Source organism: Puntigrus tetrazona, chromosome 8, assembly GCF_018831695.1.
Source record: "Puntigrus tetrazona isolate hp1 chromosome 8, ASM1883169v1, whole genome shotgun sequence".
NCBI classification, from domain to species: domain Eukaryota; kingdom Metazoa; phylum Chordata; class Actinopteri; order Cypriniformes; family Cyprinidae; genus Puntigrus; species Puntigrus tetrazona.
In genome coordinates, this window is record NC_056706.1 from 6106367 (window position 1) to 6250545 (window position 144179).

The window sequence follows — 144179 nt, forward strand, 5'->3', positions numbered from 1 at the left end:
GCAATTCAATAATACAGAAACCTCATGATGCAAAAGCTTAAAATGCGATGGGCCTTATCGATCGGGCTGGCTGGGAGGTCCCAAACGGTGTCTTGTGTGCTGGAAACAGAGAAGCGAGGTATAGGGCAGCATCTTCTGTAAATCTGTCTGAGTGGAAGACAAGTATGGGCGTTGAGGATATTGGGGGATGGAGATAAAGAGCCAGATGTGTTTATGACTTGCTGAGTGTTGAATATCTGAAGCGTTCAATCAGCACGCCTCTCGCTTCTGATGCATCCCTCACTTGGTTTTGATCCGGAGTTCTGCTGAGACATCATTCTAACACTTCCTGAAACACAGATACTGCGACTGTTCTTAGAAGCCAGACCCAGAGTCATTCTTTACCACAAATTAGATAATACATGATAGTCGTGTGTGTGTGTGTGTGTGTGTGTGTGTAAAATGCATGCAAAACAATGTCAATATATTATATTTTGAGTTACATGTATATCCACTGTAGTAGACAGCATGATAGAAATAAATGTGTGGTCTTAAAAAAAGCTATGTCATGACGGCACAGAAATGTCAAGTGCAACAAAATGTAAGAGTGTGTGTCTATGAGCCAGGTGTGTGTGAGGGTTATGGTGGCGGGCTATTCATACACACGTGAGCACAAATACAAACACGCAAGCACACGCACTCGAGCACAATCATGCACACACATATCTGCACCCATATAGTATATAACTATACATGCCTACAGTTTTATAAACTTTAGGTGCATGATGTCTGCTGCAGATATGATTTATGTCACAGAAAAAAATGCTGTTAAAAGCTGGATGAATCTATTTCTGACACACTATGAAAAATATTTTTGTACCTGTCTGGTTTTCTGAGAATAGAAGTATTTAGCACTTATTCCCAAGGTACATGGTTCTTCTTGAATTGATATAATATATATATATATATATATATATATATATATATATATATATATATATATATATAAAAGCAGCAAATCAGCATAGTAGAATGATTCCTGAAGTTACATTCTAAAATGTATTACAATATAAAACAGTTATTTTAAAACGAAATATTGTTTCACAATTACAAATGCATTTTTGGTCAGATAAATGCAGCTTAGCTTTGAACTTTCGAAAACAGTAAAAAATAATTTTGCAAAGCCCAAACTTTTGAACAGGTGTGGATAGTAAATCAATATTTTATAACCATTAAACAGCATGATGAAAAATTCATTAAAAGAGTAAAAGCTTTGCATATTGGATTTTTTAGTGCTGTTGCAATAAAGTTTTTGCTATTATTGTTTTACAAGAAGTATTGGCAGACACTCTTCAGTTTTAATAGAAACTGGTGTGAAATGTCCCTTTTGCAGAGCTTGTAACCTTTTCAGAAATTATTGTTCTATTACTAAGGGACTTTCCATGAATTGTTAGAAGGTTGGACTTTCTAAATAATACACAGTAACATGGTTCTAGTGTTGTCACAATTTTAAGAATTATAATTTTTAAAAATAAATTTTATTTGAATATCAACTCAACAATTATGGCCAATGTGACTTTTTTGGCATTATTCTAATTGTTGAATACAATCAAAAAGGCCAATACCTGAAAAAGAATTTTATTTTACACTACTTGCTAATTTATTGTTACTTAATCAATATAATAAAACACACCACCATTTGAGTCACTAAAGCACTGCAATGGGACAAAAAAATTCACGAAAAAGTGCCTTAAAGTATGCAAACTCCTAAAAACTGTCATATCCAGCCTTATTATATTTCAGGATTTATGTAGTTATATTACGAAATAAGAATAATGTTAAAAAAGGAGTCTGCTGTCATCTTATGAAAATGAATGTTGCATGATTGCTGGGTATTAACCATTTTTTCCTCTCCATATTCAAGGAGAGTCACGGAAAAAGGCCAAATCTTTCCTCCATTTAATGTCATGCGTTTCCACGACATTCCTGAAACATTCATCACTTGAGAGCCTCATTATGCCATCTAGGCCTGAGACTGGCACATTTGCAAATATTTAAAAGCAAGGCAAATGCGATAGTCACAATATTCACATAAAAAAAGCTTTACCTAGGGATCTATTCCTGGCCTACCTAGTCAATTACCAGCTAATGAGCTGACCTAAGCTGACATTCACTCCCAAACTGCTAGGGTGGAATTAGTTTACTACTACTGTCAGAGGAAGCGTTCCAATCACACCGCAAGCGAGTACGTTAAAAACTGTGGATGTTTATTAAATGTCACTCTGAACATTAAACACATTTTAATGATCAACAAAAAAAAATACTGCTAATACAAGACCTAAAATGGAACATGAGTCCCTCGTAATTCCCAAAATGTAGCAGAGCATACCAAATGTTAATAGTGTACAGTAGTTCATAGCTTTCATAGCTGGTCATAAAGGATGGGTTCATAGGTTTGAGGGATGTTAGGAAAGGCAGGATGTGTAAAGAAAGGAAAACGTCCTCTTGTCATCCTGGGGTGTTGTTATACTGCAAGACATGCTCAATTTCACGGTTAAATTATTTACACGGATGACTGGCAAGCGCCGTCAGCAGACAGGTGTAGTTTGAGAGGCCATCGGCAGGGGTTCCTGAGTTCCAAGAAGTTCACAGAAAGCAACTGAGGCCGTGAACTGAGAATCTGTCATTCCCCAAAAGCAGTAGCTGTCGCACGTTCTCTCCTTTGGCGCAATCTCAGTCTGTATCTTACGTGATCAGTTTCATACCCCGAAAAGAACAACATTTCTTTCAAAAATACCTGCAGAGAGCAAGAAAAAACATGGCGGGATGAGGTGAGGCGATGCTTTTTTATTGGCGTTTTCTGTTCGTTTTGGAATGTGCATGCTAGTACATGCTAGGACACCGGGATCGTTGAAAGCCCTCCTACAGTTTCCAGAGAGAAGTGACCGTGAAACTCAATCTACATAGCACATCTTAAACTATTTCACCTCACAGAAACGCCTGCGGTTTTCTTTATTGAGCGAGAATGTGTCACAAACTTGATCAAAACGCGTCAGTTTGGTCGGGCTGTGACAGCTGTTCGCTCTGTTGTAGTTTTGAGCTCCTCTGACGGTGGAGAATTGGTTTTCAGTAGGGGTTGGCACTGCAGTATATACTGTAAATCGCCCATTGAAACGTGAATGATGAATAAAGCAAGCAGATACTGATTTTTAAATAATTGGCGGGATTAGTTATCCTTTGATTCATAAAACTATTTTTTAATTCCTTCCAATATATATATATATATAAAAGTGATTGTAAAACCTTGTAACAGAAATGAATATTTTGATGTTGCTGTGTAAAGTGCGGACAATGCTAATCTTTGATAGGATATTCAATGTACAGTCACGACAAATACAAAGGTACAAATAAAGTTATGTAACGGATTTTCACGTTCTAAACACTGTGTTAGTTAACATGGATATCGCAGGATAAATGGCATTAGTATACAAATAAAACATCAGGTTGACATGAAAAACATATGTAAATGAGTAAAAGGACATTGCAAGTTGATTGTTTGGAAAGTTGACTTATGCTCGTTGTCAGTGGCATAAATTAAAAAAGAGTGAATAACGTCTGCATAGACAAAAAAAATACAACAACAACAAAAAAAAAATACAAACAGAAAGAGAAGCAACATTTGGAATAGTTTACCCTGAAATCAGTAAAACAACAACAGTTCAGGAAATTTTTATCCAGATGCTTTATTTTTGCTAAGCCAAGGAAAACCAAGTCGAAACAGAACGTTACTGAGTCTGAGAAACAAACAAATAGTAGTGTTTCTTCTGTAATGATTCATTATTTGGAATAAAGCAGCTGACGTATAAATAAAGTAAGTAAATGATTTAACGGTTCACTCATTGTTTAGTTTCCAAATACATCTGTTTTTTCTGAATGTAAATGAATCAATGAATCACTGGTGTAACGATGTAAAATGTCGCTGAAGTGTATTTTGATGTTCATTTCACATATTTAAGATCCTCAAAAACTAACCAAGCACTGGTGTTTTTGCCATTCTGTTTGAGCTAATATGTTTGCTTTAAATACCCCGAGGCAATCCGAATCTTGACCCCTTGCATTTTAGGGTAAACTATTCCTTTCAGCATAACTTCACAGTTTACCTGAAACAAATGACATCAAATAATTACACAATCATATACTAATGGCAAAATAATGAGCTAAGCTATTGAAATGATCTGCAGGATGATCTGACTATAAAAACAGAAGATTCGGTCTGTTCACGACAACAACAAAAAAGCAGCTCAGCCCAAGTTCTTGTGGTCTTTTTTTCAAGTTTAAGCCTTAAAGCTCATTCATTGCGATTTCTGGTGAATCTGACCTACTGTGCATAAGATAAAATCCAACACTCTTCTATTCGGCAGCAACACCAAAGGGCTATTGTGTTTTCTGAGAGACGTTCAGCTTCTCCATTGATAAAACCTTCCAACGACTGACCTGTCAGAGTGAAAAATGCGCCTGTTGTGGCCCATCACTCTGAAAGCCACCCTGATGACACGTATTCTCTTTGAGCATCTCTGGTGGTCAATAACGTATTTACTCGACATGTGGGAAAATCTAGTTACCTCCCAGATATTACAGCAGGGGCCGGACACACCAATAGCAACCTTGTCATGTTTAACTACGAGTTATTGATTAAGCACTGAACGAAAATAACATAGGACAAGCTGCCTCTCCGTCGAATGTCTGAAGAGTTAAAAGTCTTTATTTTTATGAAAAGCTACACGTTCTTGCTAAATTTCACAGCTACAGAAGTTTCTTTTTTTTTTTCTTGTTTTCTTTTTTTTTTTTTTTTTTTAGACAACAACTATATTTTTTTCATTAGTACATTTTTTGACAATACCTGCAATGTTTCGTAATAATATTCAGAGATGTGAACAGTAGATCAAGAGAAAAACATCCGCCCATTGGGCGTTAGCACAAACACTACAAGATGGCGGGAAAACGGGGGTTTGAAAGATGGATAGAAACAGAAACATGAGAAAGAAGTTGTCGCCGGAAAGTTCTTGCGTTTCTGCATCGAGTGTCTCTAACACCTACAGCCACCTTAGAGCTCCTCTTGTCGAGCTTTCTAGTTCTCGCTCATTTATTCTCCTCCTTGGTTGGCCTGATCTTCATCTCGGTGAACTTCAGCGAGTACTGCCAACCCGTCCAGGATGACCACTCGATGCCGTCAGCATACGAGGTGTGTTGGCCGCGCAGGTATTGTCCGTTCAGGTTGGAGGTGTGGCAGTTACGGTACCACCAGGCACCGTGGTAGAAGGACGCGCAGTTATTCTCAGAGTGGTCGTTGTCCTTGTCTTTTGTGGTGAATTTCATCCCATTGTGTTTGAGCAGCGAGTCGCCTGCAGCATCGGATCAATGCGTGATAGAAAGAAAGATTGAGATAGACAGAGGATGGGTGGAAGAGTGAGCATGTGAGAGACAGGGACGGCGAGAAAAAGAGACAGAAACAAAAGAACAAGTGAGTCACTCGACCGCAACGTCTTTGTTTATCTGTGTCATGGAAAGTTTAGATTACTGCAGTAAAACAGTACACAGTTTCAACAAAGTGCTGAAGTTTTCTTCCAAAAACTGCCTTGCTCTACATCCTAAATCAATTGAATCTCAAAAAAAAAAATATATATATATATATATATATATATATATGATTACTAAATATTTTGCAACTGAAAATCAACTAAATAGCAATAAAATAGCTGATAATGAGGTAAATAAAAGAAAGCAATTTTCACAGATTTCACAAATTAAATGATTAAGTGGTTGTTGTCTTTTTATAATGTATATTTAACACACTACCATTCCAAAATGTTTAAAGCCAGTAAAAAAAAAAAAACAATTCAGCAAGGTGACAGTGATAACATAGTTAAAAAACAACAATAATTTAATGCTCTTCTTTTAAACTCCATATTAATCACAGTGTCCTGAAAAAATAAATAAAATATTTGCATATTAGAATGATTTATGAAGGATCATGTCCTGAAGACTGGAGTAATAATGCTGAAAAATAAGCTTACCTATTATATTAATATAAACGACAATAAAAAGAGTAATTTTAAATTCTCAAAAATATTTCAGAATATTAGTATATACGTTTTTTTATTGTATATTTGATATATATCTGAGCATACAAGACTTAAACTAAATAATTTATAGTCACACTAAACATTTGAATTACTGTGAATTTCTGCATGCACATAATGTATAGCACAGCCTACTTGAGTAGATTTATATTTGCTTTTTATAGCCTCTAATTCATAAAATCCAATTGCTTAGAATAGCAATGCTAAAACACTGCTTATAAGCTTACATATCGAGCAGCAAACATCAGTTGGAAATTTCACAATCACCTTAGCGTGTTTATATCTACATACTGAGATTGCTCTGCTAGTGGAGAGAGAGACAGACACCAAAGAGAGGAGCGTGTTAACACGTTGCCGCTAATGTGCCCTTATTAGGCTCTGTGATATATGTTTCAGGGACATAATGTTGCAGTGTACGGCTAGGCTAATCTAATCCCAGTTTCCTGCCTCCATACCGCCTGGCTCCGCTGGGCCCGGCCTTGCTGACAAGATCAGCCTTTTATTGCCAGCCTTGCAGTAAAACCCTTCTCCTGTCCTCTTCCTCTGACTCTAATTCCACTCTGTTGCAACATGTATCGTGATAGCCGTTTTATTGGGACAAAGATCCAATTGATGCCGTTATGTCATATTGTAAAGTATGTTACACATCATAAACCCGTTTTGGTTGCCTCGTAGATTCATCATTGTGGTCTAGCAGATAACGAATCAGCAGAATGATGGCGGTATAAAATGACAGCACCTGGACTGTGAAAGGAGAGCCAATGAACAGATGCAGAAACGTTGCCTGCAGAAACATGACACATGAGCTGGCTTTACCTGGTTTTTAGCGTGTCTAAAAAAGGTCAGTTATGGTCTTTGGCGGTTTGTTTTTGCATATTTCACAAAAAAATAATAAATTACTCATCCTTATGTTTTTCCCTAACTCAAAAGTATATATTTTGACGCATGTTGAAACCAAACAGTTTTGGTTGTCATTGATTTCCATTGTATTTTGTGTCCATAAAATCTGTTTAGAATGAAACTGTTTAGTTTGGACATTTTTTTAAGATCTTCACCCCCATGTTGTTCCCAACCTGTACGACATTTAACCAAACTTGAGTTTGTAACCAAACAGTTTTGTTTCCCATTGAGCTTCATTGCATAACCAAAATGTTCAACATTTTTGGGTCGATTGTCCCTTTTTAAATTTGCCTCAAGCTAACAATTTAGGTCATATTATGTTGGTCAAGATCGGCACACTTTGGACTAGTAACATGTTCCAAACTAACTATCATGGTCCAAAAATAAATAAGAACTCCTGAAGCCAGTACAATAGGTTAAACTGGTTTAAAAAGGCTAAAAAATGCCCCAAACAACTAAAAACCCGCCAAAAACAGATCAGAATAATGAGATTTGTAGACTAGCTAACCATCTTACAATGGTTTAAAGAGATTCTGCCATTTTAACAAATCCAAGTTTATTCATATTCATTATCAGGTCTAGGTTACCTAGCTGATTAAAGCTGGTAGAATACACTAGATCAATAATATGTTCTAAACTAGCTATCATTCAGACACAATGTGGTCAGATCTGAAAAAATTGGTTTAGCTGGTTGTGCAACTGAAAAATACCCCAAACCACTTGAAAACCAAAACAGAGCAGCCTAATAATCTCTGGAACTAACTAATTTGCTCAGACTGGTTTAAAATCATTCTTGCTGAAGGGGAAGCTGTTTGAAAGAAATCCTTTACTCGCTATATATGAAAAAAAATCTCAACAAGCTGCTTCTGTCTGCAGTAGTAGTATGTTGTAATATTCATAAAGTGTTACATTTCAAAGAATACCCAATCATACAAACGCCGGGGAAAAAAAACTCATTTGCTAGAACGAGATGATTAATCATTGCAGTAAATTGCAGATTCTGTGCAAAACAGACTTCACAATTTGTGCACCTGAGGGGGTGTGTAGCGTGTGTCAGCATGAAGGTGCATCTCAGACTTTTATGAAATGTCTTGAGACAGACCCACTCAGGAGGGCGATACGAGTCATTAACTATGCGCATGAATGCATAATCGCGTTAATGCCGAAAAACACTGCAACATCAGAGAGAAATTATACACTCCTCTACTTGGACAAGCATTGTTACAAAATAATCAAACGCTCACATGCAATTTCACTTCTTACTCTGGCCTCCCTAATGGTAGTAAAAACATTTCTGTGCGCTTGCAAAACTGTCATTAGCGCACTTTGAAGTTGGTACTGTATTAGTACTCAAAGTGTTTACAGAGATCAGGGCATCATGGGTGTAAAAACTCATCTCAGGTAATTATATCTTCCCAGAGATCCCTGCTGTGGCTGAGCGCTCTTTCTCTACGCTATCGTAAAGGCCTTTCATTAAACAGAGCGGCATTAAAGACAGCATGCTTGTGCGCTGAAAGCAGTTATGATATGAAAATTCTAGCATGCAAGAAAAGGGTGTGTGAGGCACACTTTAACACCAAAAGATCTTCTTTTTTTATCTCAGTTGCAAAAAAAACCCCCAGAAAAACATCAGAGTAATGCATGAAAAACAGAGGATTCTGGGGTACGGCTCATCAAAATCTCCACAGGGATGCACTGTCGTATTGAAATAATGTCATATGAAATCGGTACTTCAGCATCAACACACAATCGCTAAAACACTTTCCGACAGCTGCTCTGCACAGTTTTAGACGTCAGGTGAAGAAGTCACTTGGATGGTTCAGTTTAGTACTAATGGCCCACTTCTATCTATCTATCTATCTATCTATCTATCTATCTATCTATCTATCTATCTATCTATCTATCTATCTATCTATCTATCTATCTATCTATCTATCCATCCATCCATCCATCTCTTCAAATTTCAAAAGCAATTTTCTTTCATTTTCATTATTTCATTCCTTTCATTTTCAGTATTTTATATTATAAGTATCATTACACATCACACACATGTTGGCTTTTGTACTGTACAAACCATATCCATCCACCTCTACACGTAAACCCACCCATTACAGGAAACGTCAAAGCTGAAGTTCAAGACTGTTAACCAAGCTGGTTCAGCTGGCGGAACACTTTGGTCAAGCTGGTTAAAGCTGCTAGAACACCTTACCAGTAATGCATTCTAAACTAACTATATATTAAATTCCCGGGAAACCAGTTTGAACACCTTGCAATATGGTCAATTTAAACCAGATTAAGCTGGTTTAGGTGGTCTGATGAGTTTAACAATGTCTAAAAAAACATCATTAAAATGAAAATTAGAATTGATCTAGCAATTAAAATGCTACATCAGCATGTTTCCTTACTTCATTGTTAAAATTAGATGCATGGATACTTTGTGTTCAGAGAAGGTGTAGATAAAGAGAATATATTAAATCCTGCTGTTTGTTGAATTTTAAGTTGCCTGCCACATTCAATTGTTTTCAACTGATTCTATGGCCGCGATGCGCATTTTACCACTGACCTTGTGACAGAATTTCTTCTTTCTAATTTCTGTGATGGTTAGACTCTGAGGAGGGACTTGCTTTTTGTCTGACAAACCGTTATTAAAGGTGTCAAGGACATCTCACAATGTTGCCCTCTAGGAGCCGAGGTTTGCCAAGTTGTGTGTTTTTGTGCTTTTTCCTTTTGTTTTTCAGCTGCTGCTTTGTTCCACGACGCCGCTTGCTCTTGACAAAATGGCTGGTTTGATTTCATCGCGCTAAAACATTCAATCTACGTCGATCTCTCGCAGCGTTTCATTCAAAACCCAAGTTTCATACTTGAGCAGGCAGAGCTCGCACGGAACATCAAAATGTGATTTAATGCTTACTGTCAGTCCAACCTACCATTCATGTACACATTAATGCTTTTAAACGACCGCGGGTGCATTTTAATCCAGACAGTGGCGTAAAAGTCCAAACAGGACGTAATTGATAAGATTGGGAATCAATGTGGCATGACTCCTCCAGCGGGGGATGTTTAAGACAGCCTCGCTAATTAGACGCGTGGATGCAGTATTCTCCTCTTGATTTATGTTAATAGGAGTGTTTGTTTACGTCGCCCATAATAAGCCGAGTGCCTGCTTTATTGGAATGCCATAGACGTATTCTACAGCTTCATTATCCCTGCCCTTTCCGGCACACGGCGAAGGTCAGGCCCGCGTCCGGCCCCAGCGAGGAGGGCAGTGCTCGGGGAAAAACACCTGAGAATAATAGAGTGCGGGACCCAATTAATGTTAAAAAGGGGCCCCGGCGACAGCGCAGGTGAGGCAGTAAGAATTGCTCATCACTTTGCCTCGGTTCAGGCGATAACCCGCGGGCCCCCGTTGCTTTGCGTGCCGCAGGAATATATCTGAACACCGCTGACAACAGGGCAGGAAACTTTAAATTAGTCTTGTGATTCTCATGATAGTTTCTATTCTGGGCTGATCTGTTTTGTTTTGCTGGGTGCAATTCAGCCTGTTAAGTTTGAATTTTCTCTCTATGCTTAACACAGAGTTGTTTTCAACACAAAAGCTTTGCTATAAATAAGTGAGTGTGTTTGTCTTTATATATTTGTTCAGGCAGGTGTATATTTAGTATGCATGTATTATAAAAATCTTTCCATATACAATATACAATTCTACATAATTTAAATTGGGTATTTTGCACAAAAACATTTTTTTAGAGACACAGACATGTACATTATTTATTACAATGTGTGTGTGTGTGTATACATATAAAATATATATTATATAAATATATATATATTTTTTTTTTTACATAATATATAAATCTATATATTTATTGTAAATATGTATATATATAATATGTATATATTTTGTAAATATTATATGTATTTTATATATAAATGTGTTTATGTGTATATATTTATATTAATATTGATTATAGGTAAGTATATTTAATATAAAACCTAACATTTTTCTTAAATATATACATGCAGATGTGTGAATTTACATAAATTGTAAACAGCTCACATATATTAACAAAACTTTTATTTGGGATGTACATAATCATGATATATATATATATATATATATACATTTGTATAATTTTTTTGTTAAATAGACATATATTTACACAAATGCAGAGTATATAGGCTGACAAAAATCTGAATATGTATAAGACAATAATATAATAATAAAAAGCTTTTACTGTTTTTCTTTTTTTGTTTGCTTGTTTGTTGGTTTTTTGCTTTATTGCAAGTCGATACATATTTCTTCATATTTCTTAAGAATCAAAATATAAGAAATAAAGTATAAGAAATGATTTTATGTTAATCTTTCTTTTGTTTAGCAGAAACTGCTGATATTTCTGAAAAATAAATAAATAAACAAACAAATAAAAAAAACACCATTCAATGAAACTGGACAAAATAAATGCCAGTTAAATTGCCTCTTAAGGTCTAAAGTGGGCGTTCCTGTCAAAAGTCTATCTAGGCGAGACTACATATCAGCCTAAGAGCTTTTACCAGCGTTGACCTGAGGCTGCCCATTAAACCTGACATAAACTTTGGCTTCAGACATCAATGCAGGTCCACGATTGAACCGCTGTTGTGCAGGATGTCTTAAGAATACCAGGACACCATGACCTATGGCTTTCTGCTAGACCTCTGCCTTTGCAATAAATGTAATAGTTTTTGGCTCCACGCTGCAGGTAAGCACAGGAAGTCTTAGTAAAAGACAGAATAATGTGTATAGCATACCTGCGGTGCCAGAGTAGTCCGCGACGCTCAGCGGGTAGCCATCTTCGTCGGGGTCAACAGAGAACAAACCCACTCCAAAAGAGCCATACTTCGCAAAGGAAGTACTGTTCTCGAAGTCTTCCAGGTCAATCCTCAGCTCGTAGTTGGCTTGAATGGTAAGTGCATGGATTCGCTTCATGCCTGAAAAAGAGATTTAGACGGGAAAAACGTGCCGATGAGGTTTATTTGCACATAAAGAAGGCTGAAAGAGGGTTTGGGTAAACAGCTTCTGCTACAGACGTTTATGAAACTTCATATCATGTGACTTGGTGAGGAGATGTGCGCCAACAACATGCTAAAAAAGTTTACTTATTTGTTTTTCAATCTGAGGAGAAATCAGTACAAAAACAGAAAGGGTACTGGCAATGTTCTGCCTGTTAAGTTTACAGACATTTTCAATAAATCTAATACAAACACAATTCAATGTGTAATCCATAACAGGGGAAAACACTTGCATTCAAAACGCCTTAGAAATCACAGAACTACACCCTTGCAACCCCTCAGAATGCCCATGGCAAGTTTTGCATAGGAAATGTTCATAGAAATAAAATCAAATGTTAAAAGTACATAATACATAAAATACATAAGTAATTAACTAGACTATAAATAATAAAAAACATTTTGTAAATTGTACACTTATTATTATGAACATTGTTACTATCAGTTTGCAAGTACATACCATGAGAAATTTACCTTTTTAAGTTATGTTATATGTTTAATATGTTTTAATATATTACTACTAGAAACATGTATATTAAATTTGAAATATTTTTACTTTTTTAAAATTTTAAATATTTTCACTTTAAATATTTAAAAATCTATTTAATTTAATTTTATAATGTTTTAGTTTTATTTTATTCTTTATGTTATACAAGTTTTTCAATTTGAGGAGAAATCAGCGCAGAAAGGGTACTGATCATTTTAAGACATTTTCTATAAATCTGAAAAACACACAATTCAACATGTAATCCATAACAAACAAAAAAATGGAAAATATCAATATGAAAAATATCCTGAAATATCAGCACTCAATTCCAGCATATTAACACTGGTCCCTATTTTTTACATACTCTTCTTGGAGCGCTCTCAGAAATGTAAAAAATTTAGCTTTTTCCTTATATATTTTCTCTGTCTGCTGCCTTCACAGCTTCACATAATAGTATTTATAACAGTGCAACCATCGGCCAATCAGAATTCTGCACCATCCCATACCTGTGCTTTAACTTTATAATCTAACAACTGCGACTGGGCTTTTGTTTTTACACTTCTTTGTCTAACATGAAAAGAACTAGCATTGAACTTTAAGATTCCACAGAAACATTAAAGCAAAGTTTTATGGGAACCGGTGCAACATTGTGCATCTGAAAGCACTAGGTGCACATCTTCTCTCTTCGAGGGGCGGGCCTGCTTGAGACATAATGTCTCTTTCTTAGCTTAGACCGGCTTGAAGGACTCTGGTCTACTTCCTGGGATCAATATCTCAACAGGAGACCCAGATTCTAGTAAGTTCTGCTCTTAATATTCCACCCAGTTTTCACAGAGAGGAGGAGAGGCGCTTGACAGGAAACTAATGTGCTTGCCTACAAATGAATTCCCTTTGTAGCCCATTCGCTGGCATGTGCGTTGCACCCCCAGGACAGAAAATCAATACAGCAGAGTTTTGCTAGGTCTAATCGTAGCTTGCTGCTGGTCTTCAGCTGTTGTGAACCGCAGCATATGTTTGGGTAGGGTGTTAGGTGAATAAACTTTAGCTGCATGCGGCCATATTTGCTAAACAGAATGTGTTGCTTAAAAAGCATCATACTGTGCCTAACAGATGTTCAAGAGCCATTAGATATCTCCCAAAAAAGGGCTACGGGTTATAACAATTATTAACATTAGTGCTGACACTGAGATATTGTCTTGAAGTCCACGTGAAGTCATTCCAAACCCATTTCATTTGCATAAACCAATGAATTTCAGAAATGGAACAAGATGTGAGAGAAAATGTGTAGGGTTGGGCTTGATTTTATCAATCAGGGATTGATTAGATAATGAAAATATGCGGTTTTCTTTTTTTTTTTAAAAAGAATTCATGATGTCATCCAAAAATAAAGAAAAGAAAAGAAAAATAGCCCTAAATAAATTTTGCACAAGAAGACCAGAAATAATAAATGTAAATAACATTTATGGATTATTTTTTAATTATTATTATTTAAATATTCCCACATTTTACTTTCATACATTAGTTATGTGATTTAGTCATTTTTATTAGTTTTAGATTCATTTTTTATATATATCAGCTTATTTATTTTTATTTCCGTTTTAGTCATTTCAGTCTTTTAACTTAGACATATATATATATGCACCATCTGGAAAATGTATTGCTACACCATTACTGACCATTACACCAATAGGTGTAATAAAACAGCTTGTATGACATTTCATTTCAAGCACATATATTTCAATATGAACTTGGTCTTCCCTTTGCATATTACTATAATAGCTCATTCATTTGAGCAACCGCCCCCGGGCACCCTAGCAACCCACCCTAATCACCCTAGCAAAGTTTGCATTAAAATGACTATTTTTGTCTCCTTTTCCTTTAAGAAACACCCCTAGCAGTGAAATGTGTCCCACACTCTGAGACTCTAAAGTTCTAAGATGGGTGAGAAGCAGCAGTCTATCTGCCTCCCTCCAGTCCTGCAGAATAGACTAACATTTGTTCAAATGATATTGGCATAATGACAGAGATGGTTATGATGGCTGTGAATGGAGGGGGACTGGTGTGGTGCCGTTCCAGCGGCAGCCGAGCGCAACATCAGGCTCTATTAAGCACCAACACCCTTCTAATGGTCTCCGCGCTGGCTAAATGGATAGGCCATTTGCACTCGAAGGTCATTTCTGTTTCGACCCAGGGATTCAGAAATGTTACACAGAGGTGCGATATATCTGAACACCCGTGTTAAAGACAGAAGACTGGCTGTGCTGTTCTTCATGTAAAAATTAATGTGCGTATTATTATCTTCACCTGGTCGGGGCTTCAAACGGTTTCAGATAAGCTGATACGAGACCCATCTCCTGCATGATATGATCAGCAGCTGACTGTACTTTGATAAACCCACGGCGTTTTCCAAGCTTGCAGCGTGGCCTGTTTTATAGCAACCACTGTGATATATAAATGTGTATTGAGTTTTTTTTCCTCATACAGTAGCATATGTATGTACTATGAAAATACACTGTTACAAAATATATATATGCACTATGATTATTTACATATAATACAAAATTAATGCTGTCAAACAAGTGTAAAAAGCTATTTGATGAGTTAAATTAAAAGCAATCAAAAAAGTCTGATCATATATATATATATATATCTCAATACATTTTGGTTCTGTGTTAAGTTGCCACTAGATGTCCAATATAAAATCAGTTTCCTGAAGAAACCCATTGAGAATGACTGCTGTAAATCATATGTATGAGTTGGATACAGAAGCAATAACATCTCAGGGTGACTTCATATAGCTGCCAGTGTTGTTGACACAAAGCCGGTTTGATCTGTTTTTGGGAAGCATTGATCAACCCCGAAACTGCAGTCTGAAAGCCCTGCGGGATGGAGCTCGCTCCACAGCGGATCTGACATTCGTCTGAGTCCACACAACAAAATCAAACACAAGCCCCTCGACCTTTCATCATTTCATTTCCACAGCCTTGATGGGCCAACAGTGTTGTTTAAGCACCAAACGTCTACTACATTTTGAAGAAACTGCTTTTTTAATTGTTGAACTGTGAACGGAACAACAGTTCTCTTGCATTTACAGAAAGTCCCTGGGGGAAAATTATTCTTTTCATGTGAAAGAAAAATAAACAAGGCTACTTGTAGATATACTGTATGTGTGGATCCACAAAAACAACCTACGACCTTCACACACGAGAAACGCAAACATTAAAACTAATAACACACAAAATACCAAAAAGAGTTTAAAAGCATTCAATTAATTAAGCGTTTGAAAAAGCTGCACTTGTCACATGTTTATCAGGTTTTTTCCATATTGTCTTTAATACACAGCCTAGTATTTTTTGCTGAAAGGAGTCAAAAATGTCTTTTGGCTATTAGAATGAAATTTACATATCTTCAGGCATAAAATTTAACATGTTCTGACATCAAACAGAAATCTTTGAAATGTAAGTACCGTAGTTGTGTTTAAACTGTGGGTTTCCTCTAAATTTACATAATTACATTCAGGCCTTTAATTAAACCTCAAGAGACTCACTCAACCCAAGTAACAATAATTTCTATAGAGATATATCAAACAGCGAACATGTTGCCCTGAATTAGTACGACATACTTAGGTGCAGAAGGTAGTAATTAATCAATTGTTCTGTAAAAGCTACTTTAAAGTGCCGTTTAACTTTAAAAGGCTTGATGTCGGGCTTCAATGACAAAATGAAACAGCGGGAATTAAAGGGTTAGATCATCCAAAAATGAAAATCCTGTCATCGTTTACTTACCCTCATGTCACTGTAAACCTGTACAAATTACACATGAACTTCTTGGAATTTCCCGTTTCAATGGAATTGAAATTTAAAAAGCATTCTCAGTTCTGTTATAGTGCATGACCTTCTCTACACAGTAAAGTTACTTGTTGATTCACTGCTGGGCTCTGGGTTTCTTAATGCCACGTTTCAATTCTTCTGAGGCCTTTTTTAAAGGAAGTGCAATCGGTGTTTCAATTAGAAAGCGAGGCACTTGAGGACGTGAGGCAATAGTGAAAACGGAGGCCCTCGTGCTGAGCCGTGCCAGCGGAGGACAGATTTCTTTCTGACAGGCCAAAAGCTGTGCTCATTTTCTCCCCGTGCAACCGTCCTCAGCTATTAATTTTTAATCAAGCCGCTCCATCTGCGTTTCAGTGAGGGCTCTGCCGCTCCCCGCAACCGTTCTATGAGACGAGTCTCGCATGGCTGTTCTCCGCGCCCCGTCAGACAAAAGCGAGATATTCGAGAAACGAGGCAGAGAGATTGGAGTTCAGGGCAGGGGTTTCCACTCTCCAAAACACACAAATTCGCACATGTGATTGCGCCCCGAGGTCGCGGCATACAGGGCTTTGAACACCTGCCAGCAGAGTGACACAGAATCCGGCGCTTCTTCAGTTCTCCGCAGGATGAATCATCGCGCCTAACGTGCCCGTCCCTTCCCAGCGAGCAGCATCAAAGCTGCTGTTTACAGGTGGGCGCTGTCGACCGCACCGGTATCGATTTTGCTAATTTTCCAAAGCCTGTCTTGCAATTCTCTGTGAAATCCATTTCTGGGCCTTGAGCTCAATTATATGCAAATCAAGAAAAAGGGATTTAATTACGCCTGATGCGGCTGTTGTTTACATATTCAGAACGGAGAAAGTGTCTCTTGTCATCCGCGGGAACCTCCAGAGGGATTCTGGAGGAATATGCAACGACCCTTCCGCTGTCAGACGTCAGATCAGAGCATTAACTAAGAGACTCAATAAGGTACCAGAGCGCAGCACTTTGGAAACAGCTGAGGTAAAATGGACAAGGTGTAAAACCTAGAGCGGAACAGCTGTTCATATGCTATTGAAAACACATCTGTAAGTACACTTCACATCAACGCAGTTGTTTCAGCGCAATTAAAAAGAGCATATGGAGAGCTGCCTCCAGAGACTGGCGCGAACACAGTGTTTCTGGCAACTTGCTAAACACATAGAAGCTAGAGAACAGGGAGACCTGCTTTATATCACTGGCCATTCATAGATTCCTGACCAATCCAATTAAAGATGCTGATAATGAGCTCTGCACCATTAAAGAAGGGTAATTATCTATGACTACCGCTAATGTGATACACTATTGTGCATTTAATTTAGCTGATTTTTCATTACAGGATTCACAAAAGCACAGATCTTTTGTTATTCTGGTTAAGTGTTCTTTAAAATGGCAATTCTGCACCTTTAATAAAATGTTAACTTTTTTTATTGTTTTTCTTTAAATCATTTTATACAACAGTAAATTAAGCAAGACATGCATTTTAAGTAACCTAACTTTAAGCAACAATATTGCCAGTTGTTTTGTCCATTTTTGTTGTGCAGACATAAATAGTTGAAGTCGAACTTGATAGTGCCGTTTCTAAACAAATTAGTTGTTAAATTAGTGTTACTTGACTGAATTGGTGTATTTGAACAAATCGGCTCTGTAAACGATTCTCTGATTCACTCACTTATTAGTTTGTTCCAAAATGAAGCAGTGTTTAGTTTTTTTTTGTTTGTTTTTTTGGTGGGAATGATTCACTGACTTGCTCATAAAGACAAGCCATTGTTCGAATGAATCACTCGAGTAAATGATTCAGTGACTCACTTATAAACAGTCACTTGGCTTTTCCTTAAGGAACTGATGTTTTAAATGAATGGTTTGAGTCAGATAGTCAATGACTCGCTCATAAATAAAGTAACTTTTTTCTCTGAATGAATCAATGATTTTGAGCAAATCAGCAGTGCGAATGATTCACTGACTAACGCATAGACACATGCACTCTTTTTATTTCAGGATGAATCAGTGTTTTTGAAAGAATTGTTAGTGAGTGAAAGTCACTTGGCCTTTCTTGAACAAATCCTTTGAGTGAATGATTTTGCTGACATAACTAACATGCAACAATACATGCAAAAAATGTAAACCATCTCTGTGAGTCTGGGTAAACAGTGTTTTTTTAATTTAATAAAGCTGGCTTCAAAGGCATACGGTGTATAGCTCTAGAAAAGCAAATCTATCATATAACTGGCTCATAATGCCGTAAAGCTGTTAATATATGCACATACAACAGCTTGCTTCATAAGGACTTTGGTTTGGACTTGAATCTGTGTCTCCAGCTTGAGCACAAGAACTCAACGTCAGGAGCACACATACTAAACCAGCACCATGAATTTGAAATTAATTCATTCTAATTTAATATGTGCCAACAGAGCATGTTTGAACTGGCGCTGACAAAAATGAAGCTGAACAAGACTGTCGTCGGATCCAGAGCGATTCACATCCTTTATTCATGGGGGGACTGTCACAACAAATAACATTTCACGTGTCGCTGAGGTAAAAACTTAATTTGTGTGTTGGGATACCGTGGCGCCCACAAGCAGCCATCTTGCTCGTCTATACATAGGAAAAATTTAATAAATCAGAACATCTTAAATAATTCATTCAGACTCCACGAGTCTTTATAGCAGAGATAAGAACAGCAGTTTAACTTTTCTCCTGCATTTTACTGCTGGTCACATCAAGGATCAGTTATGAAGGTATATGCTCAAAATGAAAATTTGGTCACCATTTGAACATTCATTTTATTCCAAACATGTACGACAGGCCTTATCTTTGAAACACAATGAGAATAAATGCTGAGGTATGAAGATTGGAAACTTGATAAATTTAAAGGCACAGTTCACCTAAAAATAAAAATTCCGTCATCCTCAAGTTGCTCTAAATCTGTATTTTCTTTCTTCGGTTGAGCACAAAGAACATCATTTGAAGAATGTTGTAAAAGTCAGTGGCTACCCTTTGGTTACCAACATTCTTCAAAATATCTTCTTTTATGTTCAACAAAAGAAAGAAACTCGCAGGTTTAAACAAGCGGAGGGTGAATAAATGACAGAATTTTTATTTTTGGGTGAACTATCACTTTAAATAAATTTACTAATTACTCTCCAAGTGAGAAGAGAATTAAAAAAAAACAGTTTACTGATTTAATGAGGAAATGATCTGATAAATGAACAATACATTCAGAAAAGTTTTTTGTTTAACTAAATATAGACAATCAGCATTTTTTGTAGAAAATGACTCTATTTTGAAACCATTTTTATCCGTTCACCACACAAATCTATTGTATGGACTATTTAGTTTGTGCACCAGTCATATGGACTACACTTATGATACTTCAGCGTTGCATTTATGATGCGTTTGGTTACTTTTTGAAGCCTAAAAGCTTTATTATGTATTTATTAACCCCACGAAAATGAGTAACTAGCACAATATTCAAAAATTCTTCTTCAATGTTCTCTCAGAAGTCACACAAGTGTGCAACAACATTAGGGAAAGTAAATGAAGAGAGAATATTAATTTTTGCCTGAACTATCCTCTAATTCCCTATTGCAGTGTATGCTGTATTAATAAGATAAGAAGACCAGGTCTGTACCTCACATTCATCTGTGAAGTTATGAGGTATTAATGGCCCGTCGGTTAGCAGTGTGAAATTAGCTGGAGTGTTTTTTACTGATAGCATCACAGCGGCTTTTCGTTGCCATCAGCTGAAATCTTATCAGAGACATCAGCATCCTATCTGTGAGCTGACCCGGTTTCATGTCTACTGCTCGCCGCCTGCCTATTCCTCTGAAACGCTTCACAAAACACACATTACAGTTCATTACTGCATCAGGTTTGGTTAAATGAATGGATGCCATGGGACAGAAAAATATGTGGAGCATCCCGAAGGTTACAGAGACTAGAAAAATAATACTCCTTGAAAAATAGCTCCCATTAGGAATCTGAAGCATTCAATGGAGCATTGCTATTTAACATTTTTAAAAATGCATCATCTCTGAGATCGGTAAAGCTTTGCATCTGTCTTAATAACTAGAAAAATCCTTGGCCAGATCCAACCTTTGCACAGTCATGAATATGATTTTGGGACACATCAAAAGAGATGATGAATTAATTTGTATGCGAACAGGGTTTTGTTCGGTGAGTTGTGCAAGTTAAATCATAAAGTTTTCACAAACGTCTCTTAAATCAGTGATTCACAACCAAAGGGAAATTTGAGCAGGTTCCATGGGAAAAGATTTTGATTTAGCTTTTTTTAATACTAAGAACAGAAATGAAAGGAATAATAACAAAATAAGTATTTAAACACTTATTTCAAGAAGAATTTCAGTTCATTAAATAATATACTCTTTTAATTCATTTTTTAGGTTTTGCAAAGAAGTTTCTTATGCTCAGCAAGGCTGCATTTATTTAAATTAAAGACTTTTGTGAATTTTGTGAAATATTATTACAGTTTGAAATAACTTTTGTTTAATGTATAACATCTAAATTACATTTGTTTAAATGTAAATTTCTCTTCTGATAGCAAGTTAAATTTTAGCAGCCATAACTCATAAGTCTTCTGTGTTATATGATCCTTTAAAAACATTTTAAAAACAGTTGCTTGTGGAAATTGTAGTACATACTTTCATTATTTTTTTTGTTTACTAGAACGTACAATAGAACAGAATTTTTATATATATATATATATATATATATATATATATATATATATATATATATATATATATAATAATAAATATAATAATAATATTTTGTTACATTGTCTTGTCACTTTTTGATTTATATCATATTTTTAAATAAAATAATTTTGTTAATTTTTTTATTATTAAAGTGATACAAAAAGCTATAAATAATATATATAAATGCCACATTGTGGGTTTTTTTGTTATATAATACAAAGCCATTCAGACATTTATACATGTGGATATAATGTCAATGTACTCAAAAAAAAGTACAAAGTACACAAAAAAAAAAAGATTCCAAAGGGGTGTTTTTTTATGGTGGTGCAACAGAATATACATTTGGGGGTCCCCAAAAAACCTGTAAGTTAAAAGGTCTTAAAAAGAACCATTTTTTTCTTAATGTGAATATTTAATCATCTAAATATCCAATATAAAGAACCTTTTGGGAAACAGAAATGTTTCTACATGGAACCGTTGACAACAATAAAGAACCTTCATTTTTAAGAGGGTACGCAACCAAATCTGTCACAAAAGTTCTGTCATGATCTTTTCATTTACATAACCGCTGCATACGAGGCGACACTTTTCTGGTGTTGATGAAGTGTTGTTTCCAGACGAAGGCAATACAAACACGGTTGGGAAACACAGTGAAAATATGCAACGATAAAACGATAAGAAGCAATACAGTGTCTGTCATGACTTTTTCTTTTCCAAGAGGAAAACACTGGGATTGATAGCATTTATAATGGATTAGGGTGTTTAAAAGCGAAGCCAAAAGCAGTGATAGCATCTCATTCCCACAGAAGGAAGAAGAAAGATAGAGAGAAATAGAAAATAATGCAGAAGGGCAAGGACGGGAGAAGAAGAAGATCAGAGGAGTTTTCAATTTTAGCCCGCATCTCCCCCATAAAATTCAAGGCCATCCGTGCATGGCCAGTGAGCGCCGTGTGGTTAATCCACGGCGAGAGATAAGTAGTCAGTCTAAAACAATCCGAATGGCGATTAATGGAACGCTTTGTGGATGCTGAGCAAGGCCATGTTTTATTCAGAGCCTCTGGAGAGCTATACTCACAGATAAATCACAGATAAAGACTCAGTGAAAATTGCCAATATTTTCATAGCGCCAAACAAGTCAGTGGGGACAACGTTGGTTTGATATCCATCTATTTCCCTGCTTAGATTCATTCCTCCCGTCTGTAGACACATTGCAGCACTCCATCGAAGCGGCGATGGATGTGTCTTGAACGATCTACTCTATTTATTTTGTCCGTCCCTTATTTTTATCTCACTGAGTCATCCGGGAATTCACCAACAGACCACGACGACTATTGCTGGATGCGGACGCAAGGCTGTTCTCTATTACCTTACATGAGATGTATGGAAATATCACAGAGGAAACCTGACCTGTATAGAAGACTAAATTGTAAAGGGAAGCCTAAATCCATCATGAGAGAAATGCATTGTTAAAACAGGTATCACAACAGCGGCGCCAGGCAGCCAGTAACTAACTAAAAGTAGCAGCACTACATTTTTCAGTAGTGTGACAGTTGCCCACACTGCAAAAAAACAATGTCTTACTCAGTTTTTCTGTCTTGTTTTCCAGTAAAAAAATATATAGAAATCCTTAAAACAAGATTAGTGTACTTGAAAAGCAAAACTGTTTATAAAGACTTGTTTTCGAAGAACATTTCAATAAGCAAATTAATGAAGCATAAATAGCACAGATTTGATTAAACTCTTAAAGGAACACATTTCTTTGAAAATAGGCTCATTCTCCAACTCCCTCAGAGTTAATAAGTTGATTTTACCATTTTTTTAATCCACAGAATGACAGTATAGTTCCTAGTCGCATCTGCCTAGAAAACCGCAACTTTTCATTTTCTGTCGGGCTTAGTACACGATGTAACTACAGAAGAGTCCCGTTTTAAATATTCAAAAAAATGAAACTTTTTGGTCATTTTAAGATGAGATGCATCTGGTCTAATCAAATTCAATCATTTATGCTAAGCTATGCTAAAAGTGCTATTGCAAGACCAGAAGACCACCTGAATGGCATGGGAAAAACTCAACGGAGTTGGAGAATAAGCCTATTTTCAAAAAAAAGTGGGGTGTTCCTTTAAACATAAAGGTGCATTATGATGCCATAGAAGAACCTTTCTTTCTAAATGGTTTCATAAAGAGCCTTTAACATCTGGAGAAACTTTTCTTCTGTTTTTGTGTTGATAAAAAGTTCTTCAGATTATACAAAGGTGAGCGATGGTTCTTTGAATAACCTTTGACTACATGGTTCTTTGTGGAGCCAAAAATAGTTCTCCTATCGCATCGCTGTGAAGAACCTTTTAAGCACCTTTACTTTTAAGAGTGTATGCTTAAAACCTGAAATAAAACAATGGAGATAGAAAAAGTTAACAATTAACGTGCCTCTATTGTGGGTTATGAAAGATTCATATTCTGGTTTTGGAAGTCCCAAACAAGAGGTTGACATGCATGCCAGGTCAAAAAAAACTTTCATATTTTTATAATATGCATTATAATATGCATTTGTTCAACGACTCCCAATTTAACCATTCATTTAACCATTCATTTTGGTTGATTTCATTTAAAGCAGGGTTTGAGTTCCAAAAGACCAACAAAGTGGGCGGTATTTTCATTCAGACCTAATGTTTCAGGTTGATGTCAATACGATAATGCTTCAGTTTGATGTCAAGTGACTCATTTCAATGATTCAGAATCATCTCTTTCTTTTTAGAAACAATAACTTTATGCAAGGTGCACTTTCAAATATAAAAATGTTGCAGGGTGTTTTCAGTCGCTTAGAGCTCTGTTAAACACAGCATGAAAGCTCATTTTCAAAAATCCATAACAGCGGTACTTGAACTTTTCCTCTCTTGCAAAAATAATGGTGCCCAAAGTGATTATATTTTTGTGGATTTTTTTGTTTGATAAAAATTGTGTTTCTATACTTTTCTATATTTTTCCAGAACTGAACAGTTGTCTTATTTTACGTTGGACAGGATTCCAGTACAAAGTACCTGAACCACCAACGTTACCGTTTTGAATGCATAATAAAAGCGCACTTAAGATGAAGGTCAATCTCCACCAACAATACAGGACGCACTGACTAATTCAGAGCTTGACTAAATCCTTTAAAATGCCTCGGCGCGGTTTGCACTTCCATTTGTTAATAAAATAGTCTAGGTAACTACTTTTCAACAGAGTCGCTTATAGATTGTTATTGCTCCCATCAATAAGCCACTTGCACAGTTAAACACAAAAGCTTTTTTTTTTTTTTTTCACCGCTAATTGCACTTCGCCGAGTCTTGTGTTCATTAGAAGATCAACAAAAATGTCACACTTCTCCCGAATTGTGAGATGTAAAGGTTTCTCTCCTGCAGCGGTTATCGAACGCACTACAACATCAGCTGCACTTTAGACTGTTTAAAAATTTATTCTGAATTAACACTTTCTGGCAGAAACATCTCGCTCCAGCATCCGTACAATGGAGAGTCACAGTATCGACTTGCGTTCTTCGAAGTCCTCCGGTTTTTAAATATTGAGGAGGTCACTGTAGTGGATTCTTCCATCTTGTGGAAGTAAACAATAATAGTGTGATTCAGAAGGGAGAGTTTTCACGAGCGCGCACACACACACACACACAGGGAGAATAAAAAACTGGATTCGGTAAAGAGAAGCGGCGAAAGGAAAATATGTTTGTCAGCAGTATCTCAGCCATACATCTCAGCGTAACATCCAGGGGGTTTTGGGAGTGTAATAGCAGGATACGTATTGGAAATGAGCAAGTGAGAGAACAAACCATGAATTTCAAAAAGACACGAGGAGGTGAGGATGCGAAGAAAGAGAGAACGCTAGCAAAGACCTTGATGCAGCTTGAATAGAGTTGGAAATAAAGCAAATGAGCTATTTTGTTGTTTTGTTTAAGAAAAAGTCATTAGTTCATCTCAATCATTATTATTATTTTTTTTTTTTTTAAGTGTTAATGTTGTCAAATGGTTCTTAGCTAGATTACACAAAAACATTATGGCAATGAAACGGTTTTAATTAAAGCATACTTTTTATGATATGACTGCAATTACACTCACAAAAAATGTATTAATTAATTATGCTTACACCTGTGCCAGAAAAATGCATGAAACATGATTGCATAAAAAAATATTGAAGATGAATACTGAAGATGCAAATGAAAGATATGATGATGTTTAAAATAATGTATAAAATTACATTTTGAACAAAATTTGGGTTAGTACGTTTTTTAAAATGATTTATTTTACTATTATTATTTATTTATTTATTACCATTTGTAACATTGTAAAACAATTAAGCTGCTAAATATTTTTGTGGAAACTATGACACATTTTTCAGGACTGACTGGTGAGTATCTGAAATAGAAACATATTTAAAAGAAATCTTCTGTAACATGAATGCATTTATTGATCATTTTGACAAATATAAAAGTATTAATTTGTGTCAAAAAAATAACTTGAACTTGAAACCTGAACCGACCCCAAACCTTTAAATGTTAATATAAACATGCACATGAATGAGTTGTTTGACTTTTAAAAACTAAATCAATTTATTTGACATGATGAAATATTTACTAAATGTACAATATATTCATTTATCCATTAAAATGGAAAAGCTGTAACTAAATCAAAAACCGTGTAACTGCCCAGAATATTCACTTAAAAATTTCAAAGATGTTGAAGTCAACTTCAAATAACCTGAGGCTAAGTAAATGATGACAGAATTATCTTTTTTAATATATTGTGTGTCTATACGCATGCAAATGACAATACAACAGAGCAGGTAGCCAAAAGCAAACTTCACGGGCTCCTATCACAGCGTGGCTGTCACGGTTGCGCTTTCGCGGGATGAAGTGCACGACACGTAAAATAAACGTAAATGGATTTAATTTCAAAATGGTAACAAAGATACAAAAAAGGCAGGCAGGTAGAACAGGCAGGCAGGCAGGCAGAATCAACACAGGGGTATCAACATCGGGTAAGGACCTTGACGCTCGGACCAACAGAACTGAAAAGACAGGACTTAAATACAATGGTAATTGACAGGACACAGCTGATGACAATAACATAATTAACACGGAGGGAAGGCAGGGCACAGGGAGCACATGGCACGGGACAAAACATAAACAAAGAGTCCAGAGATGTGACATTACCCCCCCCTCCCGGAAGGTGCGTCCTCGCACCTAAAGGGTAACAAACAAAAACAAACAAAAACCAAAATGACTAAGATTTGGGGATACCGGGTCTTGGGAGGAGGTTGTGGTGGAGGACGGATCCCAGGAGTGGGCAGGCAGAAGGCAGAAGGGTCCAAGGAGGTGTAGACGGAGGGAGGAGCCAGGGAGGAGACAGGAGGAGTCCGGAGCAGGAGGAGATCCAGAGCCCAGCTATGGTGGTCCAAGGTGGAGCCGACGGAGGGAGGAGCCAGGAAGGAGATAGGAGTCCGGAGCAGGAGGAGATCCAGAGCCCAGTTATGGTGGTCCAAGGTGGAGCCGACGGAGGAGGAGCCATGGAGGAGGAGCAGCCATCGACTCCATGGGGCCGACCGGCGGCGGCGGAGCAGGTGGAGGAGGAGACTGAGGTGGAGGCGGAGAGCCGAAGAGCCAGGGTGACGCCGAGGCGCTGGAGGTCAAGCGCGCGCGCAGGCTTTGGCGACTGATGCGGAGACGGGGACGGGAAGGACGCCTTGGCGGAGCCAGAGCGACTGAGGACTGAGGTGAAGCCGGAGGAAGGAGGAGCCTGACAGAGCCGGTGGGATGGAGTGACGAGGCGGCCGGAGGAGAGAATCCCGAGGCGACGGATGGTCGACGACAGACCAAGGCGGAGCCGGAGGGACGATGGAGCCTGGTGGAGCTGGTGGACTGACGGACCACGGTGTAGAGGAGGGAGCTAGGAGCCCAGGGGAGCCGACGGGTCTCACGAGCCGAGGAGGAGTCTGGGTCTCGGAGGCAGGACGGCGAGGCGAGGATCCTTCACCCTCGGCGGCGATGGAGACCGGCAGACCCGTGGCGAGCTCCGGATGGTGAGCTGAGGATGAGCGCAGGGGCTGCTGGGATCCATCGGCGTGGTGTGGCAAGGGTGGGAAAACTTGAGGCGGCACTGGAGGAAGCGCACAGGCGCGGGCACAGGAACGGGACGGAGCGCCGCGGGCGCGGGCACAGGAACGGGACGGAGCGCGCGGGCGCGGGCACAGGAACGGGGCGGAGCGCACGAAGCGCGCGGCACTGGAACGGGACGGAGCGCACGGGCGCGGGCACTGGAACGGGACGGAGCGCCTGAAGCGCGGGCACTGGAACGGGACGGAGCGCACGGGCGCGGGCACTGGAACGGGACAGAGCGCCGGGCGCGGGCACTGGAACGGGACAGAAGCGCACGGGCGCGGGGCACTGGAAACGGGACAGAGCGCACGTGGCGCGGCACAGGAACGGGACAGAGCGCCGCGTGGCGCGGCACAGGAACGGGACAGAGCGCGACGTGGCGCGGGCACAGGAACGGACAGAAGCGCCGCGTGGCGCGGGCACAGGAACGGGACAGAGCGCACGTGGCGCGGGCACAGAAACGGGACAGAAGCGCACGTGGCGCGGGCACAGGAACGGGGCGGCTGGGCGGAACCAGCGAGCAACGGGACGGCTGGGCGGAACCAGCGAGCTAACGGGGCGGCTGGGCGGAACCAGCGAGCTAACGGGGCGGCTGGGCGGAACCAGCGAGCTAACGGGACGGCTGGGCGGAACCAGCGAAGCTAACGGGAAGGCTGGGCGGAACCAGCGAGCTAACGGGAAGGCTGGGCGGAACCAGCGAGCTAACGGGAAGGCTGGCCGCGAACCAGCGAGCTAACGGGAAGGCTGGGCGGAACCAGCGAGCTAACGGGAAGGCTGGGCGGAACCAGCGAGCTAACGGGAAGGCTGGGCGGAACCAGCGAGCTAACGGGACGGCTGGGCGGAACCAGCGGGCTAACGGGACGGCTGGGCGGAACCAGCGGGCTTACTGGGTAGCTGAGCGGGAACAGGAACTCAGGATACAGGGGAGGTGCCCAGTCTAAGTCCAAGTTCAAGTCTACATCATCCAGCTCCCTTTGCAGATCCAGCAGCCCCAGGTGGATGATCAGCTCATCCTCAGCCGATGTGTAGTGGGCGGAGCTCCACTCCGCGCTCTCCTCGCAGTCGGCTGTCTCCACCGCGGGGAGCTCCGTTGCTGGCTCGCGCACCTGGTCTGACGTATACGGCTCGGGTCCTGTTACGCTCCACGGCTCTGTCGCTCTCTGTGACGATGGGTCCGTGGTCACGCTCGACTCCGCCCCCGTGTCAGCAGTGGGCTCAGGCTGGGGCTCGACCATGCGGTGAAGGGATGGGCTAGGCTCTGGATCTGGAGTGGGGCTGGTGTCGTTGTCCTCAGGCGCAACCATCATGGTTGATTTGCAGGACACCAGCACCCACTCGACGTATGCGGCGAGGCTCTCTCGAGGACCGCTCCCGGACAGCTGCGCTTGGCTGGAGGTGTTAAGTCCGCGGAAATAGAGTTCGAGCAGAGAGCAGTCCGGGTAGCGGGAGTCGTTGGCCAGTTCGAGGAATAGTTCTGTATAGTCCTCGAGAGAGCAATCCCCCTGCTCCAGCAGGCGGATGAGGAAGTTTGGGTCTTTGAACTGGGCAAACATGGCAAAAAAACAAAAAAATAAGGGGGAAAATACGCCGCTATTTACTTTTTGTTGGTCCGAGCGTTCTGTCACGGTTGCGCTTTCGCGGGACGAAGTGCACGACACGTAAAATAAACGTAAATGGATTTAATTTCAAAATGGTAACAAAGATACAAAAAAGGCAGGCAGGTAGAACAGGCAGGCAGGCAGGCAGAATCAACACAGGGGTATCAACATCGGGTAAGGACCTTGACGCTCGGACCAACAGAACTGAAAAGACAGGACTTAAATACACGGGGTAATTGACGAGACACAGCTGATGACAATAACATAATTAACACGGAGGGAAGGCAGGGCACAGGGAGCACATGGCACGGGACAAAACATAAACAAAGAGTCCAGAGATGTGACAGTGGCTCATTTCTGAAGCGGCTGAGGCTGTTGAAATGCCTAGCAGTCTATTAATGGAGATTCTGCGTTGAGTAATGAGTGCAGAGACAGGGGAGAAACACCCAGGAGAGGCGGCCATCTTTTTAACCCACTTTTTAAAATTCACTCGGCCAGACGTGGGGAGCCTGCATGGAGCCCACATCAGTGGTGAGAAAATGCCTGTCTAAGCTTAATGAAATCAGCAGGACTTCAACATCCGAATAAGAAAATAAAGAGAAAGCTGAGATTTAAGGGGGATTACGATATTCCGACAGTCAGCAATACATCGAGAGAGAGACGAGGGAAAGCCTGGTAGAAGCAGTTAACGACTTCTTTCTCTCATGACCAGCACGAGCGCCCGAGGCACAGCCAGTTTATGCATGTGTAGAAAATTGAAGTTACACTCGTATGTCAAGCTGTAAGAACTAAAAGCCACCGGCATGCTTTTCTGAGATGTTCTGCTGGTAACTAAGTCACTTCACATCAACGGCATCCATCCACCCTCGCTTTCTTCTCTTACGAGATGCGTTCATGCTGTTTACATGCTCCGCCACAAAAAAATAAAAAAGAGAGAACGTAATGGGTCAAAAAGCCTTTGAGATAGCATCTTCATTTGTCGCTAGCTGAAGCAAGAGCGCATATCTCTGAATAAACTGCGAATGCACAAGACAAGTTTACTGAGAAATTATTTTCTATGCCTGCACAAAAGTCTTTTTCACTGACTCTTTTAAAGAAGCAAATGAGAGCAAAGTACAGCTAGATATTTTTTCGTGACCATGACAAGGCAAGCCAATATAGTGGCTTAAAAAGATTTTTTGGAATGGTCCGTTCAAATAGTTTAGCGCTGACAAAAAATGTATGGAAAAAAATCTTGTGGTAACCAAGGCTGCATTTATTTGACTTAAAGTAGCGCTCAACAGATATATCGCCAGGACTGATATATATCTGCCAGTATTTGGCATTTTTCAAATATCAGCATCAGCCAATTAATTTTTCTCTTTGAGTTGTGACTTTTATTTTGACAGTGCAGAGAATTTATCTCTGTCTCCCTCTTGTTATATACTTATATACTTGATAGAAGTATACATATTTTGTTTTGTTTTTTTATATACATACACTAAAACACACTTTACATACACTACCTACATTAATTACAAGTAAAAACACTGCATATGATCTAGACCATTCCACAATGGTTAGTAATTTTCAATCTGTTGTAACTAATGCTTCCGAGACCATCACTAGTCCATATAAAAACCTCTATACAAAAAGTTCGAATCGCAGTTATATTCAGTGCATCACAGATAATCAAATGATTAGGTTTGCAAGCTATGAAACCATTTGCTTCAAAATGCATGAACACAAACACAGATGTGTCACCTCTATATGCTGTATGATGCATGCGCTTTCAACTAAAAGATGGATGTCTTCAAGACATGACTTGGAATGCATGCAAAGTATGTGCACAATAATTAAAAAGCTATGCTTTCCAGATGAAGAGCTCTTTTGCAGACATCTTGGAGATGTATGTGCGCTTACTAGAGATTGAGCAAGTGACAGAAATACTCTCACGCTGGCCCTCAGGCAATCCATCCTTATTGGTGAGCCCTGAAATATGATATCTTCAGAAAAAAAAATCAATGAATGAAATAATGGTTCTTGTTCTTTACTTCTGCATAGTCTTTTATATATCGACCACAGCCTTTAGCCTGACCAACTTCTGCAAAGTTTCCTTGCCAGCAGGAAGTTCACAGGGTCAGACCAAACTATCTGTCATTGCATACTTTGCAAAGCAGTTTCGCTGTTTGACTCTGTCTCTGTCAAGATATCGTGGCTGTATCTGCTCTCAGGAAGATAAGGACTGAGGACACACAATTGCAAACTGCAAAGCATTTGTTATGAGTGATGTATTAGAAATGTTCCATTGTGAAACTACTTCCCTTATATAAACACATGTTAAGTAAGAGTTAAGTATGAGTAAGAGATATACTGGCTTCCTTGAAAAGACAGGAGTCTATTATTGAACTTTTATTTTTCCCAATTGTGCAGATATTCCAGATTTCGGTTTTAATGAGTGCCGACTGACGTTGCTAACACCACATGCTGTGCAGCACTGGCAAATCAGACACGTTTTATATCAATTATGCTGAAAAATTCTCACATAGTCTCTCAGGGTCTCTCTAGTCAGATTACGTCACAAAAAAGCCCGTCAGAAACATCCATCTGTCCTATCTTGTATCCAAAAACACGACAAAGAGCAAACGAAAAGCTAAATCTTTTGTAGTGTAAACAGTTGTGCCATTTTCTGACTTCTGTCAGGGCACTTTTGTGATGAGACGATGAAGCTTGTGAGGGTCGATGAGATTATAGGAGACAATCCTTTTTTCTGCTGATGTGGAGCTGGACAGACTTTCAGGAATGCTATGTGATGATTGCGCGGGGATAGAGTAAATGTGATTATATACACCCTTTTCTTCCTTAAGTTCATTATTTTGAGCAAAAGATGCAAGTTCTATTCACAAAAGAACAGGTCAATAGGATTCTGATAAAAATGTTCACCACACAATTTCATGTCTGCTTTATTATTTGATTCCTGATCATGTTAAAGTGTACGCATGAATATTTTGTGTTGAACCTTAAAAGACTATAACTTTTATTGAAATTTGACAATTGTTAAGTAATTACATTTTAGTTATGCTCATAATTGATTTTGGGGTCAGTGTAAGAGTTTTGTAAATGTTTTTGCAAGAAGTCTTATTCATTAATATAATAAAAATTTCAAATAGAATTTTTTTTTTATTCAAATGTAAATAATTTAGAAGAGCTGAAAATGTTTTATAATGTAATATATAAAGTTGAATTTTCATCATCATTACTCCAGTCTTCAGTGTTACATGATCCTTCAGAAATCATTCTAATATTCTGACTCACAAGAAAAAGTTTTTATTATAATTATTTTTATTATCATTAATGTTTAAACATCTGATAATCTCTATATTTTTTACTTTTAAATTAATTTTACACAACTTTATGTTAAATATTTGTTGGTCAATTTAATGCATGCATGCTGAATGAAAGTATGTTTTAAAAAAAACAGTGGCACTTTCACTGTTATTTTGTTCAGTCTTGATGGGTTCAGTACAAGTACAATAGTTGATAAGCTGATTTGGCATTTCCCAGATATTAAACTTGTTAAAGTCAGTTACGTATAAAAAGAAATCTGCTGATTCAATTGATACCAGCATTCAACCATTTAAAATCCATTAAAACGATCGTTAATCAGGCTATAAAACTGACATAAAACTATCCTAGTAAAAAAGTAATATATTTAAAATACATTACTTCATACTAAGTAAAGTTAAAATCTATTAACACATTTGCAGACTTACTGATATAAAAGTTATAATTAAACTTTATTTGAAGTACTACTTGTGCACAGTGCACATCGTTATTAATATTTAGCCTGAAATGTCATCATTGATGAGGACTGCATGATCTTTGAATAAAATAAGCTTTTGAATGCAAGATATTTAAAGTGTACCTGAAGTGCATTTGCATAATCAAACATAATTCAGCGTATCTTTAGTTGGACTTCAGCACTTCGGCACAATTAAAGTGCATTAAGCACAAAATTTGTTGTATTCCTGTTTAGTAAAGCAAAAATACACTTGGCGGGGTATTTTATATTAAGTACATAAATGTTTAAATGCATTTACACTTAGTATGGAATACATCGAGGGGTATTGGTATTTCAAAAGAATTTTAATATTTATTTTTAATTTTTAGACACACTGCACTTTAACATCCCGTAATACTTACACAGAGATTTTCATCATTTGAACTATCGCCTCGGCTGGGTAGTTGTTTTAGCTTATTTCATTAGTTAAATACGTGGTGTTACAACTCATCCCAGGTTACAACACTTCTCGCTCTTTCCAACAGTAAGAATGTAATCATTATAATTATTAAGAACAATGACAGATCATGGGAGTTCCTCACAAGTGTAAGAGTGTGAGCTTTTGATTAGCGCTTGAGTCTTGTATCGACAATCATCTGTAAATATTCAGGGAATGGAAATGACTTATTATAAGCAATTCAACAGAATTATGTGAAAATGACTGATAAAAGACTTATTTATAGTGCTCTGGGAGGTTGATCATGAATGGATATGCTAATACACTACAAAAGGAAATTATGGAATGATAATTCAAACCTCTCCTTTGATGACACAAAAATACACTCTTGTGCATTAATATTCATATTGCTCCCTTAATATTCAACTTACATTTATGCATAAGCATTCCATGCTAATTGGTAATGCGGCACTAAAACGATCTTCGCTTGCATGCATGCCAAAAGTTCTCTGAGAAACTTCTGATTTGTCCGGCATTCGCTCTATACAGAAACTTAAAGAAATATCGATAAATATAATTATATTTTACTCAGTATTAAAAAGTATCAGCGAAAAAGTTCAGTTAAGTTTTAAAGTTAAAATTAAATTTTAGTTTTTTATGCTTATTAGAGTGTCACACTGATCACTTGGCAATGTAAATCTCTAATGAAATCAGTTTATGAGTTTGTGAGTCGGAACTTCAATTAGATTGGCCACGTCCCACAGGAAGTTTAACTGGCATGCCAGGAAGAGGGATGTGAGGAAGTTTAATAGAGTACTGTATAGATGACATTTTTTCATAGGCCAAACCCTGGAAATCAAAATTTTTAAAAGCCTTAAAAAGGTCTGTGGTTAACACAGACTTAAGATATTTTCAGACTTAATTCCATGATATAAAATACACCAGTAATGACCCACTCGTGTTACATATATAAGATTTCTACTTGAAAAAGGCAGTTGTTTACAGAGACTGTGTCAAGGACATTAAATGCCATAATGGCTAACAAGTAAACATAACTACTCACTGGTCTGTTTCACAGCTTCGCTGGGTTTGTAATTGTGCTCTTGCATACTTTGCGACCTTAAACATTTAAATAAAGACTGAAAGAGTTGTTTGGTGATGGCTATGTCGAAGTCATGCAACCGTAGTGTGGTTTGTTATAGCCTGCTTCTGCCAGTTTAGGCCTCAGCGTTTGTAATAGTTGTATTCACTTGTGAAGATTATCACAAAATGTGTAGGAATCATAAATGTTTTTTGGTCACAGAGGTAATTTTCTGCAATAATCCAAAAGCCAACGGAACAATCCTAATGTGATGCAAACTGGGTTAAACTACAAAACGAGGGGTGAGAAGCAGCGTAAGTGTAATTTCGCCAATTTTACCCCTTGAAAAATACACCAACCCTGTAGCACTCTATTCAAGCATACTGGCTATTTAACAATATTCACAAATTACATATTTAATGCCTTTTTCTGCGTGACCACATTTTAGAGCCCTTACCCCTCCCTTAACTTTTATTGAGGCAAAAGTCATAGTCAAAGTGCCCCTATTATGGATTTTTGAAAATGAGCTTTTATGTAGTGTGTAACACAGCTTCACACAAAAACATCCTGCAATGTTTTAAATCTAAAAGTGCACCTTGTATGAAGTTATTGTCTCTCAAAAGAAAGAGTCGACTCTTGAGTTAGCTTTCTGCCCTCCCACTTGTTGGTTTTTTCATGTTGGTCTGAATAAAAATGCAAATTCATTCTTTGCCACTAGGTGCTGCTTTTAGAGCATTAAAAACACACACCTACAATGCTTTAAATGGAGGGGTTTGGAAGGGGTTTGGAAGAATGAATCGTTAAATAAATTTGAGACTTTGGGAATGTGAACAAAGTAAAAATAAATACATATTATAAGAAAACGAAAGTGTTTTTTGACCTTGCATGCATGTCAACCTGTTTTCATAGCCCATAACAGGGTGCTTTAATAGTAAGTTAATAGTAAGAATTGGTCCTTAAATTGGTCCTTTTTCGGTTTACTTTTTTCAAAACTTTTAGCCAAGGCATTTAAAAACTTTTCTCCTTAAGATTAGTTCCAATTCACTATAACTCTAACTTCTTACATTCAAATAGCTCCTGATTGTTCAGAATCAGTTTAAATCCAGTAGCTGAACTGGAATTCATCAGGCATTCCCAATTCAATTCAGAACGGCGCCCGAGCAGGTTCTGGCGCAGAGCTATTGTGAACTGTGTTCCGTATCCTATTTGTTGGAGGTGAGAGGCTAGATTGTCTCTCGCTACAGGTCCTCTGCCCTCCTCGGTTTCCCTGTCACCTCATTTCTGATGAGTCTGTGTTGTTGATGTTTTCTGGAACTCATTTCGCCAGCCCTGGAGGTTAATTGTCTCCAGCTCCCTCATGTCTCTTATTGATTAAGAGCGTGGGCAGGAGCGGCTCAACTCATTGGCACTGATGCACATCTTCACCACGAGGCAGGGCTCTGAACCTCGTCACTCCAGGGAGGACTGTTCCGTCCTGGGCTTGCCCAAGGGGACCCGAACCCCTGACCACCAGAGGCACAAGCAATATCCCCTGTCGAACAGCCTGTGGAATTGCTCTAGGCTGGTCTTACTCACTGTGAAGAAAAACGAGCAGGCCGTGGGAAAAGTCATTCTCAGCCACAGCGGGCGCGAGAGACGCTGCTAGCCAGCGCTGTCCTGCACTAGCTGTGAAGCCGTCAATCTCTCCAAGATGACAGTCTGTGACGGGCCTGTCATAGTTCATCAAAGCTGATTGAGACACAGGACCCTGAGCGCACATTACAGACAACAACTCTACAAGTCTAGACTTAAAATGTTTATCAGGCGAAGGCGAAAAAAGCCCATAAGCAGCGCCTTTGCTGAAACTACTTCCATCTTTTTTTCCACGAAAGAGGAGCAACCTTGCAGTAAATAAAAGAAAATGCAATTTATCTTCTTCACGTCCAACATATTGGAGAGCAACCAGATGTCACGGAAAACACACAAAGAAACCACACTGTTTTCCTTATTCTATCTATCAGGTTTAAAAGAATAGGTCATCCAAAAAATGAAAATTCTGTCATTTAATCGCCTCACATCACTTCAAATGGATTCTCAGATATTTTTGGAGAATCTTTAAGCTTTCTTTCCCCATACAGTGACAGTTCATAACAACCTGGTTTGTCAAGTGTCTTGAAAAGTGAGCATATGACTCTATTCCGGGTTTGAAGCCATACTTTGTGTGAGAAACAGACCTAACGCTGAAAATGCTTTTCTAGCCTAGATTTTTTTGTCCTGTTGCAAGCTAAAATGTCAATTAATTCTTAAATCAAGAAGGATTTTCGAGACTAATAATAAATTATCTCGAAACAATAATTAAAAATTATTGTCAAAATGAAATCTTAATAATAATCTGTTTGAAACAAGATTATTTTGCTCACTTGCGCTTAAATTACTGTTCATTTTTGGTCAAACAAATAAGAGTAATGCCTCTTTCTAATCTGTAAAGGCTATGTTTATTTGCATGCGCTCAAAAAATCTAATCAGACTTTTGTGAAATAATGAAAGGAAACGGTATGTGCTTCCTGCCGTCTCGGCCTCTGAACAAACAAAGCAAATATTCTCACATTGCGTAATCCATATGAAACATACATACAGGCGCGTCGCTACTGAAGAGATGATCATGTCCGTGAGTCTGTGTCGCCGACTTCAAAGAAAACATTACTTTATCAAAATATTAAAACATTAATGCAGTCTCCTCACTGTTTTTCACTGACACATTCATAATCATCACTTCTGCTGTGGCAAGCTTTGTGTGTGCACTTATTAGGCTATAGGCAATTAAAGTCGGCATGAAATCCAAATTGAGTTATTTTTTAATGGAATACTGTAGTGTTTATTATAAATAACTTATCCGTGCACTTCACAATTTTTTTTTAATTCATGCGCTCTCTTAATCTTTAATCAAAAACGTAAACCTCCCTTCCCCCTCAAAACCACTCATCTTCTCTTCCGGAGCGATGGCATACGGGTTTGACTATCGTTGTATTCGAATCTGCCTCCATTTTGTCAGCCACGCCTATCTTCCAACGGTCCAATCAATTACCGTAGAACAGAATCAAGCCCCGCCCCATATTTTTTCACATTTCAGAAGGCATTTCAATCGGATATATGTCACACTAAGGAAAAAAGGGCAATCTCAACTTCTGTTTCATGCCGACTTTAAAGATTCATAATAATGATTTGGATGGTTTATTAGTCGACTAATGCTTAAAATGACTGACTATTGGTCGACCAGAAAAATCCTCAGTCGGATACAGCCCTAATTTTAGTCCTTCATGGAAAAAACAACTGAATCCAGGTTGGGAATAACAAAGTTACTAAATAATGACAGCACTTTAAATTTATTAAAACTACTGCCTTAACTGTGAGCTGAATCAACAAGCCATAATCTGTAATTCCAATATTGGAATAGAAGCAAAAAATTTCCAATGCTTGATCGGTGGATGCTATGATGAGTTTCCTCGCTACATTCAGTCTCTTTATAAAGCTCTGCTCCCTGTCCACCCACAGCCATCTGCTACGTTCGGCTTTGGACACACGGCTTGGCATTTTGTCCGCTCTGGCAGCTCACGGTGGCAATAACTGAACTCGCCCGTGTTCCTTACAGTTGTCGCAAAAACAGTCATATATAAAAGGAGTGACAAACATGATGAGGGTGTTTGTGTGTGTGTGTGTGCGTGTGTGTGTGTGTGTGTGTGTGTGTGTGTGTGTGTCACGACGGAAGCAGAATAACTCTTCAGCTTGCTTTTAAAGACATTACTGCCATTCAAAACCAAAAAGTGTGAAACTGTGATTCACGGTTGCGGGCTCGCTTTTATACAACAGTTCTATAAACAAAAAGTTATAAAAAGTTCATTTCAGACAACTTTATCAGCTATTCTGGTTAGTTTTGCTCCTTCAACAGAAACTGGATGATAAAATACGATCAACCAGCGAAATAACTGTGGAGTGATTATCACGTAATATATATACAATATATATGATATCAATTAATCAATACAGCTGCATGCAACTAAACATTGTTCAGTAGCACTTCAGGAATGAGGAGAAAAATTGTTTGCAAATGTTCTATACATCTCTTAGTGACATTAATATTACTAAAGCATTTTCCAGACAGATTGCATTACAGATAGTGACAGAGAAGGCCTACCAAGCCAATGCTCTCCCGTTATCTTGCCAAATCCTTCACGATAAGCTTCCCAGTCACGGAAAAAGTTAACAGAGCCATCTTCTCTGCGTTGAATCACCTGAAAAAAAAGGTACAAAAAAATACACACTGTTATCGATAACATATTCATGCAGAGGTGATATGTGTATAAAACCCCTACAAATGGGAAAATGTATTATTATTATAGACACCGCTTAAATGCAAATTGTAGCCTTCCCTGAAGGATGCTGCCCTCAGGATGGTAAAGTTACAACATCTGTCTGCAGAAATAACCCTCATGCTTCAGATTATACTGCTCCAATGAGAGATGTATGACATGGTGTGTATTACATACATATATCATAAGATGCTACATATATATATATATATATATATATATATATATATATATATATATATATTTTTTACTTGTGGCAATAATTTAAAGAAAATAAAATTACTAGTTACTAATTAATAATAAAAATAAAATTAATAATTAATAATTGTGTACATTAATCTGCATTAATACGCATGTTCAAAAAAAATTTATAATGTTGTCATTTCTAAATTCATTTTTAGAGCTTTTAGTGTTTTACTTTATTCTATTTCACCAAAACAGTACAGAATTTTAATATCAGCTATTTAATAGTTACTATAACGTGAAAAAAACACCAACAACTACTCTGTACTGGCCAGAATTTTATAATATTTAAGTTAACTTTCAATCCTGAACGAAACACAAATATACTTGTTCTTTACATTTCTCTGTGCTTGACAAAAGGCATTCTGGGATTGTTACTTAACAATGCCTTCAAATACTCTCTAGGTAGTCTTATGAACATTACCAAACAGGCCAGCACAGCACTATCTTGTCAAATCTTACGTGAACTCTCTGCTCGCTTCTACTTAAAAACAGAAAGCTAATGAATCCTAGTGAAACCTGATTCAGTCTCTAGGTAGCTAACGTATGCGTCTCTTTCCTGCAGGTACATCCTTTGTCTTTGGTATGCAGATGTATTCTTTACTCTGAGAGGAATGAAGGGGAAACATGTAAATTGACTGTAGATGGATATTTCAGGAGTGCGGTACAGAGGACGCTTGTAGACGGGTTGGGGTCCTCAAGGGAAAGGTGACGCACACGTGGAATTCAAAGTGAAATTCAGACACTAATTGACTCCTGATCCCTTTATAGAAGATTAATCAGGCAGGCAGTGGATCAATGGCTGTTGAAAATGCCAGCAAAGGAGAAGTCTTGCCATCAATGTAAATGAGCCGAGCACAGCGCCCTTCTCACATGCTCACCAGTGCCTGCCAAAACCAAAACACACATGCCTCCGGGGACAGTTCCCAGAGGAACACCCTCACCTACACAAGTCGGGAAGAACTTAAGGAACGCAACACTCAAGTAAAACCACCTTCCGACCTCACAACCACCATCCTGTTTACGAGATGACAGAGATGTTGATGCGTTTGTTTAAAATAAGGCAAAAAATTTAGGCAAGTATGTAAATGTTACTTAGTATGAACATTGCATCATCCCAAACCTGTATGATCAATTTTATCACTTATTTCTAAAGGATTTTCTTGACTCAATATTTTAGTAAAGTGGAATTTCATATATATGTGGTATGGATGAATCGCAAATTAATCACCTGCAAAACTGAACGCAATATTGCGCAGCTTGTCAGTGATCTACGGCTCTGTGTATTAACTGCTGCTACATTTCAAAACAGCTGATGGAGATTTACAACTAAAAGGAACCGCTTCACTGACTAAATGAGCATGAATATATCAATGAATATATTGCCCAGTCCTAAAATATAAATATAATATATATATATATATATATATATATATATATATATATATATATATATATATATATATATATATATATATATATATATATATATATATATATATATATATATATATATATATATATATATATGTGTATAATTTTTATATTTCGTAATTTCCATGGAGCATGTTGCATTTTGTCAATTAATTTTATAATTATAATGAACTTTTTCAATTAAATTTCAGTGATATATAATTACTAATTGGTATATTTTAAATAATTTAGTTATTATTAACTGAAAGTAAAACTACATAAATATGTAATGAATCATTTCCCCGACCTCTACATATTTTTCAAGAACGCAACATGTACTTTGCGAAATCATGTTTGCGACGCTAGAAATGCATGAATTCACATACTCGCGTAGGAGTCTCAGTCCTGAATATACTAAAGGTGCATTTTCCTTGTTGGAAGAGTTTATGTTTAGCTAAGGGGCTTTATGTGTGATGATACACAACGTATAGATTCTGCAGAGAAGACCACTGAGAGGGACCTCCTGGGCATGTGATCCTGGAAAACACAGCCGCTCTCTCAATAAAACATGCCAACACTCTGTGCAGGTGCTTTGGGCCGCATTCAAAATTAATGGATGTGGCTTGACTCTGAATAAATCCTTTCATTGGTTCCTCTTCCAATCCGCAGAGCAACCAAAAAGATTTTAATTATTCACCATAATCTCTGTAAATGAACACTGAGTCACCTTTCAGCAGTGGGCTCACTTAATCTTTATTGTACCTCGAGTATAAAACAGGTAATTAAAATACAGGGAAATTTTCGTGTTCCGATAAATATTTCATAAGTGCTGCTTTGAATATTCCCACCGGCGCAGCATGAGCAGACTTCAAGCGAGGCGCCGTTTAGATGGAGGAAAATCAGATGCATATTTTCAGGTGGGCACATCTTGGGGCATTCCTAAGGTTCAGAGAGGGGATACCGGGGGCGACCGATGGCTTCGGGCATGTTGTGTCACCGCACAGCTGAATAGCTGACTAAAACATTTGATGCACTAAATATATACAAATAAAGATTAGGGCTATCAATTTTACGCATGTATTTTTGTGTAGCACATATAGGAGCAGGCTGTCAGACTATATGAGATGCCACAACTGGTAAACAGTATAGTAACTATGAAATAAAATCAATTCATGATGTTGTGAAGTCAAAGAGAAGAAAAAAAATATATAAATAATACACGTTTATGCTAAAATCGTATATATATGTGTGTGTGTGTGTGTGTGTGTATATATATATATATATATATATATATATATATATATATATATATATATATATATATAATATATATTTCTTTTTGGATGCAAATAATCACGATTAATCATTACCCAGCAAACAAATTTTTCAATTTTTTCATTTTTAATTTGTGCACTTTTCTCAGCAAATGCTTGTTATTTGTAATTTGACAGAAAGATCATGAAATGATTGACAGCCCTAGTAAGGATGTAAATCGATATTATTTTCATCATGATGCCACAAACAGAAGGGAACCACTGTGTTCAACTCTTGCCGTTGTGCTCCTCTGCGTATCTATTTCTGTTAGCCTAATTCCAGCGCCACACTCCAGCTGATGTGTCCCAAAAGCAATTTCTCCAGTTACAATGAATCTCCGACGGCAGCAGACGTGAGTCCTTCGACGCAGATGAGGCTCGGCTCCAGGTCTCCGCGTCGGGCCGCGAATGGTCGCGCACTTTGTCTGAAGCGCTAACGCAGACGGATGACCTTGTTCCGCAGCAGACGAGATGTTCGTCACTTTCTCGCGCTCGCACAACTCAGACAGAGAACGAGCCGAACAATCTTCCCTCCTTAAGACAGTTCGCTTGAGTCGCCCGCTCAGAAGGAAAGCAGCCTTAAGAATCGTCTCGTTATCTCTTAATTATCTACGCTTTGATTTGCGGCACTACGGCAGACGGCACACAGCGAGGCCCGGGGGAGTTTTGAAACACCTCTAGCGAGCTGGTAAAAATTAATAATTGTTCTCAAAGGCTGAACCTCCCTCATATTAGCTGAAGTATTTCATTTGCAGTCAACGTAAGAGAGGGAGTGTGTGAAAGATTAAAAGGAAAATGAGAATTGTGTTGAATATTCAGAAAATGATGGAGTGTTTTGGCTCCCTTGAGCGAATTAGATTACGAATTTATTTCACCGTTTTGCTGCCGATGGCTAGGTTTAATTCTAAAGAAGAGGAAAAGAAGCGAGAGTTTATTGGTCTAACAACGCTTCTATAATATCTGATTTATCTTTTGGAGTGCAGGTAATGACCTCTGTAATTTCTCAAGAGATATCCTTTGTAATCTACCCCATTTTTCATTGTTTTACTATTTTGGTTGAAAGTGAGAACTAATTGTTCACAGGATTACCAACAGGCCAGATAAGACGCTGGGGAGACTGCAAATTAATAAAAAAAAAAGCATGCACGTTTCCGCTGTCACTTTAAGAGGTACAGTTTAGTTAACAGTGGGGCATGTTGTCACAGTATATGGAGTAAGTTGTTGGAGTAGAACATGATATTAAAACACTATTACATCTAATATATACGCTTTCAAAAAAAAATTAACTAGTAAAATATTCTTGGCATAACATTGTTGTGGACAAATATTATCATGAATAAAATTTGAACATATAAAACAATAACCTCACCCAATAACAAATAAATAATAATTAAAAATTTGCATTAAAATGTAATTTGCAATTGCTACAAATATTATATTTTATACAATAATAAATTATAATATTAAAAATAATAATAATAATAATAGTCATGTTGCAGCCTCCTCCTAATAATAATAATAATTATTATCATTATGTTTTTTAGAGTTTTTTTGATTGCTAAAAAAGTAGAAAAAAATCTAAACTATTCATTTGGTCTGTAAAACATGCAAAGGTTATAGAAAGCAAACATCAACACAAATAAAACAGTTTTGACCCAATGTCTTGGCACCAAATTTGATCAAAAACGCAGCCAATGATTTGCAACACTTAAAATAAAACAACATGGCCCATGTATAATTTAGCCATTCTAAATTAAATGCATTAAAATACTATGAATGCAGAAAGGGATCTTTAATATCCACAGAGTGACAACAAAATCAGACTCCTGAAAAAAATCGATGACCTTTTATTTAAACAGCAGACTAAACCTGTAGTTAAAAATACCCTAAACTTCAATGATAGGCTTTGTTCACATCTATTAACCGCGCACGTTGCAAAATATAACAATAATGTCACTCCTTTTGGTAAATAGCCTCTCTGAGCTTGCAGTGGAACATTTGTGGGCTATAAATGCTGTAGCAGTGTGGGCTGTTTTTCACCGGAGAGTCGCTAGGTGCTGGCAGGTTTGGTTTCATATTGCTGAGAGCAGAGAAAACAACCCTGCTGCAAAAAATAACTGAAATCAAATCATGTTGTTCGCTCATATTCCCCATTGAGAACCCTCCCGCAGCCAGCAGTTGCACAACAGACCGCTGGTAACAATCTGCTGGGCTGGAACAAGAGAAGACATTCAGTGCCAAAAAACACGGCCTCCTCCTGTCACTCTGACAGAAAACAGAGTCTGACCACACACAGGGCAAAGAGGTGGAGGATTTGACAATGGTCTCCCCGAGGGCTGTCAATCAACGGAGGTATAAACTTGTGGCATCTCCACCTCTGGTTGCACTGGCGGAGGGGTCAGAGGCGGTGATTGAGCGCGCTCAGAGCGCCACAGATGTGTCTGCTTTCTACTACAGCCACATTGTCTCTTATATTGATCCAAAACTAAAAACTAATGTTGACGGTACATCGCATGATCAGAAAGGTGAATAATTAAAGCGATTAATATGGTCATATTAGTGATAATGCTCTCAGTCACGTCAGTACAGGGATTTTCATTCGCAATTTATTGGTTTAGCTTTTTACAGTAGATTGCAAGTTATTGCATTACGCTTTTTTTAAAGTGGCACCATTACGGAGATTTGAAAATGAGCTTCACTGAAACGAGTTTCATGTTGACGAAGTGAAACATTAGTATGCTGTCCATCCACTTGATTAACTTTTCGCATTGGTCTGAATGAAAATACAAATTAACTTCTTGTCACTAGGTGCCGTTTTTGGAGCGTTATAAGCTCACAAACACTGCTTTTAATGAAATCAACCAATCACTGGAGAAGTATGGGAAAATGAATCATTAAACGATTCGTTTGGGAGTTGAGGAAATAAGATAAAACTAAATTCATATTATAGGAAGAAAATGCAGATATGTCAACCTGTTGTTTGTGATCCCAAAACCAATATGAAATTTTCATAATTCCAAGCCCTAGCAAAAAAAAAAATTTGAAAGATATTTATGTTATACTAAGTATAGTTCAAAATACTTATATATATTACTGACATATCGCTGATGTAAAAACAAAAAAAAATAAACTTTATCTGGAATACTACTTGTGCACAATTGAAAAATATTGTTCTTTAAATGCAAGATATTTCAGGTGTACTAAAAGTATACATGCAACATTTAAGCACAATAATGTATATCTTTAGTTGGACTAAATTAGTTGCTCCGATTTATCAGAATTTAGGTATTCTGTTTAGTATATTAAAAGTACAATTACTATAAAGAACTAGTATACCAAGAGTGAAATAAATGGTCTTCCAATACATTTTATTATATTTATTTTGCACTAGGGAGGCTTACAAAATTTGTATACAAAACGTAACTTAACCTTGCCCAAATTTAATTAAAATTTATACTAAATATATTCAGTAAATGGAGCAGTTTTATGTATTCTATTTAAACCTTGAATGGCAAAATAAATGCTGCTTCATTTATTTGTAGCGTGTGCACAAGTCAAACAATATAACTACTGTAAAGACATAGAATTAATAAAAAATAGGAGTAGAAGGATGAATGATAAAATCCGTTTATTATGCATATTCTGCTTATTTTTGGAGTAATGCAGAGTTAAAATTGGCCATGACATCTATTGCATAACTAGAATTTACCGTAAAAATGACTTTTTCACAAACAGAAAGCCAACTGGAATGCACAGCGTCTTCGAGACGCTTGCGTATAAAAGGCTTGCAAGCATCTGACACAAAGTCATTTGAGCTGACGTCAGAGCGAGAGCAGGTCACACTCTGAGTGGTGACCCTTTCCTTCTCTGCTTCTCACCAACAGCAGCTCTCCAAATTACAGAGAAAACATCACGACTGAAACCAGCCGCACTGTTATTTTCAGTCAGATCACACAGTGTCTATATTAAACAACCTATTCATTCTTTATCGCGACGGATATTCTGCATAACTTTTATGTCGTGAAAAAATGCACAAAAAGACAGGCATGTAGCATTTCATTTCCCTTCATAAACCACAAAGGACATAATTAAACAAATTGAAGGGGTGTATTTCAGACCACTACTTGTTCTCACTGATACTCTGAGTATTTCATTAAGACTAATCTTGTAATCGTCTTGTGTAGTCTGGCAGATTGAATTGTAGCCTTATCCTTTTCTTAATAATTGCTTCAGTTTGTGAGGTTGCTGGGAAATGGTTAAGGGTCATTTTATACATATATTATTGTTAGTTACATTTTGGATGTATTTTATATTTTACATATACATCAAATATAGAATTTATAGAAAATGTATTTTAACATTGGATACTGTATTTACTTGTTCCTTGGTGTACATTTTGCAATAATAATTTGCATATACTTTATTTCCATAAGCTACACTATTCACAACATATTTGTAGCATAACTTTTAATTGTGTATTGGTCCTAAAAACATGCATTATTTATTTTATTTAGTGTTTTCTGAAGCTTATGTTGTGTGTTCCTTTTGTAGACTAGAATGCACTAGAATGATGAAATAATGACACTTTTTGTTTTTACAAACCATTTCTTAGCAAGTTCACAAACAGAAACCATTATTTAAAAAAATTTGTTTCGTTTTTATTATTTTTTAATTAGATTTTGATTTTGATTTTGCAGCGTGCAGCAATAATTGGTTACAGTTTATTTTAGTTGTCCACTTTAGACATTTTGCAAACTATACGTAAACAAACTGTTATTTACAGCCATTGACTTCCATATTTTTTTCCCCCATATATCAACTTGACAGTAAGTAAATAATGTCAATTTTAATTTTTGGGGTGAACTGTCACCAAGCCAGCAGAGGGAGCTCTTACCTCTGGGTGATCTGCGATCACTCCCTCTGCTGCTACTTCCTGTCAGAGGACTATAAATACTGCAGCAAGCCACTCAACTGCAGGTTGCATTGTTTCGCCTGTTTCGTTGTTAGATCGCCCGTGGATTATTGTCTCTGGTTTATCTGGTTTTGACCCTGCCTGTCTTCTGATTCCGTGATTGTTTGCTGCCTGACCTGACCACCGCCTGTCTCTGGATTTTGCTATTGTCTTGCCTCTGATATTCCTGTTCGCCCTGTTTGACGCCTGCCTGTTTTGACCATGCCTTCATTTAATAAAAGCCTGCACATGGATCCGCACGCCTCAGACCCTTCATACGTGACATGAACGATCCCTTTACTTATGGCTTATTACTTATATTAATTAACCATAAAAATATGTGGGCGTTATCAGTACTTTTCAAAAGACACACAGCACACTTATATGCATCCAATCTGTGTCACAGGTTGCTGGAGACCCTGATCCTTGCTCAGCAGCTTAAGGTCAAACAGTTAAGCCGTTTGGATTACCCATCATGTCATGAAGTTTAAGCACATGGAATGAACAGGCTCTTAAATGATCTACGCCACCTGTGAAGAACCACGCTTCTTACCTCCACAAATCAAAGCCATGTAATCCTGTCAGCGCCGATAAACTCACTAACAAACACCGCTAACCCGATCAGAGCCAAGTTGTACTTAAACACCCGACGCTCACGTCTGATTGGCTGCTCAGGTTATTATCAATCTGCTAGCTTGCGCCGCGTGCCAACTGTGTCACTGTTGCTCATGAGATCAGGGTTGTTGCCGCATGATTGAGAATGTTCACTTTGACGCATCGTGTTCTGGCAAAGCATCTGCAGTACATAATAAGGGAAAGAATCGGCTAAAGCTTGCAGATACCTTTTGCTAAAGTCAGGTTTTGACCTACGCTGCGGTCTCTTTAGACACAAATGATCAATCTGAAACAAAGTCAATGAAAAAAAATGTACTGCAAAGCATGACCCGGCTGTCCAAGCAGGAAATCTGATTTTTTTTTTTTTTTTGAGACATGCAATGGAAAATGTCCTTCAAGAGAAAAAGAGAAAAGCAGAAGAGGGTTTTTTTTTGTTTAACTTAGAAAAATCATTTTACTGCCTACAGGTATTAGTGTCATTCCTGTTCTACGATATATTTCTGTGTCTACATTATATAGAGGTGTATATATATATATATATATATATATATATATATATATATATATATATATATATATATATATATTAATGAAAGAATGGATTAAACGTTGATATTGATTCATACTACTTTGTTTTCTTTTATCAGAATTTCACCACTAAATGGACGTACGAGATGAATTTTAAATAATTTTACTACTTTGGTTCAAGCAGATGTTGGAAACAGCATGGGTTTTGGTAGAAAAACAACAGCATTAACATCAGTAACAATTCCGTGATTTTTTTTGGCATGCCATGAGTTGGCAAAAATCAGGCTGCTGAAAATTTTTGGCAAAAAATGACATAAAACATGAAAACAGGAAGAGAAAATATGCCAAAAAATATGAACAAACCACAACTTTAACAGACTGCGCAACATAAATTTTGATGTGGGAAAAGGCTTCGAAAATTAGCCAAGCCAAATCATATTTACTCTAAACAGAGACATTTTTTTAAAGAAAGAAATTGTACTACTTTCTTTCCTTTTATCACAGTTTCATCACTAACTCTACACAAAGGGTGAATTTTAAACCATTTCGGAACTTTTCTTTGAGCAGATGTTGGAAATTATATGGTTTTGGTGAGAAAACAACACCTGGCCTACATTTTTTTTGGCACATTTTAAGCTGTTGAAATTTGTTGGCAAAAAATGCCAGAAATCATGAAGGTAGGGAGAGAAAATATGGCTAAAATTATGAACAGAACTGCAACTTATGATTTACCTACTGAGCTGACAAATCTGTTCTAACCAACAAAATGATATTTTACTCCTTTAAATTCACTCAAATGTGACAAATTGCGGTCTATAAAATGAACATAGGAATTAAATATGCTATGCAATCTCAGAGTGTCACTGTCCCCAAACTAAAAATGTCCTGAAAATGCCACAGTGGGACAAAATGAAGATGGTCACAAATAACTTTTAAACCACTAGAGGGTCAGGACACTCCGTATAGTATAACCAAAGAATAAAAAGTTCATGGCATCCGAGCTGTACTTCCAGGCAGAGTAAAGTCAGCCATTCTTGTGCCATTGTCTTTCACTGTGAGGGTGTAAATTGATCCAAACACACAATACTGTCCAGAAAATACACTGACACTTCAAAGGGCTGGGCTCTCGGAGGCCAAAGAGCCATTTCACACCTAATCAAGTCAGCCCTTAATCCGGGCTGGGCCTGTGCAGATAACACACTTTGAAGTAAGGAGGTCTACTGACGGGAAAACTAGCAAGTCTGAAAAAAAAGGATTCCTTCATTCAGGCTCATACGTGCTTATTCCGCTTTGCTTCATGGTTCAAGTTTGTCAGGCTCTGCAGTGTCATCGTTCAAATGTTCCCTTTTCTTCCAATTCTAACTGTTCTGAACAAAACTGCAGTTTAATTTCAGCCTTGTTTACATCAGGTATTACCATCAGTCATGGCTGATCTAATTACACTGGTCAGCCGATCAAAATCGCGCTTCTCTAACGTGTCTCCTGTGACCGCTTGTGATCGGATTATGTCGTAGGGGAAGGGCTTTCATTTCACGACTACATACATCATTTGTGTCTGTAATTGTTTTTTAAAAGAAACGTATACATTAATTCGGCAAGGATGCACTCAATTGATCAAAAGTGACTGTGAACACTTTTACGTTGATTAAAAAAAAATTATTGAATGGTTTTGAACTTTCTACAATCAAATGATGACAGTTTCCACAAAAATATTAAGCAGCGCATCTGTTTTCAACATTAATATTGACATTTTTCTTGGACAGAAGGATTTTGAAAGATTTCTGAAGGATCGTGTGACACTGAAGACTGGAGTAAAGGTTTCAGCTTTCAGAAAAAAGTTATATTTAAACACACATTAAAATAGAATTCAGTTACTGAATTTTACTGTTTTTACTGTAGGCTATTTTTATCAAATAAATGCAGTCATTTTGAGTATAAGAGACTTTCAAAAACATAACAGATAGCTCTCAAAATCTTTTTTTTTTTGGTGTAAACTGATTATTAAGATGCTACTGACTGACTGTGCTAAAAAAACTTGGATTAAACTATATCCCAGTTACCCTAATTTAAGTGTTTTTCTGTTTCTGTTCAGATCACAGAAGCTTGAACATTAAAGCAAGTTATAAATGACATTTCAATCTTTATGACCCTGACGTGCCATCATTTCAAGTCATTTCAAACTAATTTTCTGTTTAAAACTTCGGCAATAAACATCTAGTAAATAGCCAAAGGTTGATAAACTCCAGGCATAATTTTCTAAATACACATTAATGATGTTTAATATGCAGATTGTGTGGTTAAATCAGAGGAGAGTTGAGTCTCCATTAAAATCAATGGGACCATCTGCAACCCATCAGCAATTTTACACCCTCTAATGTGGTTCAAATTGAACTGTGGCACTGGACGTTCAGACTTCCAAAACCAGCGAATCAATAAAAGGCAGTCGTGCCGTGAAAGATTGCACAGATAGCATCTGTGACAAACTCTTGTTCAGACTCCAGCTGTGCACTGCTTTCCAGCCCTTAATACAGTACCACAAATATTGCAATATACGCATGCTATATACGGAAGCCCTGTAAATGGCACGTAAATAGCATGAGCAATGAAGAGGAGTTTGATAAGCCTTTAATGTCTTCTTAAGACTAAATATCTTAGGTGAAGGTCATGTAGCGTGCAGGGTATCTGTAAAGCGCAGTGAATGGGGCCAGATTTCAAGGGCTTACCCTCTAATTCTCAAGGTTAACATAGGCTTTCTCCTGTTATCTGGACCACATTAATCATTATATGAGTTGTGAGCTATATTAGGAGAATCATTGTGTGCTTGAACATATTCACAGGGGTATAAAAGCAGATTTTTAATTCTCTTTAAGAACAAGAGTGGCAAATACTACTATTGGATTACAGTGGATTACGTTTCGTGAGAGTCATTATGGGAATAATGGTTGAAAAACATATTTTGAAGTTTTTTTTACATATTGCAGATTCAACACAAATGTCATATGGGATTATGGGCACTTTTAGAGATGGCGTTCGGGTGTGCATATATAAGTTTGGCCATATTAGAAGCACATTAGAGGGTGTAAAATCTCCGGGTTGGATTGCAGATGGTCCCATTAATTTTAATGAATTCTGATTAAGCCTTACAATTTGCATATTAAACATCCTTAATGCATACAGTATTTGCATACAGACATATAGTTTAACACCTGAATGCATCAAACGTTTTTAACTATAAATCAACTGTGTCAGTGACTCACTCATGAATAAAGCCAATTGCAGTTTTCTGACTGAATCCGTGTTGACTGATTCATTTGTCACCTGCTATTGTTATAATGTTATATGTATAATTTTAATCTGCTTTATTTTAAACAGTCACTCAAAAAATACACCACTGAAACGCAGGCCGTCTGAGTGCAAGAGAGTTCTTTATCATAGGGTGACCGCACGGATAAAGATCTGTCACAGGACATTTACTACTGTACGTCATATGCCCACACTCCATAAAGCCATGAGAGAAGTGACCAATATATAAAGAGTGCTTCTATTTTGTAAAAAGTGAAAAGAATCCAGCTGTGAGCGGAGAGATATGTGCTCCCGTAAATGTTTCGCTCTTGCATATAACGACACTTAACATTAATATGACTCCACAGAAGCTGCAATAAATGTTTTAATTTGTTAAATGAATGTATATTATGTGTTTCCACGTTTTCAGCTCTACCTTTTCCATATGTGGTACTCAAACGCTTGGTGAGGTTGTCACTTTTTTCTTTTTGCGCCGTCCACGCAGTCAAAACAAAACAACGGCCAGTTGCTACTCAAAACTAGTCCATTTGCGTTTCGAAGGGGTTCTAAATATTATAAAACATAAGTCCTGCTGGAAGCTTGAAGAAAGGCAACGAATTGCACAGAAACGTACATGCTCTTTGTGAGTGGTCCACGTAACCCAGAAAAAAAAAAACACCAAAAGCATGCTGTCTGAGGCCTGACAGCACACACGTAAAGATTCGCTTTACAGAAGAGGTGAATATTTCAACAGAGCCACTTCATGTGCCATCCCCTGGCAATCTATAATAGATAAAGCATTTCATTTCACCAGGCCGCTTTTAAAAAATAGGAAATCATAATACAGCAAATAATGCTTTTTTCAGAGTTTTGTGATTACACTTGAAATTTTCACAAAAAAAGGACAGCGCGATCTGCACAAGGAATAATGCATTTTTCTCTCCCCTTTGAGACCGGCCTTACAATTCCAGCCTGTCTGTAATCATGAGAAATCATTACTCTCTGCTAAGATCAATGCCAGAGAGAAACCCGTCTGCCGCTGCTGTGTGCGGCACCCGCCATCTTAAAACAACCTAGGGGTAGCGCTAGCTGCCTGAATATAAATAGAGCAACCTCAAGAATCGTTAGACCTCCAGACCTTTAGTGGTCATGCAAAATTCAAACCGTCAAGATGGAAAAAGAAAAAGAAAGATATGCTGAGACTTTTCCCCCTCTGGCAATAATGTTACTTTCAACTTTCATCACCTTTTAAGATCTGCCATCAAAAACCGACCCTGGTCCACCCCTTCTCCAGATCTCCAGACTTGCTTCTTAGGAGTTACAAGGGGAGAAAAATACAGCAATTAGTGGAGATCCGGGCAGGACCACAGACGGCAGAGCGGGGACGATTAAGCTGCGGGAGTTTGGGAGTGGGCGGGGGGGCTCCAGTTGAAACTTTTCTGGGTTTAAATTGAAATTAGATTGATATATTTCATCCCCCTGCCATGCCAACAAAGTAAGATGCCATCGCTGGTGCAATTTCCTCTCAGATGCTTTGATTGCCGTCCGTGTCAGGCCATCTTTCAAAGAGCTTTCTCTTGATGGACTCCCTCGACTGAAGTCTGTCTTTAGTAGAAAAAAAAAAAAAAAACGATTCATGAACCACGCAGAGACCGCTTGAAGGTCTGCTCTAGTTTCTTCAATCATTCTGGTGGCGCGTCCTAACAAGCGCAGTGTGTACTCTTACACGCTTAAATAAAAAACAACTAACGTCCAACATGCTGCCTCAGGTTCAAAAGAACACAAAATTCAATCTAGCAACAGAAAATATCATTGTGTACACACCCTCAAGTCATTCCAAACCCATATGAGAGGTCATGGGAAAGGTAGCCATGTCAGATTTGTGAATGAATCACTCTTTTGAATGAATTCGTTGACCCAGATCACAAAAATGATCGGAAAGATTCTTTTACAAATCTGACTCAGAGCAGTTAACAGCTCACTGGAGAAGATTATCAATAAATAATGACTTCATTTTTATGTCTTCGGAATCACATGGCTTCAGGAGACTGGCGCACAAGATTTATGGGCTACTTTTACGGTGCTTTCGCGAGTTTGAAAGCTCCAGAAGCCATTCGTTGTAATTGCATGGACTGCAATATACACTAGTCAAAATGTTACATTTCTGGTTTTGTGTTCCACGGGTTGAGTAAACAATGACAATTTTCATTTTAAAAGCAGCTTAAAGGTCTTGATTAAGAAGGTAGAGAAAAATAATAGAAAACAACAGAAGCACTTTTATGGCTCTCCTAAAAATAAAAGCAATTCATTATGCGTCCCAAAAAGCAAAAAGTTTGAGAAAAAAAAAACAAAAGCAAAAAAAAACCACAGAGGAGGACAGCATTACTTATTAAAATGCCTCAGGGGACTATGGTTTCCAATATTTGAGGCGTTTTTTTGCCTAGGAGTGCATTGTTATTTTTGACAAATAGTACTACGAGAAAGCTTCTGACAGAAGGGAAATATTACACAAAGAAACAAATCAATGCATTCAAGTGCAAAATAATCAGAATTTCTTCAAAAAGTGCTGGGGGGTAATTGTGGAGGAAACAGTATGCAACTTTCGGTGTTAAATGAGCTTTGAAGATCCAAATGTCAGCTGCACCATCTGACAGTGCCAAATGAGATCACTAGCTATTAGAAAAGCAGCAGAGGTGAAGGGCTGATGTATGGTTGGAATCAAAAGATCGGGTCCATTTTTTAAACCAATATTGAAACCGAATGATTTTTATGAGCTCCATTTATGGTACTAGGTTATCTGTATGTGGACGAATGCTGCACTAAAATACTTTTGACAGTGTTTCCTGCAGTGCTACTGTATTTACAGTGCAGTGGCAAAAGAAGTGACACTTGAGCTAAGTTGTGAGTTTTAGCTTGCGGTCTGAATTGACTGTGATGAGGGACAAAGACTTTCGGGTCATTCTCACTGGTTTAACACAACAATCATTTTTTATAATCAGCTCTGAACGTACGGGTTATCAGTCTGAATCTGCATTTGCTCAATGGGAACAGACGAATCATATGTTTAGAAGATAATCATTGTTTAAATGGATAAAAAGAGAAAAAGTCAGAAACATTTTTCAAGATTTTTAAAATCCTTTAAAATATTACTGTAACTTTTTCAACATACAAAAATCATGCTGATCTGCGATCAAATGTTTAATAATGTTAAATATTTAGAAGCATTTTAAACATCCTTACTTTCACTTCAAACAGATCTTTGATAAATAAAAGTAATAATTTCTTTAAAGTACATCAATTATAGATTTTTGAAAATAACCTCTGAAAATGCACCGTGTATAAAGTTATTGTCTCTCAAAAGGAAGAGTACGTTCTCAATCACTGAAATTAGTCATTTTTTAAACGAGTCCCAAGCCGTTGATGTCAAAATTAAATATTAGCATATTGCCCATCCACTTGTTGGTATTTTCGTGTTGGTCTGAATGAAAATGCAAACTAATTATTTGCCACTAGGGGCCATTTTTGGAGCGTTAAAAACTCACAAACACTGCTTTAAATGAAATCGACCAATCACCGGAGGGGTTTCGAGAATCATTGTAAAACAAATAGTTGAAAAAATAAGGTAAAAATAAATGCATATTATAAGAAAATGAAATTGTTTTTTGATATTGCATGCATGTCAACATGCATGTTCATAACCCATAATAGCGGCACTTTAAAAAAGAAAACAAAACAAACGTATAAATGATACTAGTGTTATCGGTGTGAATTTTTCTGTGAAATGAATCAGTTGTACACCATAAGGACAAGCCAGGTTACATGAGGTAAATCTGAACAGACTGTGTGTGAAAATTACCTATGGAAGATCCTTTAAAACAGCTATTGTATAATTCACAAACTAAGCATGCAGGCTTTCGTGTGTCAAAACAGTTCTTCACAGTTCATTCAAATGAAAACAACAGGGCGTATGAAATACCCAGCACTCAGACAGGTGCTAGTTTTGCGATCTGATGGAATGTGTGAGGACACGAAGTTCATGTCACTTTGCTTCTCCGTTTCCTCACTTCTGTGTAGACAATGACATTCTGTTCACAAGCTCCCAACTGTGGCTGGCATCACGCTCGTATCACACTTTCTTCCCAGCCGCTATGCTGAGAGAAAGACTTTCGGGGCGAAGATTATGCAGTAGATTGTATTAGACTGATAAAAACCTACAACCCGAAACAAAGGGTCAGGACTGCGCTTCTCTGCCTCTTTGCTGTTGGTCGATTAAACCGAGTGTTTAGGAAAGTGGTGTTCAGGAACGCTGTTTGGGGGCGGAATGCACCTGTGTGCTGACAGAGGTAGAACAGGGACATTTATCCAACGTGGCAGACAGCCACAGCTGCCTTCCAGATGTTTATACATCTGATTACCGCATAAATGAAGTATCTGCTCCAATTAACCACAGTTTGCCATTGTCATTTGTAGTTTGTGCACTTTCTCCTCCTGACCCTGTCTGCCTATGTCTTTCTGCCTTTTTCTGGATGTATTCAGGAGCAGCAACTGAAAAGAACGCGTTAAAAGAAATAGTGTGGTAAAGATGAAAACGGTGATTCTCAACACTAAAGAAAATCCACAATCTGATCTTTAAATTCGTTACTGTTATGTTTTTAAAAGCAACATGAAAGTAAAATGAAATTGATTCATGTGGCTCACAAACAATTGGTTCTGGGTCAGTTCTTTTAAACTGTATTTAAATAAATCTGCCTCAGTCATCAGGATAAAGACTCCTAGAAAATGGATAACTGGCTAAAAAATAGTCTCAAACATAGAAAACTTTGATTTGAATAATTGTAACATTATTCAAATTCTCTAAATCTTTAATTCTGATTTAAAACAATAGCTTTGTGAAAGAAAATGGCTTAAATCTAAATTTTTCTATACTCACAGTTTATGTTTGTCACACAAAGGTAGTAAATGACGCTATATTTTTTGTGCTTCTGACGTATTTATATATTTGTATGTTCCTTTTAGTGTTTCACAAACGTAGCCACTATGAACCACTGTTTTACAAAAAAGCGGTATAAAATAATCGTCACAAGTGTATTCCTTTTTAGCTCAACAGCAAAAGATTTACACTATGTGGGTTTAGAACAACGAGAGGGTGTGTAAATAATGACAGAATTTCATTTCTGGCTGAACTATTCCTTTAATAAAACACCAGAGACTGAGCGTTTGGAGAGGCGGAGAGAGGGCAGTTCATTCCACCGCTAACTGGGAATGTCCGTGGCAGGGATTGTGTGCATGTCTGAGCATGTGAAATTACACCCTCTCCCCCAACCCCATCTCCGTGACCCGTCTGAACTCGGCCTGATCTACTCCGCTACCAGCAGAAAAGTCCCACATCCTCATCAAAAACCGCTTGAGGCCGCAGATGATGAATAGGGGCGCTGGATCTATTAATTCCCTGTAACAGTTCCTTTCTGCCTCTTCAGATTCCCAGAGCTCCCGGCACGCTTAGCAGTGAAAGACGACTTGCTAAGCTAACGCTCTCTCGCTGCCGCAAAGCAGCTTTGACAGTAATCAGGGAATACAATATGTCACTCTTTTTAACACTATGTATGTAAGCAGGGGTCAAATTGGGATTTATTATGTGTTTGGGGGTTATGTTGTGGGGCTCTATGGTATTGGGCTATACACACATACGCACACACTTTATATATTTTAAGTTAATTTCAATAATTTAATAAAGTTAAATTATTTAGACGAAATACAACTGCATTAAAATATATTACGAGATAAAATTGATTATGAGATATATTTTTTTTAGTAAATACACAAAAAATGATTGTGGAAATTATAGTTTTTCAACTTAAAATGCCAGTAAGTGCCAGTAGCAATCGTTTAATGAGTTAAATGAGTCATTTGTTCAAGCAATTTGTTCAAACAGCTGATTTATCAGATAACGAAGCTTTCACTCAACCAATTCGTTCAAAACACTGAACCATTCAGCAATGAATCGACTGTCTGATATGAGATGAGATGTTGTTCCGCCTAAAATGTAAGTGATAATTAATAAAAATAATGTAAATAATATTGTATTTGCCTTTTGAACTGTTTATAGAATTGCTAAACAGTTGTAATGGTGAAAATGTTGTGTGATATTGACTAATTAATTTTTCAAATTCCATTTAGATTTTTTTTTTTTTTAACCTCAGTATGCTGAACATTTTGATTTGTCCTCTGGAGGCTGCATACCGTACCGTCCTGTCCTCTCCGCCTCTACCACTGACCTTAACGAAATACATTAAGAGGCTGATGACCATAAAGACGATGTGTCATCAAATATCTTCTTTCCTTTTACTGCAGATGTCAGCCTGCCTCCTACTGTGTCTTTATCAGGATGCTGAAAGACTTAGTAACGCCATCTGCTATTTGAAATATCTCTTTTCATTGCAATAGCCTTGCGTAGACAAAGACAGACTTACGTAAAGCTTGTGATGTTCACTAAGTATTGTTCAAAGTATCTTCTCTGAGGACAGCGAGCAAATGAGGATACGGCGGTAACAGTGTTCTTTTAATTATTCATTATCAGATACGTTTCACATAGTCTAATCAGTTGGTTTTACAAATAATAGCGCTAAATTAAATTTAAACAAAGTGCTTTTCTGTAGGTGCTAGGAGGATTGAAAATAACGAATACAGGATCTGAAGCCATTTGTTTATGAAGCAGTACTGCTACCTACCAACAAGCTCAAAAACTCATCCCTGAGAACTGATTAAACCATTTTTAAGAAGAAGGAACATGCTGTCTGAAAAGCAAGACCTGGAAACGTGCCACTTTGAAGCAATCAACGGTGTGCCACTGCAACTGCAATTTTACAAAGTGGACTCTTTAATAATGGTGCTAAAAAAACTGTAGAAGTTATTAAATAGCTGTCGTGTATGTGGTGAGCAGCATTATCAAAACCTTATCGTACTGTATGAGCAATTTTACACAGTGCGCTACAGGCTATGAATTAATGTTCATAAAATATACAGTATAGAGATAGATAGATAGATAGATAGATAGATAGATAGATAGATAGATAGATAGATAGATAGATAGATAGATAGAAAGAATTCAATTATATATTTAAACTATATATAAAAATGTATATTTACCATCTATGATTAAACAGGCTCCTCTCAGTAAGAACAGAGCAGTGGCTTAGACAAACTTCCAGTTTCACTTCCTCCTATAAGCCATAATTCAATTCTGTTTATACTCAATAAACCAAATTTAAGTTCTGAGCGTCACATCATCTGCAATCAAATTGAGATTAAACTCAAACGGGACCCTAATGATAAGATCATTCATAGCAGCTAAATAATCAGTCAGTGCAAACCCACCAAAAGTAAATCACTCACACTGTAGTCAAAAAAGCTGGAAGGACCTGTCTGTGACACATTTTGGAGTACTCTATAGTTTTCTGCTTGTCAGACTTGTTAAATGCATTTAAGCTCGGCGTAAACGGCACAGTAGAATCTTTACCAACTGGCACTCTTCTATCGCAGCATGATATATACTGCCATCCCTACGTCTTATCTTTATTTTTATTCAAAAGAGCATGAAATTAAAACTCTCCTGCGTGCATCGAATGGGAAGATAATGCTCTCGGAATAGATAGTTTGCTCAGTCTATTTTGTATGCAGCTGCTGTAATGAACTGTACACTTGTGAAACATCGGTTTGAAGCGTGTTTGTGCATGCGAATGCGTTCATGCGCGTATCTGTGACCTGCTTACTAATGCGTGGGAGCGTACGCTTAACAAGTCAATGCCTAATGGAGTGACTCATTACTAGTGATTTTTATTCCTACGGCTGTTCAGTCAATTCAAATATATTTTGAGAAAAAAACGGTTCTGAGGTGACCGGAAACAACATCCTGCTGGGGTACTGTATGGCGCTGACTTTGGGAACTGTGCCACTCACCGTCCATCCGCCCCCATCAGTCGTCATGTCACAAAAGACCTGGAAGCCTGCTGGGTAATGTGTGGGGAACACGGAGTAGATACCATCCTCTCTTTGCCCACTGGCATAGATGTCACTGCAATCCCGGGGTCTGGAACCTGCCAGAAGATACAACATGCCAGCATCATCAATCTACATTACATGCCATAACGTTTTTTTTTTTTTTTTTTTGAGAAACCCTGTTCGAGGTACGGCGTAAGAAAAGAAAGCTTCAGACTTCAAACCTGTCATCTCGCACCTGCTGTCTAAGCAGTGGCATGTTTCTTTCACACTGCTAGAAAGCTTATGAGGGAATAGGTGTGAAACCATTCTAGGGCTCATTAGGGCTGGCTGGAGACTTGAGAATATGTGACTAATGAGGAGGTTTTTTTTTTTCTTTACCTTCTCCACCGGCGCAGCCCTTGGGTCGGACGCTGCGCACCGGAGCCCTCTGCAGATCCGCCTTGAGACGGCTCTTGATGTTTCCGGTTTCCTTCTGCATGGAGCTGAGCGCATCGCTCACAGAGTTCACCACTTTCACCATGTTGATCTGGCTCTCCGACAGCAGCTGGAAAGAGAAAGCAAGGTAAAGTTTGAAGTATAAAGAACAACGCTTAAGGCTTACATAGTCGCATATGTGAACCCAGACAATTCCTTGACATCAATAAAACATACATATATATGTATATGTATATATTTATATAGACCTGGCACAATACATGTATCATGTACAGACATCTTGGTTTGGTGCATGCAGCCTTTAACAAATATAGGCAATCCTCTCAATCCAGAAGGGGGTACCCACATCAATGCAACGCTGTTTGATAACCGCCAGCAGAAGAACAGCAAATGCGGACTTCACATCAAAGCCAGTGACCATGTGCTGATTCTGACCGCATCTATCACAGACTGACAAAGTATACTTTAACTACTTCGCGCACTTAACTGTTTGCGAAATGAAGCGTACCGTCTACCTTAACGTTACCAGGTATTTTGTAACTTTTTCATATTTGCAATGTAGCGTATTAGAATGCTAAACTATTATTTATTATGTTAATTATAGGCTTTGTACTTTGTACTATATTTGTACAGTCGCGTTCCAGTGGTGACACAGAAAGGGAAATCCAAGATTCCAGCGGCCGAGGCGTAATAATAAGCGTGGGTATGTTTACATCCTAACGGGATGGCATAGCTTTTCTTGTTTTTCGCTGTCTGTAAGCTCTTTGGGTGGAGTCAAAGGCTTCAGAGGCTAAAGTGGAGAGGACAAAGAAACGGGGTCTTTTTATTATTTATCACACAGACACACACATACCTTGATTTTATAAAGAATAATTTTAGGCATTGAATTTAATGTTATAAAAACATGTATTTATTTTACATTTTCTAAATAATTTTCAACATATATACTATAATATATGTAAACAATATTCACAGCACACACAAATTACGCAAAACCGTTTATTTTTTATTCAAATAATCACGATTAATCAGTTGCGATATATAAATTTATTCCTGTGATGCGAAGCTGAATTTTCAGCATCACTACTTCAGCGTCACATGATCCTTCAGAAATCATTTCAATATGCTAATTTGCTACTCAAGAAACATTTTTTTATCAAACTGTTGACATTAACATTACCATTTGTGTGGATAAATTGCTTGCTGCTGAGCTCGCGTTGCGTCATACCTGGTTTGGACATGATTTCTTTGGCGTTTCCGTGCCGTTACAACAGAGCTTTGGTTGACTTTGGCCTTTCCTAAAAGCCTGGCTTAAACAATAACAACAATGGAGTCTCTGTATCAGCATGTGGTCCCCGGCACTGCATTAAAGTAACAGGTGCACTATGCTGCACAACACTGATAGCGCTTCAGTTTAGCAGGCGCACGGCCAGCGGCTCTGGAAACCGCTCGGTTTGAGTTTCCCAGACAGCTCTCTTTATTGCCTGCATCAGCAAAGCCGTTCAGGTCACCTCGATGGGGAAAAAAAAAAACTTGATTCTGAGTGAGGCAAACTGTGCACTTCTCTCCAAGGACAGGTCTCCGTGTCTCACATCAAACATCATGAATCAACGCGGCACTGGAGGATATAGAAGGCTCAGTTGGCGATTAGCAAAAATTAGCCCTAAAGTAAAGCTCGTTTCCTATGACACATGAAAGCGTAAAGCTTTCCTTTGGGGTGTGAACGAGCATCGAGTTCTTTGAGAGTGAGTCGTTAACAAGTCCTCGTGTGCGCATATGTCGCTGTGTCACACCGCAAGCTAAGTGTGAGCTGGTGTGTGTTTGTGTGTGTGAACTTGCTTGAAGTTGATGACGGCTGACGCACCGAGCGGATGGTCAGGACATTAGCACTCGCAGCTCTCAAAACGCTGCCATAGCAACACGTCTATCATTACGAGGCCATCCAGTATCAAAAGAAAAACATCACATGTATGGAAAAAAAAACATAATGTCCCCAGAAGTACAATGCATGATATAACCTCCAACTAAACCCATTTGTTGAATGGCTTGAACCTCTTGGCATACACTCGACAGGACGCAAGACCTCAGTCACCACATTTACTCTAAACAGCGACTCTCTTTCATTAAAGCACACAGCAGGAAACAACCAATTAAAAGATCCAGGCCGTCAAAAACTCACCTTGAACTATCAATTTCAATGGCTGTGTTTGGAACAGAATACATTGTTTACTGCATACATATATTTTATGACAAAGAGTATGTCAGTATGTCAACAGTAGCCATTATTTCGTGATGAATGTTTCAATGACTGTTGACATGCATAAACATGTTCAAGTATTTGTCAAAACTCAAATTTGTAAACACATCAATCTTCCCTTTTCTTAAAGGAAAAACATCTACCATTTGCATGCATTTATCAAAATTTGGGAGCACATAATTTTGATTACAGAATTATTGCTATCATTTATTGGTGTCTTTACATGAATTATTATCTACATTGACATAGTTTAGTTCAGTATAGTTTGTATTTGAGTATCCAAACATTTGTAAAGTATATACGGATGCTTTTAAATAGTAAGTTTAAAATTAAACAATTGAAGAAATACATTTATCATCAATTTATTTATGAATATTGTTATCATTAATCATAATATAAATTATCTGTAATAATATTTGAACATCTATTGTTACAGAATATACTTTTTTTTATCTGTGCATGTCTAGTCCAATATCATTTTAGGACATTTTCTTATACAGACAAAGTAAGTGAGGACACTCAAAACATTTCATAAAACATTTCATAAAACCAAGGTGATCCTGCTCGTTTTATTGTTACAAATGTGAATGAGAATTAATGAGTTAGCCAAAGTACTGCAAAATACATTCATATTTAATAATGGCCAAGTCAATAATATAAAGTGCAAAAGAGCATCTTATAGCTATCCAGAAAAAAATGGAGGAAAAGAGCATGCGTGTCTTCAGTATGGCTGATTACATTTATGCTAGAAAATTAAATTTTAACCTGAAAAATAATATACATGTGCAGTAAACAACATTAACACCGCATGACCTCATCATCACATTGAATCTGCTAGCATCTCAAAATAAAAGCCCATTTGCCTTTTAATCCGATTGACAGTGTTTGGTCATCCAATCAAATAATGAGAATATTATTATTTCTGGATTGTATATCACACTGTAATTGGAAGATCAAGTCAACCGCACTTCATTGTGAGATATCATATTCCACACCGTAAACTCTGGTTTATAAGGCAAACGTAGCAGATTGTGCAGGTATTTTATGTGAATATACCAATATACCTGAACTGTATACTGCAGAACCAGCAAGAACGATAAGATAGTAAGCTATTACGAGCACAGCCAATGTCACGGCATGGTACAGGCCACATTAGCGCTCACTGACTGCACATAGGTCTGTGTACATTCATCGCGCTCTAAAACCATGTTAGGAGATGATAGAGGAAAATGAACTGAGGTTAAGAGTCTCATGCCAAAACATTTTAGCAGATAAAGAGACACAGATAGCCACTCTTTTAAATAAGTACTGCCTGGCCCATTTGTCATATCCAGACTGGACCAGGACATCGATGGCATAAACATTATTTAAAAGGAATTTGCTTCCTGTTTGAGAGGCTTCCATTAATCACAGACATATTCCAACGCGCTTCCTCCGCAAGACTCCATTATCATCAATAATCTCGCCAACAGAGTATGCATCCAAGTTTGGAACACAGCTCTCAGTTTGGGAAATGACTGATGATAGATCAAAGGCGAAAGATTAATAAGCACAATCGAACAGGAGGAGACCAAAGGGAAAATTGTGCTGCTTGCTGACACATCAAAACTTTCTTAGTATGCAAATGACTGAAACACAAGATTCTGCTTCCTATAGACTGTGCATTCATTTTAAATTCTCTGGAACTACAAAAAGAGCTTTCAGATAGTGCTGCTATTAAGTTATTTCAGGCCTAATTTCATAGCTTGATGCCAACATATACCAATAAATTGTCATATAAAAGTATGGACACCTTTGAACATTTAAGTCACGCTTAAAATGTATAAATGTGTTTTGATTGCATCAAAATAAGTGATATCTATGAAAAAAATTCTGAAGCTTTGTTTGGAATAAATTACGTTTAGTTTATTATATATATATTAGGGATGCACTGAAATTAAAATTCTGGGCGAAACCAAAAATTCTGAATGCAATTGGCCCAAATAAATAAAAATGCATTGTAATGATTATTTATTATTTTCTTAAATAATATATACATACATATATACATTTTGTAATATTATTTAACACAATTTGAATGATACTGAATACATTTACATTTACATTTTGTCATTTTGCAGACGCTTTTATTCAAAGCGACTTACAATTGAGAGTACAACAGCGATTCATTTTTTGAGAGACAAACAGACAGAGTAAGTGCTTATAACACCCAGTCACAGGGGAGTGTTCAAATTAGTACATGCCAGAAGGGAAGGAATAAACAAGGGGAGGAGAAGTGAGACAGAGACAGTGAGAGTATAATTTTTTTTTTTTTTTTTTTTTTTTTTTTTAAATAATTAAAATAAATAAATAAAAAATAAAACACAATCCTTTAAAACTACTATGGATAACACAAACTAATAATGAACAATAGTTTATTAATTAATTTATTAAAATTGGTTAATGTTAATTGCAACATTTACTAATGCAGTATTAAAATCACAAGAGGGTAGCAGCAGCTGTATACAGTACTGTATGTTACAGCACAGTAGAGCTATAGCAAACAGGAACAAGTATACTACATAGGAAATTCCTCTCAGCGCATATTTGCGTGGACTCTGCTTTTTGAACTTTGTTATTTGATAGAGTTTGAGCATGAGCAGTAGGCTACTATACGAGCAGATGCATGTTAATTGAGCAGATACTGAGTAGAGCATCAAACCGAGGAAAGACTGTTATAGCACTTACAATTAAAAGTAAATTATAAAAAAATATATATATATATATATATATATATATATATCCTATTCATCAATTAAGAAAGTGAAATTATAGTTAAATAATCAAATAATTAACAATAATGTGACTGTACAGGCATAACAACAAGCACAAAAAGTTACGTCAAACTGATCTTTCTTTCGAGACACCATCCTAGCGTTTCGAGGCAGACGACAGATGCAATTTTGCCAGGAGAAAAGGGAAAGTGTCAGCATGTATTAATTTCAAAGTCTGGCTGACAGATGAGTCAACATTTCCTTCCTCCACCCACCTTCCAAAGCAAAGGGCAAAAGAAAGTGGTCTCTTTGCCAAAAGTTTATCGTAAAGAAAGAAGAAGGCTGCAAGGCTGCTTCTCTCTTCACACAGCAATCCCCCAGGCAACCGCTCCTAATGAGTCTGCGCTCATAATTAACAAGAGAGTTTTAATAAGGTCCTGTAGCAGGACTAATAAGTTCTCCTGCAGGACCAAATGAGGTTTAAAAAAAAAAAGACTATCAGAGGGTACCTGCCCTTTACAAAACCCACTGAACAAGACACACTGAACACTGGTGTTAAAGTGGAATAGTGAGGTGCAAACTACTTTCCCAAATGCATGTTACTGATCTCCTGCCACCTCAGATGTGCTGCCAACTCTGCAGCCGTGGCAGTGACCTAGTTGTGAGCACTCTGGTCTTAACGAGGAGAGGGAGATGGCAGGTACTTGTGCTTCATCCCGGAAACAAATTGCATTCCATGAAAGTTATCAACGTGCAACTATTTACAAACGCCATTTAATTTTAGCTTAAGCTGACTTTGCAATAGAAATAAAGAGATTAAAAAGTATGATTCGTCACAGTTTTTAATAGATAACCTTTATTTTTAAGAGCATGATCTATTGCTATCTAAGGTTCCAGAGTAACATTTAAAGAAACAGTTCACCCATAACCGAAAATCTATTCACTCAATCCAAGATGTAGATGAGTTTAATCGGAAGAGATTTGGAAAAATTTAGCATTGCATCACTTGCTCACCAATGAATCCTCTGCAGGAATGGGTGCCGTCAGAATGAGAGTCCAAAAATGCTTTTTTGTAATTAATAAATACATCATTACGGTGTTTTAGCTTTAAACGATCACTTCAGGTTAAAATAATCCATAATAACAATACATCAAGTGAAAAGGTCACATCAAAATCCATCCAACATATTTGTTTAGTACCGTTTTGAACCGTAAATGGTGCTTGATCTGTGCATATTTCTCTCCTGATTCAGATGAGCTGACTTGTTCACTAGAGAAAGCAATGCTTTTCAAACTAAAAATATCTTAATGACAGATTTGTTTCTTACAAACATGAAGCTTTTCACTTTACAAGATATTAACTATTAGATGGGGTCATGTGGATTACTTATGGATCATTGTGATGTTTTTATCAGCTGTTTAGACTTTCTTTCTGACGGCGCCCATTCACTGCAGTGGATCCATTAGTGAGCAAGTGATGTAATGATACATTTCTTCAAATCTGTTCTAATTAAGAAAGTTATCTACATCTTGTTCTTTTAACATCCGTGGACCATTTTAATTCCATTAAAGATTATTTTCAGGGGAAAAGGTTATTTAGAAATGTTGAAATGTTCACATTAAAAATAGTTATTTCAAAATCTGCTCGCACTAAAAGGCTCTTTGGGGAACAAAAAAAGGGCAGGTTCTTGTATTAAACTGCTGTGAAAATCCCTTTTGGACCTTTATTTTTAAAAGTGTATGCAATGGAGTTTTAACAGTGAGAAAGCTGCAACACTCGGATCAAAAGCATGCAGACTCACGCAATGTTACACAGTGGTAACATTCCGTGGAAGTTATGCTATAAAGTGGCATATTCACTCCAATGCGTCACCATGCTCCCGTGTTCTAGTTTCTCGGGAGCACTGGGGTGGGATAATGACTAAGGAGTCCTGGATTCAGCCAACCTCATTAATGATACAGGGCTTCTGCCGAGTCAGATTGCTAACACCTTGGGATCCATAAAATCCTTCAAACCTTTATCCATCCTTCAAAGACACCCAAGAAGAAAATGATTTTGCACCACTTTAGCATCTCTGCAATTTCATTTTTCAATGGAATAAATAAGTCTTCTACTGATCAAAAATAAAGCATGTGATTTTTGCACCACTAGAGGTGAAAACTGGAATTGCAAAAATAATAAGATTCCAAACTTTTCCATTTTGAACATTTTTTACATAACCAGCTTTAAGTTGAATCATAAACAACACATTATATTAAAGCAGATTTATATTAATATCAGACCACTCAAACAGAAAGAAGCGATTTTCCCTACAGTGTTAGACCGATCACATACAGCTGTGTTTGTACATAAGAAAAAATACCTGCAAAAACACATTTAACAATGCCTGTTATGATTTAATTGAGCTTATTTCATAAAACATGACTGAATCCACTATTTTCTAGTAAGCACTGAGCAGATATTGCATTTCATTTCATCTGTATAAGGTAAGTAAACACAGACAGATCTAATATAAGCTCAGGATATCATGGTATATCTGTAATTAAGTTTTGAAATTACCCTTCAGAACTTTCGTTTGGTATTCTTGTAATTCCTCTCAATGGCCACATATTTGCTTTCAGATTTATTCTCTGCGTTTTCAAGGAGAGCGCACAAACCAGTTTATAACTCCCATCAAGCTAACCACGACAAGCGTATATATGTCCCTTGGGCTGAGAAATCCATCCATATCATGAAGTTATCTCTGACTCTGTGATAAATAATAAAAGCTCCCATGATATTACCAGGCTGTATAGTCTAAACTCCACAAGGCTGAGGAATACAACCCCTTTTTCTCAACCCAATCATCCCTATTGATGGGGCTGTGTTTTTATTGTCTGGCCGAGGGAATCTAATGAAAGCACGGCCCTAGTTTACTGGCTGAATTCATAAACCACTGATCTGAATGTAGGGGCCGCAGATCCCATCTGTCTCTCATTCTGTCTCCTGCTCTCCAGAGCCAGGTCTGAAATGATGCTATCACATATCAGACACACAGGACACCTACGGCACTTTGATAAAATAGGGACAATTGTGCCATAATTGACACAAGATTTAATTGATCAGAGATCATTGAGACATCCCTATAACAAAAACTACTATTTACAGGAAACAGAAATAGTTGATTTGATAATAACATATAAAACAATATATTGGTCAATATATATAACACTATGAACTGTAAATGTTTTACAGGAAAAAGCAGCACAGCCAAATCTTGATCAAGCATACTGAAATTATACAGTCATAGTAAAACAACTGCATGTAAAAAATACATGAATAAATATGATGTAAAGATGATGTAAATATGTGACATAATATGCATATTACAATATAAACATTGTTAGAATAGTACTATATTATATAGTACTATATTATATCATAAAATTTGTTCAATTGCAGGATATAAAATAATTATTTAGAACCTAAAAAATGTATTAATTAAGATTAATACCATTCAAAAGAAATGCTTAGAAAATATAAGTTATATATATATAATATTTTTAATAGTAAAATATATATAATATGTATATATATATATATATATGTATGTGTGTTTATATATATATATATATATATATATATATATATATTTTTTTTTTTGCCATAAAAAGCAGCATAGCTCAATAAAGCAAATTCAAATGGGTCTATCTCCCTTAAACAGACATCATCAGGTCGACAGAATTCTCTACTATAAATTCCTTGTGGTGTGCCACATCGAATAAAGTCCTCCACTGTTTGATACCACTGTGCTCCAATGCTTTTTGTCATCTAATCTTCAAAAGCAGTGAAAATGAGGTGTGTGCCTAGTGTGGATGTTGGCATACGGCTGCATAGTGTGAGCTCAATCCCCTGCTAGTTCATGGGCAAGTCACTTCCCTCAAGTTTCAATTAAAAAAAAAAAAAAATAGAAAGAACGAAATGAAGACAGAGCTGTTCATCACATAGGAAAAGCTCATAAAGAGCTTTAGTATGCCAACAACATATTGGCGGAAGAGACAAATGGTATCTTGTAAACACTAGGAGGTTTGTTGAATGTTTGAGAAACCTAGTATTTCAGCCTCAAATTACTGTCAAGGATAAATAATCTTTCAGTCTGCTGTAATCAGTGAGTGTTAGACTCATAAAAGGTCATAAAGTGGGAGATTGTGGGACAATGTGAGTAATGGTGCTTGTGATTCTCTTTCAGTCTTTCGTCTTGACAATCCAGACGGCGCTGATGAAGGCTTTTATAATAATGACACAGGTGAAGGAGAGGCAAGCGGTATGGTACTTATAAAGTTGAGCCGAACTATTTTAAAAAGTTCTGCAAAATGCAAAATATGGTTTTCATATAGGTGTCAAGGCCTGTTCAGGTGTAATCAGATGCCACACAGAACATAAAGCTGGGTTATACTGAGAATGTGGAGAATTTGAATGGGGAAAAATATATATTAAGCAGCTAAAACGTGGATTTTTAAAATGGATACTAATAAAAACCATTGCTAAAAATTGCACAGCAAATCATCATTGGAATGATTTCTGAAGCATTGTGTGACACTGAAGATTGGAGTAATGGCTGCAAAAAATGTCTGCTTTTACTTTGGCTGAAATAGTTTTGGAAGGTTGAAATCAATGACTGAAACAGCGTTGTTTAATTAGCATTTCTCTGACTGAATGTGTCATTGTCTATTTTGTGCACTCAATGTGGATGAGTTACATCAGGTAAACATGTCAGCTGTGTTGACACTAGTGCTGGATTAAAAATATTGATTTCTATTTTTCAATCAATACTAGTATGGATTTTTGAATCTCAAGATTAATCTTCTAGGCTACTGACTCTATGCTTTTTTTCTGAGGATGTTTAAACCTCACTAAACATTATTTGTGGAGCACCTGAAATGCAATAATCGCAATAAGCTTTGTGCTTTCTTCTCAGACTGCAAATTAAAAATATTAAAAGTTACGACGCTAAGCTCTGTCCGCTGTCCACGGACAAGAGGAAAAAACCCTGGACTCTGGAGTCCGGCGAGTTCTGAGCCCTCTCCCTGACAGCGCGCCAAACACGATTACTTTTACTATGATTAATTATATGTAAGTGCGAACTCGAGAAATCTCGGTAATCTCCTCAGAAGAAAATGTAGATGCTTGACAAACGTTGCTGTTATGATCATAGACTGTATAGATGAGATCACACGCAATACACTGAGCTTTTCCCATAGCAACGCACTGCTTTTGCAAGTTTTCTGAAACATTTCAGCTTTTATGTACTTTTTACACTGTGAAGATATCACAGATATCCAGTTCGTCGAAATGATCCATCCTTGATCGCTTTTAGTCAGCTTTGATGAAATTCCTCTCAGCTGGTGTCTTTTCAAAATGAGGTTGCCTTGTCACCTGACCTAAATAAAGCGCTCTGATTCGCTAAAGTGGACTTATCGGCTTCTGTTCAAAAACTGCAAGGATGCTTCTTGGCTTCTGCAGTAAACTGTGAACTCGCAAAGTCTTCAAAGTGGACAATACCGGCTTTTTCAACAAAACGTGTTGAGCGTTCAGATCGAGCAATTGAGAGCTACACATTGAGAATTGGCATTTACTGATTTTTTTCAAATGAACTCTTCTTAAACATACACATATATATGTATATTTTAAAAAGTACTGTGTGTATGTACAGTACACATAAATATATTATGTGTACATAAACTTTTATTTTAAATGTGATCATAATTAATAGTTTTGTAGCCCAAAAATATATATAAAAACATGCCTTTTTGTATGTTAAAAAAAAAAGTCTTGCGCCTGGCACAATTAACACCCATGGAAAGCAGACGGTAAACCAAATTTAGAATAGCTGTTCCATTATAACCAGGCACATATCCAGACCAGTGAGGTGAGTGAGCCGAATCAGGTACCTGGGCCGCAGTAGTTGGGCAATGCTGCACAGTCCCAGCAAAGTATGCCAGATCGCATAGCGTGCAGCATTACCCAACAACCTCAAAATCAGAACCAGCCTGAAAAATGGCGCATTTGCATGGTTAGCTCATTTGCATAAATCCTTTAGTGAATCAGGCGCTAAAACAATGCAAACAGCACATGCAAATTAAACAGCGCTATCAACGGCACCATTCATTCATTGTGAATCCTCCCAGCATTGTTGCATTTTAAAATCTCATTTTCTAAGTTCTTCATGCCAGATATCCAGACTTGGTACGCACTGGAATTTGGTTCTGTGGATAACGCAACAGCTACGAAGGACGGATTCATTTCAGTCTAATTCGCCGGAGCGAAATTTCCCAAACTAACCTGAATAAGCCGGCCCTGTTCGGTCTGCAGAGTGCTGAGCTCCTGTCCGATGTTGCTCTGGCCTTGTCTCAGTGCATTGTACTCCATCTTCAGCTGACTGGCATGGGCGGACAGCTTGGCCACCTCCTCGGCCAGTTTAACAAGCAGAGCCCGATCTTGCCCTTTCACTGACTTCAGATCAGTGTCATGGTCGATGGCGAGTGCAGCAGCGAGGTCTGCACACCCTCCAGACGCAGGAAGTTATTGTTGTAGTCGGGGCAGTTGGGGTCAATGAAGATGTTGATGCGGGAGCCGTCGCCTCTCTCGATGGTTACCAGGGCATTACCCTCATCCTGGTTAGTGCTGATGAGAGGGGGGCCGTCCGGGCCGCTGGGTGCTTGGTAATGGTTCATCAGAAGGATGATCCCGGTTACTGTGACAGCCAGTAACACAGCAACAAAGAGCAGGATGGTGCATAGGAGATAGCTACAGCTCATCCTCTGTAAAATAAGAGAGAGAACGAAATGCATTAGCACTCAGAAATAAAAGACAAGTCTGAAAAGAAGCATTAAAATGACCAGCACGCGTCAAGACAGTCGGAAACGTGTGTGCTTTTTTTATGCATTTTAATCTTAAATACAACTCCGTAAAGCTGATGCATAAGTAATACACGCCGATTAAACTTGCAGGAGGCCATATCAAATCTGACATACACCGATAACACAGATTCAAAAGTAGGTTCCCCACAACTGCAGCTTACAAATTTCTAAAAATCCCTGTTGAGCATTAAACATGCATAGAGATGCTTCTTGAAAGTTTAATCTGCTATTATGTAATACCTGAAGACTACCGAATGCATAAACTCAGGCTTTTCACAAAGGTGTTTATAAAAGACGGAAAAGAAATTGTATTTGCTCGGTTGCCTAAGACCTAATCATCATCCCTTGCTCCAGATAATTTAAGTCAGGATGATAGTATTCATACCACATGAATGCAACCTCAAACAGTAGGAAACTCTGGATTTTCTCTGAGCCCGGACATTCTGAATTGGGGATGTTTTGATAAAGAATTGTGGCGAATGCAAACTGATATTGGAGGTAATTATATTTTCATTTTTAGTGTGGCGTTCGGTTTGCGGTGAATGTATTTTGAATAGCTACAAAGCTAAAATACTACTCATTTAGCGTGATTAAGAAGCAACTGCATTCTCTGTGTGTTTTATCATTCCAGTTCTCCCACAGATAAAGCATCAATTACACGTAATGTGCATCATTTGCTCCTCATTATGTACTAGAGATAATACGCACTGTAAATATATGAAATTGCTCACATCGTCATTATGACCTCTGGGACTTTAAATCTGTATATAATTCCATTCATAAATGTACAGAATATGCAAGGTGTTAATAATTTAAAAAAACTAAGAGTGGTGATTAAAGAAAATGCATGTTATTTTTTATTTACTACTGTCCTGAAAAGGCTGTTTCACAAAGATGTTTACACAGAGTCCACCAATACAAAATAAAACCTGAATTTACATATATGAACAAGTTCAAAAGTTCATTTAAATCTTAATGCTGTGTTGGAGAATCAGCATCATCTGTTTTGTTTTGCAGTGTGTTTCTGAGTCGCTTGTCTTGAGCAGTTGAACTGTTCCTCCGGGAAAAACTGCATTTCTGCATAACTGAACCCTTAGTAATGACCGTATGATTTTGAGATCTATCGATCTCACAATAAAAACAACTGAGGGAGGACTTCACTTCAAAAAGCGAAAACATCACTGAACTACAAGACAGAAACACAATGCATTAAGAGCTGGGGTGCAGAACTTTTGAACACATTAGTTTTTTCCACACAATTCCATACTTTCTATTTCCAAGCAGGGCGGGAGCCACGATTAACTGCAAATTGCACATTTTGTATCACAAAATTGAGCGCCCTGCTTTAAATGCGCAGTTTTCAAACATAAGACGCACTTCATTGTGGCTGTGATGCATGTAAGCTTCTGTTCATCTTACTGTGCATTAAAAAATGTAGCACAAAGCCAGAACCAGTGTACATTAGAAAGAGGAGTGGCAGAAGATAATTTGTGAACACTTTACACTGATTTCTGTGATTGCCCAGGCCTGAGCGGTGGGCTGGAATATAAACGACAAGATGAGCAGTGTTTCCTTTGAGGATCTAGGAAGGCAAATCCCCACAGGGCAAAAGACTAGAAACTACAGACATAAGCCTTACAGCTCAATATTACGGTTTGGTTAAGTGCCCAGAGTTGACAACTCTCTCATCTACCTGAGTGTGTGCCAGCGCGTGCGGGTGTGTGTGTGTGTGTGTGTGTGTGTGTGTGTGTGAGCATTCAGCAAAAACATAGATATAACAACAAATGAAGTGAAGAACATTTGATGGGAAACTAGGGAATGCCACGCAGGCACTGGAGAGGGCTTGCTTATCATTTTGCCATGTCTTTTTATTCAGGGGAGCTGCATTGCTCGCCCATCTTATTCAAGTGCCACTTCAATATTCCACTTGACAGCGGTGTCAGTCCTCGTGTGAGCTTCTGAGTACATTTTGTGTATTTATTTGTCGCACTTTTTACATATATGCCAGAGTGACTCAATGCTCATGTGCCGTAGTGCCATTTATGATTGAAATTAAATCACTGACACTCAAGCTGAAGCAGCGCACAGCTGCAATAAGATATTTACAGGGATCAGCAGTAAAGAATATTTCAGGTTAGGTGTATTGTTCAGATTTCCATTTGCCAACATATTCACTGGCCCTAACACAGAAAAGATAATAAATGTAAACATTTTAGAAATTATGTTAGAAATTACATAAGAAATGTGTAATGCATGTATAATAAATCATTTAAAATGTTTTGCATATATTTATTTTATTATTTTTATTTTGTTATAATTTTTTTAATGTAATTTTATACTGTTTTCAAATCAAATGTTAAACCTGCTTTATAAGAAAAGAAAAAAGTTTGAGGTATTATAATGCATGTGCATGTTCAAAGTAAAACACTAAGGGCACAATGGACCAAAACTATGGTTACTAATCAGAGTTCAGCAACAGAGTATGGTCTAACATAAAATGTATGCACTGAAAAAAAAACCCTAAAAAAAAAGTAAGCTTCTTTGGAAAACAGCTTCTGCTAAATATGTAAATGTAAATGAGGTGGTCCTACATTTCTATGTGAAGTTAATTCACCAAGTGCTGTACGCTCACATAAACACACAGCCACAAACGCAATAAAATCCATATACCCTCTGAGATGTTGATTTAGCAGTCACTGCGCTGGAATAACGGCCCTGCTCTCATGCAAAAGTTCCAGTAAAACACATCTAAATTTACGATGCCTGTGTTCTGTCCCTGAGTAATGGATACATTATTTTGCAGAGAATATTGTATTTCCATACTTGTGTGATAAAGTATCTCTTTACAAGGCACCTATGAACAAAAGCACAAGTGCAGCCCGGTGAAGGGGGCTCCTATTCCGCGCCGCTGCGAACGCAGGCATTGTCATATTTATTTTAAAGATAATTAATGTGCACAAAAGACTCGGGCCCACTTCATCATGCAGCAGCAGATGAGAACGGTCTCAGATCAATTTGTTACAATAAAGCAACAATACCTGCTGTCTGTAGGAATTAGCCGGGCTTATATCTGACCCTCCGCTGCGAAGTATCGCATACAGCCGCAAAGCAAAGACACGGATTTGAGACCCGGCTTTTCCTCCAGAGCAGCCCTGCGAGAAATCCTCGCAGACACAATGAGGCAGCAAGCACGTCTATTCTACGTACGTGCGCACCATCAATCTTGCTCTTCTTCATTGTGATAGAGCCTCTCTACGGGTGTTTAGGAGAAAAACCGAGGGCTGGTAAACATTCGGTCGCCGTTCCACGACCTGCATCTTAAATAGACGGTGGGCCCTGACCGTGGCCGTTTTTGGGCGTCTCACGCACCTTTACTTCCCTCTCACAGTCTAGTGGGCAGCAGGTATTCAGATGGCCTCTGAGCAGACACAGGTTGAGATTAGAAGGCCACGCTTAGCTGAGCGCAGACAATATTTGATAAGGGCTTTTATCTGTCGCGCTGAGACGAGGCTCTTGAATGAGGAGAGGTGAAACAGAGGAGCTGGCGAACAAAAAACACTGCCACATTTTTCCAACGCCCTCTTTAGACCCGTGATACCCACAACGGATCGACACAGATACCAGCCGCAGGAACTGAGAGGAGGTCAAGCGCATTGACACGATGGGAATGTCACATGACAGAGCCTGTGATTGGGGAGATGTAAGTGAGGTGTCGGGTTCTCCTCTTGACACTTGTTTCCGACAAAAAAGCACAAGAAAGAATGCATAGCCTGGCTTTAAGAAAGCAAAACTACAGTAACATCAACGGCAGACAACAGTAGGATTGAACGGAGAGCAAAAAAAAAGAGAAAAATCTGCTAAGTAATTCAGATATATTCTGATATATACTCACAGAAGAACTGGATTCTTATTTCAGTTATTGAGTGTACATTTTAATTTAATTGAATAGTTCACCTAAAATTTGCTGACGCTGCATAGACAGCGATGCAATTACCATGTTCAGGGTCCAGAAAGGCAGTAAGGACATTGTTAAAATAGCCAACCTGGTCTCATAGAAATGTGTGTTCTGTGTTTTACCTCAGTTTTAAAGAGAAAACACAGGTTTAGGTTCAAATTGAAATACCCATGGACTGTTGCTAAACGTTAATGCTCTATTATTATTACTAAACCTACCAGATAGTGTTAATTAATGATAGATATAAAAATGCGCTTGTTGATTTTTGTGTAATTTTTAACTAGATTTGATCTGTTTTTTCAAACCTAAGTTACACAAGCTTTAAACTAGAGCTCCTCACCCCATTTGCAAAAAGAGAAATGCATACACACAAGAGAAGAAATAGTTTAATAAAATTGTATTTTTGGTTTTCTTTATGAATAAAATAGCATTCTTATAAAATTAGGGTTGAACCACTTATGTGACATGGATTATTTTAACAATGTCCTTACTATGTTTCTGGGACTTGAACATGGTAGCGTCATTGCTGTCTATGTCAGAAAGCTCTCAGAAATCATAAAAAATATCTTTATTTGTCTTGCGAAGATAAACACCTTAAGAGTTTGGAATGACATAAGCGTGAGTAATCAATGAGAGTTTTCATTGGATAGTTCACCCAAAAATGAAAATTTGATGTTTATCTGCTTACTCCCAGAAACTTTATTTCTTTCTACTAACAAAGAAACAGTCACCTACATCATGGATGCCCTGGGTAAGTAGATAAACATAAAACTTTCATTTTGGGTGAAATATCCTTTTAATTAACCACATGGCAAAGGAAGACAGAAAGAATAAAATCTTAAATATGGAGAAATGTATCAACTGAAGTTTCAGTTTGTCAATTTAAATTTCTAAATTCTAATTTTGCATCCTGTTGGCTTCAGACTTATTTTAAAAGACTTTCTCAATTTAATTGTGAACGGTGCACAAGCGTGGTCTTCTCTAAAATTTCAGGCCAAATCTAGGAAGCTTCATCCAGAGGAGAGGGGCACCCAGTGGAAATCACATCACCTGAACACTTGGCCGCCTCAGGTTTCTGTTTTTCCTTTTTTTGTTTGTTTGTTATTTTTGTCTAAAGAAAGAGTACCATCTGATAAAAAAAAGTTAATATATAATTTAAGAACTCCATTATGTCTCCAGAGCTGTGAAAAGGCAACCTCCAAGCAATAAAATTTCCTCCGGGTGGTTTCGCTCACCATTAGTTTAATTGTAGGTTATAGAAATTGAGATACCAGTGAAAATGGTCTTCTCTCTGTTCCTGAAAAATAGGACTCTCTTTTTTGGAAGGGTCAGCATCCCCACCCTTGAGACACATATGGTTTAATCATAACTCAATCAATACTAAGAAAACAACCCTGAACCTCATTGCATTTGTGTGTCCTTCTAATCTTATAAATGCAGCTCTGCCAATTACAAACCATGAGACTGTGAACTGCCTCAGGTTTATATTGGTTTTTCAATGAATGCATGTATTCTAAAGGGTTCTCAATACAATGAACAGCCAGCAAGGTTGCAGGCACTTTCAATGGCGATTCACAGTCTGTTCAGCTTAGCTTCATTGTAAGGCCAAAGCTTTTAAAGTCACTTTTTTAGCGTATATGTTCTAATTTGTACTATAATGTTGTTACAAAGATGACCTTAAAACTAGCCAGGTATTAGTGAAAATTAAACAACACTAAGCTTTTGAAAACATTCATTGAAGTATAAATCCAGGCTGTGAATGTAACATGTGAGAAGATGTAGCATTTGTATAGCTGAGCTATTTCAATGGCTTAGCATCACTGTTGTTTCCTTGGCCCTTTGAAAAGCTGTAATTTCTGATTTCAACATGGTAAATTGATTCTGAAGTGAATTTTAACTTGGTATTTGTACAGTGGTCAGTCCACCTTCTACCCTGCTAAAGGAACACAAGTATGTCAACATTTTTAAGAGATAGACTGCCAACCAACGTCCTCAAGTAACAGATGGAATAAATCTTACATATAAACATTTAATAATGTTTATGCATGGAAGGACAACAGGCAGATGGACAACACTTCCGGTCAGCACCTGATAACAAATTTGACGTTTACCACAATATTTGCTTCAGCTCAGTGGTTGCTTTATCTTGCAATACAAATCTACAGCTCGTGCTGAAATATTGGGGTGCCTCAAGGCTCTAATCTAGGTCCGACCAAATCTTCTTATAAGAGCTTAAGTTAGAAAGATGCTCTACCAGCTGTGCACATACACTGAGTTGGTGAAATAAACAGGCTGGCAGTCAGACATATGTAGTTGTTTACTTTTTTCCTTGAGGTACAGATCTTCCTGATTTAAGAGTGCTGGGTATTCATTAACTACTGTACGGGTCTTGATGAGTGACCTTTTAATGTTCTCAATGCTTCAGCAGAAAACCAATCCCAGACAGATGAAAAACATCTGCTAATGTGTACGTAACTTGACCTACAAACAGCATACATTCAGAATATAGGCTACTCATATTCATTAGGGTTGAGAACTTAGAAAGAGTTCTTGTTCAGAACTGAAAAAGCTGACTGATTTCTATGAGTTTTGTTTCTGAAAATGCCACGTATTCTTCTAATCTCTTCTGGTTAATTTAAATATATATATTATAATATATATATATATATTAAATATATATATATATATATTAAAGGTGTGCTTATTATGTATTAAAGGTGTGCTTATTAAGCACATTCTTTCTGATTGTTATATTTTTTCTGTATAAATCTGAAATGATTTCATAATTTGCAAGCAAAATGCAAAATAAAAAACATTAATATATACTAATATTAATACATACTAATATCAATACAATACTTATATGAAAGATAGTACAATAACACATTTATTAGTTTTGGACACTTAAAATTGAATTCACTATAGAAAGAAAGAACCCAAATAAATAAATGTAATGCATGTAATGCATCATTTAATGTAAATTTCAAATGCTGATCTTTTTTTCCTGTCCTAAAAACCTGCGTATATCACATATTCAAAAGTTATATTGCATTTAGGTTCAAGCTGCTGCCACGGTTTATATCAAGGTTTCAACCAAAGACCCTAGAGCACTTTCAGACTCTTCAAAAACACACAAGTCTTAAATGTGGTCAAGCTCCAGTTGTTTTACAAATTAGACACTTGTAAGGCCAAACGCCTGAAAGCAACGCCCGTCAACACGCATTAAGGGATCACTACGCCGTTCGCCCTGAATTACACAGCAACCCGAGGCCTAAAAAATATCTTGTGATACAACGTGAAAGCAGAAATCCCAACGAGTAAGTCTTAGCGCTTTGGGCAGACCAGATGTAGGGGATTATTCTTAATCTGCAAAATGGCCACACAACTCTAGCGCTTCTTCTCCAGTTCATTTATCACTAACGTTGCACAGCAGTAAGTCGCGGGAACCTGAGCACTGACTCACTACGAGATCCGCACTGCCGCAGCCACACAAATCAAAACACACACGCACACACACGCGCGCGTTCACGCAATACCAGCACAATTTGTGCTGGCTCAGAATATGTGGCTTCATTAGCCGGTTTGAAATGATAAATAGTTTATTGTGCATGGGGGGGGGGCATGCCCGAGGCTGTCAAAAGCAGACTGTTCCTCCCCCTCCCTCCAGCTCCAGCGAGGCTATTAAAGCGGCATCTTGCTAAAGTGTAAAACTGCTTTTCTGAGCCTATAGGTGATGACATCCTGAGATGGGCCTTCTGCGTATCTTTGAAACATCTCATGAGCATCTCCGAAGTAGATAAGACAATCTGAGAAGTTCGCAGCGGGTCAAAGCGATGCAACATGCTCGTTGTAGCCTGAGGTGAATGATAAAAATTATTCTGCTTCCTGTGTAGAAACTGGTAAACAAGGCAGGGGATATGACTTCAAAATGAAAGCGCGTTTCCTCGTAGCACACATAGAGTTAATTGAAACAGAAAGGAAACAATGGCTCCCCAACTGTTGAGATGTCAAACTAAGATCTATACAAGCGCGGGTCAAAAAAAAGAAGTATCCTTTGTATAAAAATTGCAGGTCTTTCTGCGTAAAAGCACAATGTGGAGCTTATCAAAGGCATTTGCAGAGAAACGGTCAGACTTTGAGCTCTGCGTCCTCACCATCTCAAAGGAAATAAGTGGGTGCCACTGCGAATAGAGGAAATCAACACTTCAACGGTACATGTTGCTTCACAAAATGGCCGTCATGTGCAGCTAAAGTGGGTCTGAAATCTTGGCCATCAATTTTTAATCATAGTCCTCCTCCACTGACCCTAAACCTCCTTTCTGCAAACCTTAGATAACTTGGACTTGTGCGAATGCTCTTTTTTGTTGTTTATCTCCTGCCTCTTCAGCTACAGGAAAGAAAAATCACAACTGAGCTCTCTTTAATATCTCAAATCTTTAAATGGAGCTTTTTCATGAAGCTTTTAATCTGAGATTTGTTTCATAAGGGATTTCCACAATGTCTCAAACTGGACTCAGATTGACCAAATTGTCCACTACTTGAAAGAATTAAATCTGGTTTCAAAATATCTTACAATGTCGCATAATCTGCGCTATACTTACACTTACTTATTTAAGTAGTGTTTTTATTATGTCATTTTGTTGGGTTTTATCTAATATAATAATAATAACTGCATACAGTATTAAACAACTGTTTAAAAATATTAAAATATATTAAAACAGGCAGCAGTTGTTTGAGACTGTAATAATATTTAAATATATTACTTTATATATATTACTTTTTTATTTTTGATCAAATAAATTCAACATTGGTGAGCTTTCAAAAAAAAACTGCTTTATTTCTGTTAATTCTGCTGAACTTTTTGCTGATGCAGCAATGTTGTGTCTTTTTCTTTAATGAGCTGCTGTAAAATTGGAAATATCACACTGGCAACTGTGGTGAAAAAACTGCAGCATTCTCTGGGCCTTGGGAAACATCTGTGACAAAGTTGATGCCTTGGTAACTGCATGATATAAACTTCGGGAATGTGCACAACATCTTCAAGGCAAAGCATATATTTACTGCTATATACAACAAAAAGTGTTTGCAACTGTAGTGTGTGTCCACTCAACTGACTGTTGACATGATTTAGCCTCAGCGTGTGGTGTGTGTGTGTGTGTGTTTGTGGCTTGTGTATGCGTAACTCGGCAGAGTGGCAAGCAGCAGTGACAGTGCCTTCTCTCTGCAGGCTTGCCTGTCAGTGCACTCCAAGGACAGGCAGCGATGTGTGCAGGCAGCGATTTGTCTTTCAGGCCTCTTCTGGGCTCCAGAGAGCAGCTTCTGCAGGGATGCCATAAGTCACCATTCACACTCTTCCTCTCCGCTCCCTAATGGCTGACACACAGAAGTCAGCTCTGGCTTTGCTCTGACACGCTGGATCAAAACTGCAAGGGACAAAAGATCAGCCTGCACACACACACACACACACACACACAGACACACACTCACGGACCAATGGATGGCATAAGAGAGAAAGCAAATGCATAAGATGCAAAAGCGAACGGCGTCTCTTATTTGTGTGATGCCAGAAGTAAGCAGTATCAAAATGTTATCTCGCTGTGTTTGAGCAGCAAGCAAAATGTTGTTTTGGTTGTCTTGCGCACAAGACACTCCACATCCTTCAAGTAAAAGTTCAAAGGAATGAAAATTTTCAGGAGAAATCCAGTCGTGACATTTAGTTTGGTAGTCGGAATAATTTCAGAGGAACATTGCAAAATGCTTGGTTAAAAAGAAACTAGATTATTATAAATTATACATTTTACTAATTTTGGTCATCTACAGTGTCACTGCTGTTAGCATGTCTAAATTTGTTAAAAATTATTAGTGCATTAATTTAAGTAAACATGTAGATTAACAAAATATCTGGAAATATGAAAATTCATATAGAAAATTTAAATATTTTAATAATAAAATAAATGTAAAAATATTTCCATAGTTACTTACTAAATATTTATATAGAAATAAATAATAAAATTGTAAAAAGTGAAAAACAAAACTCATGAATAAAATCTATAAAAAACAATTCAAGACAATTAGAAACATTCAAAAGCATAAAACAAAATGACTAAAACTGTTATTACAATGAAAAAGCTATTCACAATAGTAATAAATACTATAAAAAATAAAAATATACTAATGTAGCGCTGGCCATTTTGGGAAATTGTAGCAATTGTTGATTATGATACTAATTCTACTACCTTTATGATTCACAGGTAGTAGATGCAAAAATTACATTTAAATGGGACAATACCATCAAAGGTACACCTGAATGGTAACTACCATTAAATAGTGCATATTAGAATTTCAATTACATGAGTAAAATTTTTATTTTGGGGTGAGCTATCTTTTTAAACTAGCTGTGCCATCTATTTATTGTCTTTCTCTATCACCACAATCAATTACATTTCAATTTAACTGAATTCTTGTCCTAATCTAAAAGGCCACAAAATTTTTAAAAACACAGGTGATGCAGGACTTTGAAAGTATTTCTGCTCAGCAATTGAGAGAGAAAAAGCAAATGGAAAAAATTCTATCACTCATGGGAAGTCACAGCTTGTGGTGCTTAATAATGGTCATTTATTTCTGTTACAGAAAGGCATTTTTCCCCCAGAAAGCCGTAGTTAAAAAAGTGTCAGGAAATACTATTGGGAGGAAATGTCTCGCTGAAAGAATCTGAGATACATTTCCATAAAACGTGCAGTATTGTAAGGGCCAGATGAAATGTTTTCAAGTCACATTTTTAAAAATCCAAAATACAAGGAACAGAAGGATACTGTCGATGGAAATCTTTTAAAATTCAGCGTATTATGCACAGACGCTCAATAAATCGTAGCTTTCACACACTTATGAAAACCATCACGAAATGCACTCCGCCAAAATGGGGACCTTCAAGAATTAGCCGATAATTTGCACACAAAACCCCTGAATGGCGTGCGTTTTGAACCCTGGCATGTGCTGAGCATTTCAAATGACACAGCCGGTTAGGGGCTTCACAGTGCAGAAACTAATTAGATTGTCCATAATGGATTCCATCTCACTTTATATGATGTGACTTGACAGCTGCCAAAGCAGTTGTAAAGTATGAAACCGGCTTTTTGTGTGTGTGTGTCTGAGCGCAATGATTCGGCCTCATGTCTGACTTTCCAAGTATGATGCGTATATGCTTCTAAAATCCCTGTTAGTCGATGACCGCCTCTCAGCAGAGGTCAAATCCATTTGCGCCTCCAGCAGGTGGCATCACACCAAGATGACCCCGGTCAGAGTGGCAACAAAAACAGCCTTTTAAAGCCATCAGAAATCCCAAGCCTCAAGCAACTCGGAGTTGTTATGTCAACACAAATGCACAGTGAAAGTAAAGGTGGGCCGGGTGATTTGATGCCACTTCTTAGCTTAGTGACTGATGCACATGGTCCAGATTTTTGGGATGTGATGCTCATGAGGACTTTAGATGAAGGTTTACAGTATTTCTGTTCGATGGCTTACATTTGGACCAAAATGCCACTCGATGTTCACCATTTCCAGGGTCGCACAACAGCTCCACTTGTGATATTTTCATAATCTGTCAGCAATCTGACACTTCTCTGTTTGCTTCTGCTAAGCCTCATACACAACCCGTCCAATCGTTCCACAAGTGGGCCATTTAACAGGCCTGTTTTGTTGAATTGTAAAAATCCTATTAATGGTCACAAAACAGTTTTCTGAAAAGGCTTCATGGTTGCCTAGGAAAGCAAAACAGAACACTTCCATAACAATTTTCAGTGATGACACTGGATGTTGAGCGAAAAAGCAATGCAATACCACGCAGACTACTTCTACCTACTTGAATGAATCCCTGAAATCTCTCAAACCTTGTGTCACCAATTGCAAAAAAACTATACTTTCCAGATTGACTTGTTCTTGCTATTTTGCATGCAGCCAATCAAAGCGATCCTGAAGTCCAGAAAATTATAAAATACCTATATAAAAGTCAGTTATAGAATTAATGCATAATTTTTAATACATAGGATTGATGATAAAGCACATTCTTTTTCATTTTGGGCTTGAACAGGCTAAAGAAATATGAATTTGCCCTTTATATCACTGACCAAAGTCATCTGAAAGCACACTATGCTACAACTGAATATGTAAGCCAAAATTTCCCAAGAGGAAGTGATAATTAGCTTTGATCCAGTGGTTGATATGGATAAAGGAGTATTTATGCTAGGCAGAAGAAAAAGGTGATGATTGAACAGCGACTGAACAGTCAAACTCTCCTTCACTACTTACCAGCGCTGGGGGTATCAGGAATGTGTAGCGATAAATGTAAAAATATCCACTACCATGCAAAATTGTGTCAGTCTTTAAAATTAATTATTTTCATTCATCAAGGGCATATTAAATTGATCGAAAGTGGCAGTAGTTAGTTTAACGAATTTAAAAATTCTGTCCTTTAGAACTTGTTATTTAATAGAAACTTTGACATACACAGTAGTCTATTAGAGCATATATCATATATGTTTTATATATGTACCCACACACAGCCTAATAAATCCAGGCGCACTACAGAAATCGCAGATGGAAGAAATAATTGTTATTTCAGACAATTAAGCCAGTGCCATGTTTCAGTGAGATGTGATATGAGGGCGAGATTAGTCTGATTATTTTTCCTTCAGTCCAGTCAAATGAAGAAGGTTGTGGTTATGTTGCTAGGTGTCACATTCCGATCAGACACTTGATATATCCGTGGCCACTGTAAAGTAGGTTGGCCAGCTTTAGCGCATTGCGTTCACAAAGGCTAAAATAGATGAGGTAGATCTTTAAGTGTCTTATTTACTGGCCACTATCGACAGCACAGGTTTGGGGAAGTTACGGAGAAACTTGAATGTGATACAGCAGGAAATCTATAGGTGCAGTCAGTGGATGGTTGGCAGAAAGCAAAGCTGGATGTCGTAATGAGCAATGCCTTCCTATATAAGGTTCTGCGAGACATTATATAGGCTTAAATGGCCATTAGCATCCTCTCTATATGGCTTCAAGCTAAAAGGAGCTGTCAGCAAAGCCCCATTTTTCCCAATGTAGACCCGATCATCGATATGCGACAGTGTTAGTGTCTGCAGAAAATCATCTCTTCTTCAGTTCATTTTGAGAAAGAGTGATTATGTTATTGTTCTGCTGTTGCTTGGCTACAAAAAAAAGTTTAGTTTGACGTCAAAAAGCACTAGATCACTGATTTGAAACTGACTGCAGAGCAGTCAGAAAACATATGTTGGCCTTAACACATAGTGTAGCAATCGGTTTTTTTTTGTCCACACAATAAAATCATATGCAAGTCAACAACTGAATGAAAGGAAAGATTCTACACAATAGAGCCAAAAGAAAAGAAACATGGACATGGATAGGAATGCGTTGATATATTTAATATTTATGTATTTGCAATGATCAGCTTAAAAGGCAATTTTATTCATTTATTTTTAATTTAATTAAACAGAGGAACCATGATTTGGACCAAAGGGTCATTGATGTCAATTATATTCAAAATACATGAACTGCAACACATACAATAATAATTAAAATAATAGTAATTTTTGTTATTAATGAAGCTGCGTTTTCCCATTTTTCAAGTTATATATATATATTAACATTAAAAATAACACTAAAATTAATTTAATACTTATTACTAGCTACATATATTTTTAAATTTATGAAAATGCCAAACAGGGACTTCTGTGATGATGCATCTTGAATGGAAAAATCATGATACAATCTTTAGTCAATTTCTAAAACTAAAAATCCACATGTCACAATCATTAGTAGTAATCATCAGTAGTGTAGCTCAAGGTCTAGATATGAGATCATACAATCTGGCAAGGAAAAAAATATGGGTATAAGAGGTTAAAAATGCAAAAGGCTTCCGGGACTCACAGAGCTCAGAACAGCTGAGGCCTGTTTCAGACATGTTTAATCTAAATCTTTCCTTTTTAAAACCACTCAGCTTCAAAATGGCCACCACAGCGGCGGAGATCAGAAAAGCCGAGGTATCCTGTCTTAAATCATTACTTGCACTTAGTCTTAAAAGACTGGTGATTTTTCACATTAACTGCCCTTTCCCCAGAGCACCTAAAACATCACCCAGTTTGTAAATCACACCAATTGACTGGCAGAAAGCAAATCATCCTGTCCTGCATGCTGCCGAATGGCTGTAAGTGACAATTATATTAGCGTTTGTACAGAATTCAACTGAAAAACCAATGCACACTGATTTCCTGACAGAAGCGATAGAAGCAGACCACCAGTCGCGATAATGGCCGATATAACTTCATTAGCGCACAGACCTACAAATCAACCAAGAGATGTTCTCAACATTTCACTTACGACTGCAAGCCATAACGTCAGGATCATTTCATTTGCTGATGATAGCAAGAAAACTAGTTTAACAATGGACCGAATATATCAACAGAACTGTCTGCTGCAACTGCCACAAACTGCCCCGAGTGCCAGTGGGACTAAAGACCTTTCAAGAGACATGAACAGAAATCTGAACAGCAACAGCAGGATCTGCAGTAATGGTTTGTAAGAGGAGACAGTGAGGATGTGCAAAAAAATAGTCCAAATTAAAATAAGTACAAATATATAATGTATATATTTATATATTTACTATGTCTGTATAGAAATGTACAGCATCTACACACACACACACACGTATTTAAATATATAAATATATAAATATATATATATATATATATATATATATATATATATATATATATATATATATATATATATATACACATTATACAGACACACACATACAAATTTACATGTATATATATACATATAAATATATGCATATACATATATATACACATATATTATATATATTTATATGTATATATGTATATGTGTATATATATATACGTGTAAATTTATATGTGTGTGTCTATAAATGTATATATATATATATATATATATATATATATATATATATATATATATATATATATATATATATATATATATTATACACACACACTATTTTATTTAAAAATATTTTAATTAATATATTTATAAAAAGTTTACTACATATTCTGACAGATTTTTTTAATATTGTGTGTTTACTGTACATGCACATACACACACAATATAACATACATACACAGACTATATTGTAATCTTTAATTCATTTTATTACGTTAAGAGACTAAATTTATTTTGTTTTTATTTTATTTACTTTTATTTACACATGTTGATAAGGTATTTTGATGCTTTATGATTTACATCGACCCACCACAATCTTTTATCGGTGTTGCTGATATTGATTAACATATCAGCCTTTCGAGGAAAAAATTCACTGAGACACTGGTGGATGTTTTAAAAGCTCAACACTAAAAGCCTCAATGAATTTACCTCAAACATCCCGATAAAGACAACAGATGCACATCCGTTCTGTGAATCCCTTGTAGACCACATGCAGTATGAGCAAACGAACACAAGGTTTTATCGCGCGCCGGAGAAAGTATCTTTATCTGTGCTATCGCTGTCTGTTGCTGTTATACAAAAGTGCACGAGTGGAAGGCCACTCCAGGGTCAATTCCAACAGCAGCAAAAATTGCATGCTCTGACCTTCCCATACATTGAACAAATCTCTACCAGCCATTGTCACGCATAAATCCTCGTACTGCCACATTCAATCCACCTAGATCATAATCTGTCCACCCCAATTGGCTCCAGCAGGATTCTGTCTCCTAATAACACAATCCACCAGATTCAAAATCAGCTTTTATTCCCCGAGCGACAAACAAAGAACTGACCGCCTTAAGCACTTGCTTTATATGATTATCTTTCTTCTAATACATTGGACTAATAGGCTTTGTGGCTATAATTTTCACACTCTGCTAATTATAATATCAAATGCCATTCCATTCGTACTTATTTCACCATATGTGGCTGTTTACTGATTGGATGACTGTGTTGATACCATGTAATGTTCTATTTTGCATTCGTCGCAATGCATCATATTATCCCGCTTAACGCTGATCTGTTTCAAGGTTTTTGACTCAACAATACATAAATGCATTGAACTATTATTGAGATTTAAAAAAAAAAGCATGTGTTCATGCAAAAATAAGCTCATTTGCTATAAAATTAAACTAAGTGCTGTTTATGTAAAAGAAATTAATTAATAATTCATTTTAAAGCATTAATATAATATTATGCACCATGGTGAAGGTGTCAGGTGGTATAGTGTATGCCTAAATAAACTAATAAATACAAGTGTATAAATATATATATATATATATATATATATATATATATATATATATATATATATTTTTACATAAAAATGCCATGCCTAGCAGCACACACACATGCTTTAGACAAGTGTGGTCCTCGTGGGAGATCCAGGTCTGCCTCCTGTTCCCGTTCCCACTAATTCCTGTCGCCTCCCTACTGCCTGTGTCAATAAAAATAGCACAAACCACCAAAAAATAAAATCTGTGAAAACTGCTGACTCTTGAACACAACTGGTCAAGCAACATCACTGACCATGTCCATTGCTCTGGTGAGAGTTTGTGCTGCAGAATGAAAGTGCCACTTTGAAAAAAAAAATCTCAGCATTGCACGTGCTGAACACAATTTGTATACTGCACTTTTTCCATTAGGAAAATGAACAAGATGCATGCTTTTGCATTTAAATATACAGTGTGAGTTTAATGAATTTAAACGAGTGACAATGTCCACATATTTTTTATAAGCGCTTTGAGCACAGTGTATCCCGCTTCATTCAGGCTGACTAAAGATGGGTTTAATCTCAAAAGCTAAGAAGAAATGTCAAACACAAGATAAATACCAAAAAGGTGTGTCTATAGTCCTGAATTAAATAAAGGTGGCTTTTGCAAAATGTCAACAGATCTGACCCAGAGCAAATTAAATTGTTTACTCCTATACCTCATCTTAAAAATCATTCCTTATTGTTGAAGGTGAGAGGGAAGAGACACGTCGGGATCATCCGAATGATGTCAGAGGTTAAACCAAATAACATTCGCTCCATCACACTGAAAAACGATCCATGACAGTTTGATATACAGATGCCATCTAGGAGAGCCATTGATGGCCTATAATTATACAACTACTCTTAGAGCGAGACCCTCGCCCAGGGGACTCCATATATCAGCATTCATACGCCCCAAATAGCCCCACAATCTTGTGATGGATATCCAGCACAGATAACAGCAGAGAAGGAAAACCATATATCTGTAGGGACTATATAGCTTTCACATCCATCCACTGTCGGTGTGCTACAACCAAGGCCAGAAGACTTTATTATGCATACAGGAGGGATTGACGAGAAATAAAGTATGGTTGAAATTCTGATAGCAGTTCCAGCCACAATAAACACCAAAACACCACAAGGATGGAAAATGGAAAGGTTTTATAAGATATTTTTGAAATCGAGCCACAGCTGATTGATTTAAACCCATTTTTTCTTGGATCAAACGTAAAATACCATAAGCACTATTGTGAGAGGAAATAAACGGCTCTGAGAAGAGAATAAGCAGGGTTTTGTCATTACACGGCTGAAAAAGCACATGAGCGCTGCACATAATGAAACGGGAAGCGCTTTAGAGTCGTCGCAGCATACTTATTAAGCTAGGGGACACGTTAGGTATCCAGTGTTTTATCCCGTACACACATAATGGCTATGTTCAGTCATGCGGTTACAGCTTTCATTACAGAACAGCAGGCTTCCAGGTTTTTGGAGGAGTGTTTAATTGGCAGCGCCGTGTTTGACAAGCATCCCGAAGAAATGAATTTCGCCCACATGTTTGGATTTTCCATCCCCATTGTGTCCAGCACACAATTGGTAAACATCTCTCACATTGTCTTTGTTTGGCCGCATTGAATTGCTGTGCGCGTCGATTGGGAATTGCTGGACAGAAAGCAGACAACGGCTGGGCACGACTTCGCAGATTCTCCAAAGATTAACTCTAGAGATAAAGTATCTGGGGCTCCTCCACATCTACACTTCGTCCTAATGAAAAGCTGCCCAGGCTGTCAGCAAGTCTGTTCACTTTGCAAATCCTAATAGCTACTACAACTTAAGCAGCTTGACACATTTGAGAGGAAAATGAATTGATAAAACTCTATTTAACTTCAGGTGGCTGCTATCATCCTGTGCTGAGATGAAGTCTGCAAGCTGTAATGGCCACTGCTCATTTTTTGGCTCTACAGGATGGCAAACGTTTCTTACTACTGTCAAAATTCCTCAATCCCTCCAGCCCTTTATAGTAAAATGCCTGTAAGTCAAAAAGCCGACAAGCAAATCAATTACCTTCTCTGAAGAACCAGTCAGATGTTTTAGCCAGCAGATTCCAGGGTTAAAAATACAGAAGCAGCGTACTGACTGCTCAGTGAAGAACGGATATTTATGTCATTCTTTACTCACCTTCATGATGTTCCAAACCCGACTGAGAAGGAAAGGACATGTTTGGCAGGATGTTCACGCTATTCTTTCCCATATAATGACAGTCAATGGTGACCAGGTGCTGTCAAGCTCCAGAAATGACAAGACAGCAACATAAAAATTCATGAAGCATCATAAAAACAGCAGTCCATACAGACCACTAGTCTTCCAAGTCAGAAGACTTACGATCAATTCTCTATAGCCTTCTCTCTATGAAAACATCCAAATTTGAGCATGTCACAAATAAGGTAAAAGATGCATTAAAAAGAACCTTACGACTTGAGGCTTGTTCACAATAAAAATGCTAATTATATTAGTGTCCACACCGATGAACAATTACATGTAGTTTTTATAAGTGCAATTATGTCGCTGCCGCTTTAAATGCTCAGTCTCTTTAAATTGTCAGCATTTGTATCAGCTGGACAATCAGCAATATTGTTTCTCTCTTTCATTATCATTATAGCCTTGGTGTGGACATACACTGTTAAAAATAAAGGTTCCAAATGTGTTTTTTTACAGTGAAAATCATTTTGGTTTCCCAAAAAAAACATTATTTTCAAAGCGCAAGCGTCACGCAATCATCTGAAGAACATTTTTACATTTGTACCGAGGAAATGTTCTTTAAAAGCTTCTTCAAGGAACCACGGATGCCAATAAAATGAACCTATTCTCAAAGAATTACAATGTTTATTAAAACAGTTATCATTGTCGGAATGAACAGTGCACTACTTGTGTGGGCTCTTTTTAAGGTCCTTTTGGTGCCTACCATTTACTTTAATTGTACACAAAATGGCTTCTAAACATCTCTTCCATCAAAAAAAAAAAGAGAATATCATACGCTTTTGGAAAAGACATGAAGGTTGGTAAATAACGACAGAAAGAAATCTGCAGCTGTTTCGTTCCAGAGTGTGATTGCACGCGTGTCTGCAGGAGCAGACGTTTTAGAGAATACCACGGGTGGGCCGACAATGAAAAATCTCCAGGAACAAAAAGCTAATGAGTCCATCTGACCATGCCATACAATAATGTTACTGCCTGCAACTTAAACTAGCTTACTGTGACTCCTTTGGCCATTATATAATACACACACACCACATCGCTGAAGGAAAGCTAAAAAATGCAAATCCTTCTTTTACCTGTACGCCTGTCTCACAGGACCCTTAAAGCCTATTTTTAACCACTGCACGGCAGACCAGAGCCTTCACCTATTATAGTCAACTGTATAAAAATCAAGGCACAAAGAGCAGCACGAGGAATTACAAATCGTGTCCATCAAAGTCTGAACGCTCCAGCACAGCAGGTGAACAGTTTTATTCATCCCATGAGATCGCACTCTCCCTCTCTCCTTTCTCCCTCCCAAGCGAATATTTTATTAATAAACATCAGTCAGAAATGGATGGCAAACGAATTCACGTTGATTAATTAACAACCCCTAAAATAACTTATGCGGCACAAAGCAAACAAGCCCAGGCAGTTTGATAAACTGGCATGACACTTCAGTTGTGCTGCGTGTTAAAATGACTCAGTTACACAAGACGGGCAAATAAAGATGTGCCATTAGAACAAACAGCTTGTGTTGATGTTGACGCTTCAAAAGCAGGGCTTGACATATTCCTGAAAGGGCATTGTATTATGCACACTTCACACCCCTACTGAGAGAAGGTTAGAGGATGCCACGTGAGGATGATAGCAGTAATAAACAGCTGTTATGACCGTGATCCCATCCTTAAACCTCTATAATCAGGATTGCTATAAACAGCATGTTATGTACATTCCCCATAAACGCTCGCAGCAGATTACAGTGGCTGTGAAATGCAGGCAGCGTGAGATATAGATTTTTTTTTTTTTTTTTGCTCAAACAAGCTTTGAAACAGACAGTGAGAGATAAAGAAAGCAAAGATGCAACACCCTTCAGCACGCTGAGCTCCCCCGTCAGATCTCTGATGTGCTCTCTCTGCAGTGAATGCATGAACTTCCAGCATTCATGAGCGAGATTTTCTGGCAGACATGCAGTCGCTCATACATGGAGGGGCTGAGCTTAATCCCTTAGTTCTGTGTGAGCTGCATAATAGAAACAAATGTATTCCCTCGCGTGCAGAAGGCATGGAGAGAGGTATCATCTAACACTGGTACTATATCGCTCGGAACGCTTCAAAGCTAAAGGGGTTTATTCTTTAGTAGAAATAAACTTATTTGAAGCAGACCGTTGATTGATAAATTTTACTAAAGGATTTTCTTTCAAGTAATTTTAAGTGATTCTGAGTAAATATTGTATAGAAAATGCTATAACATTCACAGATTTTGTACATTTGTCATCACTAAATGATACTAGTTCTGACAAGGAGTATGCAACGCCGACCATTTTGCTGTTTATGATTATTATATGATTTCTGTATGTGCAATTATTACAGTCTAACTTTGTTTTATGGGCCATATGTATGTGTGGGTGTGTGTGTGTGTGTGTGTATATATATATATATATATATATATATATATATATATATATATATATATATATATATATATATATATATATACACACACACTCCCTAAATCCAAAGCAATTAGTTATACAAGACAGCAAATATTAACATGCCATGCTATGATTTGATCAAATAGCCTAATATTTGTTTAAATCATAGCATGACATTTTTATATTTAAAAAAATACTTTATCACAAGGATTGAAAGCATGACGTGTTCGAGATCTACTAATACAGGCGTGCGTTTCAAAACATGCAGCCCTGAGTAAATCTCACGGAATTTATGTTTGCTGTCTGTATAAACGCAGTGAGACCTGCATTTGGTCACATTCGTAGTTTTTGACCTGCCCGAGCAGCACGAATGCGTCGACACGGGGCTGATGATGCGCGTGCAACATACCTGCGATTTATGCTGCTGTCCATCCTCGAGTTCTGAAACACTGTTCATGATTTTCCATCGATCATTTACCATTCTCTGGAATCCTTACCATCCGAGAGTTGTTTTCATGGGCATGAGGAGAGAACGGGACTGTCAGTCTTAAATTCCAGCATCCAAGAAACAGAAAAAGGAGACAACACAACAGTCTACGGGAACTAAAACTACTTCACAAGATGATCCGCACGAACCTACGGAAAACCGGGGCACGGAACTAGAGATCCACACTCATTTTGTAAAAGACAATTATACGTACTTCAAGGGACTTGTCCCTAACACCCAAAGAGAAATAAACAAGAAAATGCAGTCCGAGAGCAGATCCGATCTTCTCAACGCGCTCAAACGCTGAGGCGAAGGTGTGACGGTTTGCGGATGATGCGTTCCGTTCGTCGGCAGGTATTCCTCCTCGGATATAAAACTTTCCCCGTTCAGTCTGCGAGACGCCAAAAAGACGCGAATTTAGATAATAAACCATAAAGTTGTGCAAAATATCTCTGTGCTGCGCGTCCGTTTGATTTGCTTCATTCCTGTGGTGTAAGGACACGTTTGTGGTGGAGAGCTCCTGAAAACCGCCCCCTCCTATCTTGCGCTTACACCGTGTCTACTAGCGGTGTCCGATCCCTCAGCGAATCGTTCTTTCAGAATCGGATCTCCCCGATGAATCTCTTGAACCGGTTTTAGTAAACTATCCTCACCCCGGTGAACCGAACGATTCGGTCACGAATGAACGACTCTGACTCATTCAACCGGAAAGCGAACATGTCCAAATCACAATAAGCCGAGAACAGACGAGTGAGCTGACAGTTAAGAGCCTTTGGAGCCTACCGAGCATTTTTTTTTTTTTGGTGGTGCGAAAAGTTACAAATAAAGCGTACTTATCGTTTTCATTAGGCTTATGTTGATCAACATACATACACAAATAAAGTAATTAATAAAATAGATAGATAGATAGATAGATAGATAGTTAGATAGATAAAAAGATAGATAGATAGATAGATAGATAGATAGATAGATAAAAAAGATAGATAGATAGATAGATAGATAGATAAAAAGATAGATAGATAGATAGATAGATACATAGATAGATAGACAGATAAAAAGATAGATAGATAGATAGATAGATAGATAGATAGATAGATAGATAGATAAAAAGATAGACAGATAGATAGATAGACAGATAAAAAGATAGATAGATAGATAGATAGACAGACAAAAAGATAGATAGATAGATAGATAGATAGATAGATAGATAGATAGATAGATAGATAGATAAAAAGATAGACAGATAGATAGATAGACAGATAAAAAGATAGATAGATAGATAGATAGATAGACAGACAAAAAGATAGATAGATAGATAGATAGATAGATAGACAGACAGATAAAAAGATAGATAGATAGATAGATAGATAGATAGATAGATAGATAGATAGATAGATAGATAGACAGATAAAAAGATAGATAGATAGATAGATAGATAGACAGACAGATAGATAGATAGACAGATAGATAAAAATATAGATAGATAAAAAGATAGACAGATAGATAGAGATAGATAGATAGATAGATAGATAGATAGATAGATAGATAGATAGATAGATAGATAGATAGATAGATCTGTTTATATTTGACGTACTATTAATATTCAAAAATAGACTGGTGTGCATATGATAAGCAATTGGTAGGTTTAGGAGTGTGGGTTAGGTGCATTATATATATTATCGCCAAAATGCGTATCATACGAACGCAAAACTATATGCACTATATAGCAGTAAATACAAAAATCGTGCTACTAATACGCATTTTCATGAGACTGATTTGGATAAACACTGAAGTGTAATAATAAATAAATATTCAAAACAACCTTGCATGGCTTCTGAAAACAAACCGTTCAAGCAACATTCAAGCAGATGGCACTAAAATGTAACTTTGTCGGATGGAATAACTTTATTAAATTATACAGTTTTGACCACGCTTAAACACTGGGTGATCATATTTCACCGGAAAGAGGTTTTTTTTGGTAAAGTTCTTGAGATCAGCAGATGCTAACACGCAATGTGAATCCCGCTAAAGATTGAACTCCCATGCATTTTACAAACACCACTTTATGGCACCGAGACTTATAGATGCAGAGTACAGATGTTCTTGTATCATCCATTTTGAGGGTTATTTGGAGGTCACCAGTTCCGTTTTCTGCTGTTGAGTTAATCAAAAGCAGCATATCTGTTTGAAAAGGAGTTTGTTTAAAGTCGGTGTTACATTGATCAACACTGACACATGCAGCTACACACGCACACTCTTTCTACACAGTTGTCAAATTATTTAAGCAATATTTTTGCAAATCTGCAGATAATTTTTTGTAATTTCCCAGACAAAAAAAAAAAAAAAAAAAAAAAAAAAGTCTGTCTGGGCCCCCCCGAGTTATCAACAGCTATTTCAAGTCTGTCATAACAAAACGTAACCGAATTTATAACATCCATTTTAGTGCCTCGCTAAAAATGTGTGAAACAAAACTGAACTGCAAGCTCTACCATCGCACTGTCACAGTGCTTTGTATGTTTTAAGAAGCGTGTGAGTCAGCATGGCAGTGGTAGTAGTCTACTAAGTTAACAGATAAGCCACCAAAAATGAAACTTTCTTGGATGTCAAGTCTGTAACAGGCAGGTTTGTTTGAGAAATACATTTCAGGTAGTTTAAAAAATGAGAGCAACTATTCTGTCAACTGGTAAACAAGCTGCCATTTGTGCTGTGAAAACTATGCCAGGAGGTGTTCAGAACACTGCAGAAAACTATGTTTGTCCTTCCTTTGCACTGCAGCTACAGCAAGCAAGCACCCATGAGCTTTCAAAAAGGTTTTCAGCTTTTAGCGCCGTTGGATTTTCAGTCAAACAGAAATGCAAACTGTTAGTTAATACTATTTTCATACTGACATGGTCCAGAAATGCTTTTGTAGCTATTCTTGTATTCATCCACACTCATCGGGAGAAGCTGCGCTAGTAATTCTGAACTTGTTAGCATGAGCTTCAAATGTCAGCGTTCCTTATAAGACATAGCTTTGTGAAAATCCGTTCAGCTTGTTACGTGTGCAATTCAGGCACGAGGAACAGTAACCAGCTCGCTCATATGTGTGCTTGTCAAACCATCAAGTCAGCAGAGGTGGAAACACAAGCAACTTGAGAGTTGCCCTCTGTCAAAAAGCAGCCTTCTGCAAATAAAAAGACTCTGAATAAGATGCTCCAAAAAGTGAAGGCACCAACAGTAGCTTGGTAAAAAAAAAGTCTACAAACAAGATGCAACTTGAAAAACAGTTTCTGTTGTTCACAGGCTTACCAAAAAATGGATGTTTTATAAGTGTGAGTTGTTGCACAAAATGTATTGATCTTCATTTTACACACACAGATTGGCCGCAACATTAAAACGAACTGGATAATATCATAAAGGGTCTGTAAAACAAGTGTACATGTCCTGTGGCACGAAGACATTAGCAGTAGATCCTTAAAATCCTGGGCCTATATTTGTTGGTTTAATATCTCATAGATGTGTTAAGAATTTGGAGGACAAGGCAACACTTTCAATTGTTCCTCAAACCATCCTTGAACAATTTTGACATATATATATATGTAACAACCTGCTTGATGTACATTATCCCGCTTATCACATGGGTTCTTGCCACGTGTAAATAATTAGATACGAAACATCGATTTAAGTTAAAATACTAATTTAAGCTGCAAGATGGCGCCAAACTGTCAACGGCAGTGGAGTAATATGTGTAATTACTAAAAGTCAAGATGATCCGTAGTACGGATGAGCCTGTGTTATTAGTTTTACCGGTTGTTATCTGGGAATAACAAACCTTGACTAACCAATCAGAATCGGGTATTCCACGCAGCCGTGTATCATGTATAATAAATTACTAGCACCTCAGAGCGAGCAGACAAAACAAAATAAGTGCGGTCATTGCTTTTTGGAGGTGGATGCCTGGTGGATGTTCAAGACAGTTCTAGGAGGCAAGTATTTCTACACAGAAATATTTCGACAGACTGACCATGACAACATTTCAGATGCTGTGAAATGAGATCGGTCCACTGGTTAGTCAGGTTTTGCAAGTCAGATGGAATTTATTTCCCGTCATTTACATTAATTAAGCAATCGTAAAATCTTTTTTCTCAATTAACCAATTTTTCTTTGAAATTTGGGGTTTCCATCAATTCTTTCTGAAGCGATACTTTGAAATGAGCGCGCTGTGTAGAAGTATCGATCTGGAAACTTAACTACAGCCTTTTGCTATGAAAAGAAGTTTGTGGTCTGCAGCAATCTACACTGTAAAAAATAAACCGTAAATTTTACGGTAAAAAACCGGCAGCTGTGGTTGCCAGAACTTTACCGTCAAAAATACGGTAGCAACGTTACTGGTTTTACGGGATTGCACCCACTGTACTGTATATTTTACGGATTTTAATGTTTTTTTTTACGGTTAAAAACTGTCTAATTAACACATTTACGTTGCTATAAAGACAGTTTGTACCTGTCAAATTCCAGGGTTTACACTGTAATATTTACGGTTCATTACCATCTTTTTTACAGCTCATAACTGTATAATTGAAAGGTTTATGTTGTAATAATTACGGTTCATTACCATCTTTTTTTACAGCTTATAACTGTATAATTTAAAGGTTTAAACCTCAATATTTACGGTTCATTACCAAATTTTTTACAGCTTATAACTGTATAATTGAAAGGTTTATGTTGTAATAATTACGGTTCATTACCATCTTTTTTTACAGCTTATAACTGTATAATTTAAAGGTTTAAACCTCAATATTTACGGTTCATTACCATCTTTTTTTACAGCTCAGAACTGTCTGATTTGAAGATTTATTTTGTAAAAATTACGGTTAAAACCTATAATTATTTCACAAAGCAGATAGGAAACTATTTAAACTAAGGAAAAAACTAAATATGTAAATTATATAAAATTATTTTATTACAAATCAATTAAATATAAGTGAATTCATTAAGCAATTGAGCTAGGAGATAGAAGTTACATTGCTAAACATTCAGATTTTTTCCTTTAAGAAACTATTAAGAGTACTTACATACTAATTGATGAATACAAATCAAAATTAAATAATCAAAAAATGTCAAGTGGTCCCAAGTATTTTTAATGAAGACTGGCAGGCATTTCAAACAACATTACAGTTTTTTTTCTGTTCTTGTGTTTTATCAGAAGTATACAATGGCTTAAGATCAGTCTTAAAATCAGCATCAGACTACGCATTTAAAATTTAGATTCAGAGTTTAAAACATTTCTGTTACCTAACTGCCACTTCAAACTGAGCTTGGGAATATATAAAGGTTGTCGAATATTTACAATAATAACTACTAAAGCAGAACAAAGCACAACACAAGTGCTTAGAGAGTATACATTTCAACGTTTAACAAAAGTTTAAACATGGAAACCGTTTCCGTTGCAGGCCACCTTTACGAGGTCTCTCGCCACTCGTGATCAGAAAGGTCAGAGATTAAGGTGAAGACTCTTGGGTTCACTGGGAGTCGTTTTTTGTTCTTCTTTTCCACAACCTTTGTGCCCTTTTCAGGATTGATGATGAAGAAGCACCTTTAAAAAAAAAAAAAAACAACAACACTGAAAACCTCTGCAAATGTAGCCACATATACAAAATCTCACAAAAATACACCCTCACATTTCAACAATCATTTTGATATATATTCTAAGGGAAAATACTATAGAAATGAAATATGGATATATTTTAGAGTAGTCAATAAGTTTATCTTAAGACGTACCAAAGAAGAATTTCTAGTATATTAAGTACAAAATTAGTGCATGAAAATAGAGCACATTGAGCACTTGAAGTACATTGTGGAAGTGTAGTTCTTTCCCACCAAGCCAGTTTGTGACCCCCAGAGTATATATTTCCTCTCTAAAAATAACTTAACATACAGCCATAAGTGTCAAAATAGCTTGCAACAGAAGTGAGTACACCTAATGTTAAAACAGATGTATGTCATTTAATCATGCATTGCCATATATCCTATTCATCACATTCATGTTAGTATGAGATAATTGTACACATACCAAATTTGAACATCTCTAATACAATATACACAAATTTGTATGGTCCTGTCAAGCAGACAAAAACATTAACATGATGAATAGGACATGTGGCAATGCATGGTTAAATGACATTCATCTGTAAGTTGTACTCACTTTTGTTTGCCAGCTATTTTGACAATAATGACCGTATGTTAAGTTATTTTTAGAGAAGAGGAAATCTATACTTCTCTACAAGTAACATATTGACTACTTTACAATATATCCATATTTCATTTCTGTAGTATTGTCCCTTAAAGATATACTAAAATGATTTCTGAAATGTAAGGGTGTACACACTTTTGAGGGATATTGTAAACCTCGCCTCCTAGGTGTCTTTACATACCTTTGCAAAAATTCAAGCACTGATGCCAGTTCAGTAGGGTAGTGTATATTGAAACAGTAATAACTGCCGAACATTAGGCAAACAGCAGCGATGAATGTAGTGATGTCATCATTCACAATCTTACGGTCCACACTGAGCATAAATCGAACAGCAGCATAGCAGGAGGGTCCTGTGGATACATTTCAATACAATAAAGTTATGTGCATGTAGCAAGGTATGTGTATTTACATATTTGACTCATTTGATCATAAAAATTGCAGTTTATTTAGTCCTGCCCTGAAAAACTATTTCACATAATATATTTTACACATTCTACAACACAGATTACTGACTCCTTTACTAAAGTAACCTAGTTTGAAAGTTTAGATACCCCAAATGGTTAATAATTAAAAAGTATAAGGTCATTCACAACTATTACTTTAAGGCCAAATATGCAGAACATGTCAAAAGCAAATGATGTGCAAGTTTTATGTCTAATATTAAACAAGACTTGTGAAAAACTACCACAAAACACAGAAACGCTCATGATTTAGGTAAAATCATACAGTATTAAGCATCTAGGTATCTAAACTTTTGAACTGAATTATTTTGTAAACTGAGTTACTAGTCCGTGTTGTGAAATATATGTAAAACCATCTATTATGTGGTGCAGTTTGATCTGGGCAATCCTAATTAAACATATACTGCAAGGAGTATGTAAAATATATAAACTCAAGATAAACATTTAATCATTAAAGCTTTGAGGGTGCTACTGTAAGAGAAGAAAACTTAAACTTACCACACACAATAATGCAAGGCGTCGGAGGCAGGTTGTCCAACTCTACATCCTTTGCAAGGCTTGTCTCTTCTACATAATGAAGAAGGAGCTCTTCTTTCTCATCAAAATAGGAGAGAAGTAGAAGAATCATGTCTTTCACATCCTCTGAGCAACAATTCGTCTGTCCTCTCAAAACTTCAAGTTTTGTGACAGCCTGTAAGACACGCTTGTTCCTGGTTGCACAAACATTCCTCATAAAGTTCAACAGCCTGTTTCCTTTTCTGTCAATGCTGTTCAGGAAGGTCTCTTTAAGTGGTATCCCTGTGAGGTCTTTAAAGTGCACTTCCATTCCACTTTCCTGAAACAAAAATGGCCACTCCTCAGTGAGAGTTTTCATGTCTGTTCCATTGTTGATATCTTTTCGTTGACTGTAGTATGTAGACTTCATGAGAACCTTCACTTCCTCTTCATTACAGTCAGTTGTTTGTGACAGACTCCTCATCTTCTCTTTTTTCAACAGCTGACTCTCAGCAGTTTCACTGAGGGGCATAAATCTAACTTCCCAATTAATGCAGCCGTATGTATCTTGGACTGCAGCTCTTTTTCAGGTGTGACTTCCTCAGTGTCACATTCGTCTGTATCATGAATGCGCTTTTTTATTTTTGGTGTGCTGGTCCTTCTTGCATTTTCGACCCTGGCTTGAAATTGTTTGACCAAGGAGTAGTATCCAGGACCAATCACACTCTCTTCAATCACATCTTGTAAAGACTTTGGATATTTGGCAACAATCCTTTTGGCGACCTCAGTTAAATTCTTCCTACTTGGACAAGCACAAACTTTCATCATTGCCGCAACAACAATCCTCACCATTTCCCTACGCAACCGAGGACTTGGCCTTTTCTGTCTCTCAAGTGCCTGCATTAATTCCTCAGGAAACTTATTCCATGGGACTTCAAAGCTGTCCACCCAGTTCACAATAGAAGGGGAGGTGCTGGGAGAGGAGTATGAAGAACTCTGGGACAGAAAAGATCCTGGAGACGAACTGACTGGTTGCTCTGGGGTTTCAGAAATTTGTGCTGTAAAAAAGTTGGACCAGGAATAGTTCAACCAAAATGAAAACCACCATCACTGTTTATTATCCTATTGTTATTAAAAAACAGGTGTTCATTTAGAATGACAAAATAGTAAGTAAATTCCAAACTTGTTTTAACAGTTGAACAGTTACTTTACAGGATAGTCCACCCAAAATTTATTTTGTGTATATATTTTATTTAATACATTTTATTTTAACAGTGAGGCAAAATATTATTGTGACCATTAAAAGTATAGTTCACCCAAAAATAAAAATTCTGCAATCAATTACTCACCCTCAAGTTGACCCAAACCTGTATATATTTATTTGTTTTGCTGAAGACAACTAAAGAGATATTTTGAAGAATGTTTGAAAATAAACAGAACAGAGGCACCATTTATATTTCATAGAATGATTTTTTTTACTATGAAAGTGAATGGGGCCTCTGATCCGTTATTTTCAAACATTCTTCAAAATGTATTCAGTTGTGTTCAGCAAAACATAGACCTTATACAGGTTTGGATCAACTTAAGGGTGAGTAAATGGTGACAGAATTTTCAATTTTGGGTGAACTATTTTAATGGTCACAATTATATTTTGCATCACTGTTAAAATAAAATGTATTAAATATAATACATTACCAGAAGTAATAACAAAAGCATTTGCTGCTTTTTAATAACAAAAGTAATAAATATGTCTGACCATAAAAGCGATAGTTAATCTAAAAATTCTACAATTCTGTCATCCTTTACTCACTCTCAGATTGTTCCAAACGTGTATACATTTCTTTGTTCTGCTAAACACAAAGGAAGATATTAGTAAGAATGTCAGTAGCCAAACAGGGAGTAAATAGGGGATGAGATCTGCTTGGTTACTTACAAATATCTTCCTTTGTGTTTAGCAGAACAAAGAAATGTGTATATACGTTTGGAACAATCTGAGAGTGAGTAACTGACAGAATTGTCATTTTGAAATAAAACTATCCCTTTTTTTGTTAAAATATACATGGACTTACTGGTCTCCTTTAGAACAGAAATAAATTTCCTGGCTTGAATGGGCCTCAGTACAGCTTCCAGATCCGATTCCTGAAGAAATCTGAAATCTTCTGGGTCTCCACTCCAAGTGATTTTAAGGTGTCCTCAAGAGATTTTTTAGTTGCGATTGGGAGTTCAGGTAATACAGCATCAATGGCATTGCTAATGTTTGAAATGTTTAGCTCTGAATCATCCATTTCTGAAAAACAACCAAAATAAAAATTCACATAAATTAACCAAAACTTGAGAAAATACAGATCAACCATCATGTTCAGTGTGACATCACACTGTGCTTTAATGGAATTACCCTTTTTTCATTCATCATATATGATGTTAAAGGATAGAAATCTGCCAGGTCATTGATTTTCACACAGTGCATTATTTCAGTCTGATTTTTCAATTCATGCAAATGGTATGCAGGAATGAACTCTGTTACATACTTTCTCAGCAGAAAATGAACAACTTCATCTTTAATGAAAATAAGTGCAAGTTCTCCAAACTCTACTGAGTCCATATGGTTTGTCACAAGGAACTGGCCTTTTTTGTATAGCGTACCCCTGTACATTACTTCTGCTGAGACTTTGGTATTGTTCTCTGTAAATCCAAACTGCCTCACTGCATCTTTAACAGAATCACCATATAGCTCTGGGTAATATGCAGTGCTGTTTTTTTCTCTCAAAGTTAGATCACACATTGACCCTTCTGACAGATAAGCCTGGTACAATTGATGCCTTTCAGAGAGAGTGAAGCACAGGTTTTTGAAATTCTTTAAGTTTCTAGCACATCTTTTAAAGTAACTGTGCTTGCTCTCAAACCGCATTGTCCACAACCTGATTAAAGGACCAAACTTTAAAATCAGTGCAGGGTAGTGTCGCAAGTAGTGATGCTTAGGCTTTAGTCCATGTCCTGGAAAGAGAGAGAATCTGCAAGCAAGATATTCTTGGATAAGAACATCAAGGTATGCGACCTCTGGCAATGAAATTTTCTGCGCACAAATCATCTCCACAATGTCTTTTAGTTGAAGGGTCAACTGCCAAACATCATCCATGGGCTCTTTCACCTTGTCACACATGATCACAGGAAGAAGTCTTAGAAAATTCCAGTTCTGAACAGCCTGACCAGAAAGCCTTACTCCATTGGAGTTCACTGCACATGGCTTACTCAACGCATCAAAGGCACTGTACTTAAATTGCTTAATGCTGTCTATTCAGAACTGAATAAGTGAACCACTTTTTCTGCTTGATGAAGTACTTGAGGTAAAGGGCTAAATCATAGGAAAGGATACCCTCAAAAATGTCATGGCCTAAACAAGGTGGTAGGCCAGGCATACAAACATTAAAGTAATTCAGTGAATTAAAAATTGACTCAGATGTTATACCTTCAACGTTTTGTTGTCCCTCAGACTGTAAAATGTCTACTGCAGATTGGTAGTTTTCAGGAGTGCGCTGAGGTCCACATGCATTTGGATCTGTTTGAAAATCTGCTCGTGTTATCCGCAATACCTGCAGAAATATTCAGAAAAACTAAAATTTTCTGTAAAACCACCAATATTATGAGACCCCAAATTGTCCCCTGCAATGCACAAAACAGTCCCTTTAACTTTTTTCTCTGCCACAGTTATTCCATTGTCTTCCAGGTCTTTTAAGTCTGAAATTAGCCTTGAGAAAACTTTGTCATGGCCAAAGTGTTTAAAGTCTTTTTCTCGACACAGCATTACAAGTGACATGTGGTCTGTATTTGATCTTATATGAGGTGGTAAATTAGCCAGAGACAAATATACAGCTAGTACTTTGTGCTTGCTTTTTGCTGAACCTAATGGGTTCACCACCTCAAAAGAATCTTGATATAGAATTAGTTTGAGACTTGATGGGTTCTGAGAAAAGAACTCATTGTTTTTGTATACCTGACCATCAGTGACATCACAAAGCACATCTGTGCATGATAAGCATGTACCCTGTGTAGCACAATTTCGCCATAGGTCAGACTCCAATAAACACGTCAAAGTGTCTTTCAATGGAACATAGTAGGCAAACCTTTGTGACCTTGTTTCATCTCTTCCTAAGTACAACATTACAGGTTCTGTGTATCTGAACATCTCTTTAAAAGCCTTTGTTCTTGAAAAATTGGTTCTCATTGGTCCCTCGTGACTAATGCTGAAAAGGTCAGATTCCTTCACCACATCACATATTCTACCAATGTCTTCATCTGTTAATTCTAAATCACTTTTCAGAAATGCACTCAATTTATTTAAAGTATATGTCTGTCCTAGTTCATGTATGCTTTGCATCTCTTCAACAATATTTTGTATAGTTGATGCTGGCAGAAGAAATTGTCCATGTAATTTCAAGTAGAAAAGAGAAATATTTCTGAGAAACAGGTCATTGAAATTTTCTGTAAGATGAACTTCGCCATCATCAGTCTCACTAAATCTCTCTGTAGGGCCTGATACTAATGGTTCGGTTTCAAGAGACTGAGAAACTGTCTCCTTATAATGATCTCTTATACTGTCCACAGAACATTGTCTGTGTTTCCTGGACATGTGGGATGTAAACGACGACCTTACAGTAAACGTATGGTCGCATCCTGTCACTGGACATGTCACAACACGTCCTTCGCCTATATGTTCCTTTAAGTGAGCTGTTAGCGATTTGACATCGCGACACTGGCACTGGCACATAGACACATTACACGTAAACACCGTAAGGGCATTTGTAGTATCAACATATGAATCTGTGTTATGTTTACGGTAAAAATGAGCCTTAAATGCCCCATATGAACGAAACGTATCGCGACAATCTGTAGCGGCGCACTTGAACACGCATCGTGGTTCATTACGGTGAAGTTTTACATGTAAAACATGTTCCCTAAGGGTTTGCACTGATATTCCACAGAAATAACAGCTAAACATTGTAACTGAAATTCTGCGCTTATGTGCCAGGGTACATGCTACTCATGTTTAAAACCACACACTGCTTAAAACTGTTTAATCCAACTTACCAATGTGCCCAGCCACATTTATTTCAGACAGTATTCCCACGAGTTTGTAGTTCGGCCTCTTCAGTGTTTCGCAAGAAAAGCCACTGGTCCACTCCACTGCAGATGTGCTGGAAAGCTAAATTCTCCGCGCCAATGAGAATTCAGCCAATCAAATTCTTCGCCTAAGGCGCGATGTTTATAATGATTGGATGATGCTTAACGGTTCTCTTTCAAATTCTTAAAACTAATTCCTGAGGTCAGAGTCAAAACAGAGCATTGAATTTCAGAAATTTCATATATTTCATCTAACACACCATAATAAAAAATGTAAAACCACTGTTAATTACAGCAAAAGAATATTTCAATTTTTAAAATCAAATATACAAATGTTAAAGTGGACGTAGGCAGACAATTTAACCATACAATTGTAAAAATCCTTCTATACAGTGTTGCACAAAAGATGATTTTATCACACATGTTAAAAATGTTTATGTCCTGTCTCCTGAATTGTGTTTTTCAAGTGCACACTGTACAGAGGTGTCAAATATGTTTATGTATTTTTAATAAGACATGTTAAGAGGGCAATAATTGCACATAAGCTTACAAAATGAAAAAAAGCTTTTACTATAACACAGATGTAAATATCTGACTTAAAAACATTACTGAGAAATATGTTTGGAATATACTCTTATGTATACTTAATTGTTGTCATAAAATATAATCAAAGCACTGTACTGTTGTTTTAAATTAAAGTAAACATGTTTACGACATTAGAAATTAGCTATTAGCTAACAAGCTAATATATCAAAAACGGATTCTTATGTACACAATGTGCTACAGAGGTCTGGCAGTCACGTGACCAATTCTGCTTACGCCGCCATACTGGCAGGAAAGAACAGCCGGGAGCATATATGAAATAAATGGGGCCAGCAGAAGTTTCATGGCAACAGAGTTCACTGCAAACTTTAATTCAAAGATATTTACCAGATTTTAAGCTCTTTAATGTCATTTTAGGGTTACTATCAAACATAAAACCCGTATCCAACATGTTGAAATTGTAAGGTTTGTAAGGTATAAACAGTAAATTATTGTTCAACCACCAATGATACCAATGCTACAGTGCTCAAAATATCTCTGTTTGCCTGCCAAAAGTGTGGAGTTTAGGCTGCGTGATGTCAACTGCAAGAGCTCTATTCTTATATCAAATTAGGTCACATTCTAATTCTAATTTTAAACATCAATGTTTTCTGAAGTTCTTTGTCCTGTTGAAATTTGTTAAGTAATGTATTTTCTGTTTTGATGGTAGAATGACCAGCATATCGGTACAAATCAATGCGCTTAAAGTAGTGTTTCTCAACTCCAATCCTCACGACCCACCTTTAAGAACGTTTTGTTGTCTTAACCCTCTTTGTTGTATCGTGCAGAACAATCAGCTTGTGACATCACAGTACCGCGAGAGCGATTTGAAAGCATACAAAGTCCTGTACTTGTCACATGCCGATCGGTATGCACAGCGTTGAACAAACCTATTTCCTTAATTAACACACTAACAAGATGATGAGTTAAATCAGGTGTTTTATATTAATTTTAAAAGACATCTAAAACATTTTGGGATGTGGGTTGTGAGGACTGGAGTTGGGAAACACTGGTTTAAAGCACATGCTCTTGAATGCTATCCCTCACAGCCTTGATTTGGAATCAAGATGGCTGCAGGCTGAATAAGGAGTATAGCACATGTTTATTTCCTTTTTTAAAAATAGAAAACTAGTGCATATCTAGGCAGATATTATTATTACTATCAAGGGTTTGGTAAAATATGAACAGTTCTTCCAGGCCTGCTATAATCCAAAATATGTGTTCGCTGTGTCCTGTGTGAGGCTTGTCATGTCAAAATATGGAATTACCTGGAATTGCCCAAGACATAATGTTTTTCTTTTAATGTTAATTTAATGATCAAATTTTTTTTACGTGTCATCACATGTTGGACATTTATACTATGGGCTTTCAAATAAGAACTCACATGGGATTCACACAAAAATGTTCCAAAAACACACATTTCACATGTTTTTTGCACATGTAAGAACATGTGGTACACGGATCACTAAAACTAAATATGTTTTTTCACTGTAAATTTTACAGTTATGACATGTTTTTTGGAATACGGTTTTATCCTGTAGCATTTATACGGTACTTTACTGTTTTTCACGGCAGTAAACCGTATTTTTATATGTTTTTAACTGTTAAATTTAAGGTCATACTCTGTAAAACTAATTACGGTTTTTCACTGTAAATTTTACAGTTATGACATGTTTTTTGGAATACGGTTTTATCCTGTAGCATTTATACGGTATTTTACTGTTAAATTTACGGACATTTTTTACAGTGTATAGACAGGTGGTACTTGTCAAAGTAACATCTACATAAATGCCTGGAGCCAAGGTTTTCCTACAGAACATTGAAGGTTGTAGTCTGTATGCGAAACTTTTCAAAACTTTGTTTTTACTACACAGCTGTTGTCTAAATGTACCTTTAGACCTTGTCAAAGTCACTCAGATCTTTTGGCTTGCCTATTTTTCCTGCTTCCAAAAAATGAAATTCAAGACCAGACTGTTCACTTGATGACTAGCATATCCCACCCCTTAACAGGTGCCATTGTAACAATGAACTCAAATGTTATTCACCTTACCTGTCAGCGGTTTTAATGTTGCAGTTGATCAGTTTATGATCCTACAAGTCAGATTTGAGATGAATTTTTCTGATTTGAAACACATTCTTGACAAACAGTGACAGAGATTTTCTCTATTAAAGTAGACAAGAGCTGTACTGTTGGAAAGATGTAAGGCCAGGAGTGAGTTACAAATATGGTTAAAGGTTGAACGGGCCTTAGAGGGTCTAAACTGAAAAATTAAGATACACATATAAGGGTCCTCATACGCCTCTATTTTTGCATGGGCCTAAAAAAAAAGAAATATTCAAATCTAGAAGGCAGGACGTCAGCTGGAACATTTTTTCGCTGATTGGCTTTAATTAATTGACACAGTTTTGTTCAAAGCACAAAGAATACATATCAAAACCGTTCGTTATTATTTAGTAAAATGAAAAATATGATTAAAATTAATCAAAAGAGCAAACTTACTTAAGGCCAGATTCGTTTTTTCAGCGCTGAAGGCAGACGAAAAATGAGCTCCTACTCCAGAAATAACCAAATTAGTCTTAATTTATCAAAAGTCCTCAAGGGTTTGGGTAAAAATCAGAGCTGGCAGTGGAATAAAGGGGAAACTCAAGAAACTAGCTCAAAAACCCACAATCAATCAAGCAGTCAGTCAATAGACCAACCGCTTTGTCGATACGTTGTTTGTCTACCTGTCCATTTACCTCACATTCATCAGCCGACTTGCTGCTGTCATCGGAGTTCTCCGTCTTTCTCGCCCTCCTCTTTCACCCTCCATCTATCTGTCCATCTACCTCACCGTTTTCTCTCCTTTTAGGCATTACATTAAAAATGCAAGTTACAGTGTTCTGTTCTCACTCGAGTTGCTCCTCCATGCAGTCTAGGCGTCAGATGTTGACAGCGTAATTGGCAATTACTTGCCATTTCGCTTTGATCCACATCTTTAACCTTCCAATACATAACATTTACTGCAAGGTTATTTTCCTTTGAATAGCAGTAAATATGAGGATGCATGATTTCTGTAGTAAATTATAACCTCAGAGTGGACCGCAATAATGGCCTATCATATCATCAGCCTTAACATGAATTTATCTTCACATGTCCTCTCGTGAAATGAATAAACCACTGAGGTCAAGGTGAAACAAGGAATCTCTACTGCACTAATATCATTTTGGAAACTTAATACAAAGTAAATGTGCTTTAGGACACCCAACAAATGACTGTGAACTCATTCCTCTATTGTTGCAATTTGATATTCATATTTAATGAAGGAATGTATTTGCCTTTGGCTTTCATACACCAGGAGTGGGAGTATACATAATGGTTTTAGTTATTTATAGATGAGTATGTATATTGGACTTATACCTTATGATATGGGTATTAATAAAATTACTTATATATAATAAATAAATAATAAAAATAAAAATAAATATATAGATATAGATATATACACACACACACACTCATTCATACATGTATATGTGACCCTGGACCACAATATCAGTCTTAAGTCACCTGGCCATATTTGTAATAATAAATAGATTGCAAAATTAAAGATTTTTATTTTAAGTAAAGATGAAATCATATACAGAAATATATATCAAAACTTAATTTCTGATTAATAATATGCATTGCTTTTTTTCAGATGATGATGAAAAATTACCCTATGAATCTTTTGTGGTCCAAGGTTACACACACACAAACATATATATATATATATATATAAATGAGTATTTATCTATGTATTTATCTATCAATCATCTATATACAGTACCATTATGACACAAACCACTTGCTGTTATTGTTGTATGGTTTGAAGCGATTGCAATATGATTGCAATGGACTACGTTCTCATACTTCCCTAGTCCTGCTAAATAAGTAGGGTCAGAAATAGAGATACCAATCATCTATTTAAACCTCACATAACAATGTGTTTTGTGTAACTCTCTGTATACAGCTGTTATTAACATCTGCCTGGGGTGATCTGATTACAAGTACGCTGCTGAAACAGAATGTCTTTCACATGCATCTCTGGTGAGTATTGTGTTAGTATTTCACTGCATATTGATATTAGACGTTTTGTGGAAATATATATGTATGGCTTGTTTTCTATTAAAGCAGAAACTAGCTCTTTTTTGTCACAATGATTACATGTTGTATGACTAGAGGGTCCTTCAAAAAGCCGCCTGAGTTGCATTAGCATTTATATTACATATGCAACATGTCCAAGAAAAACATCCAAATGCGACCAGATCGCAGCGTGTTTCAAGACACGGCGTTTAGCTCCGTCCGCTAATTGATAAACGTTAATGCCAGGTGTAAATGGGGCATATGAGTGGTTGTTTAGAAAATGGAAGTAATGGATTGTTAAGACGTAGCAGGCCAAATCATACTTTCTGTCATTTAGCGTCAAAAACACGCGTCGAGTCCAAGGGACAGAGGCGTTCACTTATTTACCGCGCATTAGGCGATGGTAGAGTGACCGAATCAACAGACAGTCCTGCACCGCCAGCCTGTTGTGCGCCACCTGGGAATATCATAATGGTCCTGCGTTTCGGTTTCAGGTAGGAGGTTCAGAAAACTGCCAAATTGTGAAAATGCCCATCTGTCATGTCCCCTACGTTTATCTGCTAGGGAACAAGAGAGGCTTAAGGAGCGATGGAGAGAAATGTACAGGTAGAGTAGGAGATAATAAAGCGAGAATTACAGGTTAGACATGGGTGGTTTTAGAACAGAGCCACTGGATTACTATGAGGATATCTACTCCAGCGATGAGCATAATAGATCTTTTAAAGTGCTTCCTACAGCAGTTATCAGAGCTAAATCATGACCTATTAATGAACCATTAGCTGTTTAAGATTGAAAAATTATGCTCTTCTGATACAGAGAAAAGTGCCAGTCTCTAGACTTTTTTGAAACGATTTTCACTGTATAAATAAAAGAGCAAATTGCAGATGAGCGAAGACAAATAGGCAGATGAAAATGGTAATATTGCATTAGGGAGGCTGTTGCAGATAACTGCAACTGTTGCAGAGTGTGAAAAAGAGGAGATTTGGATTAATCGCTCGTGGAGAGGGGAGCGATCAGTAAGCAGCGCACAGTGATGGTAGGTGGATACGCCGCATTTGGCTGTTTCCAGTCATTTAAACCTTCCGTTTGAAAGAGTGTCTTCTAGGAGCAAACACATACCTCTTGGGAAAAAAAAGAAAAAGTTAACTTTAATACTTTAGCAAACAATAATAACCACATGTCCAGTGCTTGTCAATCTTGTCAAATTGCACCTTGGAATTTTTCCTGCAGGACAAAAATTATAGTTATTACAAAAGTGATAACGCTGCACTTTTCTATACAACACTTTAAAAAATTAATACAGAAAAAATACTGACAGCTAATTACATGTGACATTCTCCACTCATTTTATGGAGATTTCTGTTAACTTTGAAATACAATGCAATGCACAGTTCAAAACAAGGATGCAAAAAAAGTGTAAGAATAATTATTAAATATATATTAAAAATGTAACTGTGCTGTGTAAAACTGTGATGCATTTATAAAGATTGTTGAACATAATTATATATAGAAGTGTGAAAAGTACATACATCATTATTTTAACTTGTCATTGAATAACATGACATATTAATTTAATGTTCAATTCTTATTTGTGAAGCAAAAAAAGAAGACAAGTTTATATTATATATATATATATATATATATATATATATATATATATATATATATATATATATATATATATATATACACACACACACACACACACACACACACACACACATACATATACAAACACACACGTATATATGACCCTGGTCCAACCACAAAAAACAGTCATTTTACAGTCATTATACATTTTTTTATATTTATACATCATCTGAAAGCTGAATAAATAAGCTTTCCGTTGATGTATGGGTAGCATGTTAGGATATCACAATATTTGGTTGAGATACAATTATTTGAAAATCTAGAATATGAGGGTGCAAAAAATAATCACCTTTAAAGGAGACATATTATGCTTTTTTTGCTAAACGTAATATAATTCTCCGGTGTCCCCAGAATGTGTCTGTGAAGTTACAGTTCAAAATACTCTATAGACCATTTATTATATTATTTTAAAAATGTATATTTTTCCAGAATACAGCTGCGCCATTAAAGCTCGTACCTGCTAAAACATCTGTTTTGGTTCTGATTATCGAGTTCATCATGCTGAAATCATTTTAATCCCTTATAAACCATATTAGTTGAAACTTCTAATATATGGTTTTCTGAGTGGATGCATCAAAATCACACGGACAGAAAGCTGCTGTCACACTAAGTTCTAATTCACACGCAAGTTTATGTTTAAAATACACAATGAGTTACAAAAACAGTCGATTACGTCTCTTGTTCTCTTTTCTCCTCTGAGGCTGGGGGTCTAAATAGTGTTCTTTGCCCTTGCATTAAAACTGGTACACCGCTGTCACTTGTGAAATCAAAATGACAGCGCAGCAGGTGGAAATTTACAGATTAAGGGGCAGTATTATTATAATGAGATCTCTTTGCAACATCACAAGGGGGGCGAGATGAAATGCGCTCGTTTTTTTCAGACACCTGCAGAAAAAGTCACTGCGTTATTATTTTTCACGTGTTATTATTATAGCACCTAAAACCTGTAAAAGTCAGACTTTTATGATATATCGCCTTAGGTTGTCGAAATGAATTCCTTGGCAATGTATATTACTAATCAAAAATTATGTTTTGACGTATTATAAAATATCTTAATGGGAGATGATTTTCGAAATGAATTCCTTGGCAGTGTATATTACTAATCAAAAATCTTAATGGAACATGATTTTTGGCATAAAAGAAAAATGGATTATTCTGACCTATACAGTATATTGTTGGCTGCTGTTATAAATATGCTCGTGCAACATAAGACATATTTTGTAGTCACATATATATATACACACAGGCGCTCTTTCGAATTGACGATTTCTACGAAAGGCTGCGTCTGGAATTCGGATAGATTGAATCAAGGCCTCAAACTATTTTTCACAGTTTAAATTCAATGGCACAAATTACGCCCTCTAATATCCCAAAGGTGACAAGCGGGAAGACAAGAGAGAGACAGCGTAATCGCGACAGTTGTGTGACGAGCGTGTGGGGTGACAGAAATCTCAAATGGGGTGGCGAGGAGGGCTGCTGCGGGCTCGCTGCAACACTGACAGGGCTGACACCGCCTCATCAGGCTTGCATTTTATACTCTATTTGTGCCGAAACACTTCAGTGGGTTTGTAAATAGGCAATTATTTCCAAAGCAGACAGAGCCAAGGATTTTCACATTGACAGCTGCATTGAGTTTATCGAGGTGTATTAATAGAGGAATGTCATGCATACGGTGTGATGGTCTGAGACATCATAAATGACCCGAGACTCACAATGGCTTCACCTCAGTCAGAGGCCTGAACAGAAAACCAAAGGAGTGCTTGTGCTAATCTCACGGAGCAACGGTGCGCTCGTGAGGGTTACATGGCACACAAGCAAAGTATCACGGTGTCACAGTGCTTCCTAAGCTACAGGCTATTTTATAACCCTTTTAAGTTAGCTACCTTACTAATAAAATGTAGCAACTACGGTGAGGTTGTTTAACAGCAATATAGCAATAGAAAATATAAGCCGTAAATGAAAAAAAAAACTTACTTTCACAAAAAAAAAAAAAAAAAAAAAGAGCTCAGCTACCATTATGTTACTGAAAATATTGGTAGTTTTGACAATTTACAATATGCTGAAATTTTTTTCACTGATTGTTGTATTTCAATAAAGAGAAAAAAATATTTAAAAGAAATTTATATTTATAATAATATAGTAATATAATAATATCACCAAATATTTATTTTTTTAATTTTTTACGTTTTGTCTCTGCTGAGCAAGACCTCATTTATTTGCTCAGATATACATTAAAATAAATAATATTGGAAATATCTATATATAAATATATATAAATTATATATATAAATAATTATTTTCTTTTTTTCTTAAATCAGTCTCATTGCTCCAGTCTTCAATGATCCTTCATGATCCAAAAAACATTCTAATATGCTGATTTGATGCTCAAGACACATTTCTAATTATTACTAAAGTAATTTTTCTAGAATTCTTTGATAAATAGAACACTCAAAAGAACAGCATTTTAATAATAGAAGTCTTTTTGCAAAATAAAAACCTTTCTTTTTATCTACGTAGTCGATCCTTGTTAATGTTGAAAACCTTTTAACTCTGGATTACATTTTATTCATTTTAAGTATTTTTTTCTTTCCAAAAATATATATAGGGCTTCTTGATCAACTGTACAGTACACAACAGCATGACTAAAGAGCGTACAATAATGATGCATGAAAATATCAGTAATGCGGGTATTTTTTGTGCAAATCTCAATAAAGCTTTTTCATCGACTGCTTCCCCATCACCTTCGAGATGTGGTGGAAATTACCCTGCAGTGGAAAAATAACAAAAATGACAGAAATCTTGCACATCGGCGAGGAAAAAAGCTGAGCTTCCACTATGCTACAGAAATATGTTGCTAAGCGTGTAGCCTCGCTACTTTTCGACAGTTTTGCCAGACTCTTCATGTCACACAGTCTCGTTCTTATGCCTCGGGGGTTTGTTGCCCACCCTTAATGCATTACAAACACGCAAACCTAGTTTCCATTAATCTGCTATCGACAGATCCCATCTGTGAGAATTAAGACCCGCTCAAACTCTCATTATCACATGAGACAGGGATTCCGGATGTTTGCATGCGTGTTTGTGCATTCTCTCTCTCTCTCTCTCTCTCTCTCTGTGCTTCGGTTTCCAGCGTCAGTCTTCAGATCATTTCAACCCGAATACTTCACAAAGGAAATTTATCAAATCACTCACAGCTTCCCTTTGACAAGCGTCCAATGAAAGCCCCAGACTGCATTTAGTCATGCTGCAATGGAGATTAAGCATCGGATTGCGTCGCCGGATGCGGTGAAAATTATCATCTTCAGCATCTTTGTCAAACAAATTGCAGAAAAGCTTACCGTTGCAAAATCACAGCTGTTTGTAAACCAATAGGAGGAACTCCGGAAGATTAATGGCATGGCTGCTATTCACAGCATTAAAGCCTGAACCTAAAAAGTTAAACACAGAGATGTTAAAGGTCATAACAGATATCAAAAAGGAAATGACTTTGCAAAATCACTGGAATACACAGCTCTTTTGGGCCCCAAAGCACTTGTCTGTGGATTACATTGTGTTCCTGTGGTGGGAGATTACTGCAGGAAATAGCAAACAGATTTCTGGTTAAAAACAAAACAAAGCTAAAACTCGTGAGTTTCTTAAATAGATTGTTGACAGAAAGAAAGACAATTCTGTCATTTACTCTGTAATCACAAACAGAAGTAGTATTAAAAGTGCAATATGTTAAAAGGGTAACTTTAAAAAAAACAATATACTATTATTTAGAATAAGGTCAAGTAGAATACAGCATTAATATGTGCTTAATTAACACTAGTACATTTCTAATATTCTAGTAATATGCATTCTAATAAACAACTAATAGGTGTAACCATAATATAAAGTGTTAACGGTAGGGTTTATGACATCTGTAATATAATTTACAGATTTTTGTTGTTGTTTCATTTCCATTGTGACTAGCAATTTAAGATACTACAAGTAAAGTCGAAACTAAAGATGTTTCTGAGCTCAGCCAGTACAACAACAGCATTATTGATTCCAAGGTCACGGGTTCAATTTCCAGATATTACCACCATAGAGATAAAAATTTCTATGGTGATTAGATCTGAATGCAATTTATAGCAAGTCGTTTTAAAAGTACAAATGTTGAGGTTGTCGATGCTCTGCTTGCACCATAAGTGCCTTTTTTGATTTAAGCCCCACAGAAAGTAAATAATGACTTAACAATGCATTTGTGTGATCGCACACACAGAATTAAGTGACTTTAAAAGACCAGAAATGTGGCATTTTTATGATGGACTTTTGTCAGTTACTGAGTTTTTACGCACAGAGTTATAGTTGCAGGACTTTCTACATCACTGTAATGACGTTTCTATAGTTCAGCTATACAGCAGTGGCGCTAACAACTACAACATCATGCGTTTGACTCCCAAAGTTACATAATGACTGATGAAATGTGTACTCGAATATAATGTACAGTAAGTAGATTTGGCTAAAAGCATAAATGTAAACCGATGTCCAACTAGCATCATACAGTAAGTGCCGCATTTAAATTCAGAGCTGCAGTGACGGTTGAATAATGTGTGTGTGCGTGCAGTGTGCTCACTTTACAGATATGACTTTATAAGACTTGAAATATAATCGAATGGCATTTTAATCATGGATTTTTTTGCCAGTTACTGAGTTTTAGACACAGAATTATTGCTGTCTGTTCTTTGTGTGTGTGTTACAATGGAAAAATCAGGGGGAAATAAATATGACAAATTTTAATTTTGGGGTGCACAAACCTCTTTAAAAGGTCCACTGCGTCGTTTTCCTGTTAAAAATAATTCTCTTATCTGCTGAAAACCTGGTGCAGATGTTTGCTCTATACTATAGCCCGATAAATAATAATCTTAATTTCCACTGTGACTCTTAAATAAAATACAGCTTGGAAACAAAACTAAAGATGTTATTTATAGCTCAGGCTGTACAGCAGTAGCATTTGCATTGTCAAGGTCGTTCGTTTGATTCCCTGGAAATAAACAAGCTAATAAAAATGTACTTTGAATGCAGAATAAAGTAAGTCGCTTTGCTTAAAAGCGTAAATGCTGATGTTCTAATTACCAACTTGCGGCGCAAGTGCCATATACCATGTAAGAGCCGCGGCGAAGGTGAAGATTCGGGGTTTGTGTGATCACACAGACCTAAATATATGACTTTACAAGACTTGAGATACAGTGGCAGAGGTTTTTTTATGGTGCATTTTTGTCAGTTGCTTACTTTTACGCCCCAAAATCATTGTTGTGGAGAAACATCCTGTTATTTTTTGCGCACTGAGAATATCAGCACACGGGCTTAAAACCGCAACTGAACAAATATGACAGAACTATGTGAGCAAACTCTTTAAAAGGTCCATATGTCATTTTTTTGCTATGTTAAAACACTTTTTTCATATCTGTGAAAATCTGGTGCAGATGTCTGTAAATGTATTCCACTGGTGCTCTATAGCGAATACAGAAATGAAAGAAGAAAATAGAGGGTGAAAGACTGTCAAGACTGTCTTGCAAATATATGTATTTTAAGTCAGACTTTTGACACCAGTAAATGACACAGGACAATTGCTCACTCTCACAGAACTCTAATACCAAAGAATATCTATTTGAGACATTATCACAGGAGATAAATAAAATGGGACTGAATAAGAATGACAACGGTGCACAAAACCCACTCACGGCTCTCAGGACCAACAAACACTGACCTGTAATTCAGAGCCAGTGGATGGGGGGGTGGAGAAACACGGCATCTGATGCTTATTTCACATGTATGGCTCGGATTCAACCCCGTGAATCTCAGGACGCCTAGCGAGAGAGCGGGATTGCCATAATTATATTTCATTTCGCGGAGTCGACAAAGAGCATCTTTAAATGGCAGCGATCGAATGTGAGGGCTTTTATTAATCCACAAAGAAATGCACTCAGATAAAGAAAATAAGACGCGAGGCAGCGCTATATCCGGTCCGTAAAGGAGAGTGGCATTTTAAATCAATCGAAGCTGCTTACCTGTTGATATAACACAGTGAGCGCTGGACTTTCAGCCCCCACGGGTAATGAGAGCGAACTAGCAGATGGTGCCCCAGATGGAGCTTCTCTGGACTGGACTGGACATTTCAGCAGGAGGGAGAGCATTTTGTGTCACCTGATGGCGCGTGTGAGAGAATATGATTCTGGAAGATATGATGTGACACCACAACATTAGGCAGAGTATCTCAAAATAATGACAGGCCCTTTCATAATGGGTAGAGGCTGTCCTCTCATGCTCGAAATCATGAAAGTGTGGACATGAGAGGGTCATGTTGTATCAGAGCACAGGGCACCGGCGCACACACAGTATGACATCGCCCTGAAGTGAGCAGTGCGCGATATCCCTCTGCAATATTAAAAGACATTTAGCTTCCTATTGGAGGCTGTGCATTTTATATGTTGCAATTAGTGCTGCCAGTCGATTAGTTGCGATTAACTGCATCCAAAATGAAGGTTTTTGTTTACATAATATGTATGTCTGTTGTTTGTTTTTTATACATGTAAAATACACACACATGCATATTTATGATATGAATCACATGGGTATAAATATAGATGTTTATATATACGTAAGAAATATACACAGAACACATATACTGTGCAAACAAAAACATGAATAAAAACTGGAATAGTTCACCCAAAAATTAAAATTACCCCATATTTTATTCACCCCCAAACCTTCTGGGTGTGTAAAATACGGGGTCATTTTAATTTTGGGGTTAATTATTCCTTTAATTAATCATGTGACAGCACTAGTACAGTGTTTACTAGTACTGTTTACGAAATAGTATTATTGTAAAATATTAAAATTTAAAAATAACTGTTCTATTTCAACATATTTTCAAAAGCAGAAGCCAGAAATTCTAATATGCTGATATAAAAAAATGATCGGAGAAACTATTTGATAACACGCTCGCTCTACATTTTCTATTAAGTGTCAAACTTATATATTCTGTTTAGTGTGAAGGAATGAACAAGCGAACTTAAAATGCATAATGCTAAATGTATACCTAAACACATGAAAAAAGCATTTAGCAGTTGATAAAATATTGTGTTACTATCACATCAACTGTTAATAATATGCACCACTTGAAATTATTACGCAAATATGATTAAGATGACACCAATTCTGTATTTCCAGCGGCTGAGGACTGCATTTTAAAAATCTGGTATTTATCTCATTTTCACTTGTAGTTACACTTTATATGTTAATACAATCAAATCTAAAAAAAGACATTGTGAAAAATTTGATTTATCCACCAACTAACAGCTTTTAGTTCACTACTGATTTGAAGCAACTATATTAACATAATAAACAGAAAAGTTGTTTTTAAAAATACCAATATATCTACCTTTTCTTTGCAAGCTTTGCTTGTTATTACGACACAAATAACAAGAGTATTTTTCATGAAACGCCATTTAGGATATTAATGTAGAAATCTTGGAATATACCTCGAAAGCTCATTAAATTCTGTCTGCTAAATAATTTATTGCAGAATAATTACTGAGGAGTAATTGCCTCTCCTGCTATCGTTATGCTATCAGGTTAAAGGTGTTGCAAGCTGGGCATTTCCAATATTTTTTAATAATTAGCCATAGAAAAACTTGAATAGATATGATTTTTTTAATGTATTATTATTCCTGGTGATTGTTCAGCAGTAATATTCTTATTGGAAGTGGTGGATGTAACATAAAAAATGAAGAAATACATTTATGTCCTTAACTAAGGTACTTTCCTATTGAGACGTCAGCTTTGAAAAGGTGAAATTCGTGTCTCTCTCTGACAGATTATTACGCATGGCTTAAACTTGTTAGAGGTTGCAATGAGATGCTCTCTCCCACACATTTCTGCATATATAACCTAAGTCCTTGTAGACCCGGTTTGTATATTTAGAGTGATTTGGAGTCATTCTGCTAGCAACTAAATGCCTGGGGGCCAGATATGAGGGCTGTAGGAGTCAGAGGTCATTGACGAGGGAGTATTATTCTTTTTTTTCCCCCATAATCACTGAAAAGACTGCAGCCAGAGCTCCAATCTACATATTCAAACCCTACAGTATGATGACAAGATGCTGTATTCATCTGAAGAACAGAGGATTATGTGAATCCGAGGTAAACACGGAACAACATATGAGCCTTTGATTTTCACTGCTGTCCACACGCTCTCTGACAAATATAAATAAGATGAGAAAATAGGATATGTACAGTAAGATTATAGAATTAGTAATAATATTTACTTTCATAATGGAAAGAAGGATAGACGCGAGCAAACCAGTCTCTTGCATTCATGAGAACAACATCCATCAAAAATTGTTTATAGGACACAATCAAAATGAAAGGGCATTATAAATAGTCAAAAATCATTAATACCTTGTTAGAATTTAAAAATTAGGTATCTATATCAAGATTTTTAATAGAAAGATGATCGTCTGTCTTCATCAAACTTTGTAGTAATAATTTTGACGCATAATAATTATCAAAAGCGGTATCATTAAAATCCTTATTTCTTAAGTCTTTTATTTTTATACAATTTTGCAACATTTCCACATTTTTTAACATTTACATAAATTACTGAGCATTTTAATTTTGTCGCATTTATCTACTAAAATCAATGTCTATCAAAATGCAACACATTTGTAATAAATCCAAAAATGATTTGCAATAATTTAATTAAAATGTATAATAAATGATAAATAGTTCTTTTATTAGGCTCGTTCATTTTAACTAATAGTTTTGCACAAACGTTTTGCTGAAAATCGTATAATAAAAGATATTGTAATTGTAATTAATGAAAAAGGTAATGTATTACTTGCAAAACGTAATTAACAAATGCCTTATCAATTGATAAAAAAACATCTATCACGCGAGATTGTGTGTTAAAACGTCTTCATTTAAAAGCACTGCTTTACTCAGTCGCCTTTTTATCATTTGAAAAAATGGCGTCAAGTGTAATGCACGAATCACAGGACTTATTCATGCACACTGTCAAGCGTTCCTGCAGCACAAAGCAGCTTCAGTCCACGACTGACCTTCATCCTCTTCCTCTGCCTTGAGGTGCGAGCGTTTTACTGTATTTACATACTTCACAGAAGTCAGATGGGAGCCGCTGAGCAAGACAACACTTCCTCGGGTTGCCTTTCCTCGGACAGGGGCTGAATATTCTCATGATTTGTTTTGAAAACAGAAGACGCGTTCTCTCGGTTCAGGATAAGCCGCGCATAATTCGGTTTAGATGTTGGACGCCGAGGCCTCGGAGGACAGGGGGAGCTACTAAAATGACAGAGAGAGGAAAAGAAAACATTATACACTTTTATGACTCGCGCGTCACGGACAGCAGAGAAGAGTTTCGCTGTTACATCACCAGCGCTAACGGGTTTTATTACCCGTGTCTGACACCAAACCGCACTTTAACAGGTTGATGCAGTCAGCCTCGTCGCTAATAACAATGACATCGCTAACACAAACGACACACTCCGCTGTTATTGTTATCATTTACCTAATGAGTATATAAGCAGACCCGATGCTTGGCAGCCAGAGCCGATATTTGAACACAGGAGCTGATTAAGTGCAATTCATACACAATCACTCAGTGGAACCAGAACCTTGTTTATGAGACGGAAATCTGTTCATCTATTTGTGCCAGTGGGAAGCAGAGCGCAGGAAACGCATCTCTGGAAGAGTCACGCAGATGCCACCGACTCTTGGAATAATACAGCTGCAAATGGAAAACCGAGTGTCCCTCGGAGAGCTCTTGTCGCCGAGTCTTTATCTCCGAATAATCTGCTTGGATTGGAAGCGTTTCAGGCCTCCGCAGCTACGTGATGGAGAGAGAGGGAGAGCGAAGGTTGACAATCAGCCACATGGCGCTCCCAGCAGTGGGCTGGTCTCCGGGGAGGCCTGGAGGAGAGAACATGCATACTTACACACACACACACACACACACACATGCATTGCGTGCGTTCTCAACCACCGCCGATGGACAAGTCTATCTCAGCGGTGGTCTCCAAGTGGTCCATTTGTAAGTACCTTTCCCAGGAGGGAGATATTTGACCAAAAGACCTGAGCTTTCAAGATCAACCAATCATCGGCGGGAGTTTCACGGCGGCCTCTTTTAGATCAGGCGCACTCACACTTTTTGAGACGATGGAGGAAATGCATTACAGCTGTGTCAGGAAAGTTAAATCGAGTAAAGATCAGGGGCAAAAAGCATGACATTTCTCTAAGACTGAAGTAGGAGACGGATAAGAGGATTAAATCAATCAAAAGCATTCAATAGATAGTTTCCCTAAAAAATTAAAAATTAAATATATATATATATATATATATATATATATATATATATATATATATATATGTGTGTGTGTGTGTGTGTGTTTTTTAATTAAATCAAATGAGAGGCTTGAAAACTTTTGAAAAGTACTGTCTTATGATAGTTTAATGCATCATAAAAAAAACTTTATGTAATTAATAATTTCAAGGCTGATTTCACATTGTGACCGGTTCATTAATGGAAAATTCTGCAATAAAAGTTTGTAGTGATCTCGCACCTTAATGAATATAACCATGTGCGCTTTTCAATTATTGGTATCCTTCAAAATTCTTCAGCCAGCCAAGAACAATTGGCAAACATCCCTGACATCTTACTTTTATTGTTAGTTAAATAAGAACTCTTTCTTTGCCATTACAACAGCGGACCAGGAAGAAGACAATGAGCAAGACATTGCTGCAGCCAATATTCAACAAATAGTTTTTGGACAAGAAAAGAGGTTTTGAGGTATATTTTCATGCTATATTGAGCTCTTTTATGTTAAAGTATCAGGGAGAATTTGATTCTTCATGACCCGCTTTAAATACAGATGCCGAATGATATGCCGTGGAAAATCAATGATGATGTATAAAATTACATAACAAGTGAATCTGAAAGACACTAAAACTCAATGCAGAGACACTAATGGCACTGACAGTAAGAAATATCTTGATCCTCATGGTGCACTTAAAATGTTTGTCTGGTAGGACTAGTCTGTCTGAGCGAAAACCTCAATGTTCCACGGTGCTTTTACTGTGCATATGGCCATGAATAGTTAATGAGTGAAAATGTAATATTTTTCTTTGTTCAATAACATTTTCGGGCTTTTTGGTAAAATATATATACAGTATATGTTTTTTTTTCCTCTTGTGTATTCATAGATATTCAGACAGATGCATTCAGTGCCATACTCTGCAGCATGAAGTACATTTACAGACTGGTAAGTGCATGTAAACCGGAAAGTTCAGCGCAAGAATATATAGTAACATTAGAAACTTTGGTAACTGACTTAAGATGAACAGCGCATTTCTAATATCACAAAAGATTTATATATTTATACAAATGTGAGCATAAGATACTTCTTTATACAACATTTTAAATAATCTTACCGACCTCGGTGGAATCATTTGACTCATCAACTGCATTGATTTGCCAAATAGAGCCAATGTAGAAGCATAAACTCAAGGACCAATCAAAAGCCTGGATAAGCACTCGGAGTAACTGGTTGAGATTTTTTTTTACCTGACAATCAATACATCTAAATCAATGTTGTGTGTGAAATGAGCTTGTTTTAGCCTTTCTATGACATACTTCATATTTATTCTTGGTTCTCTGACAAGCTGGTGGGTAGTTGGTTGGCAACATGCAACCAGCCTATATTTGTGCGCTTATATAAATCTGAATGGCTAATATGTGAACTAGCTTGTTTCCTTCTAACATTTCCTGACATCCTCATAATTGCAAATGCAGCCAAGCAGATAACATTCACGACTGCACACTAGCCATTTGTTGACCACTGGAGTCTCACACACATTGCATCAAGAAAATTATACTTTTCTTCATGTTGTATATAGTACGAAGAAAGCACTTTATGTTGAAACGAGAGCATTTGCTAAATGACATAAATGTTAATGTTAATGCAAATGCAAATAGGACAGTATAATGTAACACGAAGACACATAATTACAAAATGCTCCACGCGCATATATTACTAAAAGGTTGTAGTTAATAATAATACATCTACGGGGTCTGTCCTGAGCTAATGTGAGAGCAGCTAAATTTAGCATTAATGGAGCGTATCAGGGAGGTTAAATGAAACCAAGATGACATGCGGCTTAGACCACTTTGCATTCTGGTATCTCGCTCTCGCGCCCATTAGAAGAATTTTGATGTCTAAAAGCTTTGGCAACACAAACCTGGAACAAAGCAATGGCATTTTGTTTGGGTCATTCAGGGCGAGACTCTCCATCAAATAGAACGGGCCTTTGTTTACCTCTTCAGAGCATCGGGTTTTGAATAATTCATAGACATGCATACCAGAATCATTTGACTCATCAACTGCATTGATTTGCCAAATAGAGCCAATGTAGAAGCATAAACTCAAGGACCAATCAAAAGCCTGGATAAGCACTCGGAGTAACTGGTTGAGATTTTTTTTTACCTGACAATCAATACATCTAAATCAATGTTGTGTGTGAAATGAGCTTGTTTTAGCCTTTCTATGACATACTTCATATTTATTCTTGGTTCTCTGACAAGCTGGTGGGTAGTTGGTTGGCAACATGCAACCAGCCTATATTTGTGCGCTTATATAAATCTGAATAATGGTGCAGGTGTATAACCATCTCGATGCCAATCTTACTGTCAAATAAATAACGACTTGTATATCAAAGCAACATCTACACAAAGTCTTGCTTGCAAAGCCTGCACTTATTTCATAAAAAAATATAAAAAATATTGTGAAATATTACTCAAATTAAATAGTTTTATTGTTATATATTTAAAATGCATATTTTGTGCTTAAGAAAGTAAAATAATCGTATTTCACGATATTACTGTATCACATTTTTGATTAAATAAATAGAGCCTTGAAGTTAATGAGACTTAAACAAGACAAAAAACGTTTAATAGTGTATATCTAAATTGTACCCAAAGGCTGTGACCGCAGCTATTTTCCATCACTGTCTTCATAACATATTTCACAGATTTTTTTTTTTTTTGTGACATAGAAAGCGTCGTCACAACATACTGTCATAACTGAACAAAAAAGCACATGTGTGTATGACGTACAAGATTTAGAATATGAGGGACACGGTAATTAGTCACAGGCTGAAGCAGCGGACACCTGCTGCTGTGTTCCCCGAGGTCCCTTATGCATCTACGTTTTTCTTTGATCAAGTGATAGTTCTCTCTGTGTTGACCGTACCGTGACACGTTAAACACAACGCTACCGAGCCAGAGGGGAGAAGGTCACACACTCCAGGCGCAGAGTACACAAACAAACACACATTCAAAACAATGTTTCACCGTATTGCATGATGCTTTCATTGAATAATTGAATGCGTCCCTGGAATGCAAATGTGCAAGAGCAGAATTAATTATCTTACTGCATTTCTGCTGTTTCATGAATTCAGAAGTAATCTTGACTAATTAGTTTGTCTTCGGCTTCTGCATGTTAGAGGAACAAATACTCCTCTATATCGACGCATAAAGTGCTGAATAATTCAGCAGCTGTATTTGACTTGTGGCAATAAGTAACACCAAAGGCTTGAGAAGAGTCAACAAAAATTCATTGGCTACTCAAAGGCATGGGTTATGATTCTACATATATTTATTTCTGCTAAAAGATCGTTTCTTGAGAATGTACTGCATATATATTTACGCTTGAGCATTACTCAGACTGCTAAAACAGACTATTGCCAGTGGCAAATTTCGGAAAGCATCAGATAATAATCATATCATGGAAGTGTCAAATGCGCCACACATGGGAGAGCTCAGAATAAGACACAATAATGTACCTTAAAATATTATAATAAGGCAGAGAAATGTGTGTACTCAGATTGAATTTCAATTTACATTTTTTTTAACACGCATAGCTTGCCTGCAATAGCATATAGTATATTTTAAAACCACAACATTGAACAAGCACAATGTTCTTTCGGATAGGAGTATATGTACTGTATAGTATATGCAAGTTGTATAGTTTTTGTGTGCAAGTACAACAAATGAACAGATAAGGATAGAAAGATAATATAATAAGAGACAGAACAATAGGTCATGCTTTATTTTATGGTCCATTTCTTGCCATCATCAAAGCATAAATATAACTTTTGCACCCATAAACTCCACAAAAAGTAGTTGTTAAATTTAGATTATAGATTTAATTTATAGTAATAATAAACAGCCGGTATGCAAGTAATTGGCACGCTAATAAGCAAATAGTCACAGCGTATTCTCAATAGCTTTGAGTCCGTTCTCAAAATAAGTAGTTCGGATTTCTGTACAATTTCTGTTCTGTTCTGAACTGAAACAGTTTATTGTTCACATCAGATTTGAACTCTTTATTGATTTAGGCAAATTGTGTGTGTTTTGGCATGTGTGTAAATGAGGAAGCGCAATTTTGCACAATAACTATATGCACATTAAACTGATGAGTTGATTCTCAGTGAAACTGTCAAACTCTTCACAACTTCTTCCACTGCGTGAGCATCACATGCAGAATGATCTAAATAGAACAAAATCTATCAGACAAGTGTAAATTCCATAAATATCAGGTATGAAATAGTTGTAATGTTCGCTAAGTGGCAAATGGCTTGCCGTTGGGGTTGCAAATGGGTAGAACTTTTCCTGAAAGTTTCCAGAATGTTTGGAAACGCTTGCTAATTTTGGGGTACAGTTTGGGATGGTTTCCCAAAATTCACTGGTAAATGTCTGTCCCTTTACAGCCCTACTTGCCATTGTAATGAAATGGGGATCACAATCTTTCCAATCATGTTTGGATGCAGATATACTGTATATACAGTTTGCGAGGCACAATCACTACCATTTTTAATGAGGATGACCCTAAACAACCCTAATTAACAGCAGCTGCAGCAGTGCTGTATAAACACATTTATATTTTATACGGTAAATTTGCTTTTACATGTAAAGTGTGAAAATCCACAGCTGTTTGTTGTGTAAGAGAGAGAGTCCAGATATATAAGAATGTGTGGTGGTGTTGTCTAAGGAGGCAGACAAGTGTGTAAAATGAGTAAGCTACACAGTGTTGACTTTTCCCAATACATTTTTACCTACTGTTGAAATATGTATCTAAAATGGTCAGTGTGATGCACAAAGCTGACATTCTTGTATAGTATAGAAAGCAGTCTGTCAATAAGGTTCTGATGTTTCAGAAAACAACTGCCCTTAAGAGTTTAGAGATTGCGAAGGCTGTTTTAAAAAAAATGTGCTAAAGCCATTAATTGGTCCCTATGCTAAAGTGTTAAATGATAGAAAGAGAGATAGAATAATAGATAGAAAGGTAGAACAACAGATAAATACAACAGGTAGATATAGCCATGGATGGATGGATGGATGGATGGATGGATGGGATACAGACAGACAGACAATGATATATAAATTAAAAAAAAATCTATCAAATATGAATATAGTGCGGGGAAACATCTGAATCAAAGAATAAGTTCCAGATTCCAAGAAGCGTAAAGTTTATTTTGAGCATAACCAAAATCCCAGCTTATGCATACGACAACATTAAGTTGATCCTCAGTTGACACAGGGGTCGCGAGGTCATCAGTAAAGCAAGACATCCCTCTGCGCTTTCTGGGCTTTGCTGCCATACGGGCAGCATGTTTGATTCAGTGACCTATGGTCCCCATCAGTCTTGGCAGAAGCTAAAGATTAGAAGCTGTGCACAGCGTTAATTAATAAGGCTTTATAGACAAATCCCGGTGTAAAACCCACATCTTTGATTAAATCCCTTGTTTAAAACTGAACCTGACAGCCCAGAGCCTCTCTGGACCAATTTAACCTCTCGTCCCTCCGCCGTACCAACCTGAGCCCAGACCTCGGCCGCAGCCAGGTGCAAAAGCCATTAGCCCCGCCCCGCAAAGCTCACGTCCAGCAGAGCATCTTAAGACTCAGAGTGGCTGGCATGGATGTGGGACGTCTTTACTCACATTTGGCTCCACAGCTGTCAGAGTAATTATCTGTGTTTGAGCACAGGACACAGAAGCTTTAGTGGCACTTCTAAGAAGGATTCTGATTAAGACTCATAATCTGCAATGGAGAAATCACCAGTGACTGGAGAGGAATTTCTAGGACAAAGCCCTCTCGGGCCTCATGGATTCTGGGCAAGAGTTCAGAAAAAAATCCCAACAGGCACCATTCACTTTCTCCTCATTATCACACCATGTTTCTTTTCAGAAAATGTTTAATTTTTCAATCAGCCGACCACAGAGATGCACAAATCCGTGCTGAAACACAACTGACGGGGTTTAAACAAATCGGTCCGAAGAGAGAGCGAGTCTCCGAGACGAAAACGAGCAATAAACAAAATGAGACTATGAATTTTAATCAGGACGGTTAAAACTTGGGCTTAGAATTCATTTGTAGTAGTAAATCAGCACACGTTTTAGGTGGAGAGTGGGCTTTTTATTCTTTTTTACGGCTCCTATTTGAAACCAAAAATGTCGACGTGAGAAACTTTAGAGTTGCTTTAAAGCATGAATTACTGACACTTTCCAAACTGAAGCTCATTTTATTAAAGCACTAGCAGAAAAATGGCCCTGCCTGTAGCATGCCAGTAAATTGCTCAAATGGAAAAAAAAATGTGACGAGATAGATCCAGGAATATATGATGTTTACTGCTGAAGCTTTTTAATGCTTATCCAGAAAATATATTAAAATGATTAGTGGAAAAGGCCACGGTAAAGCAAGATTAAACGCATAACACAATTTGACAGGATGATTAAATGCTCACATTTATATGACGCCGTTTGAGGACCCGAAAACCTGCATCTCTAATTTAAGAAACATGCTTATGAAGAAACACATAAGCTATTATTAGCCGTAGCAAATGTGGTATCACAACAATGATATATCTGCAGTCATCAGATGTGCCAGGATGATTAAACCAAACCAAACACAATGAGCTACCTATCTCAACAGCTTTAGTGTGCATCAATCTATGCTGACACATTACAATTCGATAAATAACGCCCAAATATGCTAGATAGGCAGAATACCATTGAAATATAGCCACTCGTGCCACTGGTTAGCCATACAGACAGTGCAGTTTGTGTTAGTGGTGTGTGCGTGTATGTGTGAGTGGATTTTAACACACCTCAAGCGTCAAACAGGCCAAAGGCTAATCACGTGAGAGGATTAAGCAGAGATCTCTGGCTCCTTTAAAATCAGGGCAAGACAGAAGGCATCCGCACAGGTGCTAAAATCCCAGATTTAAGACAGGATCAACTGGTCAACAGACTCAGTAAGAAAAAACAACTTAAGTAAAAAGCATAGATTATTTTATTTAATTAATGACTTCAGTTCTTTTATTTTTTATTTTTATAGTATTATTCATCACCTTGTTTTAAACACATTTATGTTTAAAATGTAGAGGTAGTGATTTATGTTGCTTCCGCTTTTATTTGCCTTCTATTATAGTAAAAAACATCTTATCTTTCTTATATCAAGATACATTTGTTTGACACAGTATTTAACATGGCTGCGCGATATTATCGGACCGATATCGGAATCGGCCGATATGGGCTTTTACTTTAAAAATCAGCATCGCCCGAAAGTTGAAAAATTTGGATTTGTCTCGCCGATAAGAGGAATACATTAACTCGCATGCGCTCGTGATTAAACCACGCCAGCAGTGTGGCTCATTCTTGAAGCCAAGTTTTGTCTGAGAGGTGTTTAGATGCAGACTTCCCCGGGTCCTAATGCACGTTCTGTAAGGAGTTCTAATATGTTAGGGGGCGCTGCTGGCCTGCTTCTAATTAAATTCAAAGAGAAAAAGCCTTCATAAATAACATTTAGGCTGTGTTTTTGATTAATTAAAGTAGTAATTGAAATCATAAAATAATAAGTAAATTTTTATTTAAAGGTCAGAAGCTATAGCGTACGTGAAATAAAAAAAAATAACCAACATGACAATTGTACATTTTATATATACTGATTTATTTATTAATGTATTGTTTTTTTTATAACAAATCATAAGCTCTAAAAGATTTTCGGATTTTTTAATAATCTTTTGTTTATGTCTACAAATGTTAAACCTTAAAGGGTTAACACAGCATCTTTCTGTTGGAAAATGTAGTGATGATGTATAGTTTATTTATAGCTTCAGATGAAATGTATCGTATTGACGTCGGTATCAGCCAAAATGAGTTGAAAAATATTGGCATATCAGATATCAGCAATAATCTAATATCATGCATCCCTATTGTTCATCAAAAAAAAATTGCCAAAGCAGAGAAAAACTGCAGTAAGCATGGGCCTCTAAACTAGTGTTACTGAATGATAGAACGAGAGATAGAATGATAGATAGAAAAATAGAATACTTAAAATGGCAGAACAATGGATAGAATGAATGAAAAATAGATAGAAACACAGAACTGACAGAATGTTAAAATGATAGAATGTTAGACAAAACAATAGGTGATAGAACAAATAGATTGACGACAGATTGAATGATAGAACGATAGATAGAACGATAGATAGATAGATAGATAAAATTATGTTTTCTTCTATTATTCTGATATTTTTTATTGCTACTATTATGTTCCTCTAGAAATATTCCAAGCTTTACATAGATACATACACACATACCACACACACACACACACACACACACACACACACACACATAAATAAATTATATATATAAATATAACATGTTACTTAATGTTAATGGAATTGAAAACTAAAATATTTTATTTACAGCTGAAAAAAATGTATGCAGTGGGATAACAAGTTGTTTCCAAGTTGAAACAACCATTGTATTTTACAGCATGATTTCATGAAATGAAATTGTTAGAAATTTTGCATCACCGACTTTGTATTCTAAGGGTCTTAAATCGACTACAGATGTTGCTGGGTTTTGATTACGACACTCCAATGGGGTCTCTGTTTCTGAGCCCCTGAGTCATCGCACAGGCTCTAGCAGGTGTTAGGTAATTGAACAGCACTCTTCTGTGCTGATGTTGCTCTGCAGTTCCAACACGTGCTCAACACTGCACTCTATCATTAGCCCTGAGGAATGTAACGAATGATGACATGGATTTTCACACCAAAAATCAACTTGATTTTCAACGGTTTCTGGCAGGAGTTTATCAATGATGCAAAATCTTGATGCTGTGTTTCTAGACATTTTCAAAATTTCAAAATTTTCACCCGCGGGCTTTGGTTTGAATTGCATGCAGCAAACCATCTTTGTATTGTTTTTAAGTTTGAGGACAGTAAGATTTTAAGAAATGAATAATGTTATACTTTTAATTCAGCAAGGACAAATTCAATTGATCGAAGGTGACGGTAAAGGCATTTCTAAAGTCTTTTGTGAAATTCTATCATGGTTTCCATAAAAAAAAAGCCACGGCACAACTGCTTCTAATGCTGATATTAAGAAGGAATATTATTTAAATACAAAATTTATTAATTCTATCCACAACTCCTTCAAATAACAGTTATTAAGGTTGTCTATTACTTTGCTTTATTTTTTTCATATATTCACATTCAGTGTTTTCCTCTGTTACTGTAAAGCCCTGAAATCTAGGAAAATGAGTTTTCACAAATACATGTAATTTTTTTTTTCAGTTTCTTTTCAATTTACTGTATAATATGGACTTTTGCTAGATTTAATTTATTTATTTATTTTGCTATAAATAAGCGAGCTGTCAGTCTGTGGGTAAGTCTCCGTCCCTGATGCTCAGCTCTGGCACTTATATAACAGGACGTGGCATACTTGGGCGAAAATTGAGTAAAAAAAAAAATATTGGCTGCTGATGATAAAGGAAATGTTTCAAGCATATCTGAGTCAAGCAGAAAACAAGCTTTAACCTCCTCAAAGTTGGATCATTCAAATTTCATGCCGTATTATATCAATTTGGGCTCTGGAAGACTCGTTGGTATAACATTTAATCACATCAGCTCTATGGTGCTGTTTTTGAGCCGAACTGAGGATGTGAAACATACCCTTGGTGCGGTTGGTAAAACTTTATCTGAGGGTCATGACAGCTGTGGGGCCATATGCTGATTCTCGAATATACAAATCATTTGAGAACAAGATATGATGATCTAGGGTTTTGTCAATGCTTACCATATGCTTGCTGAACATGTTGTTTAACGCATAATCATGTAGGATATAAATCAGACAAAATCAACCTGTTTAGTAGAGCTGGACAATATGTCACGCATCAGTAGGCATGTCTCAAATAGAGATTTAGCTAAAATGTTTACACAGTGTCCGAAACATGACAAAGCGCAGGAGATCATATATAGATAGATAGATACACACACATACATATATATACATGGCTGGTAAAGCACATTTGTTTTGTTTATGCATTTTAATGCATTTTTTTCCTATACAGTTCCGACTAGTATTTTAGTTTTTGGTTTTGAGGTTATCGTTTCATTTAGCACGAATCGTTTACGTGCTTACATGCTCTAATGTTGATTTTTGCTGTATTTACAGGCGGTTCGGAGCCTTGAACTGAAATAACAGTGAGGTATTTTTCAGCCAAGCCAACATTGTTGGGTTTTTTTTCTGTCTTAGCGAGCAACCTGCCATGGGTAATTACAATAATAAAACCTTCACGCCGCTTTACCTGTGGGATGCTGTTCCCATAAAACGCCAACTTTAATGCAATGTCATGGGGGCCTGAGTTCACTTATGAGCTGCCTGCTAGTTCTTTATTGGATCGATAGCCCACAACCCCTCCTGTGCTCCAGACAGGCTGCTGCTCGATGCCCTGTCCAGGGTATGGAGCTCTGGGACCTGGCACCCCCGCATTTTGGAGCGTTCTCTCGCATGTGGGAGGGAGAATATGATGGGTCTGTAAACAAACCGTCTCCTGCTTGCTTTCTCTCTGCATCTCTCTTTCTCTTCACAGGCAAACAGCAAAGTCATTTGAGGCTTCCTAGAGGGATTTCTCTCTGATCTTTTACATGACCCACAAAATGAGCCTTAAATCAGTGGTTGTCAGCCGAGTTTTCCTCAGGACCCAGATTCGCATTGGACACCAAATGGAGACCCAACATGACACCCAATACAAAATATAATCAAACCAAAATAAACAGCATTAACCTTCAAATTGAACACTGAAATGTTGTAATAGTATGAACTGCATACTCCAAAATATCTCCAATTGTGAACTATTATCTGCTAAATTGTGAACTGTTATAACTATTATTATTAACTATAATTAATCTGGTTTTAAAAGTAGCGTAGGTCAGACTGGCATTAATAATAAATGATATGGTAAGCATATGAAAATTTGACATGCCTAATTATTCTTCTATCCCAAATGCTAAATTACAGTATGATCACTTACATTTAGCCAGTGTTGGGTAAGCTATTAAAAAAATACAAAAATTAAATAAATCCACTACAAATTACGACTGTAAAATTGTAATTTGACTATATTACTGATTATTGCATTTAAATAAATCACATGAATCAGATTACTTGACGTTTCAGTTTACTTTGCAATTTTCTATTGCCCCTATTATGCTAAGTGCCCCTATTATGCTATTTTATGCAATATTACCTTTCAAGCGGCGTGTAACGTTGTTGTGTGAGAATGTAAACGATCTGCAAAAATCTGAAAGTGCGCGTTAAATAAGGTTACTGACTCCCAAAATAAAGAATCGACTCTATGCAGCCTACACGAGTCATTCGAGTCCCACTTCCGTGACGGCTAAACGTGACTCCATAACACATTTGCATAATTTCCGCCTATGTTGTGCATTTAAAACGGCATAAAAGGCTACATCCGCATAAAGCTTTCCAAATCTTTGTATTTGTAGGCTGAAATTTACCCTCACAGCCCCGATGTGAACATCTGCACATCGAATATCCTCGGCTTTAACAGGGTTTTAAGACACTGCAATCACTGTGTCGTTGTGACCAAGTTCTCACATTCGAATTAACAAGCTCTCGAGTCTTGTAACAGAAATAACTTTATACAAAACAATGTAGTATACATAGACCAGTATGCGCCGCTGTAATTCAGCCACACAATATACGCTAAACACGGAGGGCAGGATTTGACTACGCTCATAAACCTCGCTCATGGCATACAAATGAACATAGAACAATATATTTATTAACCTATGTTAGATTTATCTACTCTATTTAAAAAGAAAATAGCGGAAAATAGGAGCAACCCAAAAACTGCAAATATCTCCCTGAAACATGTCAGAGTCATTTCTTTTCTTATGTATTAAATTAGTATTATTGTTACATAAGCTGTTCACATTTACTATTTGAACTATAATCCCAGACTAAAATATGGGAAATTGAGTGCAACATTTACAAAAATATTATTACATCTAAATGTTGTAGAACTTTTTTTTAAACTGCATTTAACATGTTACTGTCTTAAGTGTTATACCCAAACCAGCATTTAGCGATGTGCCAATATGAAAATTCTACCACCACTAAATATATAATTATGTTTTGTTATAGACCATTTTGCTTAAATAAATTTGAAAACAAAACAGTAAAAACTAAAATCAAGCAAAATCAACTAAAATCATTTAGTCAATTTAGACATTGCAATATTATAATGCACACACAAAAACCTTTAAGCATGCTATTAAATTATAAAGATTACTTTAACTGTGTTGACAGCAAATGTAGCAAATGCAAATCCAGAAAAATGAGCATGCACTATTATATACACACAGTATTGGATATTTTGAATCAGCTAATAACTGATATGGTATAATATACGATGCAAGTCAAGCCGGGTTTTATTTTTGCATTACACATTGTTCCCGCTGTCCTGCTGCAAAAGTACACCCCTGCAGTGCATTTTTAGGTCTTGACCTCCCAGTTGAGAGGCGCTACCTTAAATAAGATATGAAATTTCTAAAAGAATTATCCAGCTGTATCACAGTGGCAAGCAGGGCAATAGTTTCTGAGAGGTCAGGACTGCAAAGTCAAGTCACTGTTGACAAATTTGGTTATAAAATCTGAATCATGCCGTTCTGTTCTCTCTACAGACAGCTGAGTAAGCTACTCTGGCATCAAAATCCATTTTTACCCTCAAGCCTAGGAGACTATTCTTTAAACTGACAGACTACTTTTTCACAGCATAATAGCCAAAGCTGTCCTTCATAATATATTCGTCTGCTTTAATGGGAAAATGCATATCTGACTGTGCAAAGACAGAGAGGGGAAAATTACACAGACTAGTAGGAGGACTTAAAATACTCTTCGAGTGTCACAAGGCTGAGTTCTATTATATCTGAGCTAGCTTTTATTCACTTTTTCAGGATCCTTTTAGAAAAAGATCGGAATAAATTAACAAATATATAAATAAGTAAATACAAATAAAAAAGACAGGTTGCCAAATAAGTGAAAAAGACATTTTACCTTATTATGCACTGTTGCTTAGTTCTCCAAAACCCGGTGAACTGTCTCTTTATGCATCACGGATGCCCACCTGACATGAAAGTCGTTCAGAAGGTAGAAAACCTAACTAAAAAATCATTCAAATATACAATTCATTCAACTAAATTGAAATATACCTCAAAAAATTATTTAAACACACACACACAAACATTTTATATATAACACAAATACTGTAAAAATGTCTGTTTAATTGAAATTATATTTGAATAATTTGAACTAAATGTAAAATTAAAATTATTTTAAAAAACGCTGTTCCTCTCACTTCTCCTATATTGAAGTCATTCGACTCGTGAAGAATGTAGAATCGCTCGATTTTGTTTCAATTGAAAGGCTGCCTGCAGTGAGGCAGCTCGCAAGGGTTTGTACCAGAGCTTGTGTGATTCCGGGCCCTGTGTGCTATTGTCTCTAGGTTAAAGGATTCGGGCTAATATACAAGATAATTGAACTGTAATGATCTGTAGCATCCGAAAGATCACAGTGGCCATTTGCCAATTGATTAAGAATAGCCGTGCTGAGTCGAAATCAGCCATGTCTGACAAATCAGAAGTCTGTCACGTATGAAGGGTCTGAGGCGTGCGGATCCATGTGCAGGCTTTTATTAAAGGAAGGCATGGTCAAAACAGGCAGGCGTCAAACAGGGCAAACAGGAATATCAGAGGTAAGGCAATAGCAAAATCCAGAGACAGGCGGAGGTCAAGTCAGGCAGCAAACAATCACAGAATCAGAAGACAGGCAGGGTCAAAACCAGATAAACAAGAACTTGGAAAACACTCGGATACTAGGGAACAACAAACGAAACAGGCGAACATTGCAACCTCCAGTTGAGTGGCTTGCTGCAGTATTTATAGTCCTGGGACAGGAAGTTGTCGCAGAGGGAGTGAATGCAGATCACCCAGAGGTCAGGGCTCCCTCTGCTGGCTTGGTGACATAGCCCCCCTCCTAGGAGCGACTCCTGGCGCTCCACAAAACAAACAAAATAAAACCAGGGCGGAAGAGACGGAGGGAGGAGCCAGGGAGAAGACGGGAGGAGACCGGAGCGGGAGGCGATCCAGAGCCCAGCCATGAAGGTCAGTGGTGGAGCCGACGGAGGGAGGAGCCATGGAGAGGTAGCGGCCATCAACTCCATGGGACCGACCGATGGCGGCAGAGCAGGTGGTCGCGGAGACTGAGGCAGAGGCGGAGAGCCGATGAGCCAGGGTGATGCAGAGGCGCTGGAGGTCCTAGGCGACACCGCAGGCTTTGGCGACTGATGCGGAGGTGGGGGACGAGAAGGACGCGGCGGAGCCAGAGCGACAGAGGACTGAGGTGAAGCCGGGGGGAGGGAGGAGCCTGACAGAGCCGGAGGGATGGAGGGACGAGGCGGCTGTAGGAGTGGAATCCTGAGGCGACGGATGGTCGACGACCGGCAAAGCGGAGCCGAGAGACGATGGAGCCTGATGAAGCTGGTGGATTGACGGAGCACGGTGGAGAGGAGGGAGCTAGGAGCCTAAGGGAAGCCGACGGATCTACGAGCCGAGCTGGAGTCCGGGGCTCGGAGGCGGGACGATGAAGCGAGGGATCCTTCACCCACGGCGGCAATGGAGACTGGCAGACCCGTGGGCGAGCTCCAGGTGGAGGGCAGAGGATGAGTGCAGGGGCTGCTGGGATCCATCGCCGACGTGTGGTAAGGGTGGGAGGGTGGGTTAATCTCTGAGGAGGCGCACGAGGCGCCGGGCACTGGACGGCGCGCACGCAGGCGCTGGCACTGGACGGGGCGCGAGGCGCGGGCACTGGAGGCTTGGCACGAGGCGCGGGGCACTGGAGGCTTGGCACGAGGCGCGGGCACTGGAGCTTGGCACGAGGCGCGGGCACTGGAGGCTTGGCACGAGGCGCGGGCACTGGAGGCTTGGCACGAGGCGCCGGGCACTGGAGGCTTGGCACGAGACGCGGCACTGGAGGCTTGGCACGAGACGCGGGCACTGGAGGCTTGGCACGAGGCGCCGGGCACTGGAGGCTTGGCACGCAGGCGCGGGCACTGAGGCTTTGCACGGCAGGCGCCATGTTGGAAAGCGCGCAGGGGGCAGGCGCCCATGTTGGAAAGCGGCGCAGGGCAGGCGGCCATCTTGGGAAGCGGCTCTGGGCAGGCGGCGACCATCTTGGGAAGCGGCTCTGGGCAGGCGGCGACCATCTTGGGAAGCGGCTCTGGGCAGGCGGCGACCATCTTGGGAAGCGGCTCTGGGCAGGCGGCGACCATCTTGGAAGCGGCTCTGGGCAGGCGGCGACCATCTTGGGAAGCGGCTCTGGGCAGGCGGCGACCATCTTGGGAAGCGGCTCTGGGCAGGCGGCGACCATCTTGGGAAGCGGCTCTGGGCAGGCGGCGACCATCTTGGGAAGCGGCTCTGGGCAGGCGGCGACCATCTTGGGAAGCGGCTCTGGGCAGGCGGCGACCATCTTGGGAAGCGGCTCTGGGCAGGCGGCGACCATCTTGGGAAGCGGCTCTGGGCAGGCGGCGACCATCTTGGGAAGCGCTCTGGGCAGGCGGCGACCATCTTGGGAAGCGGCTCTGGGCAGGCGGCGCCAAACTTGGGAAGCGGCTCTGGGCAGGCGGCGACCATCTTGGGAAGCGGCTCTGGGCAGGCGGCGACCATCTTGGGAAGCGGCTCTGGGCAGGCGGCGACCATCTTGGGAAGCGGCTCGGGGCAGGCGGCGACTATCTTGGGAAGCGGCTCTGGGCAGGCGGCGACCATCTTGGGAAGCGGCTCTGGGCAGGCGGCGTACCATCTTGGGAAGCGGCTCTGGGCAGGCGGCGACCATCTTGGGAAGCGGCTCTGGGCAGGCGGCGACCATCTTGGGAAGCGGCTCTGGGCAGGCGGCGACCATCTTGGGAAGCGGCTCTGGGCAGGCGGCGACCATCTTGGGAAGCGGCTCTGGGCAGGCGGCGACCATCTTGGGAAGCGGCTCGGGGAAGGCAGCCATTACTGGATTTGATGCTGTATCCTTTTCCTCCTCAACACCCAACGTGAAAGCTGACCCCACAGTCACTAAACCAAACTCAATAAACTGAGCAAGCGACTCACGTGGACCCTCGCGAACAAGTTTAGATTTGAGCGGCTGATGTACTCCCTCATGATACAACTCAATCAATAAACAGTCCGGTATGTCAGAGAGGTAAGCCATGTCCAAAAACTCTTGAGTATAATCCTCAATCGATCGGGTACCTTGCTTGAGGGCCAATAAACGTCTAGCGAGGGTCCTACCTGGCCATGGATCAGGTGAAAAGCCGCTGGATCCTGGTGCGAGGTTGCATTCTGTCACGTATGAAGGGTCTGAGGCGTGCGGATCCATGTGCAGGCTTTTATTAAAGGAAGGCATGGTCAAAACAGGCAGGCGTCAAACAGGGCAAACAGGAATATCAGAGGTAAGGCAATAGCAAAATCCAGAGACAGGCGGAGGTCAAGTCAGGCAGCAAACAATCACAGAATCAGAAGACAGGCAGGGTCAAAACCAGATAAACAAGAACTTGGAAAACACTCGGATACTAGGGAACAACAAACGAAACAGGCGAACATTGCAACCTCCAGTTGAGTGGCTTGCTGCAGTATTTATAGTCCTGGGACAGGAAGTTGTCGCAGAGGGAGTGAATGCAGATCACCCAGAGGTCAGGGCTCCCTCTGCTGGCTTGGTGACAAAGTCATTTGCATGAAGGGCAGTCAGAGAGAGAGAGAGAGAGAGAGAGAGAGAGAGAGAGAGAGAGAGAGAGAGAAAGAGAGAGAGAAAGAGAGAGAGACAGAGAGAGAGAGAGAGAGAGAGAGAGAGAGAGAGAGAGAAAGAGAGAGAGAGAGAATCCCTCACCTGCTTGCTCTAAGAGGCTGCTCCAGAACTGCTCTTTTTCATATCGGGCTAATTAGTTAATTCTGCGGATAATTGAATCCCATCCCTTCTTAAGCCAGAAGCAGCCAAGGAGGTTCTTTCGAGGAGTCTTTTATTGGAAGAGACTTCTCTTTCTGAAACACAATTAGGGAGAATTCACCAAGAATGAGCTACTGATAGAATCGCTTATTTACACGCTACAAAAGAATATGCCAAAGGAGTTATCACGAAACATTCTTAGACCAGCCACCGCAGTCCTGCATTTCATTACGGTGCTAATACAATATTTATTGATAATATTAATATTCATTCAAAAAGTGAGAGTGATAAAATACAGTTTAAGCACTAAATGAAAACAATCATTACAGTCATTTATGAAGGATGATGAGTAATGACTGCTGAAAATTCAGCTTTGCCAGCACATTAATAAATTACATTTTAAAATATATGAATAGAAATTAACAAGCATATATTAATAAATATATTACAATTCATATTACAATGGTTATTTATAATATTATAATGTCATAATTATTTTATTAACAGTATCAGTATTATATTAACATAAAAATGACCAATCCCAATATTTACTGTACAGCAAAGTAGTTAAGTAGACAAGATTTTTATTTATTTTTTTTTGCCAGAAATTCACTTATAATTGAACCAGAACCGTTTAGCAAATTCATCTCTGAGTATGATGCAGAAATAATTGTGCTGTCTAAAGGAGACTGCTAAAGTATCCAATTGTGAGTGACCTTTCTCCTTCATTTCTTACCATTCAAAGCTAATATAACACGCAACCTTGGGTGGCTACAAATAAGATTTCGAGCACAGATCTAAACCATTGGCCTTAAAGAATTATATGTGGAATCTATAAACTATCCTTAACAAAAAAAAGAAAGGACATTATCTTTCATGTTTGCAAAATATTTATGATCAAATTCATAGATGTCTCTATAATAGACCACCCAAGGACGGTTTTGCCCCCGGCTTTCATATTTACAGCTCTGAGAAGAGAAATTCCTGCTAAATCCCTGCCATCTCTTTTCTCCATTTGTTTTCTTCTGCCTGAATTGTTAAAGTAATTGAATTGGTTTTTGCCCACTGATGGTTTAAACAGTACACCAATTTTCATGTGTATATTCACCCGCCTCACATATATTGACTAATTGTCCCCAGCGTGCGCTTTACTTTAATTTATTGAATCGCTCTCCTCACCTCAATTACAAATCAGTCAAAATTAAATCAATAGATATATGTGTGGCTGTGGCAGCTCAGTTTAATAGCTATGTTAAATCAGATGCTGTGCTAAAGAAGGCTGCAGAATGAAAACAGCATTTGTTGCAACTGTTTTAGACCAGATGAGATCAGTGTTAATTCATTATTATTCTTCTCTAATTAGATCACAACAAACACATTGTTTTCTCATTCCTGAATCTAATCAGCAGCTCATAATTGATCGCTTAGAGGTTTTGCAAGGTGCTTTCAACAACAAAGAATCTTTGCCAATGCAACAGCATTTGGGTGAGAAATGCATTGTGCCTTGTTTCAAAATAGGTAATATAATTATATACCATGGAGAATTATCCTTTATTCCAAAGTCTATAACCCTGTTTGGGTATTTTCAATAGCTTGTAGCTTCCACACAACTTCCACACTCCATGAATTAACTTCTCGCAAATTGAGAAGTTGTGCGTTTATAAGAAATAAGTCCATCATTAGAGGCCAAAACACCAGTGTATACTCTATAATAATTCACCTTTCTCCATTGATACCCTGTTGTATTTCAAAATACACCAAGACGTTTGTCTAGACCTGTTTTGGATTGTTTATATGGTTCACTTATTCACATTGGCTTAAATGCAACCCAGAGACGGATAAAATATGGACAAAGAAACATGTTTGACTCAACCTTCTGTATAGTAACCCAACCATAAATCTTCTTCATATTTTACCCAGCACTTGGTTGTATTTAAACCAGTATTAGTGTAAAGGTACTTGTCTATTTCTCTCCTGATTTAGATTAGACGCATTTTCCATTGGAGAAAGCAATATTATGGACGCTGGATTTGTTTTAGTCCAAGTTAGAATGCCTTGGATTCTGATGGCACCCATTCACCACAGAGGATTCATTGCTGAGCAATACGAATTTCTCCAAATCTGAACGAAACGCTAGTTCCTGTGGCTTTGCATTTACATTATCAAGAAACTGTGTGTCATTATGTCCTATAGATTCAAACAGCACGGTTCTAAAGCTTATCATTCTTTCTTTTGCTTCACAATGGTTCAAAAGTCAAATCTTTATGCAGTCTTTCTGCACCATGAAACAGCTGCATTGTCAATGATTTTCTAAGAGATGGAAAAAAAGGCCTTACTGTGATGACTTTGATTCACGGCTGAATCGGATTCAGCAACAAAGACAGGCGTAAGTGTGGATAGAAGCAGCAGCCACATTCACGGTCATTTCCATGTCCCGAATCATGTCCTTGGAGCAACTGAATGCAGGAGCTTGATCACCTGAGACGTGTTTGTTAAATGAAACATATATTGTGGACCATACTGTAGGGACAAATGTCTTTTATCGTAGCATGCTGTAAATGCAGTAAGATCTCTGAGTTTATATGCTTCTGCATCCTCACTCTACCAGTCATGAACAACTGCAAAGTTTGTTATATAACTTACATTAAATTATCCTTCACTCTATTCAGTGCCGATCGTGATCACAGGCGACACAAGGGCAGCAATGTTCGGTACAGAGCACTGACCCTGAACACAGCTGTCACACACTTCTCTCATCCACAAAATAAACCTAAATTTACCTAAAAATCCAGTTTTCTGGAGCATAAGTAACTGTACACTTCTGTTTGTTTACAAAGTGATATCAGTATAATAATCAGTACTTATTACTTTTGGAAAGGCAGAATATTTACACAAATTTTCTATTTGTGCTATTTGTTTTTAGCAAATCAAAATTGAGGGGCCTGCATAAATAGGCAGAATCCACTGCATTCCAATTTTTAAGAAGAGGATCAAGCTTAGCTGTCATTAGCATCTCGCTCAGTGTGAAAGCAACCTTGCCCGTAACACAGCTCTGTAACGAGCCTTTCAACTGTATTCCACACCTAAGTCAAGTAAAATAATACTGCACTGTTATTCATAAGGCAGAGCTTGGCGGAGAAACAATCAGTGTGGAAAATAACAAAAATATTGCAAAATTGTGTAGAAATTGAATATGGGAGGAAATTACTGAATGCTTGAGTGAAACAAAAAAAACAAAAAAAAACACGAGGGGGCATCTACAAAAGGAATTGCTATGTACTGTGCTAGATCCTTTACTTATCCTAATAAAATATTTTGTAATAAAGATATTTGAGATTTTTCATATACACATTCAATGAAAGCTTTTCCAAAACATTCACATTTACCAAACGATTCTTGAAACTAACATAGCCGCTGCAACTGAATTGTAAAGGAGTTGATTCTGAGAACAAATTGTGAACAAATAATTATGTGGAGTCGGTTCTTTTCAATGAATCTGTTGATCTAGTTTAAGAATCTGACTGATGCACTCACAGATAATCCAACTTTGATTTCAATCTTTTCGACGAACACAATGTTCTAGATGTCAGACTCCGGTAGGTCTAACTACATTACATTACTGGTTCTCTCCTGTATTAGTAGCCAATGAGCTAACTGCTCAACAATATATAGACTAGTGCTTGCTGTAGCAATAGCAGCGTGCTTCAGAAGTCCTCCACCTTCCCCAGCTCCACCCGTATTGATCTGCTACAGGGTGATTATGCATGCTATATGAGGGTTATTTCATGTATGTTATATTTGCAGCAGCAATATTCCTTACATGCTCAAGGCAGACTGTTGTGGGAAACACTCAAAGAGTTTACATGAGAGGAATAAAGTTATCATGAACTCGTAACATAGCCTACTGAATAGTTGTACAAACTATTGCCTCCATACACATTCAAATGAAATTTGAACCATGGGTGAACTAACCCTTTAACACATCTTTTATAACCTTAATACCGCCAGTGTTAATTATCAACCTTTCATTTTGGATAACACTGAATATGACATCCTGCATAATATTAATTATCTGCTTGCTTAGACCAAAATTCGACTTAATAATGATCCATTTTCACTAAAGCGATGCCATTGGAGGTGACAGCTTCTAACAGAACCTCAGCAGGACGTTCCAGAAATATTCCAATCAACAACTATTTATTTAAATATCGCACTGCATTTATTAAAAATTGTTTGTGTTAAGACAGCACTTCCAGCTTTCATTAAATGGATGAAAAACACAAGCATCTTATCACGGCACACGGAATAGCACTTACATCCCGCAGGTCAAAGGTCAACTCCATTGAACATACCAATGAGCACTCAGCAGTCCTCATCTGGCAGCTCTGTGTCAGTACTCAAAGACTCTTGTATCCTTGGCCAGTGTATGTTCTCTGCTTATGAATTCAGTGCATTTATAATGTAGCGAGGTCACTGGGGCAAGGATGGGCTATGCTTGCAAAGGACATCAAACATCCTTCAGTGTCTCTCTCACCCTGTGTCTCTTTGAGAGCTCTATGCATTTATTTAACAGCCATCAGATTTGCTGTGCAATCAGGCATCAGTTCGTATTGAAGTGCCTGGGAATTTAAATGAAGAGGCGGGTCATTGGTTGAACTGTTAAAGGGATAGTTCACCCAAAACGAAATGTTGTCAGCATTTACTTACCCTCACGTGTTAATTTTCTGTGAAACACAAAAGGGGCTATTTAGTGTATAGTAAAATCCAAGCCATTCTTTTCCATTTAATAAGAATGATTTGTGACCTAAGCTTACATTTTAGTCCGTAACTTACGCGATGATATCAAATGGCATCTTAGAAAAAAAAAAAAGTTATAATGATTTTTTTAAAATATTTTTATGGTGCTTTTGATTCTTTTTAACCTTAGCAACCCCAGGCTTCATTTACTTTCCCTGCAAATATGCTTCTGTAGATGTATATTTCTGTGACATCAACTCTATTTTGAAAATCATAATAGTAATAATCAAGCTTAATTATTTTGTGACTAACTACACTTCCAGTAATAACAAAGGTTTACAAACCAGAAATCAACATTACCATGTAAATGGAAAATGTTGTATGAGCTCAGAAACCAGAATGACTCATGACTGAAAATTGCATTTTCACTTCTCTGTTTGTATTTGAAAGAAATATTTGCTGTGATACATTAAATGGCAACTATAATTAATGCCTATAATTCATCTGATGATTAAAGAGTGAAGGGACACGATATTCTGTATTTTTTATATTATTTTACTATATTGCACTTTATATTTACTATGCATTTTTATATATATATATATATATATATATATATATATATATATATATATATATATATATATTTATATATATATATATATATATATATATATATATATATATATATATATATATATATATATATATATAGATAGATATAGATATATAGATATAGATATACACACACAAATAGAGACACGTAATGTGCATTTATTTTTTTTTTTTACATTAACAGACTCTTTTTAGCAGTGAGATTTGGTATATTCGTACACTGAATTAACAGC

General features: G+C 37.5%; 1 protein-coding gene and 1 long non-coding RNA gene across 2 annotated transcripts; both read right to left on the reverse strand.

The window, feature by feature from the left end:
* Nucleotides 1-2225: 2225 nt before the first annotated feature.
* On the reverse strand, nucleotides 2226-92914 carry LOC122351122 (fibrinogen C domain-containing protein 1-like). The gene is given in 8 exon segments (XM_043248008.1): nucleotides 2226-5381; nucleotides 11805-11984; nucleotides 38301-38397; nucleotides 58777-58913; nucleotides 59197-59362; nucleotides 70586-70782; nucleotides 70785-71064; nucleotides 92480-92914. Coding segments are annotated over 8 exon segments (1392 nt in total). The 5' UTR covers nucleotides 92552-92914; the 3' UTR covers nucleotides 2226-5118.
* A 4742-nt stretch (nucleotides 92915-97656) lies between these two features.
* Nucleotides 97657-99092, reverse strand: LOC122350056. The gene is made up of 2 exons (XR_006251555.1): nucleotides 98971-99092; nucleotides 97657-98132 (listed from the first exon to the last, which is right to left on the reverse strand). It is a non-coding gene; the product is annotated as an uncharacterized LOC122350056 (long non-coding RNA).
* Between the last annotated feature and the right edge of the window lie 45087 nt (nucleotides 99093-144179).